Source organism: Fringilla coelebs, assembly GCF_963513975.1.
Source record: "Fringilla coelebs genome assembly, chromosome: Z".
In the NCBI taxonomy this organism is placed as follows: domain Eukaryota; kingdom Metazoa; phylum Chordata; class Aves; order Passeriformes; family Fringillidae; genus Fringilla; species Fringilla coelebs.
In genome coordinates this window covers 53,433,173-53,577,351 of record NC_140031.1, presented here as the reverse complement: position 1 = coordinate 53,577,351, position 144,179 = coordinate 53,433,173, and the positions used below count along the sequence as shown (strand labels likewise).

At 37.9% G+C, this 144,179-nt stretch overlaps 2 protein-coding genes across 2 annotated transcripts; one reads left to right on the top strand and one right to left on the bottom strand.

The window, feature by feature from the left end:
• Nucleotides 1-24,989: 24,989 nt before the first annotated feature.
• LOX (lysyl oxidase) lies at nt 24,990-32,904 on the top strand (the record flags this gene model as incomplete). Its single annotated transcript, XM_084224793.1, has 6 exons — nt 24,990-25,734; nt 26,162-26,270; nt 27,564-27,701; nt 29,999-30,155; nt 32,527-32,622; nt 32,785-32,904. 6 exons carry the CDS (start codon nt 24,990-24,992, stop codon nt 32,902-32,904), a joined length of 1,365 nt encoding a protein of 454 aa, XP_084080919.1.
• Nucleotides 32,905-41,222: 8,318 nt separating this feature from the next.
• Nucleotides 41,223-108,571, bottom strand: SRFBP1 (serum response factor binding protein 1). Its single transcript, XM_084224825.1, has 8 exons — nt 108,441-108,571; nt 86,174-86,262; nt 85,154-85,226; nt 64,722-64,793; nt 45,121-45,202; nt 43,480-44,218; nt 43,023-43,060; nt 41,223-42,295 (listed from the first exon to the last, which is right to left on the bottom strand). The coding sequence occupies exons 1-8, from the start codon at nt 108,468-108,470 to the stop codon at nt 42,102-42,104; spliced, it is 1,317 nt and encodes a 438-aa protein (XP_084080951.1). The 5' UTR covers nt 108,471-108,571; the 3' UTR covers nt 41,223-42,101.
• Between the last annotated feature and the right edge of the window lie 35,608 nt (nt 108,572-144,179).

The window sequence follows — 144,179 nt, the reverse complement described above, 5'->3', positions numbered from 1 at the left end:
AAACATTTTCCTGTTTTGGAAAACACTTGTCTCTTCAAAATACCAGCTGAGTTCTACCCTTGTAGTCCCTTCAAGCAGTATCACTGTGAAGGGTACTCAAGAGACTTACTCAAGAGATTTTACTGAAGGTTCAATAACAAACATATTTAGAAAACTGTAACTAATCAGATGGGAAGCCACATATTTCAGCACATTGCTCTATGCGAGATTTTTTTGTTACAGAAGAATAACTAAATCAAACTGTTGACTATTAAGAGAAAGACTTCTTTTATGACTAAACATTCCCCTCAATAAAATGACATATTAATCTACATGAAATACAAACTTTATCAGAGTTCTTTGTCTACAAACACCCTCTGCATATCCCTAAAAAATTCAATAAATTCTTTTCTGAATTTATTAAAAGGCCATGTCCATCAAGCAGTCAATTTTTGTTGTTCCCCTGAGAGACTGCTTGCGGCAAATTTTACTGTATTTCCTTCCCTCCTGGTATTGACTTATAATAAAAGAAAAACATTTCTTCCCTGTTTAATGCATTTTCCAAAATTACATCAGTATCCATCCACTTCAAACAATTTCTAACAAAGGCCTTGTCCAGCTGGATAAACAAAACGATTTTACATATATTTCATTGTGCATTTTTTATCTTTTTTATTGTGAAATATTAGAGCAAAACTTCTTGCCACTACTCAGACAAATAATGATTTGCATGTTTAAGCGGTGGTGTAGGTGTTTTAACTATCACAGTGAAAGTTAAGAAAAACATCCCAGTGTAATGAACTTGCAACCTCACATGAAAATAGGGCATTAGTCCACAGCAAGGATATCTCTGGAACAATAAATACTTACTGAAAAAAGAAAATAAATTTCTCATGCTGATACACCTGTCATAAAGATGAGAAGCATATGATATCTGAGCTTGTTTTCTTTTTCAGAAGATTAAACACAGATCATTACCAAAGTTGATGGACAGATTTCCTGAGTGCAAAACTATTCCCAAACAAGTAGCAACACAAGCTGTCTACCCAGTGCCCCCTAAGATAAAACTGTTTTCATTCCCAGCTGTTGAGAGCATGCACCTGAATATGCTTAGAATGAAGCTTTAAGCATAAACTTTTGCATTTTGTTTTCTTTTAATTAAAAACATTAAATCCAAGGAAACAAACCCAGTATGAGCCATTCTTCTTTCTTTGCTGCTTTGAGAAGATTCTGTTAAAGCTGCATTGAGTTCCATTTGATGAAGGAAAGGAAAGCCTGTTCCTGAGGACAAGCTGAGTGGCAGAATGGGCATGGGAAGAATGCCACTGTTTATAGATAAGTTTCAGCATCTCTGGTTCTTTTTTTTTTCTTTTTTTTTTTTTTTAAGGACATGAAGATAACTGAAAATTAGTTGACAATACAGAGGAGTTTTGAGTTACTGCAAAACCCTGAAATATTCTTCAAATCCAGCCTTCACTTCCATTATGATGATCTCAGTGGAATCAAATTTTCTTGCAGTGTTCTCCTATTGACTAGAGAAAATTTAAGAAAAGGGATTTTTTCCAGTATTGGTTTTTAAAGTGATGAGTGCTCGTAGCTGCCAGAGTTATCGTGACTACAGTGTCTCACCACAGAAAGTCCATGGAGTCCCCTTTTTTGAAAGCAGCAATCTACATCAGTAATTACTTGTTGTATAGGATACCAATTAAGCATGTGTGTTTTCTTTATGTCAAGGTTTCATTTTCCCCCAGTGACATGTATTTTAGAGCATCAGAGAAACTGGTGACTGTGTAGCTGATTCACAACCTTGTGGCACAGGAATTCTGGGTCTTGCTCCAGGGTGGTCTTCCTGCATAATCTTTACAGTCAAGGGTCATTCCTTGTCTAATGACAACTGTGACCTTTGCATGCCACCACAACACAGTAATGCATCGTGGTGGCTTAGCTCTGGCTAGCAGCTGAACTCCCACCCAGATGCTCACCACCCCTCTCCAGAAGAATGGGAGAAAAAGTAAGTTGAGAAAGTTTATTGGCTGAGATAAAGATAGAAGGTTGCTTACCAGTTGCTGTCATAGAAAACATACTTGAGGAAAATAAATTTCTTTTATTTTCAATTAAAATAAATTCAGATGGTGAGATACAAAGGCAGTCAGTGGAACAGCTCTCCTACCCTCCATTCCAAGGCCCACACAGACTCCTTCACTCCTGATCCCTCTATCCCCCCCCAAGTTACACAGCAGGGACTGCAGTAAATACACTGCAGTCTAACTCCTGCCCAGCTGCTCCTTCCCCCTCACTCTGTTCCCATGTTCCTGTGTGGGCACTCTTCATGGACCCCAATTCTTCAGAATAAACCTGTTCCAACATGGGTTTTCCATGGTCTTCAGGGAATCTCTGCTCTGGTGTGGAGGATCTCCTTCTCCTTGTCTGACCTTGGTTTTTCCCTGTGCTGCTTGTCACTCTTTTTGCTCTCTCCTTCTCGTTTTGCCCTTTTGAAAATAAGTGTTCCCTGACACACCAGCAGCATGGCTGAGGGACTCAGCCATGTCCTGTGGTGGATCCAGTGGAGCTGGCTTGAACAGCTGTGGCCCATGGGGCAGCCCCTGACCTCCTCTTGCAGCGACTGCTCCCAAACCTCGCTTGAACACAGTGCCAATATTGTATTTCCTAACTACAAAGAGGTGCCTGCCACAATACTTGTTTTGTCATATCACTCTGTGCTGTGACATTATGCAAGGCAAAGTGACAAAAAATTGTGACTGGAATGTGGTATTAGTGTTGAAGGTTTGCATTCTTTTTTTCCCAGCAAATTTCATTTCTCTGCATCCCTTTCTCAGCTTCCAGAAAACATTATGAAAATTAATAGGTTGAACCAGGTGAAAAGATTAAAAAGAAAGGAAGTACTGTACCTGCAGCAATCTAATCATCTGAACAAATGTTGTCAACCAGTTATCTGCCTGTGTGCTTATGTAAAAGAAGAGAGGGATGATAAAAGGAAAATAGGGAGTGAGAGTATGAAGAGAAAGAACTTGAACATGAAGAAGGGGAACTTAAAAACATATCTGCTCCGGACATTATGAGGCATTTGAAACAGCCACAGATGCAGTTATCCACAGGAAAAAAAAAAAACCAAACAAAAAAACCCAAAAAAACCATCATGCCTAGATGCAGACTGAGCTAGGCTCAAAGAATGTTCACCTGTCTGTAACTTAGCCAGTAAATCTGTATCATACAAGATCCCTTCATTTTTCTGTGGGTACCAAAGCTAGGAGGAATGTACAGTTAAAATAAAAAGGATTAATGGAGTAATAACAGCATTTTAGGAATGGAAATTGATTTGTGGTGTCAGATCTTGGCTGAAAAAACCAATCTGTTGAGGACAGTGGTGGTTAAAGGGTATCTGATCCAAGCTGCTACAATCCATTACAGAAAAAATGGCATCTGTTTAATATTACACCCATAAGAAATACTTTAAAAAAAGAAATTCTGAAGGTGACTATAGAAACCGCAGAATTTAAAACAAGTTCTGAACTCTCAGTGTCAGTAATCCTTCCTGTATCAGCCCTGTAATATTAAACAGCCTTTACCAGTGTATCATTTGGGCAAGAAAACAAAAAAATCTGCAATAGGGAAACTTCTGAAAGTTAAAAATTACATATTCAATGTGAATACATTGTGGCTACACTGGATCCTCAAGTATGATGAAGTAAACAAGGAAATGCTTTCACATTTAATTGCCTTATTGAAGCACTTCAATGTTTTCAGAGGAAGAGGTTTCCAGTTCTCATGTATTTGATTCTAGGAGATATTTATTTTTCCTAGTCTCCTTTTTTCTTGCCTTTTCAGAGCTCAATATTTCTCAAAACAGGAGAAGAGCAAAAAATACTAACAGGAGGAAATGAGAAAAGGATATTTTTGAAAGACAAAAAAAGGATTTGTGTGGCCAATATGTTTCAGAATGGTGCTGTCCTAAAGAAACTTGTCTGACAGTTTCCTGCTGACCTGTGATTTGACCCATTTGGGGTCACTCAATGTATATATAAAATAAAGCCTCTCCCATTTTTAGTACTTATTGGCACAAAGGGGAGATGCAATGGATCAAATGCAAACTATTTAAATTCAGTTTTATAGAGCACCTGCAGATCAGGACAGGGACAGATTGACTAAGCATTGAGAGGATGCTACTATGAATTCTTCTGGAGTAGGACAAGACAATCTATAAGGCTGTCAACCTTTTAAATTTCATAGCAATAGAGTTGCTATTTGCCTGTTTTGCCAGAATGCTTACAATCAAAATAATTTCTTTATTAAAGTACAGTGATGATTCCTCAGGTTTTTTGTGCCTTCAACTCTTGCTGAACCCATAACATAAAAATAATACACATATAAATAGTTAAATTGCAAAGTACTAGTTTTACTTAACAATTACAGTCTATTGTATAGAATATAAGATTGGAAGGGGAGCTCAAGGATCATCTGGCCCAACTTTCCTGGCAAAAACAGTATAGACAAGATTACCCAGCACCATGTTCAGCCAAACACCCGTCGTGCTGGGGAATGCATTACCTTCCTGAGGAGATTAATCCAATGGCTTATTGGAAAGACTTTCATCTGCTGTCTAAACAGAATATCCACAGGAGTAACTTGTACCGATTGCCCCTTGTCTTTTCATGTGACTCCTTGTGGAAAGGGAGTCTCAATTTTCTTTGTAGCCAGGCTTTAAATACTAGAACACACTGATTAGGTCTTCCCTAAGTCTTTTCCCATCTGGCAGGCTTCCTTGTTCTTTGTGTCCCTTCTGTGGACTCTCTCCATGTCTTCTATTCTGTGTGGCAGGTGCCAAAACTGAACAGTGTTCCTGGTATAGCTTGACAAGTGCTGATTAGATTGAGACAATGACTCCTCTATCTCTGCCGGTGGTGTCCTTGTAGATGCAGCCTGGCATCCCACTGGCTTTCTCTGCCATAGCAGGACTGTTCACTGAGCTTGTTGTCCAAGGACATCCAGGTCCCTTTCCACAGAGCTGCTCCTTAGCCAGCTAGATCCCAGTCCCTGCTGCATTCATGGATTATGTGTTTCCAGGTGCAAAACCTTCCACTTGTCTCTGTTGAACTCCGTAAGATTCTTGTTACCCCATTCTTCCAGCCTGTACGGATCTGGAGTGCTGAGGGCAGTTTTGGGCACCACAATGCAAAAAAGACATTGAACTGTTCTAGAGTGTCCAACATGAGGATGGTGATGGGCCCTGAGGGGAAGCCATGTGAGGAGTGGCTGAGGTCACACTGGAGAAGAGGAGACTGAAGGGAGACCTCACTGCAGTTCTGTGGCTTCCCTGTGAGAGGAAGAGAGGGGCATGCACTGATCTCTTCTCTGTGGTGACAGTGACAGGACCTGAGGGAATGGCCTGAAGTTGTGACAGGAGAGTTTTAGATTCTTTACCCAAAGAGCAGCTGGTTACTGGAACAAGCTCCCCGGGAAAGTGGTCCCCAGCCTGACAGAGATCAAGAAGCATGCGGACAATGCTGTCAGGCACATGGTGTGACTCTTGGGGTGTCCTGTGCAGGCCCAGGAATTAGACTTCAATGATCCTGATGGGGCCCTTCCAACTCAGTATGTTCTGTGACTCTATGGTTCCTGAGGGGTGGCTCTTTCTTCCAAAGTGTCCACATCCCCGTTTAGTTTACAGCCATCAGCAAACTTTTTCAAGCTATACCTGGTGCCATTTTATCAGTGACTTACAGAGCTATTAAATTGAGCGTTGGTCCTAGTACTGATCCTTGGGGGATCAACACTTGTGCCAGGCTTCTGGTTTTAAAATGCCCTTGGTGCATTCAGGCAATCCCTCAGCCTCCACATGGACCTCTTGTCTAAGCCATAACCTATCAGTGCTCCTCTAGGAGTAGGCTGGGGAAACTATGATTTATTTGCTTTCTTTAGATGTAAAGTGACACCTACTTTAATAAAAACTGAACATTTAATTTTTTCTGGTTTTCCTGTTTTTGTCTGGTTTACCTGTTTTTCCCTTGTTCAAGGAAATACACATACAGCATCATGTCCTGTCCTAAAATGAGGTTAAGAATGACAGTTATGTGCAAGACTGTGTGTTTCAATATTTCTTGCTTAATATTGCTTGCTGGAGAATATCCCCATTTCATCCTTGTAGATCTAGCAACTCATCCCTTACATCTAGCTGAAACAGTATGTTTTGCTTCACAAATAATAGTTCAGCTTTGCTTTGACTCTGAATTGCAATGACGTTTGGGAGTAATATTCTGTTCCTGTTAAATTAGGAGGTCAACTGAAGTAAATACTACTTATGTTTGTATTTTGGAAGTGGTTCATACTGACTAAAAGTCTGGAATGGTAGAGCCACCAGCTGTGGCACCCTTCATTGTCAAATTGCGGGAATCACAGTAGTACAAAAAATGGAAGAATCATGTCCATTTAGCTGGGATGAAGTTGATACAGGCTGACAGAATGCCTTGATAGAGATGCACACTTGGAGTGTGTCATTGTGAAGACTAGCCACAGGAAAAAGAAGTGATGGAAAAACATAAAATGTGCAATACATTATGCCCCCAAAAAGATTAACAGTTCAGAGCAAATTTGTATTTTGAGCCAGGAGCATAGAATCATCTTAATGTGAAATCACAGACCATCAGATTGACTGCAGGTCCAGAAAAATCTTAGTACCATTTACAGGTATAATTAAAGCTTTATATAGAGTTTTGTCTGGTTTCAATTCTGTAAAAATTCTTGAATTTAATTTGGACTGGAGACATTTCAAGATGTAATTGAGAGTTAAATATATTATTCTTCTAACTTATTCATTTGAATCATATAATTTAGGTGACAATTTAGGTATATTTGCTTGAATTGAATAATTTAGGTGAAGACTAAGTAAATATAAATATTACCATCACATCAGCCTTGCAAAATTCCCTTTGTCTGCTTATACATGATAAGTAATTTATTATTATATGCATGTTATCCTGATGGGAAAATAAGTTATAAATAATTTTTTGCATCAAGGAGTATGATGCAAGTATAAAGGGGAATTTATGTGGGTGTAGTTACTCATTCACATTATCACTTGGCTTTTCTGCCAAGGCTAACATCCTTTCTTTCTTGAACACTTCTCTGCATATAATGGTTGCAAGTTATTTGAGCCCTAATTCTCCCCTCAACTCACGTAACATGCTGTACCTTGGACAACACAGCACTTCCTACCTTTGTGCTGCACAGCAAGGTTCGTTAGCAGTGACCCAAAAGAAGGCTGTTATCACCATATAGTGCAGCACTTTCCAGCAGTATACTTCCATAGTCAGAGAGAGCTGACCATATACTGTCTGCCTTCTTCTGGACTATACTTAAGATATTGCTTCTCAACGATTCTCTTGTACTGTGTTAGCTAATCAGCAACTCTCTTTAAAATTGCTTAGCATTTATGGTTTCTTAAATACATTTTAAACACATTTTAATAGAACAGTATTTGCACTCTTCAATCTCTAGTGGACTTCCTCGTCTTAGTTAAATAAATCATAATACATAGAAATGAGCCTAGAGTACAAAATTCTGTTAAAAAAATATTTTAAAAACATGTTGAAAATCTGTGCCTGAATATTAATTTGGTGCTACCATTTGAAAAATCAAACTTGTTGGTTCTTACACACACGTGGCCCTGGAGCTATCAGGAGAGTAGCAAACATGAGTCCTGAAGGATGAAGGAGTCCAGAAAGGCTGGGTGTGCTTTCAAAAAACTGTTAAATACTCAGGAGCAGGCTGTCCAAATGTGCGGAAAGACAACTTATCAGGGAAAAAAGATTGGCCTGGTTAAACAGAGAAGTTAGGCTAGAGCTTAGGGGGAAAAGAGACTCTACCATGTCTGTAAAGGGGGTCAGGTAGCTTGGGAGAACCATAAGGATGTCCTGAGGTCATATAAGGAGAAGATTAGAAGGGCCAAAACTTAACTAGAATTTGATTTGGCAGCTATAGTTAAAGATAACAAAAAGTTTCTATAAATACACTAGCAGCAAAAGGAGGTTCAAGGAGAGTCTCCATCATCTGTTGATAGCAGAGAGTACTGTAGTGACACAGGATGAAGAAAAGGCAAAGGTGCTTAATGCTTTCTTTGCCTCAGTCTTTAATATCAAAACCAGTTGTCCTCAAGATACCCATCTCCCTGAGATGGGAATTGGCGATGGGGAGATCAGTGAAGCCTGCACAATCTGGGAGGAGATGGTAAGTGACTTGTTGTGCTTCCCGGAAGGAGGTTGTGGTGAGGTGGGAATCAGTCTCCTGTACGGTGCCTGCAGTGAGAGGATAAGTAGAAATGGCCTGAAATGGCCTTAGAAATGGGAGATTCAGATTAGATACCAAAAAAAAAAAAATCTTTCCCTGTTCGGTGGTCAGACACTGGAATAGGTTGCCCAGGGAGGTGGTGGATTCTCCATCCCCAGAGCTGTTTCAGAAGTCTCTGGATCTGGTACTGAGTACACTCCTGAAGATTTTCTAAAAGAAAGACAAAGTAAGGCATACCTTTCTAACAATTTTCATGCATTTAATCTCCTTAAGAGTCATGTAGTTTGTCATGGATTTGGATTGGTCAGAAGTATGTAGTCCCATATCAAATAATCTACATGTAACCACTGCTGGAATAGCTCTTTATTTTCAATTTAAAGCACAAGGCTCTCTTATCTTGAACCCAAAGACACAGATGTGCCTTAGATAACCACTCCCTGTATGTGGCACATGATATAACCTCTTATATACTCTGGCTACAGATCTACCTAGAACAACATAGGCTATGATGCCTGGTGGATAGTATGCTAATGGTCACTGTATATTTTAGCTGTAGAACAACCAAAAATTCTAACCCCTGTTAGTGTTACGATGTTACATAAAAGCCAGATTCCAGGATGTGGACATTTCCACTAAAACCTACCAGAATGTCTGTTAAATCTGGCAGACAGATTATTTTGGGAGCACTGTGAAGTTATTTCAGACAAATTCTTTAGTCTAAACAGTCAGTTTAAAGCTCATCCCATCAGAAGTTAAAGACTTTTCTTACTCCTGGGAGGTCTTGAAATCACCATCATACCTCCTGGACAATTTGGGATCTGAATGGAATTATCTTCAAATGTAGGTTAATACATAACATAGCTAAAGGAAAAGTGAAATTTCAGTAATGTCACAATAATTTGGCTTTCACAACACTGCATCTGCAAGTTTGTGAGAGTGTACAAATTTGTGATTTCCAAAATTTTGCTTAAATAATTGTAGATGTTCATGCAAGTTTTCTAACAGAGCAAGTGACTGGGGATTTGATAAATTTAGAATGCTGATTTTGCATTATAAAACACAGGGTCTTGCCATTCAAAGGAGGAAAATTGGGGATGATTCACTACTATGTCTCAGTTACAGCCCTAGGCTTACTGCTGGTGTGACCCTGAGGAAGCTGCCCTTGAAAACACCTGGTTTGCTCACTGTCACACTTCCATGCCTAGGAAAGTCTTCCCTCAGGTGAGGGCCTTCAAAGTCTCTTCTACTACTTCAGCATTCTCATTTCAGAGAGGCAGGACAGCAGGTCAGAGAACAACTTTCTAAGTTAAATGTACTGATTGTATTTACATTTTATACATGCACACTTGTGTTATAAATGATCAAATCTGCAGCCAAATTTAAAAACATTTAACAAAGATTTATTTGATTGATAACAAAATAGAATTTCGGAAAACCACCACAGCCAAGGCAGCGTCAGCTCTGGAATTTGGCGCTGGGTGAACTGGATCTGACTGACAGAGTGCCAGCATCTCCCCAGTGGTTCACCCCAGTTGCTTCATACAGCCAGTTTATATCCCGTTTATTCTGCCTGGGGCAGAAGTGACAGAAGGTCCTTTTGTGTCCCTTCACATGTAGATACAAGAGCCAGTCCCAGGGGTCCAAATGGCTGTCTGAATTTCCTTCTTTCACATGCAACCGAGTGGTGCCAGTATTCGAGATGGTAGATGCAATCTGCTCCAGGTGAAAGGCTCAGGCATTCCTGGGAAGTCGATGCTCATGGTCCAGGAAGACTTCATTCTTAAGCTAAGGGACTTGATATTATCTTTAGAGTTGTCTGGGAACTAATTGAATAGAAATAGGACTCTGCTCCCAGCCAGGGTGGTGAAGGACATGAGTTGGATTTTTACAATATTTTATACACATATATATACAAATAGCATTAATTAACTCTCTATATACATAACACTTGTATGTGTAATGTATACACACACACACAAAAGAAATGTGTGTAGAAGTAGGATAGCATTGTGCCCTCTACATTAATCAGAAGTAGCAAGTTCACAAGGTAATTATATGCTAGTGAAAAAAAAATTACGTTTTAGTATAAACTTGGCAATGGTCATATTTTTTAGTTCTAAAAAAATACCTCCCTATTCCCCTTCTCTGCACCAGTCATGACTTTTAATTTGTATTGTTCCTCTGAAAACATCCGTTTGCTCCTCTATGAAATGAAAGGTCCTATTCTAAGGAGCAACCTCATCAAATTAAAACATAGGAAACTTAATATTAAGAAAAATTATCTACTACAAGGGTTATGAAACACTTGAACAGGCTCAGAAAGCAAGTGGGGTCTTCATCCCTGGAGATACTCACAACCAGTCTGGGCACTGACCTGAGCAAGCTGCTGAGGCTGTGCTTCATACACTTCATGAAGAAACAGACACCTCTGCCCTCTGAGGAATCCCTACCTGTAATGTAGGGATTATGTGAGCTGTTCTCTCACAACAGCTTCCTTTTGTTGCAAATTTGTAAGGCAGGATGTTACCAATAGCTTTTCTTAAAAAAAATTCAAGCATTGCCAGCATGTCCCGAAGTAGGTGTTGCAGACAGGTGCTGCAGCAGCACAGGGAGCAGAGAGCTCTGAGGTGTGACTCCAGCGAAGCCTTTTAGCCTGGTATCTGCACCCTGATGAAAGGAGTTGTTTGTGCCACCTGAAAAAGGTGTGCATGAGTGATACCTTTGACTGACAAAGGCAAAAAAATCTGTCCAAGGAGTGCTTAATGTTCTTAGGAAACCCATTTTGGATATATTGAACCTGAAAACTTACCAGAGGAAACCAGGAGAGGGCAATGAGCACACAGAATATTGCTGATAGCTAGAAAGGCCCAAATTACTGACTCGTATGCCATTTTTTGTTTTCTGTCAAGGGATAAATATATATTTGCACCATCACTGGCCTTGAAGAAGCTGCAGTTCTGGGGTTAAATATTACCACATTGCACACAATAGGTCTAAGGGTCTCTCAAAACAAACCAAAGGTTTCCTCATCCATCTTGCTAAAATAAAAAACAGTTCAGAATTGCTGCTGAGAATTTCCTCTTGCGCTAAATGGAAGAATGTGTTTCACTGGAAAAATTCCCAGAATCAATGCCACAGAAATTTGCATTAGAAAACAACAACAACAAAACCCCACCCCAACAATCAGCATTTGGAAGTGGAAAACCCATTGAAAAAGAGCTGTTCTAAGAAATTGCTTTCACAACAGTCTTCACATGAATACACTCTTAAGTTGCTTCTTTCCCAGCACAGATTCTTTTTAAGAAACCTATTTAGCTCATTTTAGTCACTTTCAGGAAGTTTAACTTTTGGTGAACTCTGAAAAATCCATGTGTTCAATAACAAAAGGAGGATGGCATTTGTTTCGTTTCCCCAGAAAAAAAAAATGCTAGCTGCTCTATGTGTTGCTGTTAAGTCCACTGCAGACATAAACAACAATAAATTGTACTGGTGGATTGAGGCATATAATTTTCTTCGTTTAAGAAGACAGGGTAACTGTTAACTTCAAAGATGCTGTAATAAAAAATTTAAAAAAAAAGAAGTTGCTTCAGCAGGAACAAAAATAACCCTCTCCAAAAGCAAATGAATAAGGTACATCATTATTCTCAGGTATAAACAAGTGCAGGGGTTTAAACTGGAGCCTTTTTATAGCTGAAGTGGAAATATGTTCCACCAAAAAAATATTCTTCTGAAGCTCAAGTCCTGATTTTTTATTTTTCAGCCTTAGTAATTTAGGTGGCATGTGTTGGATTCTGTTTTTGTCCTAAAGGTATTGGTTTAATATTTTATAACATAATATTTAAAGTCCTGAGGAATTCAGAATACTTTTAGTATCCACGGGAGCAAACAAACACATATTGCCTGCATACCTAATAGTCTAGTGGTTTACTGCAGTGAGAAACTGCCCACCACTTTTTATGGTTTAACCTCAATGCTTAGTTTTTTATGGGTTCAGATGAGTTGAGTTCATGTTTCTCCAGAATATTGTTTTTTCACACTTAACCTGCACGGTTTGCTCACTGCTTGGAACATCCTTCTGACATAATGCATTTTAAACACCTGTTTATAAAAACATGATTTCATGGGATGTGAAGAACAAGATGACCATTTTTTTGGTCACAGAAAATGACTTAATGAAATCTTATGTTCTTCAAGAGGACAAACTTTATTGTTTATGAGAGCATTACTTTTACAATTGGGCTGCTGCCACAGGGTGCAAAGTAAAAATGAAGGCAAATTTTTCTCAACAGTATTTTAAAACCTGGAGATAAGAGGTGCTGTCCAGATGTTATACAGCCACCAATGATTCAGAACAGGAAGGAATGTACCTGTAATCTCTATTTTGATTTGCAGGCTTTTTTTGGAGAAGTATTTTCCAGTAGGGGTTTTATCACATAGAGATGGAGGTGCAACAGACAGGTGCACAGGAATCAGTGGGACTGCACAGGCAAGACAGGACTCCCTGGGTCACACTAATTGCAGAGGAAATCTGTACCTTGTTTCTGGCCTCTGATATCTTTTGAACCCAGAGAAAGGAACCTGCTCAGTTTCTTCAGGTATGTTCAGACCTAGTTTGCCTGACACCTTTTAAGCCTGGGCAAATGCTGCAAATCATGATGTAAGACTAAACATGAGGAACTCTGTGGTCCCCCAGTACCAGGCTTTTACTGAGAAGTCCCTCCACCGAGTGTGCCTTTTGACTACAATGGGGATTCTAAATGTAGTTTTATAAAGGACACTTATAAATGTGTTCTGAATATAAATTTTGAGTGGTGAAGGAATTTGAATTTTTTAAAGGGATGCAGTACTCATTCTGATCGCAGTGTTCAGCAAGCAAAAACCATGTAACAAAAGAGAAGATGTGGCAATTTCTTCTAATTAATGTGTTTGATGACTCCTTGAGAAAAATACATCAGACTGTCTTTAGGTGCATGTATATGAAAACTTCCCAAAATGCTTCTGGAGGATAACTGGATCTCTTCCTCCCAGCTGACAGTTACTGGTGGTTTTCTCAGCCCAGTAGCATTCCATCATTTGGTAGGAAGAATGTTAAGTCAGATAAATACTTTTTCAGCACACCAGAGTCTGTATCAAAAATCTCCTTTACAGTAACGTGCCCCTTTCTCAGTCAGAATCCCAGGGAAGGACAGTCACTCTGAAAACCAGATAATGGCAGGGGTGTTTGAAAGCTGCTGCAGCTCATCATCAAAAATCTGATCCCCCTCATGAAGCAAGCAGCCAGGAGGGAAAAGTGAGGGACCTTATAAAAATGAGGGAATAAGAACAGTAAACAAAACTTTACTTACTTTTTCTTAATTCTCTAGTCAACACTTATGATGCTTAAAACATTTTCATTCATGCTTGTGTTAACAGATGTTTTCTTAGTACAGATGCTGTCCTGAATGACAGCTTCAGTAAAGGTGCTCAATTCAAATTATAAACAAGGCACATTTGTTATATTTTGTAGGGAAGGGAAGAAAGTATTGCATCAGCTGACTTTGGGATGTGGTATGCTCTCTATCATTTGACCTCTTTAATCCAAGACTGTTTTTCTAAAAAAGATATCTTAGCTCAGATAATTATGATCTTTATGCAGAAATTGCTGGGTGAAATTCCATTGCCTGTGTTATGCAGAAGATCAGATTGTACAGGTCCTTCTTGGCTTTAAAATTTTGTAAATCCAAATTCTAACACATATAATCTTACTTACAGATTTCTCCAGGGATTTCTATAAAAGGATATTTCATTTTCTTCCTGCCCAACACTGCTCATTTACATTACTTCAACAGAGTTAACATTCTCTTCCTCGGTGTTGTGCAAAGATCAGACATGGGAGAGATTTCTGTAACATGCTTTTGGATCTTTCATGACACAAACCAAAGTTTCTTCGTGCTGGCTTTCAGTCTTTGGCAAATACTAACCTGCAAAGAGAGTGCAGTAATGATGGAAAAGACAAGTAGTAGTATGAGAAATACAATACCTTGCCCTTAACTCAGGACTTTTAGATTGTGCTCTGGATTGACTTCCTATACATTTAAAGTTAAATTAGCCAAAGTTTTACACCACAATTGCGCTATTAACCATTATAGCTTTAATGAGAAGCAAAATCCAAAGCCAGACCTACGATAAGTAGTTTTGAACACCACAGTACAGGAAAGACATTGAGCCATTGGTGCCCAAAGGAGGGCCACAAGGAGGCTGAAGGGCCTTGAGACCTTTGAGGGGAAGTCTTGTGAGGAGTGGCTGAGGTGCCTTGGTCTGCTCAGCCTGGAGAAGAGGAGACTGAGGGCAGAGCTCACTGCAGTTCTGCAGCTTCCTTGTGAGAGGCAAGGGAGGGGCAGGCACTGACCTCTTCTCTGTGGTGACTGTGACAGGACACAAAGGAATGGTCTGAAGTTGTGTCAGGGAGAGTTCACGCTGGTTACCAGGAAAAGCTCTTCACTCAGAAGGGTGCTGGGCACTGAACAGGCTCTCCAGGGAACTGGTCATAGCACCAGCCTGACAGAGCTCAGTAAGTGTTTGGGCAACGCTCTTGGGCACACGGTGCGACTCTTGGGGTGTCCTGTGCAGGGCCAGGAGCTGGACTTGATGGACTTTGTCAGTCCCTTCCAACTCTGCATATTCTGTGATTTTATAATTCTGTGCAATAGGTGGAAAATACAATACCTGGAGCAATTTACATTACTTTAAAAGTCCATCACAGGTCACAGAAAAACACGTTAAGTGCTCTACTCTCAGCTGCAAAGTTTCATGCAGGTGTAACTCAATTTCCATGGGAGTTTTTCACTAGAACTCAGTATTATCCACAAAACTTTTAAAGATAATCCAGACATACTGTATTCCTTTCTTGTCTGTGGGGGAAACATCCTCTTCTGGAACCAGACATTCATTCTCCTCAAGCAGCATCTTTGCTTCTTAAAGCTGCCAGTGCTCAATCAGGTTCTGTCTTTCTACATGGTCTCTTCTGCTGATATGATTCCTACAGCAACCCTATAGCAGTTTCTGTAGTTTCTGCTCTTCTTTCCTCATGAGGTCCATGAGAGTGAGTAAAACAATTCCACCAAGTAGAGATTTTTGTATTCATTATTGATTTCTTGTTACTCTTTGGAAAAACTCTTTCTGGCTTACCCAACAACAACAACAACAACAACAACAACAACTTCACTGGTGCAGGCACAGAAACTTCCACTTGAAAAAGCAGAAAACCTTGGAGCAGGCACACCTCCCTTAAGCCCTTTCACACTGTCGTGCTGCAAGGTGCAGTCTGTCATACTATGACTAAGATACCCCTTGCTGCCAAACAGCTGCCACCCTCCTGAGTTCTCCATAACAAAAGACAGAGGTGGTCAGAAGTATAAAATCTTCTGAAGGTTAGGATTTTATGTGGGGTTTTTTGATGGTCTTTGTAGATCCAAGAATTTGATTTTGTTCAAGCTATGCCAGGAAATTGTACTTGTACCTAGATACAGTGTTATATACACAGATGCATAAAGAAGATTGTGTTAAACAAGAGCAGGTAGAGAAAGAAATTACCATGATAAAACTAGACCAAAAGAAAAAGCATGGTGGGTTTAACTGTAGATTTATTGGGGAGGATAAGTAAGGGGTTTAATTTTTCCTGGTTTTTCCCATCTCATGTCCTCACATCATGCTTCCATGTCACCACACAGATAACTCATACAAGCCCAGCCACTGTGTGAAACCACAGCTTTCCCCCAGAGCTTTCAATGCCACAGAGAAGTCAGTGTTGCACCAGAGTCAAGGCTGTTGTCTGTGCCCTCCCACAGCCCAATGCCTGTCCTTTTGTGGGGCCCCACCAGCAGCACCAGCCCAGCCCAGTGCCTGACCTGCTGCTACCACACCACCCTGACCCAGCACAAGGGGATGGCACGAGTCAGCTGGAGAGATGGAGAAGGGGCTTCACTTTCCCAGTTAAAGGCAGCAGCCTCCTCTGTCACTACAGTGCACAGCTGAGGGTACACACTTTTGAGTAAACTACCTCTTTTCACAGCAACTTCTGTTTGACTACATGACATTGAATGTTGAGATAATCTTAAATTCTCTGAAATTACACATATAAGAGCAGTTTAAACCAATTACGGTGTGAGACTTCAACTTGGAATAAATAGAGTGAAGTCAGCTTGCCCTGCCATACAGGTTCTGAGCTTGCCCTCAAAGAATGGTTGGTCTTCCATTAGGAGCTGCTTGAGTCTGTTTGCTGTGAGGGAAGAAAGTGTTAAACATCAACTTTATTTCAGCTCATTAAAGTCAAACAAGTTCTTTCTAAGTATATACACTTTTCTTCTACTCTTAGTTGGGAACGCAAATATTAGAGTCATTGATCTGATATACCTTCAGTGTATTTTTATAAACATTCCTTTCAATCTAACTGCATGACTTAATGTTTTACTTCAAAAAAATTTCCCCAATCACTGAGAATATCTAAAGCTAAATCTGATAATTATGTGTGGATGAAAATAGGGATTAGATTAGGAATGTATTTCAAAAAGGATCTACCATAAAGCAGAATAGTAACAGAGTTCATAATATTGGTATGTAAGACAAAATATTATGATGAAATTTAGACCAAAGGGAAAACCACCATGGGTGTTTTATTTGAGTCAGAATTGCTGAGTGTCAACTCTGTGCAATAACAGACACAGCTGCATGAGGGTTTTCACATGTTCTAAATGTTGCATTTGTTCAATGAAGCATTCTGTATTCAGGACTGCTCTTCATATTGTAGCAGAGGCCAAAAGTAATAGTCAGACTCAGTGCCCTACTGTGAGCATCACTGAGCTGACACATAGGAAGCTGTGGTTCCTGCCCTGGGGAAAAAGGGACATAACAATTGGAAAAAAACAAGAGTAGCAAAGAGGAAAGATAACAGAACCAAGATCATGTACTTGATAGGATGGGAATCTGAACAACAAACAATTTCTCAATAGTTCTAGTGTTCTCTTCATCTTATAAGGAAAGTAAATAAATAAAGTCAGTTTTTCCCAAGACTTATTCAATTAGTACTATTTATTTCAATCTTCCTGAAATAGTTTAATTAGTTATGCCTAGACAAAGAAATGCTCAGAAGCCAAGAAATGCTCACCAGTCCAGACCATCACTTGAGGCAAACTGGCATATCTCTGTGGTTGAATTTACGCTGATTTGTTTCAGGATTGGAAATATGTCTATTTTCACAGACTCATATAATGGTTTGGATTGGAGGGGACCTTCAAAGATCATCGAGTTTCAACTGTCCTGATATAGCAGCAGCACCTTCACTAGACCAAGCTCGTCCAATCTGGCCTTGAATGCTTCCAGCAATGGAGCATCCACAGCTTCTCTGGGCAGCCTCTTTCCATGGCTCACCACCAGCAGTGTAAAAAAATTTCTTCCTTGTATCTAACCTATACCTACCTGCTTTCAGTTTAAAAATGTTCCTCCTTGTTCTGTCAGCACAGGCATCAGTAAGAAGCCTCCCACCATCCTCAGTACAAGCCACCCCTGTAGACTAACAGGCTGCTAGATTGTCTCCCTGGAGCCTTCTGTTCTCTAGGCTGAGCAGCCCCAGCACTCTCAGCCTGTATTCAAAAGCAAGTCCTGCAGCCCTCTGATCATTTTTGTGTCCCTCCTCTGGATGTGCTCCAACAGGTCCATGTCTTTCTTGTGCTATTGACCCCAGAACTGGACACTACTCCAGGTGGGATCTGAGTACAAAGAGCAGAGGAGCAGAATTGCCCAGGATCCTGTTGGCTTTCTGGGCTGGAAGTGCGTGCTATACAACCAAAGAAAACTACACCACTCAGAAAACTTTTTCAGGATGCCTTCAATCCTATGGCCTTTGTCATTAATAAAGATATTGAGCACTGCTGGTCGAAATATGGACCTTTAAGGGGCACCCTTTGTTTCCGATTACCATTTGGAGACTGAGCTGTTGATGGCAGCTCTTTGGACTTTGCCCTTGGTGAAGCCATGCTGGCTGCCTCTAATTAACTCCCTGTCATCCACACACATGGCCTTGATAGGTTATCCAGGAAAATATGTTTATGTAATCCACACAGAACACCTTTTTCAGTGTTTACACATAAAACTTCCTGAACACAGCTGTCTGATAAGCAAAATAGAACCAATAGGTGTTAATAATATCAAACATTTGCTTGTCAATACCAGGCTAGGAACCAAGACTGAGTTGCAAATGTGTTATTTTAGAAACATCCTTCCCCCTGATCAGGTATTTCCATTTTGACATCATGTACAGATACATGCTGTACATGCTGTAGATATTCAGGAGGGATAGATGCCTAAACAATACTGTTTTTCTATAGGAGCTTGGCTAATGCCACTCACAAGTTGGAACCTGCCTCTTTTACCAGAAGACCTTTGTCAGGATCCTGTGTCCTGCAAGAAGCAGATCTCACCGTGGAGAAGTTGGACCATTCAGCTGTTTCTATTCTATTCTATTCATTTCTTTTTGAATGCAAACTGCAAACTCTATTTGTAATGTCCCTGATGCCTGTAAACATTCTCTCTAATGCAAAGGCACAGGGGGGTTGCTTGTTTTTACTGTGTACATATTCTCCAGCGGAAAAAAAGTAGACAATTAAAATCCTAGACATAGGAATTCCTCTACCAGTTCTTTATTTACCATTATCAGTGTCCCACTTTTTATGCAATCACATTCACATTATGAAGGGCAGTACTGATCAGCATTTTAATTGAGCCTTGTCAGTATAACACCATTTTTTTCCTAATGTCAATTAGGAAAATTCACCTTGGGATTTGAAATAGGCATTTTCTCTGGCATTTTTCCATCAGGCATTGAAGTTCCACAAATAAAGTCACCTGTCTCTGTGATGGCCATGAAAATTTGGGGATGGTTATGAAGACAAAGATGCTGTTAAAAAAAAATTCACATCCAGGTATTTAGGAGAATTTTCTATGAGATGTATAGTAAAATCATGTTCCAGAATTTCCACTGGCATGTTCTGTTCTTACATTATCGGGCAGTGTTCTTCTTTGTTAATGATTTACAGGCACTCATCCCCTGCTGAAGATGGAAAGAAAATGAAAGATGGAAAGCTATCCATTTCTCTCCTTTTATACATAACCTCAACCTGATGAATGTCTTGATTCAAGACTTATTATTCTCTCAAGCCTTCCTCAGCTAAGGCTTACTAGATGGGTTTTCTTGCATTTGTGCAAAATATGCATAAGGAAAGACTCATTTTGGAGCACTGCCACAACAAAGATGTGTATAGAACTGTTCAGCCAGTTTGTGTTTTTCACAGTAACCTCTCCTCAGTGTCCACAATAAAATTAGGTGGGCAGTCCTTTAGCCTGAATGGTGGGCAGTCCTTCAGCACCTGCTCAGCTTGTGGAGACAATACAGGACTGAACTACCCAAGCAGTAAGGCACTGTTTACCCATGCATTGTCTAATCTATTCTGAATTTTGTTAAATGAAGCTAACTCTAGTTCCTATCACAGGTGTTAATGCACAGATTTTTACTTTGAGTGTCCTGGACTTCTGTTCCTTTGTATGTGTCATCAGACAACTTACATACCATTGCAATGAATACTACGTGGACAATACGTAGGGAAGCTTTCATTACAGATGCTGATGTATAAGAAAAGAAAAAGCTTTGGTGGATTTTCGACACTCTGAATAAATTTCCAGTAACTCCATCTATTTATTTCACATTTTTCGAAATCTCGCTTTTATAGAAATCTTGGAAGACAGAAAGCAAATAGGAAAGTTAGAAAAAATATACAGAGATGGAACACATTATAAATTCAAGAAGTGAAAGGCTTTTTGTTCAATATTCACTATGCTCTTTTAAAAATCTACATTCATGGTTTCGAGAAGGAAACCATGTAACTGCATCCCGTGAAACCACTCATGTTCAGCTTTAGCAACACTTCAATACTCTAGGCTTAATAATACTGCTATTAAAACCTCATCGTAAACCAGTGATTTGACAAATTCACTGATATCAGAAGGCTTTGTCTTCAGCCTTACCATGCAAGAAAAGAGCAACATCTGTCTCAGGTTTTCCTGATCAAGTTGTCAGATCCTGAAGAGATAGACAAGTGTGATTAACTTACTTCATCTGGTGCAGGTATTTGCAATTCAGCAGTTCTCCCCATGGTGCATAAAAGAGAGCAACCACAAACTGGTGCTGCAATGCAGATAGATAAACCCAGAATATTAGATAAGGGACAGGTGGCATTTTGGCTGTTAATTTTGAATCGAGGACCTTATCTGCTAATAAAATTATAGTAATTTTATTTTTTCAACAAATTGACAAGTTCATTGAATCAACAAAAATCTGTTTGTTCCTTTATAAGTTCAGAGCAGAAAAAAAAAAAGTCTGAAAGTTTACATTTGCATTTTACTTATGGTAGTGGAAAGTTGTCTGATTAGAGGCTTCAAAATCAGACATACAAAGGGTAGCTAAATTTAACTGGAAGACTAACTTTTGTAAAAATAATAACTGTCTGCTCCAAAGACTACTGATGTCAGAAAAAGTCTATAACCCTTGTCTCTAATTAAGTTGGTTTGTTAAAAAAATCTCATTACAGACCTGAATCTGAAAGTGCTCAGTGCTCTTAGTTTCATACAGTTCACATACTGTAAAGAATACCTTTACATCTTAATCCCAATTATTAAGGTGAATTCATTAAAATTAGGAACCTTTTAATCCAATGGATTTACAAGTGACTTTCTAAATAAAGATACCTGGACGTTCTGTAAAACATGCTTCAGAAAAATACACAGTGTTCTGGTGTGCAACAAAGTTACACAACTTTTAATATTTGAATACAAAAAATGGCAAGTAATAAGAAGTATTATAAGTAAGATCTTCAACATAAGATAAATTTGAATAATCTAGTTGCAACTCAGTGTTTATGCAAACTGAAGAATCACAATAAGTTCTTTGTCTATTCAAGTATAAATCAGATTAGTATAGTGAATAAAAAGCTTTTTCCCAGGTAGAAAAAACTGAAACCAGCCCCTACTTTTCAAGATTTTTCATTGTAGCGACTTCTCAACAAACAACCCTTCAATCCCAAGAGAAAAAATATCAGTTTATAATTATATTTAACACACACTAATTCCTGTTAGGATTTTATAAAATTATTTATATTTCTTGGTTTATGTGTGTGACCCTAGCTAAGCATACCAGTTTTTGCCTAAACAAGAACACATATTATCCAACCAATAACTGCAGAGCTGATGTTTAAAAAAAATATATTTAACATAACAAATAATGTGATTGCTGTAAACTGACATTTAAAATAGCTTCCCCTTTTTTAAACTATCACACTCTTTTCATACACATATCAAATAGTAAGATTAAAGGACCTGAAAATATGTGTCTTAGGATATGTATTAAGACATGCCAAATTCAAATAGCTTTGGTTCTGTTTGGGGTATTTTTGTAGTGAACAGATTAATATTTTTCCATTTTCAAGATTCACAACTGAATTAGAAGTTTAGCAGAAGTATACACATTAAGGTAACTCCAAATGCTACTAATGCCATTGGAGACATTCTTCCATTTGTAACATCTGAATGAGGACTGCTACAACCTTACAATTAAATGTAAATTTAAATGATACCAGGTTCTGAGACATTGCTGCCATTGCTTGCTGACATCTGCTTTAATTATTGTCATTTTTTTAGTGAAGGAAGATTTTATTTCTCAGTCGATATACACTGTATTTATTTCTGCAAGTGGCAGAAGTCAAAATCCCCAGTGCAAGAAGTACCCAGGCATACCAGTCATTCCAGACAAAAAAGAAAGGGGTAAGCAAATGCTTAACTAAATTAACTGTGATCAGTATCAGAACTGGACTTTACAAAGCAGCTGTATCAACCTCATGAGAAAGTTTAATATCAGAGTGCTTGACAGTTTTGGGGGCAGTCGCAGTACCTGACTTGCTTATGAGTCTTTTTAAAGTACTGCAGGAATTTTCACCTCCACACCTCAGGTCGCAGAGCTTTTTGATGCTCTTTTCAGACCCACGATGTGAAAGCCTGGTGTAACTGGGAAACCTGTGGGGAGGGCAAAGTAGTTAAATGGGCACCTAATGCCAAGGGAAGGACATGACCCTCCAGTGATGCTAACAATGCCTTTCAGGCATTATGAACCCTAAATTAATTAACAAATGAAACTTGTGCTAAGGACAAAATGGCAAACAGTGTGAATGGCTGATAGATGGGTGAGACTACCAGTCTCAAATATGCTTTCTCCAATTTCATGAAAAATAGTAACTTAATCAGGCATAAGAAAAAATGGCTGGAATCCCACTGTATGGAAACATTGTCTAATATCACACATTGAGCAACAACCTGCTGTTTGTAACACTAGTAAGATTTAGAGGAAGATTAAAAAGACAGAAATCTCATTCCTTCAGTGTTGCATTTTCCCTATCTTCAACCTTTCCATTTTACTCAGCTTTAGTCACCGATTGTTCCAGGCAATCCCTTAAATGGAGAATAATATTTTCAAAGCCACAATGAGAAAGATCATAGGGGATGAGCAGCCTGCAAATATGATGAATAAGAGAACCCAAACCAAACCACCTCTGCAGCAGACTGCCCAAACTAGCACAGCCCTCTTGGGGAAAGGCACCAGTTACCGTTCTGGTTGGGGGCCCAGTCCAGCAGATGCTCCCCACCATCCTGATGCTGGCTAGCAATGGTAACAACCTGGCTACTGGGTATGTTCTCAGGTAAGAAGACTTTGCTGTCTTTGGAGCACAAGTGCCCTGTGCTCCTCAGTGTTCTGCAGACTGACCCTTTTTATGGTGAGAGCACGGCCAGCAAGCCTGGCGTGGGGAGCAGCCTGTGCCAGAGCCAATGACCCCCAGTCCACGGCAGGGACACGCAGGGTGGCACCACTGATTTCAGGGTGGTGAAAGTACTTTAAAGATGAGCATTGCAACTAATAATTCTACAGCAGTGTAAATCAGCATTCACCATCCACCACAGCCACAATGCGGGACCTCATTTTGCTGTTTCTCTGTTATTAAGTGTTCACCATTAAAGTAATATGTAATTAAAATGAACTACAGCACAACAAATGACAGGACAACTGTACAAAACCATCAAAATCCAGTCACAATATCCCCCTGGTCAGTAACGTATGACCTGTTAACCTGACCTGGGGAAGCTGGCAACGGTCCTAGGGTGCCTTGGATCTACCTGAGTAAGGTGAAAACCTCCAGTGCAGACTGATCATCATTGGCAGGATTCACTTAAATATTCTCATCACCAAACTTTCGGTGAAGGAGAACTTTTGTGTATTCTCCTCGATTCCTTTGCAAGGATTCATAAGCAAACAGCCTTTGGAAAAATACACCCAAAAGAAGTTTTGGCTGAAATCCACGGACCTCAATTCATTTGCCTTAGTGGGTGATTGTGCTTATCAAAACACAGCCTTGATGAACTCTTGTAAAAGCAGGAAGGAAGGGAGAGGCTTTCGGGCCGCAGCCTGCTCCTCTTCCCCAGCATGATTTTGGGGAGACACTACCCAAACTAGGTTTATTTGTTCTGGTGATGGGGCTAAGCCTCTCCCATGTGAAATTTCACTTTTCAATGAAAACTTACTCCGGGAGGAGCATCGCCAGTATATTTCTCGTGTGACTCATATGCACAAAACCCAAAAGTCAATAGTCAAGAGTTTATTTGATGAAGGTTTTCTCCTAATTAAGAGGTCATCAAGGGGATCCGACTGTTACTCAGCGCTGAGACGAAGGTCACCAGCAGCTGCTCCAGCCCGGGAGATGTGCCGGCCAGCACATTTTCCAGAAACATGTTTCCTCTCTCGCCAGCGGCCCCTTCCCCCTCCCCGCCACCCCGTTTCTAGTCTCTCCAGCGCTGATGAGCTAATAGCATTTTTCCTTTGCATACTTTGGCGCTGCCCCACGGCATACTCTGGCAGCCTACGTGTGTCTGAGCGCGCCCGCCCGCCGCAGGCTCGGCACGGCTCGGCGCGGCTCGGGGCGCGGGGGGAGGCAGGGAGGCAGGGCAGGGAGGGAGGCAGGAGGGAGGCAGGATGGGGAGCCCCCGCCGCCGCGCCGGCCCGAGCCGCCCCGTTCCCCCCGAGCCGCCCCCGCGCGGGGCGGGCGGGGGGCGGCCGTGGGGGGAACTGTCAGGGCCGCACGTTTCCAGCCGCATTACGTGAACAAATGGCGGGGGTGCAGCCAGCCCAGCCAGCGGGGCTTGTGTAACTTTGCGAGCGTGCCAGCAAGTTTAAAGTCCCTGGTCTCTCCTCCTCCTCCTCCTCCTTCCCTCGCTCCAGACACCAGCGCGGGCCGGAGGACGATGAGAGGCTGATTGTTTGCTCCGGCTCCCATTCGCATCCCCTCGCCTATAAATACCGGGGAGAAGAAAAGCCGCTCTCGCCGCCTCCCCCGGGCCGGGTTTCCTTTCCGACGGCCCGACCTGCCCGATGGCACCTCCCGGGTGCTGCAGCGCCTGAGACCCCGCTGCCCGCCCGACCCTTCTAGAGGCTCAGCCCGCGCCCCTCGGCCTCCCCGCACCGCCCCCTCCCACTCCATCCCGAGCAGGAAAGGCTCCCCTCGCTCTTCTTTCGCCTCCCCCCCCGTCCCCTCCCGTTTTCGCCCGTATCTCTCTACCCGCCGGCGCCCACGAAAGAGGAGAAGATGCGTTTCGCGCCGCCGGGGCTCCTGCTCGCCCAGCTTCACGCGTGCATCTACTGGAGCTGCCTCTGGCCCGCCGGCTGCCAGCAGCAGCCGCCGCGCCGGGATCCCCCGCCGCCCCCCGCTGCCTGGAGGCAGCGGATCCAGTGGGAGAACAACGGGCAGGTGTACAGCCTGCTCAGCCTGGGCTCCCAGTACCAGCCCCCGCGGCGCAGGCAGGCGGCGGAGGCGGCGGGCAGCCCCATCCTGCTGCTGCGGAACAACGGCACGGTGCTGCCGCGGAGAGCCGCCGCCCGCGCCGCCGCCGCGCAGCCCCCGCCGCAGCCCCAGCCCCAGCCCCAGCCCCAGCCCGCCGCCGGCAGCCGGAGGGGCTCCGGAGCACGGCACTGGTTCCAGGCCGGCTACCAGGCTTCCTCCGGGGGTCGCGCCGCTGCCTCGCAGCGGAGCCCAGCGGCCGCCACCTCCGCGGCCCGGAGCGCCTCCTCGGGGGCGCCGCGACCCAGCGCCGCCGCCAGCCCCGCCGGCGGCACCGGGACCGACGGCAACGGGAGCAGCGCCGGGGCCGGCAGCCTGCCGCCCCTGAGCAGCTTCAGGCCCGGCCGGGAAGATGTCATGGTAGGAGACGACCCCTACAACCCCTACAAGTACACGGACGATAACCCCTACTACAACTACTACGACACCTACGAGAGGCCCCGCCAGGGCAGCAGGTACAGACCCGGCTATGGCACCGGCTACTTCCAGTACGGTAAGAGCCCTCCTTTCCGCCCGTCCCGTCCCTCCCCTGCCGGCGGCCCCGGCCCCGGCCCCGCCGCACGGTCCGCTCGCTCCGCGCACGCCGGTCCCGGCGGGATGCGCTGCCGGGGCCGCCGGCCCTGCTGACCCTCCCTCGGGGCAAAACCTGACCGGGCAGGCGTTCGCCCTGCTCTCGGACTGCGGGCAGCCCAGTCCCCGCGTCTGGGAGAGGGGCGAGCTGCCCATAAGCCCACCGGGGGGTCCGGGCGTCGTGTTTGGGGTGGGGTGTTTGGGACAAGCCTGAGCAAAGGGGAATGAATGCGAGGTTAGCGGGGTCCGTAGCAAAACGACGGCTCCTAACGACTGGGATGGTAGCCAAATATTTGCAAACGTGTCCTGGGTTGATCTTACTGTTATGTGGTTGGTTTGATGAACTGCAGGTCTCCCTGACTTAGTCCCGGATCCCTATTACATCCAGGCGTCCACGTATGTCCAGAGGATGTCCATGTATAACTTGAGATGTGCTGCCGAGGAGAACTGCTTGGCAAGGTAGGCATCGTTCCGAGATTTTGCCCATTTGCTGTGGGTTGCTGTGCTCCTGTTTCCACCTGTGAACACGGTGAAGAGTGGAGAAGGCTGAGGCTGGAGGGCTCACGGAAACACAGCCGTTTGCAACCTTCTTCCAAGTTTGTGGCAGGTGGTAGAGACAGCAGTCCTGCCACATTAGAGAGACAAGCTGCAGATCTCCTGAAGAACCTATACACACTGTGGAAAGGTGTATTACATGTTTTTATTGCCAGGCTCACTTGAACATTGCTGAATTTTGTGAAATGGAGGCGCCCAGAAAACAACTTCATTCTGTTGATTTTCATCTCCCTCTTCTACTCCCACAAGATCATATGTTACTTCATTAACAAAAACCCAAAACCCAAAGAACAAAAACCCCATTCTTAACCAGCACAATTTACTATTCAGATTATAATAAGCTAATTGTTTCTGGGCCTATGCCTTTTAATGTCTCCTAAAACTAAAATCCCTCTGAAAAGTGTTTCAGAGTCTCTTAAGGGGTTGAAATAACAGCTTTGTTATGAAGTTAGGTCTTGTCCAGTTGGCAAAGAAGGATTTTCCTGTTTTGTTTGGAAGGAAATCAACATGGCTGGTTTTAACCATTTTAACTTGTTTGATACCTTATCATGCAAAACAAATTTATTTATTTACCAGCATCATAAATTTAGGGTCATGTCTGCTCTTCACTAGCAGGAAAAAAAAAAAAAGACATAGCAGTTTTGGGTTTTTTTTCCTAGCTTCACAGTGAGGACTCATTGAAATGTTCTTGCTGGCTATTAGTTGAATAAAATATTCCAGTATTTAAAAGAGTGTAGACAATAGCAATGTAGAATAGAAAAACACAGCCTGATTCATATACATATTAGTTTTTTGGTTTTTTTTTTTTTTTACAACAGAATCAAACATTTGTTGTGTGATCTTGCATACACAGGGAGTTATTTTGGTGAACAGCAATTAATAAAATTATGTTTTTTGGTACCAGAGTAATTTTATAGCTCAGCAGTGATCTTCTTCATAGAGGGAATCAGTCAGTGGTCAAATTTCCATTTATAAAATTAAAACCAGGTCTAAGTTTTACTCAGGTTTTGGTCTGACACCAGGCATTGCCACACCATATGGAATTCCTCTGTGAATCTCCAATGCATGAGGCTTATGGAGCCTGAAAAGATCTCTGCTATCAGTTACTTCTGAGACTATATAAAGCATTTTTTCCAAGTATTTCTTGCATATACTTATGGCTTTTTCCTTTGTTTTCTTTGATTTGCATCACTGCAGTTCAGCTTACCGAGCAGATGTTAGAGACTATGACAATCGGGTGCTCCTGAGGTTCCCCCAAAGAGTGAAAAATCAAGGCACGTCGGATTTTCTGCCCAGCAGACCCCGCTACTCATGGGAGTGGCACAGCTGTCACCAGTGAGTGAAGTGCTCAGAATGGCATCTTCTAATTATGCTTTTCACTAACAATTGTCACTTACAAGGCAACATTTTCTAAACTAAAGGGAAGTAGAGAGAAACCATGGGGAACCTTTAGTCTTTTATAATCTGATTATTTTATGTTGTGGTAATTACTCTTTGTAGCTAGTGGTAGATACACTTTGCACAGACACGTGAAATGAAGATGGATACAAAGCTTATCCATATGTATGAAACTCTTACAATGTGTAGATTAAGTACAAATACAACTTTGAAATGAGATTGGACAGTAGCACTTTCTCCTTTTGTTTTACATATAGTCCACTTACATTTAAATGTAATCAGTAAATAAAAGTCCCAACCATGTAAAAATAAACAGAAACCCTAAAATGTACATTTACTAGCATATTCCCTATAATAACACCTAATTTTAACTGTGACCCCTACTTGACCTGAACTTAATGAGCTAGCTTTTCACAAGGAATGGTCTGATCAATTTGGAAAAGGAAAGCTACTGAGGTGGCTGATCCCCTTATCAATAATATTCTATATGTATATATGATGATATTTTGACATAGCAGCATTGCTCTAGAAATAATATATTTACTGGAAACACAGCAAGGGAAATGTAGTGGAACAAGCAGGTGACGCTGCAAACTTGTACCTTTTGAGAAAACTCCGAAAAAATATGCAGGAGTTTGCAGGTTTGTTCCAGTTTTTGCTACTTCTCAGCAGAAGCAGTTACAAAATACTAGAACCAATTATTCAAAATACTTCCACCTTACTTAAATTACAACTCTGCTGCAACAGGTACATAAATTATATGGCACTTAATGATAAGGCACTTAATCTTTTTTTAAAAATGGTATGCAATGTGGGTTTGGTCTGAAGGCCTCTGAGCCAATGGAATATTTCCCTCTAGATTCAGAGGCTTTAGGTATTGAATGAAAAATTAGTATCATTAGAAAAAATTCTTTCAAAAAAAACTCCTATTATCAGTTTATAAATCTTACATGCATCAAAAATGCTAAAACTAAATCAAACCTAACAAAAAAGCCTCCACAAACGCTTTAGTTAACCTCTATCCCTGAAAAAAATCTCCACCCATAACAAAAATCCCCCAACCCTCATGCTTACAAACTTGATAAATGGATGAAATGGGCAGAGAGCAGTTGAAGTTTTCCATTTGTGGAAGAACAGTTTCTTACTCTGCCCCAATAGCCCAGCTATCACTCTCCAGATGCAAAGTGTCTCTGATGTTGATTCAGTTCTTGGACAGAAAATACGTTGCCTACAAAAAAATGCAGCTCTCGTGATCATTTCCATAACAGTGAAGCAAACTCATTTGGAAATGAGCCCCAGCTGCCAGTTGCTTTGGCTAGCCATCAGACCTCAGTGTTAGTCATCATCATCATCTGTGGACCAGTTTTAGTGTTCTGGATGCACTTGTGAGGCTCCTGTGCTGCTTTGTTTTACTAATACATTTGAGTTTTGTTTAATTAGACCTTTCTCATATCCCTCTCGAGCTGAAATCATTCAAAAGTAATGGCAGCCAAATGCTGCAAAGATATGGTGCAGGGGGAGAAGACAAGTTTATTTTCCCACACTTTTGGAAAGGGTGAAATTACAAGAATAAGAGGTGTTAAAACTCCCCAGTAGGAGCTAGAAGTCACTTTGTGCGCTTTGCCCAAATCAAAAGCACACATGCTTCTGAAATAGAGACAGCATTAAGTACAAACTGTAAAAATAGCTGATATTGAATGAAATCTGCATTGCCAGTACACAGAAGCTGATTTCTTATGCAGATTTTGTCTTCACCAATGTTATGAATGTGTTACGTTGTCCGAGGGCCATGGAAATGTGAAACCAAATTGTTGGGGTTTTGCTAGCAAGTAGCAAACTTCCATGGAATTTATGGTATGTAAGGTAAGCATTCCTAGCAAACCTCTGGTTAAAGGCACTTATAAGATGTTCAATTCAAATATGAACTACTTAATGCTTGCTATTGTTGTTGGAGAAGAGGTGAAACCAAATTTTGGAAAAACAATGCTGCTATGAAATCTTTCCCATAACAAATTAAAACCTATTATTTATTTATAGGATGACATGTGATACTTGAAAATGACAGTAATGAAAATAATTGGGTGGTCAGTAGTAGGAAAATATACTAACAGACAAGTTTTGGGTAGTAAATAAAATTTGTCCAGAATTTATGGGATGTAGATCAAATGGGAATATGTGAAAATGTTATTGATAAGATCTGATCCATCTCTAATAATGTATCTGTGGTTTAACAGGCATTACCACAGCATGGATGAATTCAGCCACTATGACTTGTTGGATGCAAGCTCACACAGAAAAGTTGCTGAGGGACACAAAGCAAGTTTCTGCCTTGAAGATACCTCCTGTGATTATGGATATTACAGGCGGTATGCATGTACAGCACACACACAGGTAGGTGCTGCTTTGGAGACCACCACGTGTTTGTGTTTGGGTAACTTTTCTGTCACTCACCTGATGCCCTAAATTAGCTGATGCCCTAACTAGCTTCTGGAACTCCCCATTATAGAGATCAGGATACTAACCTGGAGACTGCTAATTCAGCCACGTGCTGTTAACTGTGGGTTTCTTGTTAAAGGGCAGTGACACTCACTAGTGTAGCACCCCCGGTAACTGAACTCTATTAAAACACACCACAAGTTCTCGTGGCAGTAGGACTGGTCAGGCACTCAAGACAGCCCATAAAGAAGCTGTTCTCAATGTTCATCTCCCCAGACTGTGGCTGGTCCCAGAGTTTGTGTCTGGTATTTTCTCCCGTGTGGAGTCTGAAGCTGTAAGGGGCTGGATTTCTCCAACACCTGCAGCTGCTGGCTGGCAGCCTGGCACAGAAATCTCAGGGTATTCTCTGTGCCCACAGAGCAGGGGGCTGTTAAAGAGAATGGCACCTGTGTGGATGTTGTGGTGGGCCACGAACCAACATAAAGCCAGGTGCCAGGGCTTGTTAGGGAAACATGGAAAATGGAATATACTATTATGATAGACCAATCCATGCAAGACTCCTGCCTTGCACATTGCATCACCACCTCTCAGAACTGCTAAAGAAAAGCTTAAAAAATCCTAACCAGCCAAACCCAGCAGAACAAGGTTGATCAGCAGTGTCGTATGGCTAAGAAATGTCATAGACTATTCCATTTGGAAAACCAGAAGTAAGACCAAAACTTGACTGGTTGTGGATTGAAAGAGGAAATTTTTGATATTTAATGACAATAGTTGATGCTTCTGTCATAATATGAACTGAAGACCTGTCAGGCAACAGCTTTAAAACAGAGAGGAGTGCTCTTTGGACACATGAATGAAGTATTAAATTCCTTGCCATTGGATGTTGCAGAGATCAAAAATCTCAGTGGGCTCAAGAAGAATTTAGACAAAGTAACAGATGTTATTAAACATGAAAATCTAATGGTACCCTGTGCCTTAAATACAGTTAAATGCCTGGTGGAAGGAATTGGCCTCACATTACACATCCCATTCTTTATGCCCTTTACTCGTTGAGCATCTGCTGCTGACCACTGCCAGAGACATGACACTGAGCTTTGCTGGATCTGTGGTTTAACTCAGTGTGGCCATACGTACACATAAACCTGTATCCCTTATTCTGCAGCTTTTAATCTAGAAGGTAGTTATTCTGTCACAGAGAAATGACAGCTATGTTTCCCTGGCTGACGTGTCCACATTTGAATTTTAACTATAATGAATGATCTGCAATACATAGAGGCTTTGAAGAGGTTTTATAAATACCTTTTCTACTTCTGTAGACTATGACATCTAACTAAGCAACATACATATTTTACAGCTGAGTATTTGTGTCACTAGAATCATGGCTGTGTCAGCATTTCCACTGGAAGCCCATATTTCAGGGGTTTGTAATTGGACTGTAAGACTTTCCTCCAGCCTCAGACTTGGCACAAACATGCAAGAGTCTGAGCTGATCACCAGCTGGGTCAAGAGGGAATTCCTGCAGGACTTGGGCTTTCTGCACTCTGTGTGTTGCCAGAACAGATCAGCTCTGCCTAGAGCAAACTGTATTGGCCACAGCTAACAACACTTTGAACCACCAGTACATTCATAAGTGGGATTCTTACTCATGTTCCTAACAAGGAAGAATTTTTCAGAAAGATGCATCTGGAATAAAGGCCACATTTTCAGTTCCCTCAGATTCTTGTGCCACTATTTGCCTGAAGAGACACCATTTCCATGCAAAGCTCAATGTGAAAATGGCCCTTAAACTTACTATTCCAAGATGGCACATCCATAGCAAAAACTTGCATCATTCCTAAGGGTAGAGAGAGGATCCAACATGGTGATCAAGTCTGTCTGTACTCGTGACCTCAGAAGATATTCACTCAACATTTACAGATACTTACCTCCAGTCTTTGGTCAACTTTTATTGTATTCTGATCTTATGTGCAGAGCAGGAAGAACAGGAAATAATATCGTCAGCAGTTTTTACATAAAAGGAGTACTGTAACACGTGATTATAAGAAAATACAGATACCTCACAGGTGAACACAGGTCAATATTATAGGTGTTTTTTATCCAGTAGTAATAAAGGGCAGTCTATAAAAGTGGTACATTAGACTTAGGCATTCTAGTTTAGACACACAAATAAAATGCCAGCTAAAAATAAGATTCATTTTTCTAAGTTAATTTTCTAAGTGAACTGTGATAACTAAGTGAACTTCAGTCCGAGTGTCCCTAATGTCTAGAATGTCACTGTTTGTAAAGAAACATGCTTTTTCACACCCATCTTAACTTCATTCTTAAGGGTTTGAGCCCTGGCTGCTACGACACTTACAATGCTGACATAGATTGCCAGTGGATTGATATTACTGATGTAAAGCCTGGAAATTACATTCTGAAGGTAAGCGCATTGGGAATGGCGAGGTTTGGGGATTTTTGGGAGCAGGTTTTTTTTTTTTATTTTCGTCTGTTTTAAGAAGCAAATCATTTGCACACATCCTTTGGTGTGCAAGTTACCAGCTGAAGCGTGGCAGCAGACAGCAGTGTGCTCTCTCCCCTCCAGGTGAGTGTGAACCCCAGCTACCTGGTGCCTGAATCTGATTACTCCAACAACATCGTCCGCTGCGACATCCGCTACACGGGCCACCACGCCTACGCCTCTGGCTGCACCATTTCCCCGTAAGTGCCTCCCACTGCTGGCTTCTCTGCCACTCTACCCCACTGCCAGGATTTTGTTTGGTGGGAATTTTAAAATTTGTGGGAATTTTGCTCTTGTGCTCACGCCGTTGGAATATGTAATGCTTTCCAAAACTGCTGCTCCCGTCTGGTCTGCCAGATAACAACCTCTGGCTCACACACCTTCCTTTGTACTTGCATTAGGGCCTTTCTAGGATCATTCAATATCCTTTTGCAGCAACCACACACAACTGAGCAGCTACTGAGTGCTCTTTAAGACATTCTGCAAAATCCCACACTTGTGTGTTACTTCGCTGCTGCTGCTGCTTGCAGAGCAGCCACTCTCCCTGGAACAGTTCTTTCACACATCCTTCGTTTACAGTTTTGCTCTTTAAAAGTTTAAGCAGTGCCAAAATTGTACCTTTTTTACATTTTTTCCTCCAAAAAGGCAAATTAATTTGATAAATGTCCTCATGGTAGACCTACTGTACCTTAGTATCTGTGAAACACGCACAGAGAAAGCAGTCTTTTGTAACACAGAGGTAAGCAGTTCTCAGAACACTGTGTAAGTTGCTCATATGAAATATTTATCAAGAGAAAGCAGTCTTTTGTAACAGAGAGGTAAGCAATTCTCAGAACACTGTGTAAGTTGCTCATATGAAATATTTATCAAGAGACTTCATTTGGATTGTATGAGGAGCAGTAACATTGTGTAGAGATTCATATGAAACAAATTCCAGAGTAGTAAAAGAAAAGTAAAACATATGACCAGCGTAGTCTTCCATAACAGCATCAATGAAACAGATAGACTGAATTAATGTGACTTGCTTAGTTAGCCTGTAAAATATTCATTCCTCTCTTTGCATTAGGAAATCAGTAGTTAAATGAGCCAAACTTACGTTTCACGCTTTTAACTTCTAATCTCTCCATCTTACCTCTGAAAATGTTACTGAGTACATAGAATAATAGAGTAGTTAATGTCAGAAAAGACCTTTTAGATAATGAAGTCCAGCCGTCAACCTCAGCCCAACACCATGCTCACCATTAAACCATATTCTTAAGTGCCATATTCATATGGCTTATGAACACTTCCAGGCACAGCAACCTCACCACTTCCCTGAGTATTCTGCTCTAATGCTTCACAACCCTTTATGTGAAGAAGTTTCCCCTGATATTCCATCTAAAACTCCTCTTGAGGCCATTTCCTCTCATCCTGTCTCACTGGTTACATGGGAGAAGAGACCAACCCACTGCCTCCTCTTGGAGGTTCATAGAAAGGGATGAGATCTCCCCTCCTCTTCTCTAGGCTAACACCTCCTATATGTGTGTGTGTGTATCTATGTATATATACATATATATGTATACCATACATTATATCTCTCTCAGGTACATATTCATGCAGGAAACAAAATGTCTGTTCCTGTTGGCTGACTTGTGCTTTCAAGCTGACAAGGGGGTATTCAGCAGTTCCTCCTTCTGTGCCTGCCTGCTCACCTGCATAAAATTATTTCTCCTCTTTCAACAGATACTGAGAAAGATGCAAGAAGTGGACAAGATGGTGACAGATGTTTTGAACTGAAGTATCATTATACAAACTTCACTAGGATGCAAACACTATAGAAACAAAACTACAGAACATACACAGATACACCCACACAACTTATGTGACTTTGAAGCACTTCTGCTGCTTCTCAACCAAAACTTAACTGGATTTTAAGAATCTAAATTGGCATTACTTTTATTGCTATTGAAATGCGCGAAACTGGTGCTTGATGTAGAGATATTTTAAATTTTGATAATCTAACTAATTCATAAAAACATGGGACCATTTCTTAGCTCCTTCAAATTTGGAGTTTACATGATAGTAGACGTCAGTGGGAATATTACTGGTGAATGAGTTGAACATATTTAAAAACGTAGAAAAAAATGTACGCGAAATGAATTAAATAAAACTCAAGAGAAAGTACTTATGTCAGCTATCTCAGAAAAGATCATCATGAAAAACAGATTAGAGTGAAGATACAGTACTATTAAAAATTCTTACTAGGACACATTGATATGAAAGAGAGAAGTATGTTCAGCTTTCAAAGAATATTAACATATAGCAGAGAAATACATATATATTATATATATCAGTTATACCCCTGCAAGAAAAGTTATGTTTACATTTTTAATACATTAGAAGTTTTTCCATTTTCTTAAGTGAAAAACAGATGGGGTTTTGAAATACACCTTTCATCTGTGAAAATTAATTAAAAAGCTTACCCACCTTTATATGTTCAAGAAATTTTCAAGGTGGGACTTTTAAAAAAGTTCCACAAATTTAATGTGGATAAAAAATACCTGTCAAGAAATGGGCTCTTTGAGATGATGAAGAGTCCCTGATGTGGTCATCTGTGAAAAACATCCAACTTGAACAGGTTAACCATCAAAACAATACAGGCAATTAACTCAGGTGGCACCACAAACAGAAGTAGGTCAGAATCTCTTAACAAGTATTTTTAGTGTGAAGAAAACCTACTACCTGCTTCCCCCTTAAGTACTGTAGTTGAGTTTAAAATGTATATCTCAGTATTCAAAATAACAAAGTTGAAAATATACTATGTAGAGAGGAAGAGCAAAAGTCAGTGTATTTGACATCCTACTTCAGGCTGTTCAGGAACCAAATGCAACATTGTTAAGGGGAAAAGCTTCCAGCCCAAATTAATGTTTTTGCTGAACTGCTTAACTGGTGCTGGGTGTACTACTCCTCCTCCCATCCCCAAATTATTTTGCTTTTGCAGTGCACCCTGCTGTAAGCTACAGTAGCTGTGATTTTTGTTTTAAACTGTGAAATGACATATCACAAGGGGATCTGGCTTTTTTTTTTTTTTTTTTCAGAAGAATTCTGATCATGTAAAATGAAGAATCTACTTTTGGAGCAATGGGACCTAGAAATATTGATTGGTGTTCATTAATTTGATCAGCAGTTCAAAACACCTAATGAAATATTAGAATCTCAATAAATTAAAAAAAAAAAAAGAAAAAAGTGCTATTCAATATAGTTAAAAATTAAAAATCTGAGAAGTATGGAGAGGTTTTATTATCACTATTGAGAATACTTCAGGTAGTATTTGGAAATATTTTATGCGTTAGAGCCCTATGGATTTAATTTGGAAGTTTGAAGACTTACCATAATATCCTTCACGGATCAGCTGTTTTTAGTACATTTATTTAAGTTTATTTCCACCTTAATCATAACTTGGTTACAAATTTGCACAATAAGAACTTAAAAGGAACCTGAGAACCAGCAGCCTGGTGATAACTACCCACCAGTGGGAAAGGGTGTGGAATAATATAATTTATACCTGCAGGTCCCTTTCTGCTTGCTGCGAGATCCATTTTAGCAATCTGTAACCAGTACGGGCAATGAACAGAAGCGAAATTTGGAAACTTGATTTATGAGAAGACCATATGTTACATATGTCTGCAAAAACAAGGGCCTGTTTAAAGTCTAGGCTTCTGAAATCTCAGCCCAAAGAGTTCTTAGGTTTAAGAGGTGTTAAGGGATGCAAGTGCATTCACCTTTCTGTAGACTTAGGTCAAAACTGGGGTCAAAGTCCTGAGAGCAGCTTGGGCAATGGACACAAAAGCTGCTGAATGGATGCCAGGCCGTGGGCACGGGCTGCTTCCTGGGAAGAGGTGGTGTGCTCGTACCTCAAGGTGCCTGACGCTGAACGTGGGATGTGAGAGCACTAACTGGAGACGGAGCAGCCGCAGGAAGGGGGTGCCCCTCGGCATGGCACACTCAGCTGCTCACACGTCTGTGCCCAAACTACTTGCAGAACTCCACTGAAGTCAGCAAGGAGCCAGAGGGCCTTGAGCATCTGCGTAGGCAGGACAAGTGGGAATGGCCTCGTTTAGAAAGGATTTTGAATGCTGTAACTTTGAATATTGGGGATACTGGAGCTACGAAAATGTAGCTTTTTTTTCCGTAGCAAAATATTGTATTTGTTTTGAAATGTGTGTTAAGCGACATGACATTGATGTACAATAGCACAAAAATTGCCTAAGACATGAACAGAAAAACAAGGGATTTTAGGATTAAAAAAAATGAAGGAGTGTGACTTCAGCCCTGTCTAACTATAATAAATCACAACACAGTAGAAGTAGAAGAGTTTATTATATAGCATGTGTAGAAGTAGTTCCAACTAGGGGAGCTCCAACCAATATTTTCAGTATCTTGGCTCTGCAGATTTAACACCTTAGTTTTTGCATACTGGAATATGTTTTTGGGATTATGTGCATTTTTAAAAACTGTTTAGGAAAAAGTTTTTATTTTTACTGCAAATTATATTTGGATTCCATTTCACCAGACATCAAGCTTGTTCCCTTATCTTTGAAAATACATCTTTGTATTGACTTTGGTTGCAGTGGGAGCAAAACCAATTTAAATTTTGTGGGATTTCTACTATGAATTTGCTGTCTTGCAGTCTCAAATTTCTTCTGAAAAGCCAGAATGTATAAATGTGTGTGAAACAATAACCTCCCACACTTCAAATCTTTACTTAAGAATTGCACATAAGGAACATAATGTATGTCAGGCTCATTAGAGGAAGGGTTTGTTATGTATTTTTTTTAATCCTGAAATACATTTGGTATTTGTGTATTTCTAGACAAAACTGTAACAAAAATGACAGACTGGTCACCAATGGAACCAAAACATTGTGTAGATGATGTTTTTGTGTTAGGAAAAGTCTACTTGATTTTTTTTTCTGCTCCAGCATGAATGCACATATCAAATGTACCTTCCTATTGTCATTCATGCATTGTTTGCAGTCTGCTCATTCAAAACCAGCAGGGTGGTTTTCATAAATGAGACATTGAAAGGTGATTTATCCTGTGTCTCACATTTATGCCAAAAAGGCATTTTCATTTTCTCCAAATCCTAAAAGGTGCTGAAAGATTTTTAACTTGAATTAAAACCAAAGAGTATGTAATTGGGAGGTTTTTATTATGCAACTAAATGCTACAGATACAGTGAAATGCCACTTATTTTTGCAACTTTCTTGAAGACTTTTCACTATTTCCTTTATTTTTCTTCAATGAGTCTTAATTTCAGTAACTTTGCATCTTTATCTGAAGAGCTCTAATTTATAATATTCAGGCACTAGCTTTGTATTCTTCACTGCACTTTCATATTCTTGTGTTACCTGCCCGTATTATGGTTGCAAGTTTATGTGAAAATGACTTGAATAAAATGTTTCAAGCGTTCTACTTGTTGAAGTATTACACTTACTGCACAGGCAGATCCATCCCTCAGTGAGAAGGCTTCAGTTAAGGTTGTCATGTCTACATAAAAGTGAAGAAAATTGTCTTGCTGACAATGGTCTCAGAAAAAAATGTGACAAGAAGGTAGAAACAAAAAACTAAAAATTCAAGGCATGATAAACTACCCTCCACACTACACAAAGGATTAACGTGTCAAGGCTTAACAGGAGGAGGCATATGGTTCATCTGGACACACCATTTCCTTACCGGGTCTGTCTTGCTAAAAACAGGAACTTAAAAAGCACTTTCAGAATTTCTGCTCCAAAACCTAAGCTTTCACAGAAAGAACATTTGAACAGTACATGGTAGGAAGCCTGTGTACTCTAGAACTAAGAGATTAAACATTCAGTTACTCCAAACATTTTATACTGTTATTTTACATCCTCTGAGTACAAGCCAGAGTCCTCCTGCCTCTTCAATCTGTAAGCTAAACTGACGAAACAGTCTGAGTTGTGAAGCATCTCTTGTCCCCTCACTGAAGGACTACTACAAAAGAGAATAGTTAAAAAGAGACTTGGGAGTCTAAATAGTTGAATACTTAAAAAGTATCTTATTGGAGACTTGTTCCAATAAGAAGTCATCAAATACTTAAATATAAACTAATTGGCACTCTTGGCTTCATGTAAATGGAGACAAAACCAATGTAATATCTTATAAAATTAATAAAATAAATGTAGAATTATTTCAGATATAACCCATTTTGTGTAATGTTTCTCTATTTGAACAGTATTCCCAATCCTACTACTTATGAGAGCTAAGAGCTTCAAACTGAGAATTTCTCCAAGTGCTATTCCTAGAGTACAGAACCTGGAGTGGATCAGCTTCTGTGCAAATACAAAAATGCAATAAAAATGGCATATGATAACTGCAGAAAGCATATTCATATCTATTGAAAATAAAGCATCTCCTAGTTCCCACATACCTTTTACCCCCATTCTGAGATCTCATCTTCACATCAGACCACCTGCCTAGTATCACAAAATGATCTACCACCATTCACAAAGCAGCTCAACACTTTCACTCCAGAAAGTATTGCTGCAACTGAATTTTCATTCAAGCCCCATTTTTCCTGATCTAACAATTCGATAAAAACTGATTAAAGAAATATTTATGCCTGTTTGGAAGTCTACAAAATGGTCCCATCAATAATACGCCCATTTGCTATTAAAAAAATCCCAACAATCACATTTAAACTAGTGATGACTGTCTTAAAAGATATTGAAAAACCTGAGATTGATTTGTTGGTAAGCCTGAAGTGAAAAAATTGTGCACCCGAAGCAGCCTAGTAGTATCTGACAGTACATACCTGGCTAAAGACATTTCTTCTGTGGTATGGTACTGAACAGAAAAGCATGGTTCTCAACATCTTAAAATCTAATCATCACAGAAAGAAATAACTTCCTATGTCACTAGAAAAATAAATTGCTAGTACTTTGTGAGAGGTCTCTGTCTAAACAGTGCCACAGATATGCTGTAAGTTAAAATCACATATATGCTGAAAATGTTATGTTGTTATAATGAAGAGAAAACATTCTAAACTTTATCAACAACCTCCAGGCAAGTTCACTGGGTTTATCAGTTCACAAACAAATTGCCCAGTTATACGTAAAAGATATTATCAACTCTCCACCATCACTACTCGTTTGTATAATGTATTAAGGCTGTGATCCAGGTGAGTCACTAAGCACCAGCAGTAACCCATTAAAATATGAAGCAATGCCAGCATCCTAATCTCTCTTCTTTCATTCATGTTCAGTGTATGTTATCTTTTTTCTTTTCTTTAAAGTAAGAGCTCAGAATATTTTTGAAGGAAAAAAAAGGGATGTTTTGATAAGTCAGGCTTCCTTCAGGGAGAATTCTGTGGCCACAAATTACAGCTGTAATAATGCAGTAAGAAACCTGCTCTAATGCCAAGATAAACCAGTGCCCCTAGATCTTTTAAGCACATGCAAAAAAGCACTTTAGAACATTGCCTCCTTAAAGTCTTGAGGTTTTTTCAAAGTATTTGCAATCTTTAAGTTTTTGATCCTTAAATAGGGTACTCATCTGCTAAAAGAAAGATAAGCAGTCCATGAAAAACTGTTACAACTGATGACACCTACCAAAAGACATTTCTCTTGCCTTACACTGGAAGCAGAGAAGTCACATACCAGACCTTTGTTTGTTGTGGCATTCATCCAGGATTTATATACTTATTTTATTTAAAGCTTTGAGGATTAACATTTGCATCTGAAAATCTTGAAGTTTGTAGAAAGCAGGTAAATGCATGGCTTTTTCTGTGAAATATAACCCTACAAAACCACAGTACGCTAGTTTCTGCGCTTTATTTTGAAGCTTTTGGCTTCAATACTGTTCCATACGCTACAGTGAAATTAACAGCAACAAAACCACTTTGAAATGAAAGGTGGTTTGAATTTCTCATTCCTCTGGGAGGCAATGTCATTAAAGACAGTATCACATGTACTTACATTTACTCAGTATATAGAAAAAAAAGCCTAAGTGAGGCAAGCCATGCCTAAATATTAATACAGAACAGACCAACTTGAAGGTTTAGTCTTCAAGAACTTAACACAAGATGGGACGTGTATAATGTAGCATATTATCTGTGCTTAGTCCAGGGCAAGGATCCTCATACTGCTGGCAACATTTTGCAGTCCAGGAACCTGATGGCTTTGGCTGAGACACAGAGAAAGACTAGGCTTTTTCAGACTGCAGCACGTAGGAAGGCCATCTACACCTTAAGGGATGACATATTCTACAAGTTTTCAGGGATTTAGAGATTTAAATCTGAAGAAAGGAAATTGATCAAGGATTATTAAACAACATAAGCTACAATATCACAAGATGTTGCTGAGCTGTAAAACTGGAAGCTTGAAGAGATGGATGTTGCATGATATATCACTGTTTGCTCCCTCTGTCCTTAAAGCATCTAACCATACTAGGTTAGATGAACCTTTGGGGTGATGCAGGGCTTTCCTCAGGCATCTCAAGATACTACATGAATAGTACAGTCCAGTCATTTACCAAGTTTATTAATTAATTTGATTATGAAAGGTAACTATATTTAAATAAACAACACTATTAAAGATTAATTACATGTTCAGAATTTCTTTCAATTAGGTAATAGAAAAAGCACCTGAAGAAGTATTTGATGAATTTTTTTGTCATATTCTAATCAGATGAAATCCCAGTGTCAGACTGCAACTTAAAAGTCAAATGTTTCTTAGTGTACAAAGTTTTTTCACATTCTTTCAGAAAGTGCAAGACACACATGTTGAAGAATCCAGACATAACTACCAGAACAAAGTATTAGAGACACCTCTTCATTTCTTCAAATTGGCAGTATAATCAGAGGACAGAGATCACAATTTAAAAGCACAATATTTTATTCTCTCCAGAAATTTTCATATTATGCTTAAAACGGATTGACTTTTCCAGCTACCCAATACACTGATGAATTTATGAAGTCTCTTCAAGTTTAAGAATCTCTTACTTTGTTTCAGTTGAGATGCGACAATATAGAACCTTTCTTTTGAAAACCAAATTCGCATATAGCAGACATTTTTTTACATACAAAAAAACCCCTTCCATCCCCCCTCCAAAGAATCTGTACTATTCCTACAGGGCACAAATTATGCTCCTAAAAACCCTTTATTCACGTTAGGGTATATTTCATGAATGGTGGCACTACATAATGGGACCTAGGAACCAGCACCAAATGGCCATTACATTAGTCAACAGACAGCACAAACAATGGATGAAACAATCATGATATTCTATGATGGTAAATAATAGTTGCAATTTTGTAGGTTGCAAAGGATATGGACAGTATAACAAAAATGTTCAAAGAGCAGTTGCAAAAAAATTTTTTTAGAACCTCCATTTACACATAGTCTAGTCATCAAATTTAATCTTTTTCCCCTGGAATGCTGTAATTTGAGACATTTGCTCTCTGCGTCGCCTGCTGGCTTCCCACGAAGGATGAAGAGGCTGTTCCAAAGGTACTTTCTTATTGTTGCATTTAATATCCCCTGAAGCTTTTGCAAATGGTTTCTTCTTCTTGAGCATTGTTTCATTTTTAAGAAAACCTGTGCGAGTACAAAACAAAACATTAACTACATCAGGACCCTTCACAAAAGCATGCAAACTACCTTGGGATTGCAGATATTTTCAAAAATTTCATAATGAGCCATGGCGAACACAGTCATCTGAATATTCACAGCAAGATTTCTTCATCCTGCAGCCTGGTAAAATGCCACTCAGTAGGCTGCAGATAGTTAAGATTTATTAATATTGACTACACTCTAAATTTGTGTAGACAAACATTCAGCACAGTGTAAACCTTTTTCTTCACAATAAAGCAATGACTGTTACACAGTGTAACTCAATATGACTGGAATTATACCCTTAGTCCAATGAACTCCAAAATGGTGCCACAGAAGATAAACTGAATAAAACATTCCATATTCAGGAGCTAGTGAAGAAATGACTTATGAGATAAGGTGCTAGTTACATATAACAACCTGGTACCTTTACCTGTGCACAAGAAATGCTAACTGCTCAACAGACAGAAAAGCACTTTCCAGTGTAAACCTTATGTTAAGTATTTCTAATATGAGAAAATAGAAAATAGCAGACAATATCCACAGATTAAAATGAAAGCTGAACAGTTTGACCATTTTAACAACAGATGTTAAAATATGGGTCACAAACTCAAAAAGAAACAAATACATCCCATCATGAATAGACTGCAGAGGCAACAAAACTTCAAAATGTTTTTTCTCTCCTAATTTTACCAGGTTAAGTAATACATACCTGCTCTTTCCTTTTTGAGAGGCTGGTCTTTAGTATTTCTAAAAAACAAAAAGAGAAATTAAGATTTTTCAATAAAATTGTAAGATTACAAACGCCTGTGAATAAAGAATCATTATCACCAAAACACTAATGGAATAACTTCAAATATAACATGCAAGCTTCTTCAGTACTGCTCCACCCATATTAATAAAGAAGTAGAAAGAGAAGTATTCAGAAGTTTCTGAATTTGCATTTAGATCTAGTTAAAAATCATAAATCACTGGTACTGTGAAAATAAAAAGTTGTCAAGAAAGCTTAAGAAGACTAGTGAGTAGTTTTTGTGAAAATGTTCTAAGGTTTAATGGGCTGAAATTCTCTTTGTTTAGTAAGGATTACTAGAAATCACAACTAGAAATCACATTTCCATTGCCATGAAGGAGGGAAGGAATGGAAAACATAGCATGGGGAAGAAGTTTACCTTCTGTTCTGAGATTTCTGATTGGTGGTAGACAAAGAACTGCAGAACACTGACTCCAGCTTGCTTGCTTTTGCATGTGGCTTTCTCTCTTCCATGATCAAATCCTGTGCTGTCCTAGACACTGTGCTCTTTTCTGTTTTCATTACAGTTTTCTGAACACTACCCTTTTCTTTTGTTGAAGAAAAATTATTAACTGTTGCTACTTTTTTCTTCTTTTTTACTTTTCCAATGAAGAAATCATCATTGCTGTCACTGTCAGAATCTGATGACTCATTATAGAACCTCTCCTCAGTACTATCATCAAAGTATTCCTTTTCACTGGGATGCTCTTGGTCACTATCATCAATTATTTCTTTTATTGCATTTAATTTGTTCATACTCAGATTTTCTTTCCTTTTTTGATAGTCAAGTTTCTTTCCTGTTTTGTTTTGAGTAACTGTTTGCATTTTTACTGCCTGAAATTGAGGTTCCTCTGGAGCACTTGCCCTCTCCATTTCCACAGTTTTCTGCTCAGATTCACTCTTAGAGAGCTCCTCAACCTCTTTGTCAGTTTCTATTTTCATGCTTGGTTTTGTTTTGTGCTCACATCCTTGCTGTTTTTGAGGCCTCTTACAAGCTTGGTCATCCAAGTTGCTACTGGAATGTTGTGCTGATTTAGGCTGTTCTTCTGACTGATCCTCTTTCATAGGGGTGACTTTGTCTGGGTTCTTTCTTGCATCCTTAAAAGCTTTAACAGCAGCTGTACAAGGGACAGAAAAATATTTTGTTGCAAGTACCTATGAACTATTTTTATGTAATAAAACTATTTTGTAACTTATATGTGTTGTATTGAGCGCATTTTGAATGTCCTTATGAAGTATTTACCAAACACATGGGACAAGAGATACCTTAGAATACAGTATCAAAAAAAGTGAAGGAAAAACCCTGAATATATTATCAATAAATACACTATGAAATTTGGGTTAAACCATTAACTTCTTTTTCAAAAAATAATCTGCACTGATAATCATGCTCACTTAGTGTACACTTGTACACACATTTACACTTTGTGTATAAAACTACAAACTAAGATTAATTTGTTAATATATAATTAAATGGGTATTTGATATGCTCTGTTATTAATGAAGTAACTTTGTGACATTATTACTAGGACTTTACCCTTTTTAACATTTATTTTAGGTGGAAAATTCCAGTCTCAAGAGAAATCCTAAATAACCACGAAAGATACCCTAAGGATTCTGAAGACAGTTTTCACAGAAAATTAAGGAAGTGATTTGTAAAACATTTTAGGTGCCTTTGAAAATCCAGTTGTAATGATCCATTTATGTTCCTATTTAATTTAGAAACACTCCATTACATCTATTTGATTTTTAGAATTCCCATTAAAAGCTCTGTTTGTTCAACACCCTATGTTAAATAAATGTCATATTGTATACTGTCACATATAATGCCACATAAACTTCAAGCCATACAAATGGTTTGAAATTTCTACCTTGGCTCACTGCAGCTAGTTAGGCTAATTACACAAGCTTTTAGTTTTTGTGGGTTTCTTACTTTGGTTCAAGTCAGAAATATACATGAACAAAGTAACACACCAGTAAGCTACAGATAAAATAAAAAATTAAATAAAAGGTTTCATACCTTTAAGCTCAACAAATCTGGGCTTCAAGGTGGGGTGTGTTGCAAGTCTTGCCATGGCTCTCTCAGCTGCAGTACAGTTTGGCTGCACAAGAAAAATTCAAGGGCATGAAGTCAACAGAACAGTCAGCTTACACAGGTCTGTGTCAGTATGCTACAATGCATACAAACGGGATTCTCAGCAGGAACTGAACAAGAGGAAAGCTTATAACACTAACAACTATTCTATTTTTCATGTATTACCATCATTCTAAATGCATTAAAATCTGCCTAAACATTGACAGAAACGTAGCAGATGCACAACACGTGCTATTTCTCAGGTACTGAACAGGGATAACATGATTTATGTTTTCTTTGAAGCGTAACAGACACATTGCTCGCTGATTTTACATTTACTATTTTATACAAGAGCAAAGAAAATAAATGAACGCACTGAATAAAGAACATCATACTGGTAGAAGGCATTCTGCTTGCAGGAATGCAACAGCTTGCAAGAATTACAGTACTGATCCCATAAAAGTTGGCAAAATGACATAGCAGATATTGAAGTCACGTAAACCATTGAAAAGCAAGGTCTAACTTGACCATAAAGACAAATAACCTTAAATTTGACATGGTAGAATACTGGAACTCTGCAAACTGATTCAAAGAAGAAATATTCTTGCTTCAATTAAAAAAAAAAAAGAGAAAAGAAGGAATTGCTTCTATTCTGACTTCCTCTTTTTGATACTGGAAATCACAGGTATGAGACATTGTAAAAGCTCTCATTTTCAGGTTCTTGCCATCACTCCGCTTGAAAAACAAAATGAATGGTATCTAAGACTTTTCCAAAGACAGCTCTGTCTTCTGTTTTTTTTTATTTTTCCTGTGTGATTGTTTGTTTGTTTGTTTCCTTTTTTCTTATCTTCTTTTTTGGAAAGGAGGAAAAGTAGGTTCAACAGATTTGTAAAACACACCTTTATCAGGAAGATTTCTTAAAGCCTGCAGTGGAATTCTCTGGGAGAGAGTGGAAAAGACCTACAAAAGACGTACCTTTCTCTCTTCCTCCCAGTGGTACTGCAGAGGATACATATTCAAATTGTTTCTGTGATTTCAGCTTTCTGCTATGGAAATATCACAGCAGAAGCCACCAGAATCAAAAGAGGATGATATTCATAAAGAACCAGACCCTGTGACCCAACCTGAGCTGATTTTGGCGCCATCAACTCAATAGAGCATGGTGCCTCTCCTGTCCTAAGCAATCACCACAGCAGATGGAGCCCAAGCCACAGGTGTTTTCTGGTAAATAACAAGGAGTGGAAGTGGTACTGGCTCTGTCCTGGGATGGAGTTAGCATGCCTCATAGTAGACAAGATGGTGCTGTGCTTAGGATTTGTGACTAAATCATTTTAGAGTTGGTAACACATCAGTGTTTTAGTTACTGCTGGGCAGTGCTTGCATAGCATCAAGGCCTTCTCTGTTTCTAGCTCTGCCTATACCATAGGCAAGGAACACCCCTGGTACAGCTGATCCATATGAACCAAAAGGATATCAAGTCCTTTTCAAGTCATGCTTAGCAATAAAAGCTTGAGGTAACAAAAAGGTACGGGGAGATGTTTGTGGTTATGACATTTATCTTCCCAAGTAACCATTATGTGAAGTGAAGCCCTGTTCTCTGGGATGTGCCTAAACAGCTGTCTGGAGATGGGAAGGGGTGAATAAATTCCTTCTTTTACTTTTCTTGCACATACAGCTTTGATTTCCTCCTCGAACTGTCTTTATTTTAAGACAGAAGTGTTTCTGACTTCTGCTCTTGGGATACTCGGTAGGGTGAGTGAGCAGCTACTGGGGTCAAACCCCCATGACACACACGATACCCAACACATCAGCAATTCACACTTAAAGCAGCTGACGTGATCCATGTAATACTGCTCAGTGGTGAATGTTACTTGTTTGCATGTCCATTTTCTTCCAGCAGAACCATGTGACTATAAACCGTTATATATTCAGGGCAAAAAGACAGATGGGACAATTCCCACTGACTGCTAGTGCAAGAGAGTGACTCTCAGTGCTTTGCTCTGAAGGAAACAAAGCAAAAGAAGGCACTGCAAATAAACCAGAGTCAGTTATTCTAAATACAGAAACATTTAATTGGTTTGCCAGCCATAAATCTTCTTCTTCAACCAGTGGAAAGTAAATCCCATTTTGTAATTCTTTTGCCATAGTTTTAGAGCTTATTAAATATACTCTGTGGTCAGCCATATTTCAGGTTTGAAGTGTAGAGCATCTGGGAATTGTAGTACTTTCCCCTCAAGTCTCTGCTACTACAACATTATTTCTTCAGGTCAAGAAAAACTGGAAAAACGTTCTCTCTGAAGACTGTCTATAGAACTATGAACACTGGCCAGAGGGGACAGGTCAAAAGATGGGTACATTTCCAAGGGCCACAGACTGGCTTATTTCCAGCCTAGTGTAGCTGTAAGAACTTGAAATCTGAATTTTGATCCCCATGTGACAGTGCTGCTTGCTGCCACCAGATTCTTGGGACAGAAAGCTCACATTTCTGAAGATCATATGCTATTTTCTTTGGAGATTTTCCTATAGCTGGAAAATCTATTTCTGAACTTAATTAATACACTTTTCCCTCAGCTACTTCCTGTGGGTTTTGAAAGAATATACCATGACGTTCAGAAAGCAGCAGCAGCTTCTGTGCAACATCTGGTGTCTTTTAATTCAAGTATTTATAGAAAGGCTTTAAGCATATATAGGCCAATCTGTATGGAATAACCACATTTTTTTCCTTAGAGCAAAATACTTCAAAAACACGACTCACACTGATAGCCACCAGCTAACAAACACACAATATGATATTCACATTCCCTCAAATTTCTCATTTTTCTGTGTATGGGTTTTTAAGGTTTGCTTTGGTTTGGGGTTTTTTTGGCACAGCCTACACTCAATTTATTTTCCCTCAAGTATCTTCCAGTATATAAAATGTTTTAGAAATATAGACAATACTGAAAAAAAAATAACAAAGGAAACGCCAACTGTCTTTACAATCAAGAACACTTTTCTCCCTCCTTCCCACCCCTTGGATGTTTAATTAGATACTAAAATTGTACACCTTTTTTCTGACATACTTCTGCTACTTCTTGTAGTACTTTGCACTACTTATTTTTTATGCAAGAATGTGCTAGTACTTTCTACAGGAATGTTCTTCCTCCTTCAGTGTGCAACTGAGGCACTGGGAAGTGAACAAAGCAACAGAGCAGTGTAGTCACACTCTACTGGGAGAAATTTTAAGTAACTGCGCTGGTTAAGGCTGGGATAGAGCTGTGAATTTCCTTCACAGTGGCCCCGGTACGGGGCTGTGTTTTCGATCTGTGCTGGACACAGGGTTGATAATGCAGAGATTTTTTTGTTATTGCTCAGCAGGGCTTACACAGATCCAAGGCGTTTTCTGCTGTTTGTATTTCCACGCTGGTGAGGAAGTTGGGGGTGCATGAGAGGCTGGGGGGAGACACAGTTGGGACAGGCGGCCCAAACTGACCAAAGAGATTTTCAGACCATCTGACATCATGCTCAGGACATGAAGTGGGGGGTAAAAGGAGGAATGGGGGGGACATTTGGAGTGATGGTGTTTGTTTTTCCAAGTCACTGTCGCATCTGATAGGGCCCTGCTCTCATGGAGATAGCTGAACACCTGCCTGGCATAGGAAGCACTGCATTCATTCCTTGTTTTTTTCCCTATTGTGCACAGCTTTTGCTTTCTATATTAAAGTGTCTTTGTCTTAGCCCGTGAGTTTTCTAGGTTTTATCCTTCAAATTCTCTCCCAGATCCTGCTGGTGCAGGAGCGAGCAGCTGCCTGGTACTTGCTGTTGGTTACAGTTAAACCACCTGAAGACAATCTCCTCTAAAATTCTATCTTGGTAAATAATGCATTATTTCTGTAAAAACATCTATTATCAAACACACATGTAAGCCATAAGAGAGCCATAAGAGAAACCATAAGCGAGACAAACTTGTTAAATATTGGTAATGACTGTGAAGAGAATGGAGATTACAAACTTGCGAAGATAAAAGCAGATTCACAATACAAGTTCTGAGATTTGCTGGAACAGGTCAGAAGCTTGGAATGGCTCTGAGTGTTGGCGCCACAGGGTAAAAAGAAGGAGCAGTGTGATGTAAACATCAGGCAGAAGGTATGTCGGTAGAACTTGTTTCATACAATGCAGGTAATAAAGTGAGAACGAGAAAGTGAGTGTCTCAAGGCAGATGGGATTGCAGGAGCTGAATGGTATGCCTTGGTAGTAAGCCTGAGACCGTAGAGCTTCAGGATGAATTAAAGGGCAAAAACATGTGATCAATCTGAGAACATGAAATGCAGAGTTTTGACCATTGCTATATTCTGAACAATCTTTCTGTTCCAAGACTACTTTTGTCTGTACCCACTCTGCTATAGTTATAATCAATAATAGGAAAGAACTAATATTCTGTTCTTCAACTGACTTTTGCACAAAAGAGAACTGCCTCATTAGGTATCATCAGAAAACAAGACTGTTATTAGAAGCATATACTGCTATAAGGACAACAACTAGAGTTTCACCTGTGTGAGAGGGCTACCAAACTGGTAATACTTTGTGGCTCTGCATTTGTCATTAGTCCGTTATTTAAAAGAATGCCACTCAAATGGAGAGACAGTAAGAAACCCCACTGGGAAATAAGCTGTACGTGGAAAAAACATGACACAGAAACCAACCTTGGGGAATATCATACTAGTTTTTAAAATATCTAGAAGTGCAGTTTAATTTCAACTGCCTGAATTTAAGATAAAGGGGAAAAAAAAAAAAGGGTCAATACTAACTAGAGTAAGCATAAAAAAGGTAATACCCAATTCTGGGCCAAAAAAGACGTCATTGCAATACCCTTTATTAGCACCTTGGGAGAAGACCTCTCTATTAAAATACAGCACAAAGCAACCAAACAACTAGAAAACCTGCTAATCCACACATTCTTTACAAAACTCTAAGTAGTTACAGCTGTCCTTCAGAACAGCAGATGTGATTAATGTGAAGTCACAGCGTGGTTGAAGGTGCCAAATCATGGCTGTCACCCAAGTCTCTACCATGACCTCATACTACTTTGGAAAAAGACCTGAAAGAAATTACCTTCTGACTGTGAAACTCAGCTAGTTCTCCCTCTTGTTTTAAGTCTGTAAGGCATACAGCACGTGATTTGTGGCCATCAGACATGGTGAAGATTTTGGTATGGGAAGCAATTGGTTAATGGTATCACTCATGGCAGCATTGATGTCTCAGCTCCTGACAGCAAGGGGCTGGCAGTTGACTGTGTCTCACATTAATGATGACAAATTATTTACTCATCATCTGCCAAAACCTCTCATTTTTATAATAATCTACTACTTTGATTTCACTCAAGCTTTAAGTATTTTCAATGTAATACCAAAAGATTGAACAGGTGTTAAAAGTAGCAGTTATAAAAGCTGAATAGCTTGACAGGTGAGAAGTTTTTAAATAAATAAATTCTTTATGGATCTTAGGAAATTGTCCAAGTTTCAGCAGATTTTTTTTTAATTGGACAATATACAATTTTTAAAATAAGCTGATGAAAAATTTCCATTTGAAAATAAAAAAAAGTCTTAATAGATCTAAAACCTTTAGAAAAAACTCATCAAGACAATATTCTGTGATAGAGCTACAGAATTAAAACTGAACAATTTCTTACAAAACACCAAGATACAGAAGAAAACTTGTTTATTAGTCTTTTCAATGCTTGCCACAATTTTTATTAATTTACATTGTTTTCTTTTATCATGGTAATTCAACCATGAAAGTATTTGGATATTTACTTTATTTATCTTGAAAGCCATGGTGGGTCAACCTCGGCTGGACGCCAGGTGCCCAGTGAAGCTGTTTTTATCACTCCCCTCCCTCAGCAGAACAAGGGAGAGAAAATACAATGAAGGATTCATGGGTCAAGATATGGACAGAGAGAGATCACTAACCAAGTACCACAACGGGCAAAACAGACTCAGCTTGGGGAAGTAACAATTTATTGCCAATCAAATAAGAATAGGGTAACAACATCTAAAAATTAAATTTTAAACACCTTCCCTCCACTCCTCCCTTCTTCCCAGGCTCAATTTCACTTGTCTTTTCTCTACCTCCTCCACCACAGTGGCACAGGGAGACAGGGAATGGGGGGCCCTTGGGTCAGTTCACACATTGTCTCTGCTGCTTCCTCCTCAGCTCCAGTGCCTGAAGCACCTCCTTCCCTTCTTTCGCCCACACATTCTCACTCCTCGGTTCCCTGGTTGCAGTTGTTCCTGTGCATTGCCCCCCCCCTCGCCCCATTCCTTTTTAACTCTGTTATCCCAGAGGTGCTGTCACCATCGCTGAAGGGCTCAGCCTTGGCCAGTGGTGGGTCCATCCTGGAGCTGGATGGGATTGGCTCCATTAGACACAAGGCAAGCTTCTGGCCCCATCTCACAGAATACACCCCCATAGCCAACCCATTTACCAAAGCCTTGCCATGCAAACCCAGCACAAAACATTATGAAGAACATTATGAAAAAAAAGACATGGGGTACTTGGCAATATGCACAATCTTTTTGCTCATATGTAAAACTGCACACAGTAGAAGGCAGAAGTCTGGAAAATCTATCTGAGCTTGGGCTGCCAGCAGCAGCACTGGCTCAACTCACCACTGCTTACCACAGACTCTTGAATCCAGCACCAGGGAACAGCATGAGATTCTTCTAAATACTATCAAGGTACTTACACTGCTGTAATTTTATTTGAATGTTTGGACCAAAGCTACCCTTTTCCAATAGATTTGTTCACTTAGATTCACATTCCTTTCCACATTAAGTTTGTCTTGTCTTGTTTTTTGGCTTGCCTTTAATCAAAGAGAAGTCTGATGTTTCTATCATTCCTCCTTTTCAAATAAGAGCTCCAAATAGGTCATCGATTCAAACAAAAAGATTATTTGCTGTTCTTTACTGATAAACAATACCTACTATCTAATCATTTAAAGATGTTCACCATAGGCTCTTTAAAAAGCCTAGCACTCTGCAAATGTCAGATGACCATATTTAATATGAGTATAAAAGAGTCAAAAGAGTTTCTTTGGACTAACCTGTCACAATTAATTTAGCCAGGCAAAGATGTGTGAAGCAAATGCTTATTTTTCAGATTCGGTAATGGTCAAAGAAAAGTGGAGTCTTTCACCCCAAACTATCAGAGAGATCTATAGCAGAGCTTGGCATAAACCCCAGACCTGCACAAGTACAAATTATGTACTTAATCTTCTACACTTCTTTCCTTTTTCTCTTTATGCAAAAGAAACAATTCCTATGATTGCTTCAATAAAAAAAGTCAGAATAAAAAAGTCAAGATTAAAGTAGGCATGGATTCTGGATTACTTCCTTACAGAGAACAGGGTCAACTCTAGGTGTAAGTGGAAACTGCTTCTAACTCATCTTCATTTTTTCCAAGGCTAGTGAGGCTGTGTGTCTATAATCATCTCAATTTGGCATCCCACACAAACAATGTGCACATTAAAAAAACAAACAAACAACTTCTTAAGGTTATGAAAGAGGAAATAAAGTGAGCTCTGTGACAACTCCTCCCCGAGTTGTGATGGTCTAATTCATATGAACACTGAAACCACTGCTGGCCTTAAAGAAAACTTCGGAGAATGTCGAACATTATTTTATGCTATAGAAAACTGTGGACAAATGCCAAGTGGAAACAGATGTGAAGGGAGTGCTCCCTAAGTCAGAGTCTAAAAAATTAAATAATTTAAATTGTACAGTCAGGACAATTTACCAGGATAAAATACACACAGTTCTAATTTATACAAATGTAAAATCAAGCACATAAAGTATAGCAGTGTAAAGTCCACATGGTTTTGGTTTTTTTTAATATATAGCTTTCAATAAACTATATACCTTTCATATTTTTTGACATTTGAACCATTTGGGCACAGTATTGCTATAAAATACATGCACCATGCCAAACTGCATAAACAGTTTTGGGGGAGAGCATAGATGGCACTAAAAAAACCCACCCAAACACCACATAAGAAAACCAAGCAAACATTCCATCCCAAAAAGCCAAGAGACAATCACATTGAGAGACTAAACGGTAAAGCAAAACAAGATGAAATAGAAACCCTGAAAGAAAATATGTACTTCAGGGGGAATAGAAACAAAATACATCTTGGATAACAGGCAGTAGCTGTGAGAAAGAGAAAGTTCTTTGCCACAAAATTCACACAGTCTTAAAAGAAGAAAATGAAATCTGGAGAAAACATCATAAACAAATTAGTTGGACGCCAATTATATAACAGATCTGAAACCACAACTGACTTTTACAAAAAAGTAAAGTCAAGATCATTTCTTTTAACTGGCCATCTTGAATGAGGGTCTGAAAAATTAAAACAGGCAGTTGTCTGAATAGAGAATTAAGCTAGCTAATATAAAAATTAAACATGAAAGAATTTTTTTTAGAAAAATAATAAAAATTGATTATTTATACTTATTTGTTATAGAAAAGAGAGTAGATACACAAAAGAGACCAACAACACTCAGGCAGTGCTGTAAAACAATCAGAAAATAGAATTCTCTGACTTGACTTTAACATGAATGCATCTAAACTCCCATGAGTTTATGGGAGCTTAGCACCATGGGCTTGTCCAAAGACAGAGTGGAGCTCATGGTAGCAACTAAATTGGTCATACAAGGATAAGCTCTGTATTATTAAAACTATGATAATGAACCTAAAAGTTCAAAATATTCTGTCTTGGATGAACCAAAGGAGTTTCAGAACTGAGATATTCACAACTCTTCCTATGACATCAATATGCTGACAAAACTCTGTACCAAACTGTCAAGGATGTAATCTTGAGATATCCTTACAATATTTCACTTTAAAACAGATGCTCAAACTAAAACTATTCAGTTGCAGCCTGATACTGCACTATAGGCACATATGAACTTAAGTTTATAGCAGAGAGAGTAGATGTAGTTGAGCTCTTAAAATTTAAAACAGAAGTAATGCTTTAAAACTTGCTAACATTTCAAAAAGAAGTGCCACTTTAATCAGGTATGTTTCAGATAATTTATAACATAAAGGAAAAAAATTATCCCCATGGAAAAATCTTGCTCAGATCTTTACATTTGCAAGCATTACTACCAGGGAACACACCTATATATAATTAAAGTATTGTCAAGTTAACGTCTTCAGATAAAACTGTCAGGAGAGATGTACTTCTGTTAAAAGCACTGTTGAAGGAATTAAGAGAGATGGAAATGGAGGCACAGATGACTTAAAAGACTTCACAAGTACTGCATACACTAACCAGGGTTAGGCCATCTTATAATATGCAATTTGTGTGCATGACTGAAAACAGATTTTTTTTTTTTTAGAATATATATATGTCTTTCAGACTTTTTCTGAAAAAGACAGTGGAAATACTGAAAAACTATTAAAACATTGGAGATAAATATGCCAGTTCTCTGGCACCAAAATGTAGAGTTTCCATCATGAAGTCTACTGACTTAATGCATATGAGACCAACTCTAAAGATAAACACACGGCAGATACACATGTAATCCCTGGTATTACTTGAGCACATCAGCAGGGAATGGATGTAAAATAGATGGCAATCCTGGGTGTTCACGTTTTATAGCTGGTATTTCACTATATGGCACACAGAACCCTTATGCTTAGAGGTCCTCAGGTATCTTCTAGGCTATTACATTATTATTACTTGACCCTTGCATGTTGTTTCCCTTGTGCAACCACTGAACCACTGCAATCATTTGGCAGTTATTTGAATTTCAAACCCAAGAAAAGCCAGATCATCACCACTAGAAACTTAATGTTGTTATATTTCCATTAAGTCACTAGTTACCTCTAGGTTCTAATACTTTGTTTTACCTACCAATATTGCTAGAGAGGTGCAGTGTGCTGTAAACTTATGCTGTCACTTTACCAAGCTAAAACCTTTGCCCATGGATGGTCTTAGCAGCTATGTTCATTGGCATTCCAATATGTGAGAATTTTTTTAAACAGAATCCAATAATTCAGGAACATCTTCTACAGTTTCAAGCAATGGTGGGTCTAGCATTTTTCTTCCTAGTTTTCCAGTGTTAGCAACAGATGATGGGCTTCCTAATGAGCTGAATGAGCCTACTTAATTCCATAACTTTTATTTTACTTTTTTGATTTTTCTAAGTATCAATTTCTTAGTGCTTAGTTGGGCACGTTTAAAACTTACCTGGATACCAGAGATGGGAGGAAATCAGAAAAATGTACTTTATTTTTACATTATATATATAATGAAAAGCTGATAGAGTTTCATTTGTAAAAATAAAAGGAGCATAAGACACCAGCAGCTGGTTTTCATTTTCAGAGATATCAGGAATGTCAGATTTTTTTTTTTTAATTTTGCAATGCAATTCTGAGTCACACAACAAAGCAAATATACAGAAAGAGTTTTTCTAGTTAATAATGCACAAGGAACTGTTAGTCTTTAACATAAGTAATCACGCTTATTTATAAAACATTAAAGACATCTTAACACTTAAAATTCTCTAACTAAGTAGCCAAAATAATGTTTAAACTCATGTAAATTCTACCTTATGTGGTCTCCTTGCACTTTTCTTTTAGACAGGAGCGCATTCGCTTGGCACACTATCATAGAGTCCCAACTCTATCGTGCTTCTCAAAGCAAGATCAAGACATAATAAACTATGGCCATTTTCCCCTCCAGGGTTCACTGATTTCTCACATTCACCAAAACAGACAAAAGCCTTCCTGCTGGAAGTTAAATCTCTTAAAACCAGTTACAGGAAGCTTGGTTGAAATTGCTCAATGAGTATCTGTTCCCAGAGGATTTTGAGATAGATGACAAGACAGAGGAAATATTTTCCTTTGTCATTTGGTTGCACAAATCCATCTCCCTACCCCTTCATGTGGATCAACTTTACAAACTGATTACTTTCCCTACAGATACATAAAATATACAATGCAAAGATTCTGTCTTTAGTATTCAAAAGGATTAAGAATAACTCAAAACACTGACTCTTATTATCTGTCCTAAAGTTTTAGCTTCTCTAGTCTCACTGAACATTTTCTGTTCACCATTACCATTCTCACTGGGGCCTGTAGTACCTAAGTGGTATCAAACTTTTGTTACAGTTGAAACTTCCAGTCAAAACACTTCTGAGTACTCTTTTTTTTTTCTGGTAATACCTTTGAGCTGTTAAACTACAGCACTTCACAGAAAAGTACCACTCTCATGTGTGTACATTACATCCCATTATGCCTGTAAATTGCATTAAGTATCTTGAAGATGTGGTGGAAGGAGGGCATCTATATTATCTGTGACTATGATACATGTCAGGAATTCTAGTTCCCTGCCATTATTGTTTTCAGCGCAAGGGTTAATACTGAAGCATTCATAATTTACACTCTTTCCCTGTACCTTAGTATTGGAGGTGTGAATCAACTGTCACTGCAGTCAGTCTGATTTACCTTCATTACTCGTTGGATCAAGCTGTTCTGTCCTTGGCCTGTAAGAGACATCATCACAAGTAGCCACATGCTCCCTGCGTGTCACATGACTGTTAGTTTGATGTTCCTCCATGCATATTCCCTGTGCTTTTAAATATTCCTTTATCTCCTTTAAAATTTTTAGTGCTGAGAGCCCAGCGTAATAATGATTACGCAGCAGGTCATCTTTCATGTCAGCTTTTCCTGGCCCCAAACATACTACAAATATCTAAGTGTCTCATTTTTATACCATACACTTATCTAGGCACTGATATTCTGCCTCATAGGCACTGTATGCAAGTCTGGGCAATATTCAGGAGAAGACTGTGGCCATCAGTAACCTGCCCTTCCTTTGTTAAAAAAAAAAAAAGCCAAACAAAAAACAAACAAACCCAAACCCCACCAAAACAACAAAAACCAAACCAAACAGTTGCCAAGTCAACCACAGTACCCTGAGAACCTCTTTCTATGCCATTTTCCCTGCATTTTCTTCAAGGAAACACAGAAACAAGACTACTACTAATAATCTCCTCTATTATTTCTGTGTCAGCTCATATCCAGATAGATCCTGATCACACATTTAAATAGTCATTTAAAATAGTAATGAAAGTTGTGAGTTGCTTGTCTTTTGTGAGTGCTGTAACATAAAGCTTTCTGCAACTGAAGAAGTACAGCCATGTATATGTGCAGCATCATGCATCACACCACCACTGCCACAGGCATATCTGACTCTAACAGCACTGTTCTTCCCACCCTGCTTTTCATCCATTATAACCTCACAAGCATATTCATTTTGTTTGAATTACCTGGGGATCCAAGCCAAGTCTCACTCACAAAAATGTGAACCAACTTCCTTTGAGCTTTACTAACTATGATATGCTTGCCCACATTCTGGTCTGGCACATCAAGTAAGTGAAATGAGCACATTCAAATCAAAGGCAATCACACCACTTCTGAGTCTAGGGACAAGACTGTACTTTAGTGAACTTTCAGCCAGGCAACAAAATTAAGAAATACAGCCTCACAGGAATGCAAATGAGTGGTAGAAAGATTCTTGGACTAGGAATTTAAAATCTGAAAGGAGACAGCCCTTTTGTGTCAGAGATAAACAATATCTCTGTGAAACACTGCCAAAGTTACTAGCAGCTTATTTAGATACTGAACTTAGAAGAAGACTCCTTCCAGAATGAACAAAATCAAAGCTGTGGTTAAACTGAGCTCATTGCAATTGCTACTCTGATGTTGAAGATGATGCTAGCTTTGGTCTAGTGTACGTACCTCCTTGATCTCAAAGAGTGGCACTGCAGGGGAGTGTGTATGGCAGCCTAGCTGGAATGTGAGTGAAGGGGCAACTGGAGAAGATGGATAAGGTGGGAGTGACATGGACAGAACTCAGTACAACTCTGTACTCTCCCACTGGAAGCCTGGGGAGGGATTGATACTGGCTAGGCTAGCAGACATATGGACAATTGCAAAGCAAAGTAGGTGGGAAGAAGACTGGAGAGAGATTTGTCAAAAATGGGCAGACTTCATTTATACTGACATAAAATTTCAGTTGCAGCCACAGTAATGGATTCTAGGCTTTAAAATACAGCCTGGTATATATAAAGGCCATGCTAAACAGCTTGGAGTTCAAGTGATCAAATTTGGAAGATGAGGAAATTTCAGGAAAAGATGGCAAACAACAATCAGTTACACAGAGGAAGTATTTACACCTGAATGTGATATTCAGCAATGAATGCAAAATTCTTCACTTCATCAGTGGTCTTCAGAAGATCACAGACATTCCTGTTTAAGACTAACATCTGGTGTTTGACATGGAAAATTCTCAGGAAAGTGTGGCTTCATACATTTAGTGTAACTTCCATTGAAACTGAGTAAAAATACTCAGGACAAAAAGAATTAAACTCTGTAACACTGATGCCCAGCATAAAGACAATTATCTTAGTCTGCAATGCAGAAAATTGTAATATTAAATGAATTCAACATATTTCCAAAAAATATAACTTGTTGACAGATGCATCTATTACAGAGAGAAAAGTCTATCTGGCATCTAATATGCAATTGTTTCATACTGAAACAACTGTTTCAGTATGAAACAACTATTGTTTCATACTGAAATAAGATAGGAAGGTAACATTTTAACATGTAGGAAAATAAATTGACTATTATTATTTTACTATTTTCAGGATAAACACTTTGTTGGAGAATAGAAGCCATGTACCTAGTAAGGCAATAAATTCCTTCTGGAGCAAAAGGAAATAAGATTACAATGTTTCCAATACTTAATACTTATAGGGAAGGGGGCAGGGAGTGAGATGGAGATTATCTATGAAATCCAGGTAGGCTATTAAATGTAATAACCCAAATTTAGATAAAAAGAAGAATCAAGTTTTTCATGGGTTTCCCAAAACCACCAGCCATTTGCCCCCCCACAGGGAAAATCAAACCACAAAATTGCAATGTATTAATGATAAGCATATTATAGAACACTTATGGACTATCATATCAGTATTACAAAGAAAATTGATTCATATAATAGTCTTGTCCCTATGGTTTACGTACTGCAAACAAAATATTTCCATAAGCAATGTTAGAAATCCATGTACACAAGAATCTACTAGTAAAGACACTAGCAACAGAAACAGAAGTTTTACACCAATAATAACATCTAGACTAATTAGTATGTTTGTGTCATGAATTCTTCAGGAGGGCTGGGGGGAGGAGAAGGGAGGAGGTTGTAGAAAAATCCTCCAAACACTAAACAAAAGACAGCAACTAGTCTGTGTCTGATCCAAAACAGCAAGTCTCCAATTAAAATGCAGAAGACCCTTTTAAGGGGCCCTTTTTATGATTTAGTACATTTCCTCAGATTAAATCTACAGTACATGCAGAGGGGTTTGTTTAGATATTTTCAGCTAGGAAGTACATTTTTAAAATAAATGAAGGCAAAGATCACAAACATACATTTAGGATTAACAGATGAGAGAGAAACACTTCTATTTTTCAAAATTAGGAAATACAGATATGACTGTTCCTCTAATCAAAAATTCTACTTGATTCAAAAATTAGATCTTTCTTATCGTGCCACAAAGTTCAAAAGTATGAGTAGTAATAAGTTTGAAATTTCCGTAGTAAATAAGTGTATTTATTAGAACAATGTCTCATACATTCCTTCAGCAAGAATGATGTCCTATATCCATTTGTGAGTTATTCTGGGACACCTGGTGCTCCAATTAATTTCACACTGTTAATTAAAACCTCAAAGCTAGCAGCCTTTCATAAACTGCCTTTCACATACTGTTGGTGTGAAAAACATCTTCAATGTAAATCTAAATAGAAGAACAAAACTAGTATTGTGACTACTTCACCCTTGCTCTTTCTTTGTTTACTAATGTTTACTTTGTTTGCTAATGAGGCTGTGAATTGATAGACTAATCTCGAATCTGACAAATGCTACTTTGATAATGAGCTTGAAACACACTTTTGAAAGAAATAAAGTTAACACATATTTAGCCCTATAACTTCGTCATTCTTCTTCCTGTCTGTCCCGGGCAGAAACACCTTTCTAACCTCTTTCTCATGTCCTTTTTGCCCAAGGACTTCCTTAGCCCCACACCAGAGATCGAGTGAATTCAAGAAACTCAGGAGGTGAAACAGAACTGTTCCTCTCACATGTGAATAAGTCAAAGTCCTGTTTGATAAATCAGAGAAAACCCTTTCATATTGCTGTTAGTATTTGGGTTGGTTCCCCCATCCGAAGTTCATTTAAGCTGTATAGGTAAAGTGCCAGAGATACTAAATGCACTCACCCCAGAACTTCTAAGTGTACTGCATCTTTAGACATCTGTTAAAAATATCTGCACCAGAAGCCACACAGCACTAATGTCAACCCTCCAAAATCATGTTAAGCTGAGTTGTCCTCATCAGGCAGCTTAGATTTTAAATGATCAAACTCACACTGCGTACCAGTTGCTCAGTTAAATCCTGGCATGTCTCTCTATGGCTTTTCATGAGCTGCCTGAGATCCTATTTCTAAAGCCTTTGAATTCCTTTTGAATTCCAAACAAGACAAAGCTGGCTCCTGTACATGAAGCAATCCAAAACAAGCTTGCCAGACCTTAAATTAGGAAAAAAAAAAAAAAAAAAAAAAAGGCGCTTCAAAAAGCTACTAATGACTTACATTTCTGGCCTACAAAATTTTTTAAAACATATTTAGAAACCATGGCAAGCTTTTCAGTAATCTTGAGATTCAGAGGAATGCGGCCCCAAAAAAGCTCTGAGGATCATAATATACTCAAGACTTGCTGCGCAGAAAAGCATCTGCATGATTCAAACACAAGAGGATTTGAGCAATGGGTGGAAATACAAGACTTGATAGGAAGAGATGGCATTCTTTTCAAGGACCACAGATTAAGGATCAATATAAAAGAAGGGAATATTATGCTCCTACGGTTATGTGAAGATTGCATGTGGAGGCAAAAAATATAGGTGGTAATTATGATCTGTGAATGCGTGTTCTGCAAGTCAGAAGTACATCCTCAATCCAATCTCTGATCATAATGTATATTGGTACTCTATTCACTCAAAGTAAAATACAATAGTTAATTTCTGTTTCAACCCTGTTCCCCAAATCAGACTGTTGCCACATTTTGAAACACATACAGTTTATTCTTTAGAAAAATTAAGAAGTATTTTGACTTTAGGCAAGATGACATATTACTGCTTGTAAGCACAGTTCTATCATGCCAGAATTCTGTCATTCTCAAGTGTTTAAAACACAGGGATTTCTTCCTTATGTGCTATACATGAAAGACTTACTGGAAGAAAAGCTAAATGAGTTGCTTCAGTAAGTTAGTCAACATCTGTTAGCCAAGGCAACAAAACCAACTGTGGTTATGGTGAAGGTGTTTGCAGGTGGACCAACATCCTCTTTTCCTGAGGAAACAGCCCAAATTATAAACATAACTTTGTAATACTGGAAAAACATTAATTCATATTGACTTATTTAGCCTGCCTATCTTCACCTATCTGAATTACCCTAAATCTCTGTTAGCAACCAGTTGAAAATAACAGTTAAGACTTTGCCAGTGTCAGTTCAGTTTTCTGCTTGTAATGAACAGCATTATTAGGATTAGCTTCTAATTTAAAACTCCAGCGTCCTGGAGCACAACACTGATTGACCAAGCTTCCCATACGCTGCAGGAATATATGCTGTGTGCAACAGTTCAAAATACCACCACAACTGCAAATGTGAGTTTAAAATATGAGTTCTATGACATGTTTTTCTAATTTTACTAATGTCTGTCAAATATATTTGTGACAATAATGCACAACTTGGTACAAAAAGTGCACACGGACTTGGAGAAAACCTACAAAATACAGGACCTGTTCTTCAACAGCCTGTAAATAGAACCAACAATATAAAGCCTAGTCAAAGTTGCATGGTTACGTTTACTACAATTTTTACAATAGGATTTATTCTCACCTGTTGGTAAGAATTGTGCTAGCTGCAGCAATATTCAAATTGATTAAATATACTTCAGCAGACATACACAAAGAATTGCTCACCAGCTGCTTCTTGTAATGCTTTTATAAAAAGTCTTGTGTATTAGGACTGGTGACTCTTGCCAACATCCCCTGCAACTTGATAAATCTGATCTGCTTATTACCAATACAGCCATATTGAAATCTATATCACAGGAACTCCCAGTAAACTGCCACCTGCTAAACACTTAGCACAAGTTCATTGTACTTGACAGAAATATATGCAAACTCTTTTTAAACAGAAAAGTATGCTTAACTTATTCTGAAAAAGTTTGGGAAACAGTAATGGAACATAAAAGCTCAGTGAGTAGAAGCAATTAAAAAAGTATCTTGACTACATGACCACTATGCAAAACTAATATTCAGCATTCCACACTGAATTAAAAGCAGATTGCCTTTTGTCAATGAAAACAAACCCATTCTGAAAATGAAAACAGCTACAGGATGTTTTCCTTCAAATATTTTGAAACTCAAGTTAATGAAAAGGTAAACAGTGTGGTTTGTATTTCATGAGACTACAGAATATTGCTAAGGATAGAAAATCAAAATTTTTTTAATCGTATGTTTAATGACTAACTGTGGGAAAATAAGAAATAAAATACTGGAGAATTAACTACTGTTTAAGCACAGAACGGATGCCTTCTTTAGCTGGAGATATGTTAAGCTCAATCAAAAGCAACCAGTGAAGTTATGATATATATGGTACATATTCTTCTATTGCAAGGAGGTTAAAACCCTCTATGGATTTAAAAAAGGATGAACATTTTTTCATCAGCTTGATTTGAAATGTAATTTCCATCCACTAAAAACTGTGAGATTAACAGACTTCCATTCCCTGGAAAAATAGGGACACCAGCAGAAAGTAACAGAAAAAACAACAGATCAGAATCCTGAAAAAACTCCATGCACTATACATTTTCAAGAATTAAAGCTAAATTAAAGCCTATTTTAAGACTTTAAATAACTATGAAAAGCACACCATCAGTCAAGACTATGAATATATAAAAAAACAATGAATACATGAATATATAAAAATATATAAAAATAAGATTAATTAAATTCCTTCAGCATTCTTTTCAATAAAATTGCCACCTTAGAAAATAAAATTCCAACTGCAAACCTACAAACTCCTTTAAAAAATAGTATCAATAATTTTACTTTATGAAATCAGCATAAGCTTGATGAATTTGAAATCTTGGCAGAAGAATCTCCTATGGCTAAGTGACAAAATGTCACTGAATTTAGCATCCCTCTTCAAGAACAAAATCCCTCTCCATGTGTTTTCACACATTCAAAATATTCATGTCTGCCCAAATTCTAATATCAGAGCAACCAGTTTCTGACTGCCTCATCTTCACACTGGAAAATCCTTTTTAGCTTCATGCCAGTGTATCTGTGACCTTTTCCTTACTCTCTTCTACCATTAAGAGAAGAATAAACAGTTAGGCTGCTTCTACCCAAACACTTCTGCAGGAATACCAAATTCCTATGATACTTTCCTATTAACTTGATTTTGCTGACATAAAACATTGAAAAACTTGCTGCACACTATGCCAATAACTGAACTACATCATACGATTGTAATATGCAACAGCAGAGTTATATTACAAACTAACGATGCCATTCCAGGAGTAAATGACCCAATTCTACATTAAAACTTACCCTGTGTACAACAAACATTTGAAGTTTCAGCCTTCCTCAGTGGGTGACCCATAGGAATTAAGGATAAAGTGAAAAACCCCATAAAACTTCATGCATTGGTATTTTTAAACTCAGAATTGCTTTCTCGCATCAAAAATGTAACATGCTCTTTGAAAGAGGGCTGCTCTCGGCCTCAGCTGCTTATTTCAATGAGTATCCTTGTACTTCGCACTACTCGAAGATACTTTGAGTATCTTATGTGTCTTCATTTAATCTCTTAGGACATCCCTAGTTAGGCTGTCAATATTTGATACTGTACATCAGAAGGCTTCAAGAGAAACATTACATTGAAATGAATGAGCCACAGGGGTGTTAGAATTCCACCTTTATTTCAAGCTAATATTTGTCCTGTTTTGTTTACACATGGAAACTTCCCTCTGCATTTAAAAGTACTGAGAACCTTTTTCCAACTGTTGCTGAAAGCTTATTTAGGATTATTTATACTAATTGAAAACAAATTTATACTAATTGAATTTATACTATTTCATGTATATATGCTATATAAACAGAACAAATCTACTTATAAAGACTAAGAAATAACTACTGTGCTTCCTGGTATTCTGTTCTAATTACTACAGACTAGCCCACCCAACTACAATTCATACTAGATAGCTATTCATTTTTCTGTAGATATGTCCCAGTGGATAAACCTCCTCAGAAAAGGAAGATCTACAAAGAAGATACAACACAACAAACAGAACACATTGTGTCAAATCCAGGTACTTGCACTCACACACGCACTTTTTCACACTCAGAGAAGTAGGGGAAGGAAAACAAAAACCAGCAAATCTTACCTTTTTGCAGACACTTTCAAAATTAACTTCTGTCCTAAGAGCAAGTCTGGTAACTTCATCTGGTTTTATTTCCTGTAGATGAAAGATAAGTTTATTCTTCTTATGATCAGACTATATGAAGTCTTTCTAAGGTTCACCTTCCTTATAAACATTCTAATCATAGCACCTCCCTAATCTCTTAAAGGAAGAAAACCAGTTCATTATGTGGCGAATTTTTTTGGTGTGTGTGTCAACACTAGATTTATACTGACTGACCTTTTCAAAACACTACCTTATACCTAATCTGACTGTATATACTAGTGCTGAAGGCAAGAGGGATTTTTCAACAGCAAAGTATGTCGAATGGGTGGTTTTATTCGCAGAAATATTTCAATTGCCCATACTGTTGTACTACAAATAAACTTTGGAAGGCCTTAAATTCCTGACTTACCTTCTGATGAAGTTACATCTTATCAATGCATGTGAATATATAAGTTAAAGACAATGAAAATTAAGCTAAGATGAAAAAAATACTATCTTTTTTCCAAAGAGACTGACTGAACTGGCAGTGTGCATTCCTGGACTTAAGCATTTGCACTGGCAGCTGAAATAGAGGAATAAAAATCCTGGACAAGTGGATTTTGTTAAAAGCTGGATATTTCACGAAACATGCCCCCATAACAGATTTCTTGCTATTTTAAGACACATGCTTTAGTGTCTTACAAAATGCTCTATTAACCTCATCAAATAAATTAATTTAACATTATTTTCCTCCTAGGGCAGTGCAACAAGAAGTCATGTTACATACCAGCTGTTTCCCAGACAAGACATTTTAAAAGCAGTTTAGCTATTCTTATGCCAGACCCCAATAACATCCACACATTTTGAAAAGTTAAAATTCTTTACAAAGTAATTTAGTTCTTCTGATAGCTTTCATGTTCAACAACTGTACTGTATTTGTTAATTCCTTTCTTTCCCTGCTTAACCTTTCTTGAAACCTGTACCAATACCTTCAATTTAACTCCACTGTTAAGTTACATATTCTATTCTTTTCTGTTGTCAATCTGGAGCAGTCTGTACACTTCCTTAGACACAATTTCAGGGAAAACCAAGTTGCTTAGCTTCTTACAAAAGGTATTACTTTGCAACTCAAAACCTTAAGGTTTTCTTCTCTGCACTATATAGATAAGATACTTTACAGACACTTGCAATTTAGCTATTTATTTATCAAGAATTGCATATGACTTAAAACTGTAAACAATTATCTACTAATGGGAAAAAAGTAACCGAACTCAGTTAAATTAACAACAACAACATCTTTTTGTGAATGTCAGAAGAGCTTCCTGACAATGAGATCTAGAACTCTGCAAAATCATCTCCCAAAGGTACTAGTGGAAGCCCAATCACTTAGAGGACAGGATCCACACTGGAAAAACAGTGGTGGATGTAGGAAACAATCTTCTACTGGCAGATGAACAGTTGGATGACCTAATAAGAGATGGAAAAGACCTATGATTCAGTTTTCCATGACTTTCCAAAGTGTTTCACAGATGGTGAAAGTAGGACACGTTGGTTAAGTGACATGCTTACTGTCACATAGGAGGTTAGGAGTTACGAATGAAGCCCTGTAACTCAATATTATTCATTAAATCAAGCTGTTGGTTTACAAAAAAGGAACAAAAACACAAAAAGAGATAACTCCTATGATCTTTATCCCAAATAAAACTGCCTATTTCCTGTCTCCTTAGGATTTAAATGCCGCAACAGGGTTCAGGGCAGAGGCAGACAAACGTCAGTGATCCCTCCATGAGAGTGTCAGAAGTTTAATTTTGATATGACAATATTGCAGAATTCCCAAGACACTGAAGAATCATGAATAATACTGCAGGATTAATTATACTTTGGAATGTGAAGTCATTAAAGCCACACTAAAATGCCTAGGACACTAAAATGAGGCCAAGAACCTTCTGTTCAGGCTTAAATCCCCAATTTTATGAATGATCTCCTTCAGTTCTCCTAGACTTAAGGCAAACTAAGCATTTTTGACTTAAATATTCTTCCACAGAAGAATATAGTTTGGTTTCGTAAACATAGTCACATGAGTCAAGTTACTGTAATAAATACATGTTTATTCTGTCTCTCTTAATGGTCAGCAGTGGACAATAAAACAGAAAAAGGAAGTAGTGGTATTTTTCTCAGTACAGTTTTCTCAACTTGGAGATGCACCCAACTCACAAGGAAAATCTTAGTGTTGAATATCCATTATGGAACCCTCTTTCCAGTTGTGCTAAGGGATGTTATAAATGGATGTCCCCTCCAGCATCTCTGAGGCCAGTCCAGGGATTCCTCCTGCCCTGATGCTGCAGTCCAGCCCAATGTGTCCAGAGATCTGGAGGTGTCTGTCCCAAGTCCACAGATAGCACTTGCTTTCTTATTGATAGGTTCAACCAATAGTGAAGCTCAGCTTTGCAGTATGTAGGACTCTCAGGACTCACATGAACTTCAGTAGAGCCAGCCTTCTTTTTTGATCAGGACTGAAAGTTCACTACTGAGAGCATACCACCTCCCAGCCCCTCATATTGCACAAACACAAGGACTTGTGGATCCCTCAGTATCAGCACAGCCTATCCTTCTGTCCATCAAATACCCCTCAGCCTGGGCTATAGCTCTTGTGCCCCTCTCATGTGCCTCTCATTTGCTGGCTGGCAGCAAGTCACCAGCAGGTAGATACACACACTTACAGGCACCAGCAAGGGCCCTCTGGCCACCTGATACCCCTTCCCAGATCACAGAACCATAGAAACACAGAATAGTTAGAAGGGGCCTTAAAGATCCTCTAGTTCCACCCCCCACCACGGGCACCCTTCCACCAGACAAGGTTGCTCAGGGCCCCATCCATCCTGGCCTTGAACATTCCTAGGGATGGGGTATCCACAGCTTTGGGTAACATTCGCCAGCGCCACCCTACCCTCACAGTAAGGAATTTCTTAATATCCAATCCTAACCTATCTCAGTCAAAAGCTATTACCCCATGTCCTATCACTACATGCCCTCGTAACAAGTCCCTCTCCCACACACTGCTACTCCGATTTGAGGTTTGCTAGTGAACTGCACATGCCAGAGAGACATACATGTGGGTGAAAACACATGAATATTAGACAGTCTGCCTGTCCCATCAGCAGTAGCATGGGCACACAGGCTGTGACCAGCAGCCCAGTCCAGATGTGCCAAGAGCCTCACTCAGCCCAGCATGACTCACCCCAGTCTCACCTGCAGATGCACAAAGGACACACACCGCCTGTCCTCCCTGACAGCGCATATGCTGCTACTGCCCCTGCCTGGAGCTGAGACCCCCACCCACTGCTGCTGACACCACAGGCTTGGGGCACCTACACTCCTGCCCTGACTCCTGCTGCTTGTCCCATATCCTCAGCACGTGGCACCTAGTCCTAACAGCACTTGCAGGCAGGGGACAAAGAGGTGAAATTACAAACAGGTAAGAAAAGAAAAAAAGGTCAAGATGACACTGGGAAGAGGTGGCAAGGGCATGGTAGCAGTAGACCAGCCTGACTCAATTTCTTCAACAGTGTGGGGATTGCTGCTCCTCCAGTCATTCAGTGCCCGGGCAGCTGCTCCAGTGGGCAGTGGAGCACTGCCAGGAGAACTGACCTGTCAGCCAGCTGGATCCTGGCTGCAGGCAGATGACCATGCCTTGGCCTGAGATTATGATGAATAAACAGGGTGTGAAAAACTACTGGACATAACGAAAACTGCTGGATGTGACAGACAGTGCAAGAAGCTGCAGAGTGGTTGTACAGACAATCATGGCAGAGTTACACAAAAACCAGACAAGCTCCATGGAAAGGTAGAATACAGGGCAGACTTCTGGGCAGACATCTTACAAGGTACTAAGGTAACTGAACTGTTAATAGCACATGAAGCCAACACTGTTACAGTTAAAGTGAAACAACAAATTTGTGGAAAAAGTAACTACGGGTGGGCAAAGGCTGGTCAGGGCTGGGAAAAGTGAGCACTGGGGTACAGGAAGGGTTAGTTGTGGGGCAGGCAATCACCTCTGAACAGAGTACAGGAAGCAGTGAGCTCACCCCAAGTACTTACAGAAACTTAGAACAGAAATGTTGGGAGCTTACTTTTTTTTAATAAACCATAACTGTCTTACATAGAAAGACAAGAATATATTGAAGAGAAGTATGTCAAGTGTAAATGGTATGCAAAAGTAAGATTTCATGCTTATATTGATTGTGGCTGCTCAGATGACACTTCATCCAAGTGATACTGAGTAAGATAGAGGTTCTAATCTAAAAGGCATGGAAATGTAATTTATTGAATAGCCTCTGGAAGACAGCAAAACCAAAAAAGTTACTGTCAAATGAGGCTTCAACACATCTCAAAAATGCAAGATTTTTCACACAAAATGTATTCCCAGCTATGCTGTCTCAAGCAGTTTTAGATGACTCAGGAAAAAACCCTAGACTGCCAGTGCCCTGTGGAAGCAATTAAAGAGTCCTCAGACTACTAAAAAGACACACTTTCAATTTTGTTTTGACTAGTATTTTTTGTTTACCTTTATCAAAAAATCCATTACTTCTCATCATTATTGTTTCACGTTTTTTTAGATGTGCAAGTTCTAAACCCTTCCATATAAAAAGATAATTTTCATCATAAAATGCTAAAAATTCTACAAAAAGTAAGTAATAGAAGCAATGTATATAGAAACAGAAACAGAACACCCTTACCAAAAGTCATACTTCTGGTGAAATCTCATCTATAGTTTGCTACCCATTTAATACACTTTCAGCTTTTAAAACACAACCATTTAGTCTGATTTTGCTACTTTCTGTCATTTTTCTTGGTTGCCTAGAGAGGAGAAAGGTATAAGAGAAAAAATTCCAGAACACTTCTTTAGCTTTTTTCCCCTACAATTTAAGTCCCGTATGTCTTCTTTTCACAACCAATTTGCTCCCCTAAGTCTTTAGAAGTTCAGTATTTTAGTCATTGAGAACAAAAGTAGTTTTAAGACTTATGGGAAAGTATTACCATTGTAAAAATACACAAAAATGGGATATCTTCAAAGTAGAGAAATAAATCAGTCCGGTCTCATCTGAAAGCTTATCCAGCTTCCAAAAAGAAACTAAATCCATTATAAAAGCACAAATTTTTTTAAGTTACGAAGGCATGTTTTCCACAAATGCAGTGCTGTAACTGATTATTATCAAACTGATTATGAAGAAAAAGAATACCTTATTCCCCTAGCAGTTTATGAATCCAAATCCCTTGTCAGTAGCTGTGACCTAAATACAAACACAAGAATTTCCATTCTAAGTCTCATTAGTGGACCACCCCACCAGGCACTCTGCCTACACAAAAAAAAAGAAAATAAATATATCCCAAACCTCTATCTCCTTAAGTCCCCATTTTACTAGATGCACAACCAAGATCAAAAGTACTACCAGAGTACGAATTTGGATAAAATTAATAAGCAGAATAAAAGAAATTTGATCTGGTAAGTAAAATATAACTATTTATATTGTCTAGTTATTGTCTCGTTAAGTGTGGCTTAAGCTTGTTTAGCAAGTTTATTAAACAAATCAGTGCTATTCAGACTTACCTGCTTTATTTTAAAATCCCTATGTCCCTATGTAATTTTATCACAGACAAAGCTAAGCAATTTCAAGTAGACTCCTGACTTACTGCCAGTGTTTATAAAACTATGAGCAAAACACCTCTCAAGCTCTCTTCTGAGTAATCAGATATCCTGAACTTTATCTACAGAATAAAAGTTTAAAGATATGTAAGGTCTCTAAGCATCTTTTTTATTTGCTCTAATTTTTTAATTACAACTTTTAAAACAGGAATAAAATGGGAGGCAGTATCTTTCTTGGTAATATCACACAGAAGAAGAGAAGTCTGATCCTAGACAAAGAGACTGTAGCCTTAGCCCTGGAAATTTCATCTTCCATTTGGCTTTAATTTTTTCCTCAATGGAATCCAGGCAATCCGGGTCATTCTCATCTTTATCCACTACCTGTAAATTCCATAAAATCCTTCCAGCGAGGCCTGCTGATTCATCCCAAATTTCCCTAACTGTACTCTGATGATAGGTAAACTCAGAACACTGTACTTGCTACTTGTTTGCAACTGCAGCTTCCACAGTAAAGCATTTTTCACCTGAGAACTCACTTTTGTTTTAATGATTTCCTGCTTTGCTGACTGTGACAGTTCCCAGTAAAAATTTATCCTTCCAGCTGAATGACAACATGAGAATGCCCAAATGGTGCAATTGCTCAATTTATTTTACTTGGTGCAAAGAAACAGACTGGATAATCATTAAGATGTTGCATTCACTGCATTTCTAAACCAATTCTAAAAAGACCTACCCTTGCCTCCTTTTGCAGCAGGCACATCTGTGGATGTGAATGCACTACACATTTACCAGGAGTTTCCTGCTGAGAAGGACTGAGGCTTTCAATCCACAGATGAGAATTCAGGGAGCCAGTAACAGTCTCATGAGAGGTAGATTGATTTGACAGGAAGTCCAGGATGGTGCTGTTAGGGCCATCTCTATCACATGTCTGAAGCCAACTGATGTCCAGAAAATTATGAAGACTGCCAAGTCACTTGTTAAGAATACTATAATCCTTCATGAATCTAGTAAATACCTATGCATCTCCATGCTAAAAACTTTCCACTTAGTTCCTTTTTTTAACTGTCATTGGGAAAAAACCTGCACTGACCCATCCTGAAAGCATCACCTGACTCGCTGCCCCATGCAGCTGAAATGGGGACTTATTCTAGAAGTTCATGGGTGAACCACACTTGGGCCTCAGGGCATGGGATGTGCTGGGAAACTTCAGCACTTCAGCTCCCCTGTTACCACAATCCACTCATACCACACAGGGAAGGGCCTTGCTGTGCCTACTAAGACACAGTTAATGCTGGATTTAAATAAAATGCCATTAAACCCATTTATTTTTAATACTTGAAAAAGACAGAAACATCTACAAAGTTCTTAGGAAAATAAATAAAAGACAAGTTACACCTAGTTTACCCAGTTTATCTCTCTGCCTCATTCAGTTTGACTTGCCGTTCTTCCTGGAAAGACAACATTTAGGATTTTCAATGCTTGCGCACATTTATGCCAGAGCCTACACCTTTTAGTATAAAAATAAAGGAATCTAATTTTAGGAGCTATATTCAGGATTTCTTTGGTGACTCACTGGCATAAATTCCTACTTTTCAAATTACAGAAGGACACAAAATCTAAGTGGTACTATCATGTAAATCTTCTTAAAAAACACAGGACTCTAACATGTGGTAAGAGACCATAAAAGACAGCAACCACTGCAGGGTGCATGTGTTTGGGAAGACCTTTTTCTCTAATATAATGTAATATAATGACAAAGTAATGACTGTCTCTTGAGGCACATGTGCACTCAAAATTAATATAAACAAAACAAATCAGCATATTACTAATGTACTCTTTATTCTAAGAAAATTAGATGCCACATTACAATTGGGATGGGAATGTCTTTCGAATAGCAATGCTCTGCATGTTGTGGAAGCTTCTAACTATCAAAGACATATATATACTAACAGATCTCAAATGGAAATCTAATAGTACTTGAATAAATACCATTTCAGAAGTTTGCACATATTCAGAAACAACATATTCTTTTAATAAATAACTTCAAGACGTTAGCCTTTGCTAAGCTTATAGTCAATGTAGCAAGTCTGATAAATGTCCAAATATACATATGTAGAAATGTAGCTTTCTGTGGAAGTCAAGTTTTACTGTACATACCTGTGTCATAAAGGACAGACAACTACAGCAAAGCAAGAGCACAGTAAGAAAAAATATTCTATCAATTTTTAAAAATTTGTTTCACCAGTATAGCCAACACAGCTTTTGCCAGAGATCTGACTGGATGACTTGGTTCTGTATCACCGTATACTGAAAACAGAAGCTTTATTCAGTAGAAATGAAGTCATTTTCTCTCCAATTGGAGAGACAGGTTAGTGAATTATAATTTAAATATATTTCCCTGTATCACTTGGGTTTAAGTTTATTATGATGTTCGAAAGTAATTATAGAGTTTTTAATTAATAACTTATCTAAGATCTGTATTACAAAGAAGAAGAAAAGCATAAGAAGAAATGGTTCTACAGTTTCTAATTTTCCTGATGTATGGACCAATACATTTAATGTATTTTTAATGACACTGCATGTTTTATCTACTGCCTAAAATTTTCAGAAGTTGTATTGAAGTTTATATTGCTTTAAATGGTCTCTGATTTTAATAAAAGACATCTCAAAATAAAAAAGTAATCTTTCTTGAAATAATTAATTTTCAACCTTGTTGGGTTAAGAGAAGTACTACAAAACAGATTAATAAAAAAAGGTAAAATTTAATTCATATTTTAAAATAACAAAACCAAAGACGTCACTAGAGGAAATTACCAGAATACAACTTCCCAAAAAAATTGGAAGCTTAGGAATCACTTTACTTTACATGAACAAAGGACAATTGATTTTGATGAAAATTAACTATTCCTAACTGGTCAAAAAAAACTCCCCAAAAATCCCTCCAAAATCACAGTTAATCATTGGGAATTTAAGAATGTACTTGAAGGGGAACTTGTCTAGCAATTGTTCTTTTTGTAAACTATACTGGTGTCAGGTTTTTGCTGGCACCAGTTTTAAACATTACTAAATGTCTACAGTACTGCTGTCTCAGTTTAGATCCAAGTGAAATTCAGTGTCAACCTGTGAATTTTCATCTAGTAAGTTTCACAATACAAAATTTTATAGTTTTCTAGGTTTGTTGTTTTCTGGAAAATTAAAGTAACAAAAATACACATTTAACCAATCAACACCATATTCTTATAAACAGTTTTGCACAAATGGTTACCTTCCTCAAGCTAAATACCCTGATTCTTCTATGCTGCATAACCTCTTCTAAAAGCAGAACAAGCAGCTGAGGGAAAAACTACTTATTCATGCTTTAATAACAAAACAAAATGAATAAAACAACTCCCCAAAAAGAACACTTAACATGGCTAATTGCTTGAGCTCTTGTAAAATACCCGAACTTTATTTGGCAAATACAGGCCACTCTTTTCTGCCACGTTTATAAACTAATTTAATATTTCAAGAGGTATGCAAGTCAAATGCCAGCAATTACATCAGTCTACTGAGATGAACACTGTGAACTTGGCATTTTATTCTGTCAATTAGATTAAACGAATTGTTTCATTTTGGAGGTTCACATCTGATTCAGTAGTCACATTCAGAGCACAGTCACTATTTTCACCGCAGCATACAGAAAGCAATTAGCAAGTTTGCAATCTTGTGACAATTTCAGAAGTAGAGGGTATTATGAAAGTAAACTACAATTACAAGCATATAAAAATGACAAAAAAGAGAAGTAAAACAAGCTTAGAAGCACAGCAAGCATGATGCCAAAAATTATCATTATTTGAATATTCCCTTTTCTTCAAACACCCCTTGATTCTCAATGTCAGTGTTCCCTCCCCCTGTAATGCAATCTGCAATTTCATTGTACTGACACACTTTGTTCCACAGTGCTTTCCCAACATTAAAATAACAACCACATGCGACTTGAGGGTTAACATATTTCCAAGCAGCCCTGCGTTGGCTGGAAGTACCGGGGGTTTTGAGTTACTATCCGCGGCATTCGGCGCGGCTGCCAGCAGCGCCGGCGGCTGCCAGCGGCAGGCAGGCAGGCAGGCAAGCAGCGCTACCTTCCAGGAGAGGGCGCGGGGCTCCCCCGGCGCGCCGCCCCGCTCCCCGGCAGCGGCGAGAGCCAGCAAGGCGCCACCGAGGCAGCCAGCGAAAGGCCGCGCTGGACGCTCACAGCATTCCCAAATAACAAGATAGTGACTGACAAATGAGTGCAATCCGCGTAATAACCCCCCCACCCGCCACGTTCGGGTTTGAAATAAGAGACGGAAACAGAAACAAGTAGTGGGGACAGAAGAGCCCGGAGAGATGCAGCGTGAAGCAGAAGCACGTGAATGCACAGACCCCGTATGCACCACCTCTTTGTCTGCTTGCAGAGGGCATTAGAGTTCAAAGATTAGACACCAAGCAAGAAAAAAAGAACTTCTTGTTTTCATTTCTTTTCTCAGTATCACTGTCTCCAGGAAAATTACTCCTCCTCCAGTCCTTTCTCCAAACTCCACGGAGGAAAAAATTAATTTGTTTTTGTCCATTCCTAGAGATCTTGAAACTTAAGCAAGAGCAACCTGACACCTGATTTGCCCAGGATAAGGAGTAAAGGCGGAAAGAAGAAATCGTAACAAAACACACACACAAAAAGTTTTGCTTTTAATACATACAGATTTTCAAACAGGCTGTTAAAACCACCTCAGAAAAATACTGGAACACAAGATCTATCCAGGAAAGCCACCTGAATTGTGTAAAACTCCAGCATCAGTAGCACACCTTTTATCCTGGAGAATCCTCTTCCAATTTTTTTATCCCTTATGCAGATGCTGTGCCATATGATCAATCTTTACACTCTTCTTTATACTTTTACTAGTTTATTTGGTTGGTTTTTACATACACAGAGATGATTTATGCAGTATACAGTCAAACAATTAATTTTTATAGGAACAGACCGTCTTCTGTCTGAAGAGCAATCTAGCATTTTCACAGATATATATATAGTAACTCTGATATCCACCTCCTAGGGGTATCAGCAAAAGCCAGTTTCTTTCAATCCAGTAAAAATGAAGTACTGGAAATGTAATTCTCACCACCACCACAAGTACTACTTAGCATTTATTACCATTGAATTTCTTCAGTCATTTAGCTGCCCAGTTGATCACTTCTGCAGTGTTTAAAGTATTAGTATCTTCACTACCCCAAAATTCTGGTATCATCAAGCTCTGTCATTCATTCACTTTTTCTGAATCATTTCCAGCACTGATCTGCACAAAACTCCAGTGTTAGCTTTCCAACACTACAAAAGCCAAGCATTTATTCTTCTCTTTCGCTTACTATGTTTAACTCTATAACTAAAAGAAGAAAATTCATATTCATGAAAAGCTTTAAAAAAAGAAAAATCAAACTAAAACCACATAAAACCACTAGAGGCTTTGCTGAAAATAGCTGGACAATGGTTTTTTTTAATAATATAAAACAATATCAACAATATGTACTATGTATTTACTCCTTCAAAGACCTCCCACTGATTTGCAAGGCATGACTTTCATCTCCTAAAGGCACCATCATTCTACCTCTTACTATTCATCTATGTGTTCACTAAATCTTCACATAAACAAAAGTGCCAATACAGCTGTCCAGCACTGAAGTCGTATTTACATTAGCATTACATTCCCAAACAGACTTCATTTTTTTTTTTTAAGCAGGAGGTAGCCATGGGGGAAATAAGATTTTATACACAAAAGCATCAGTTGGAATAAAGAGTCATAGCAGCTGCAGTTGCCATTCTGAATTAATTAATTTCCAAGTGACTATAAAGATACTACAGTAATCTCCAATTTCTTCCCCCCTCCCACCACAAACCCTTCAAAAGATCTCATTCCTATGGAAAATTTCTCGAGAAGAAAGAGGACAAAAAAGAACAGTTGATTAAGGATATTTAGACAGTTGAGTATTTATCCACCATACTAAGAAGATTCCCTATTTATTGCAGATATTATTAGTCGCTTCTCCAGAATAAATTAAGTACAAAGACCAGCTAGTATACAGCAAGAAGTTAATTAGAATTGTCTCAGAGATCTCACAACAACTACCATACCTCAGCATAGGATGATCAAAATGCAAAGCAAGCTAGGTGGTACTTAAAGAAATGTTCTTTTCCTTTTCAGGTTCTCATGAATTATGGAGACATTTAAGAAAAGGCCCAAATTGGGTAAGTACATGTATGTAAATTGTAAATTGTGAAGTGAAATGTATGGTGGGATGATGAAAGAAGTCAAAAGTGCAAAAAAAGCCCAAAAAAAAAATCTATTTTGAATGCACATAAATATTTTCAAAATTAGTGCAGAAACAAGCTGACACTTCAGTCATTTTGATTAATACTAAGTGGTTTGTTTTGCTGTGACTCATTTTCACATAAAGGCATATGAGTTGCATTTTTTTAAATATTATTGCAAAAGTTGCCTCTTTATTAAAATAAACAATGAAAATACACAGAATTCAGAAAAGAGATGAAGTGTCATCTGCAAGCCTTATATTTTCAAAAAGTGAAAATGGCTTATTCTGCATCCTTACAAAAAATGAGATAGTAAAATTCTTATGCAAGACTTGATTAGAAAAAGCTTCATCTGCAAGCTATATTTTTAAGTCCGTTAAGAACCTGCACTTAGAAATACTTTAACATTTTCCTTAAGATGTCTCAAACCCAACAAAAAGCTGCCCTTGTTATCTGTTTTGACTTTGTAACAAGGAATCTAATGCATAAGAAAAGAACCATAATAGCTGCTTCTACTTAAGTATCTTGTCAACAATAAAGTTTTAAAAATGAAGCTGATGATATTTTTACTGACTTTTAGTTTTAAGACATGCAGCCCATTTTTGAATGTAATCCAGGACAGTACCTCAGTATATTAAAAAAGCCAAAGAACTTCTGCTATCATAATGTAATAAAACAGTAAGAATGGCTGTCAGCTATTTTCTTTCTTAAAATTAAAACTGTATAGTACAAGATCGCACACTAATTTTTCTTTGTTTCTTACAATTTTAAATATTCTTTTATGCTTGCTATCTAGGAAAAACAAAAAACCAAAAAAACCCAAAGTATCATATTCTACAGTACTGTTAGGTTGAGATTGCTCATTCAGCGTATTTTTACCCTCCAAGAGAAGCAACCAAGAATCTAGCTTAGGAAAACAGTTAAGAATATTAAGTATGGAATTTCTCATTTTAGCATAAATATGAATGGAAGCAATGTACCAGTGAAAAGAGTATGGAATGCTATGAAGATTAATAACAGAACTCAGCCAGTGATTATACCAACCTGCCTTCTCCCCATTTTGAGAATCAAAAAAGGCTTTAAGTAGGAATATTCAAGTACAGTGGGTACATTGAGGGGACATGTAGGCACCTGATGAGGCGTTCCTTCCTCATTCTTATTCATCAATTAAAAAAACCCATTAAATAGCTCACCTTTTTCCATATGTCCACACTGAGCTGTGGACTCTTATTTTCCTTTAGCCTTACTTCTGCTGCAGTGTACCTACACAATCCATTCCTGGAGAACTTCACCTTCCTCACTAATTGAAAATCCATTAGTATTTCATATTTACTAACATCATCTCAGCACATCATAAGCACAGTGTCTTCTACATTCCTCACAGGCTGTCTGTTCTTGCTTCCACCTTTGGTAGACTTCCTGTTTGTGTCTGGGCACTTTTTATCCATACCACCTTCTTCTCCATTATGTTAAGTGGTCTTTACATTGTATTCCCTATTTGGGAGAGCTTTTACTTCAACCTTAACATAATTTTACATAGACACTGAATTAATATGCGGTTTGTTTAACAAAAGTAATACTCCCTAGTAAGGCGTATGTTGTCCAGAACAGCCATGAGCTGCCACTAGCAAAGCAGAATGTGCTGTTAAGAGTACAAGCAGCGCACTTTTGTGTTTCCTAATAGCGCCTGACTCCTCGCATGTCTATGTCTGACCAACGCACACGTGGATATACCTGCCACTCAAAGTCCCATGCTTCCTGCATTACTGTCGAAGAATGCATCATGTGTGGATAGAAAGCCAGACACCTGCACCAAAGCAAGGATCTGTACTGCTCCACTGAAGGAAGGATGAATAACTAAGTACTACCCCTTCTTCCTTCCCTGAAATCGTCTACAAGTGTCATCTGGCCCACACCATGGTGGAAGCTGAACCACTCCTGCCTCTGCCTTTTGTTGAGAAGCATCAAGAACTGCTCCCAGGCTCACTACAATGAAGGTTAAGGAATTCCCATTACTCTTTTAAAGATTAAAGATTCTACAACATTAGGATGAATGTTTGCTACCTATTTAAAAAACAAATGTGCAAGACTGTTGGAAACACATGCCAGGAGAAAGAAAATGTAAAAACGTGCATTTGTTTCCACTCTGACTTGAGACAATTTTACAGCGCAATGTTAACTGAAAGCCAGGTTACAAAAGTTGAAACCATTAATCAGGAAAGAACACACTACTGGTGGAAGAAAATGACAAAGATTTATAAAAAAGACTGGTATTTCAGGATATAAAAATTCCATGCAAACAGGCCATACTAGAAGAAAGACCTACCAAGTTCCCTAAGCTGACCTGCTACAAAAATCATCAGTTACCCAGCCCTGTCCTCGACCTCACCACTATTCCACACCTATTACTTTCAGGAAATTGAATGGCTGTTGTTCCAAGGACAATGAGCGTGTCCTTGGAAAACATCCTTCAAACTGAGCTTCTACTTTTATAAAATAATTTGGCCTTCAAAACCATAGTAATGGAGTTCATATTTAAGTCTACTTCTGTTAACATCTTGTTAGAATATAAAACTAATAAAATAATGTAAAGCTTTATTTTTTCCTGTATCTCTTGTACTAATTATTCTGTAATAAATACTGTAGTTTAAGTGTACTAAAACCCCTCATTGTATTAACTAATATGTTTCTCCAGTGATAATTTTCAGGACAGGGAACATACCTTTCCAAGACAAATGAAAATGGCTGAAACCAACTGCTCCTCATTCCTGACAAGTGGAAAGCATTTTTTCTTCAAGCACTGCAAATTGCCTTTTGTCTATATTTCCTTAATGGGCAGCCCCCAAACATGATATAGCAACATCTTGTAATACCATGACAAGATTTGTGTTGCAAGATGACAAGATAATGACAAGATTTTTGTTGCAAGATAAAGGCAAAAGTACTCCTAGACACGTGGTAAAGAAACAACTATTATATTTAGATCTTTCTGCAGCAAGAAATTCCAACAACTCAAGGTAAGCTACAGATTGCTAAAAAATTACTAGACAATCTGTTATTTTCAAAAAATAATAGCTTCTTAAATATGGAAAGTAGTATTCCACCATAGATAATTAACCCATTTTGATAGTATCCTCAAGCCTGACAAACAAATAAATATCTGCACGTATACACAATTTTATATTTCATAGAAGTCTAGAAAGGATCATACCATTCTTTTCCCCCACCTTTTGTGAATTCTGGAAAAATTATTTATACAGTTTTGGAAAAATGAAAACTGAAGGACTCAAAAACCAGTGTATTATTCCAATAGCTTTGAGAAATCCTGCAACCAATTAACCCAGTTCCTCCATCCACATAGTTGGAACTTTTAGCTGCTCTCATTTCTCACAATGTTTACTTCTGATTGTTGTGCCTGAGACACTTTTAATTTTATTTTCAAGTTAAGATTTTTTTAATTCTTCAGTTCTAGCAATGAAAATATAGAGAATAAAACATTTAAATTACATTCTAACAATAATACAATATATACTACTTGAAAATTCAAGTAACAAAAGGTTTTTCAACACAGTCCAGCCCCAATACTTCACAGATTTTCAACATATATGCAGAACTGTGCATGCATGACTATGTAGAGCATATTAAAAAAAACAACATGGATACTCTATTAAACCTAGTAAGTAAAAGCACCTTATAACATCTCACTCCTAGGAAACGGTGTGTTTAAAGTGATATTATGTCAGCACTGTCTGCTCAGAATTTACTTGAGGACAGGAAAACAGCATCCCTAAGAGTTAGTAATACAACTGTTAGTAAGAGCAAGCATTTAGTCCATCCTATTGTATCAGACTGTAGTTAGTACAGATACAAACTAGAAAGAGAAAGAGAAGTTAAAGAGAGAGAAAGTAAAGATTCAGAAAAGATCTAGAAAGAGAAGTTCAAATCTTGTAACTGAAAGTTCAAATTTGTTTCATTCAGAGAAGTCCCACTGAGCTGCAGGCTCAAAAAATTTAGGAGTTTACAGGCAGCTAAACTGAGAAATGCAGTTCTTAAGAAAGCAAAGAATTTTCTCTGATTAGGATTTCAAACCATTAGATTCTTTTTCTGAGTAAGAGAAACTTAAGCCATTGCATAAAAAACTTCAGTAAACAGACAACTGTAGTCAAGGTTGCAGAATTTCAGTCTTTCTTCCATAAGACTGAACCCAACTCCCTGTAAAACGGAATCCACAAATAATGCCTTTGGAGGTCATCAGAATACTTGAAGTCCTTCCAAAGACTTAGCCGCCAACAGTCCTCAGGTGCCTTTTTTTTTCTGGATATATGATAAGGAGAAAGGAGGTCTGGGTCTGTACTTGAGGATGGAAGAAAAAGGACTGATGTTCAGAAAGAGCTGTCTTTGTGCATTGGTTTAACACAATGGCTTTTAGTGGGGATGGGGGAAACAACACAAGCATCTTCTGAGAGAAGCTCCATGAAGTTACTACTGTGCCCAGAAAAGCAAATTCCTGAAGGCTCTATGACAGACGTGTTGTTGACCCAATTATATAAGTTGGTAACGCCTCTGCAATTACATATTTAAGAAGACAAAAAACACGCTCAGTCCTTCTTCTTCTTCCAGGGGGTGGGGAGGCGCTGGGGCCATCCCGGTGCCGCAAGTGGCTGTCAGGGCCACCTGGCATGCCACCTTGGCACAGCTCACAGTGAACTTTGCCTGCTTAGCTGCTTTTACTCAGCCATGCTGTAGGCAGAAGGTAGAGGCGGCTGCAGCAGCTCCTCCTTTTTGGTACCCCGTGTGCTGCCAGTAGGGTCCACGTGTCCGACAGGGAGGGGCATAATGAACAATTCCCTGATACAGAGCCCAGACAAGATCAACCTTTCAGCACTGCAAAACCCTATGAGAACTTTTCAACTGACAGAACTTGAGAACAAACAAACCTACAGACGACAATTTTCTTTCAAGTCAGAGAAAAGGAAAAGGTGAGGACACATGAGGACAACAACATGGCAACACTAAGGTTGCAGTGAAAGGAGGGAGGGAGAGGAGGTGCTCCAAACATCAGAGCCGAGATTCTTCTCCAAGCCAGGAGGACTATAATACAAGTTTTCCTGTAATTCATGAAGTGCATGGGGGAATCCAGAGAACCACTCACAGCTGGTGAGAAAAGGGGCTCATGCGGGAGCAGGTGCATGCTGAAAAGCTGTAGTCTATCAGGAAACTTGCAGAGAGGGCAGACCCTAGCTTCCAGCGATAGAGGAACCTTGCTTCCAAACAAGAGCAGCTTATCCTTAAAAGAGTTACATATACCCCATGAACTAATATGACCCACACCACGTAGTTTGGGAAGACTCTTTTGCCTGGGGAAGGGACTCACATTAGAGCAGGTTGGGACTGCTGCTCATAAAAATTGGAACCATGCTGGAAAAGTTCACAGAGAACTGTCTCCCATGGGAAGGACCCCATGGCATAGCAGAAGAGACTCCTCTCCCTAAGCAAACCAAAAAAAGATTTCAAGTGAAAACCTGACCAAAACTTCCACGCTCTGTCTCCCTGTACTGTCAGTGGGAAAGGAGGAGCGGCTGGAGGGAGGAAGGAAAATGTTCTCAAGCTTTATTTTAGTTTTTATTAACCTCTTTTAATTCTGTTAACAGATTTTTCTTTATACCTTTTAAAGTTTTGAGCCTGTTTTGCCCTTGGAGTGTTTTCTCCTTAATTCTTATCTCAACCCATGAGCCCCTGAGTCTGTCTTTCTGCCTCCTTTGTTCAACTGTAGCAGAGGAACATGACTGAATAATTTTTCTCATGGGTGCCTGGTGCTTAGCCAGTGTCAAACCACAACCTTGGCAACTGGGAAGAACTTTGAAAAAAACTGTCCTATTTTCTTCAACCTACAGAAAGCCTTCAGGCCTTCAACCAATAAAGAATTTCCAGAAGTTGTAAGTTACCACTTCAGTAAATCTTTTATCCTAAAAATACACACACTATCAAATTCTGGTGCAACATCCATTTTCTGGCTCCAAACCACTTTGGTGGCTGTAATTGTTTTGTTGAAGGCTGCTGTAATTGGATTTTTTGCCTTTTCCACTGTACTGCTCTTTGCAGTTTGCAGTTCCTCAAGACTAATCATTCATTAAGAGAGAAGAGATATTTTTTCTTGCATAAAACACATAAGGAGATGTTAATGGACAACTTCTTGATGTTAACAGAACATGAAAAATTGCTATATCCACCACACAATCCATCAGTTTTGAAAGGATTTTGAATTTCCTCTGGCATGTGTTTGAGATCCACACACTAAAACTGTTTAGAATAATCTAGAATAACTCAAACCTTAGTTGCTCTAAACTGCAACTTTATAGATCACTTTCTATTTCTATTGTGTCCAATCTTTCCTTAAAATTCTCAAATTCATAATTTGAGTTATGTGAAGGTGTTTTTTATGAATCTTATGATCAATAATTTAAGACAAAAGGTTGCTGGGAGTGAGATTTCATCAATATAAAATCTTCCAGTCATCTGAAGTAACATTACCAGTTTGTGTGAATGCTCTCTTTTTTACTTCTTCCATGCTGAATGAGGAATATTTCTATGTCAATTCTAAAAATCTCTGTTAATACAGAAATCAACAGTGGTTGAAAAAATATGTAAACAACTAGTGCCTTTTAGGTAGTGATTCATAAGAAACAGGAGTTTTTCTTTCATTTGAGAAACAAATATACTGTAGAGCTAGTAAGTGTCAACTTGGGCATTTTTGCAGGCTAAAAATCTCCAATTAAACAAACCATTTTCCTATTAAATATTAATGTAATGGTGCATTGTTTTTAACAATAAAGTCAACCTACAGCACTTAAAATTTCAGATAATCAAGCGCATTTACTAATTTCAACTTACAGCACTACTAATTTCAGATAACCAAGTGCATCTACCCAAGAAGTGGGAGAGTTCTTCCTTCTCAACTGCTTACTTTGAGGACTCCTCCCTTTCTATAAACTATTTTGGAGCAAAACTTGCCTTCAGCTTTCTAGATTAGAAATCTATCCTCCCCTGACAGCCACTCTTAAAGCTACCACTTACAAGCCCTGTATGTGTTCATGCCAACTGAAGCAACACTTGAATGTACTTGGCCAATACAGTCCTGAGTGCAAGCAGGCTTTATTTAATATGTCTGCGTGAGCTGATCCTGGCAACAAAAGCACAATGTGGGCAAAACAAAGACTCCTGGTAAATGCGTGCAGAACAAATCTTGCAGTGAAACCCTCTTGAACTCACAAAAGCCCCATAAAAACACATGGGCTTCTGAGCTCAGTGCTCCAGCACACCTGATCACTTCATTTTCTTAGAAACTGAGACACACATACTTGGCATTAAAAAACAATTTAAAAAAAATAGAAAAAAAGGAGAGAGAGAAAAAGGAGCAAATACAAGACCAAGTTTAAGACTGATGGTAGGTAAGTTAGTCAGATAGCAATGCAGAGTGCCTCAATATTACTGTCATGGTGATTGAGCATTGCTGCCCGTTTTCTTTTCCCTTTTGCTGGTTTATAAAGACTCTTCCTGGAAGTATTAAGCTAAAAATCCCTCTGATTCTACTTGATCAATTTGGCACAAAGCACATCTAAATTGGTCAATGAAACCTTTCCTGTTTTTAGCCTTTTTTGAAGACTAAAATCTCTGCAAGGTTGAGAAAAGGAAGAGAGAAATGTTAAAAACAAACAAAAATATTGTGTGCCCCCAGAGTAGCACAAAAGAGTAGTGTAATGATATAATCACTACAGTTATCAACTACACTTGTAAAGGAAACAATCAAAACCTGCCATATTGTGAGAAAACATTTGTCACGACCTATACATGACTTGCGCTCAAGTCCTATGATTAGAATTCATAACTCATTTCACCACACATAATTTTATGTAAATCAACTAAAATTGAGAGATTAGCACAAATCATTCTGAAGTTATAAAATTTCTGAAGCATTTTCTTGATGTCATAACCTAGAAGATACAAATACTGTAACGACGAACAGCAAGGCTGAACGCTCAAAAAAGATCTGACTCAAGTGTAACCAGTCCCTTACAGGTACAATTTGAAATTATTACAGAACCAAATAGAAATGGCATGATATTTAGAGCTTGCAGGACAGACAATAAGGATACTGTACTGTTAGACACACAAAATGCCTCCCCATACTCCTGAGCAGCACAAGAACTTCAAATTCTGTGCTTTAACTGTTACAGTAAAAACTTTCAACACCACACACTGCTAAGCAAATTCATGTTTAGCCTGGAACACTTAAGACTCAAATTGTTTAACACCTTGGCAAATGCAAATACTCACAATTTGCTAGCTGTGTTCACATTCAAGCTTACTCAGAAAATACTTAAAGTTTCAGTAAGGCAGTTGCAGAAAACAGACAACTTAAAATATATATAAGTTAAACTCTAATACTGAATTATCTAAACATGGCATTACCTTCATGGCATGGATTTCTTCTATTAATCTCTCAACTCGTTTTTGGTTCTTTAATTTCAAGTCTTCTGAACCCCTGCAAGTGAAGTCTATAATTATTTTTAAAAATCTCAGTTTAGTTACTTTATTTCCTCTCTGGCAACACTAAATAGCAAAATAAAAAAAAAATAAATCAGGAGATGGTGCAAAAACACAATCCCTTATTGGCAAATGAACATTTTAGCAAAGAGCTGAATATAGCCTAAAGCTTTTGCTGTACTGAACAGCAGAAAAAACACCGAGGATTTAGCAGAACAATGTGAAAAACAAATGTTACTGTATCAGAAAATACAAAACCACAATTCATATCAAGAACAGATGACACCAGTGTCTCAAATATAATTTTATTTTAAGATCTGTAGTATTGGATTCACTTATTTTGGATTTACTTATTTTGGACAACTTGCTAAGATTGTGAGAGTATCCTCAATTTACACTACGAGCACAGTAAGAGATGTATCTCACACCATTTCTAAGACATGTGCTAAGCTATTTCAGGCCAGTAATCTTTAAAAACATAATCTACAATACATTGTTTAAGCTGTTCATATAACAATTAATTAATAGTAATTACTAAAAATCAAGTATGACCTGTATACCTATGCAAATTAAGTATTTCTTGCTACACAACCCTGAAGACAACTACAGTGAGAAAACTTGGTGCAACCTAAATTCAACAGCATAATAACCTAAAAGATGAAATCTGATACTTTCAGATGTGCTGGAAAAGATTCTGTAACTGATTCAGATTACCTTCCAATATACTAAATCCCATTAAAAAAGTCATCCCAATTCTGCTTTATGAAACTCCTTTTAGTTAGTATTTTTAGCCTAAAATTATGTTAAAATAGGAAAAATATGTGTTTTAGTGCCTTAAGTTTTAAATGTAGTACATTTTTCTCCCATTTTTCCATTTTTGTGAAAACAAATAAAATAGTGCCTTATTTATAAACCACAAAAAAACCACTATTATTTAAAACTGACTTTTTTGATTTTAATTTCCCGATGTGTCTGGTTAGTCTGCGAATAGTGAGGACTCTGGCCTTCTTCACATCTTTTCTCATCTTCACAACCTGTGAGAAATATGGAAGACATTATAAACTGTTTTCCTTGATTACATTCCATATACAATACATTCATTACATTGAGTTAGATTTTAGAAATTAGTTCAACAAAGAGAAATATTTTGAAAATAGAGTGCATTTCCCTGCTAACCAAATCTCATTTCAAATGAATTCACATTTCCATTAAAATCAAACTGCTTCCATAAACACCAGAGGAAGAATAACCAACAGTCTAAAAATGCGTCTGAGGTCTAAATAGAAGACAAGACATTCCTAACTAGCCATACTTTAATATTATTCTTAGAGCTAGACTGAGCTAGGTATTTGAAATGTCTCACCTTTTGCCTTCACTTAGCTTATTTTTGTCCCAGAGAAAAACCAGCAGTACATTAAGTCCATTGGTGCATAATACATAAAAGCATTTTAATTATTAAACATCTTCAAGTGTTAAGGAAAGACTCTCAAAAATTAACATTATTTATTATGGAACAGAATTTGAGATATTAAATTCTTGTTATATATTTCAATTCATTCTTGTTGAAAACAGAAGTCCAAGTGATTTCTAACTTGTTACAGTCTGTCTCAACCTGCCATCCTAGCCACTACTCTGTTCCCAAATTTAAAGCAGGTAGTTCTAAAGAAAATTTGGCAATGATATTTTGGTCTTAATTCTCACTCCAATAACAAAGAAAGAATTCTTCTTATTATTATTATTAGAGAGATAGGATGAACAAAGAAATCTTTCCAGTCTTTTGCAATTAAATCCCATAATGGAAAACCTTAAGCCCAGGTCCTTTCTAAAGATGAACATTTCAGATACAGGGAGTCAACAGTGATCCTTTATTTTTACAACTCAACTTCCCCCTTATTTATACATATATATTTTACTATGTCTACTAAAATTTTGTATTTAACACTTAAACTTAGAATAAGATGAAATACAAAACAAAAAACTGAAAAAAGCAACAGCAACAAAAAAATCAGTCTTCCTGACAAAAACCAAATTTATCTTAAATTTATCCAGTGGGATAAGTTTCAAAATTAAGTTGGCAGGTCTTTCTCAGTAAAGTTCTTTACTTCAGATTTCTATTCTAATTTCTCAGCGATAACATCAAAATGACAGGTTGATGACAACACCACCACCTAGTTAGGTCAAGAATATTAGTACTTTAAACCTACATGAGGCATGAAAAAAAAAAAAAAAAAAGAAAAATCTTTAAAGCTCACAGAACAGTACTTCACACCTGTGATGGGAAGTCTGGCTAGTACATATACACCCTGTGCAGAGACCATAAAGATGACACTTAAAAAAACAAAAAGAAAGCAGAACACATACTTTGTATAACTGATTATGTTTGCAGCTTAGAGTACTGATTCAATCAAGTTGTTAAGCCCTGAATGGTGTTCACCAGTAGCTTAACTGAAGGCTGAAACAGAGCAAAACAATTTCTAGAGAGGGGCATCTCTGATTGTCAGCCTTGCCTCTGCCAGGCAAGAGAAGGAACATGGGAAGCAGTGCTCGTCTGAGAAGCAGGGGAAGGGAATTGTATGGGGGGCAGCATTAGAAATGAGAAATAAAAAGGTAAAGGAGGCTTTTGGGATAAAAATAACTGACCTAAATGTGGTATCCTGTTCCAAAAATTGTTACAACAAAGGTCAGTACTTACCTTAGTTACCCTAGTAAAAGTAACTGCACACACAGATCTACCTACAAAAGTATTTCTACTTCAGTTAACAGCAGAAACCACACGCCAAAAAGCACCAAATGCCAAGTTTCTGCTAAACAGCAGCACTGCTCAAGACTTTAACATGTTAAGGAAGAAACCCATACATCACCATTTGCAATCAAGGCATGCAGATATTTCTTTTTTATAAGACATTGAATGAGATTATCATAGGTTCCTATAGTACACCTTCTAAAAGGAAGAAAGAAAAAAAATGCAGCTTCTGTCTGAACACCTCAATACTATACATACATACTGATCCATTTACTGGAATGTCTGGAATGTCAGCGGAAAACTGGGTATGCCTTCTTAGAAGGTTTGGGGAGGGGAGGTTGTTTTGAGTTTGGGATTTTTTATTCTCTATTTTTTTAACAACCACTAAAGACATCTACAAGCTAGAAACATACTGGAATTTAAGTAACTCATACTTTGTATATTAGTTACTGTGTATGCAAACATGAAGTGTATTTAACTTTCTCTCAAAAATGTTTTGTCAGGTATTTTTTAACAGAAATATTAATGCACACACAGCATGTTTCCAGGGCCTACAAGAGCCAAACTTCAGCCTCCTCTGCTGCCAGCCAGTGAAGGCTGTATAGACATGACAGCAGGAATGAGGGAAGGTATTCGCTCCTTGGCAGACTAGGAGTATCAATTTATGTAATCCAGTCACTTCTTTCACACGGGACAGTATGCATCAACTCTGTTCTTGGAAGTACTCATAACGTTCTCAAGAAAGCAGTCAGCTCTTTGGGAAAGAAATCAAAAAAGTTTAGCTTCAGATTTACAGTGTGCCTGAAACAATGGGGCTTAGACCACCAGGGCAGGCCCTGGTCTCTTGCATTACAAAGTGAGAGAGGCAACTTTGCCGTCAGTAGGAAAAAAAAAAACAAACTAAGCCAAACCAAACCAAAAAAACCCCACCAAGAATAGTCATGACTTTCAAAAAATAATAACAAATATTTATTCATAAGGTACTTTTTATAAATAGTTTAAGAAAAGACAGTGAGAAAAAGGGAAGTCTTTGCACTGAAACATAAAAAGGCTGCAGTCTAAGTCAAGATCAGACTTTATGCTTTAAGACTAGGCAATAAGGATTTTTAATGTACTCAGCAGTGACATTAAGCACTAAAGAATAATTATAAACAAACAAAACACAAACCAAACAAGTCCTTCTATCAATAGGATCTAGGATTCCTGGAAATTAAGGAAGTCTGCAATTGTATGTGGAAATAACCACTTCAAGGATTTCTCTGAACAAAGAACAAGAGATATTTTCCTTTGTTGAAGACAGTTCTTTATTTTGTTGGGAAATACTATTTATGAGACCATTAAACTATACCTCCTCATGAATGCTACCAAATGTCTGTATTCACACAATATTAATAATAGATAATATCAAAGTAATAGTAGATAAAGACTATCAATTATTAAATATAAAAGAAATAATAAAAAAAAAGAACTAATTTTTGAAAACAAGCCTAGGTAGTAACATACAGAATGCACATAAACATATTTCAAAAGCTATGGTTATAAACAAAAATCATCCATTTAGTACTATGGCTTTTCACAAAACAAATACAAAATGTATTTATGTTACTATTGATGCTAAACAAAGATGAAGTCCAAAAAATTCCATGACTGATGGTAGTCCACAAAGAGAGGCATCCATCAACCCAACAGCTTTTCACCTGCAGTAAGCACTGCCACAAAGCGTTGACATCTACCAAACATCAGCACACAAACCATCTCAAGCCATAGGCAGATGGTAGCTGCTGCTGCCCTTTCAAGAAAGGGCAAACAATGAGCACAGCAAGGGATCAGCAGATGACAAGCCAGACAAGAACTAGAAACTCTCCTGCAATTCACCTTTTCCAAGGGGCGGACATTTCTGAGGGAGATTGTAACAAGAATTGCTGGCTTCAGCACAGCCTACATTAATAAAAGTGATACTTGGCATAATGCTCCCAGTACTCATCTGGCAATGAAAACAGCCCTAACTTTTATGTATGTGTACTACTCACACAGTGCAAAGGCACCAGAGGGTGATTTCTACCAAATAATACAGAACAAGTGTGTGCTTAAAGACATCACAAGAACTGTATTTAATCCAGAATGCACAGGCGAGAAAGGGAGAAACTAATAGCTTCAACTACTTTGCTTTCTATTTTAGGCTATACCTGGCTCCAAAGGGTTAAAAGCCATTCCCAGAGATTTGTCTTTTTGTGTGGAAGTTCAATCAGACCTTCCCAACCCCCAGCATGTCCAAGCCCTTCTCATGCCCAGAAAGAAACTGACACAGAATTACTTAATTGTACCTTTGATCTCTTAGTCTTCTCTAGGGTTTTTCCATGAAGTAGTTCCATTTTGACACTGGTACTTCACTCATAGTTCAAATTAATTTTGAATAACAAAAGTCTTGGAAGGGCTGAATCAATTCCTAAGTCAGCATTAGACAGTGTTAGGAAAGAGCTTCTGATTACAGACATGACCCCTTTTAAATGAATGGGACGCTGTTCTTGTACATAATACAAGACAAAACACATGTACAATAGAAGAGGAAGTTATTTTAAGAGCCTCCCACATAATTAAGCTGTTCCAAAATAACTTGTTTGAAAATTTTCAAGTTTCTTTAAGAGAAATGTAAGGTATTTTTAAATAAAACATCAAGAAGGCTAGTCCTGAAAGTCTGTATTACTACAAAACAGTCCTCATATTAGGGATGGCAAGAAAAACACCAAGGCATGTGGATAAAATGACAGTGTAGGTACAATTATACATTCAAATTCACATGACTAGTCAAAGATATTTGCCTACATTTTTAAGACAACAGCAGCAAAGTTCTCAAACAAGCATTACATTAGAATAAAATGTTATACTTGGCCACTTCTGAAACTTGTTTTAAGGTCTGTACAAGCAACATGACTCCAAACTAAGCTAGTGTTCAGCCAATTAGAAAAACAAAAAAGGAAAGTGTGACTAAAGATATGTAGATGTATCAAGAAAGGTACGTGTCTACCCTGAACTATGGTATCAACCGTACTTGACAAAAAAAAAAAATCCCAAAACCAAACCATTATTCAAAACAAAAATATCCAGTGGATTGAGAGAAGCACTAATATGTTTCTACCTATGACTTGTTTGAATGTATTTTATTCAAACAACACTGAAATACTAGAACAAATGTGAAGGAAAAGCTCTTTGTATTACCACATACAAAACCTAATACTGTATATGAAAATATCTGAAGGACCTCAAATATCTTAAATTCTTCTTAACTAAACTTAATAGAAGTTAGCTTATACAGTTAGCCCCAGCTATCCAAAATGCATCAAAGCCAATAAACTAATGGACATGTCCTTTTCTTTGGAGCAGTCTAAAGCATATACAACTGTTCTTCTTGGGCTTCAGTCCATGAGGTACTGAATACTTTGGTCCTGACCCAATAATGCACTTAAATTATTAAATCCTTAAACAACCAGCACTAGACAGACCAGAATTTCTTCATCCACTTCTGCTTTATGCCAGCACATAGTCTAGTCCTAGTTCTGGTACAAGCAACCAGAAAAGACAAATCATTCTGTTCTCTTCAAGGAAGGACACTGCATGTAACCTCATCTAGTGGAAAAAAACCCCTTATTATAAGAGTTTATAACATTGTGAAATATCCATAATGTTGAACAAACACACACTCATTAAACAGAGGCCTCCAGCCAATCCCTCAACATGGTGTATCTATGAAAACTGTCTTCAACAAGACAATTTTGCAGGCACAACTGCAAAAATACTTCTTCTACAATTTGAAGACAATGTTCCTAAAGCAGCGTTCTATAATTTTACATAGACACATCTAATTCAATATAAGGTGCAATATAAGGCCTCTTATGTCTTTTCTATCACTTGATGCCTGGAAAAAAAGATGGTAGTTCTGAGCTTGCTTTTCCATTTCAGTTTCTTCCTATACTCTCCAGGCTAACAGGATTTATTTGACATGAGGGTCACATGTGAGAGTGGATAACAAGGAGAAAACATCAAGAACCAAGGCCATTAATTCTGTCCCAGGAAGGGTCTATTTTAAATATAGCCTATCATATTGCTATTGACAAACTACCATTTACCAGGGTCTAGTGAATGAATGACAGGAAAAAGATGAAATTGCAGGTACAGGATGCACTTGAGCCCTCATACATCCCCCTCATGCCAATAGAACTCTAGGAGGTTGAAATGAGAGCCTCATCTACCAGAATCAAAATGGCTCAAAGCAAAAAGAAAAAATTTATATATGCCTGTAGGTACACAAAAGCTTTTAGATTTTACTGCAGTAAGAGATTTACTTTTGAACTCCCTCAAGTTTAAACAGCGCTGCTAAAGTAGAAAGGGAAGAAGTACCACTTGTGTTTTGTACAGTGGCCTTTTCTACAAATTTTTACAAATTGCTTAAATTACACATCAACAAGTGTCAAAGCAAGAAATCCACCTTTAAAAAACCCAAATCTAACAATAATAGGAAAGTGAAAAGTTAAAGATGAATATTCAAGGTGTCTCCAATACCTGCAAAACCACCATGGAACTCAGTAATGTTTCAGTTCTCACTGATCTTCTTTATCTTCCTTGTTTCAGGGCACATCAAAAGCATTGGTTTCACTTTATAGTTACTTGACAGTCTTCTAACAAAGAAATTACCATGGCAACAGAGTATTCTCAATGTTAATTTTTGGTGCTATTTGGCAACACAGAGTTTTAAAATTTGAAACACCTGCAGCTGGATCACAAATTAGCCAGAACTAACAATAGTACATAATATTTTGAGTGAATAAGCTAAGTGAAAAAATGTTTCTGGAACTTCATTACAAATATTTCTCTCTATTATCTGGAATGCCAGCTTGAAAGATCTAATCATTTTGAGATTCTTAGGAAAAGTTAGCAATTGCCAAGTTTCCTTTTTTCCTTTTTTTACAAAAAGAATCTTTGTATTACAGTATATATTTTATACATGTCAAAATATGAGGAACTAGGCAGAAAGACTTAAAAAAGCTTCATACATTTCATTATAAAAACACATGTAAGTAGGGTGGCAAAAGCAGCAAGAAACAACACAAACACATCTGTGAGCAGTATCAGTGCTCAGTTCCAGAACAGTTTTATGCGGATACATACTGCAAAAATTAATATATTTAAAAAAAAAAACAAAACAAGGTGAATTTTCAGACAGATCAGTTTCCTAAGCTGTCTTCCCTTATGGTGACGTTACCTAGTTCCAGCGCAAAAGAGCAAAGTAAGAACACATAGAAGACAGAGATATGGACCACAACAAATCAGACTACAATAAATAAGCTATCTCTTCATTTAATATAAAGATCAAATCCCAACATAGGAAGTGCTAAGGAACACAGTTTTTCAATTACTGTTTGTAACAACATCAACACCACCATCATGTTAATCTTGCCTTTGCCATCTGCAGCTACATGAGAACAGGTTTGAATCAAGCGGATTCAATTCTATTCCAATACAACTATCAGAACATACAAAAATTCTTGAAACATGAGGTAAATTCTTCTGGATTAAACTATTTCACTCTGCTGCCCAAAGCTGACAGAAGTGCCACTGTTGGCTAGAGCATCCAGAAAGCAAAACACCTACAGCTGCTCAGGCCTCTGGGTACTCACCCTGTCAGGTTTCCTAAAGGATCTGCTAAGGATGAATGAATAAAAGCACACCACCCACTTGGGCGAATTTCCACCTTCCTCACAGGAAAAGTAATATACACCCCTTGTGAGTTACTGTCAAACCCTTCCTCCACAGTCTGCCCATGCTGCTTTCTTTGTATTTTCGCAATTGAAGCACTGAAATATCAGTTTCTTTATTCTGTAGAGCACTGTATTTCCTCCTGCACGGAGAACAGTTGTCAGTTCTAGTGTAATTTCTCCAAGTGGAAACCACAGTGAGTACTTGGAAATGCTAGAAAAGATCATTTTCATCTAAAGGTTTTGAAAAGCAATTCCAAGTATCTAAGATAGTTGGGAAGGAGTAAGGCTAGCCTAGAATTACTTGATCATTGCCAAAGACCAAAATTTAATGGATTTACTGCTTCAAAGTCAGTGTCTCACTGGATGGAGTCAGGCTCTATGCTGTACTTCAGAAAGCATTCAAGTCCAAACCAGGATCATGAGATGGCTAGACACATTTCTAAACCCCAAATACACATCAGTAGTTGTAAACGTCCAGATAAGAAATAACTGTTATAAACTAGCCTCAAAATGCTATATTAGATATATCACTTTGCCAACATGGAAGTAGAAACTATACATGTTTTCTAAAACAGAGGACTACCTGAAGGTAATTTCTAACTGTATTTAACTGATCAGCAAGTTTAAAAACCTCCAGCTACCACTCTGCTAAAAATATTTCCATGGAATGATGAAGGAGGATGTGATCAAGGCATTCAACACAGACAAGCTCAACTCAATGGACTCTGATGTCCCGGACTTCTTAATCAGACCAGAGCTCTAGCTAGAACTCACAAATGAATTTCATGCCTTCTTAAGCTTTGACTTTACAGAAAGAAAGACAGTAACAGCAGAAGCTGCAGTAGTGACAAAAGAATTACGAGGGTGAACACACATGAGTAAATAGTAAGAGTGCTGTGGACTTATACCCCTCTTCAAATAGCGAACCTTTTAAAAGCAGCTGGAAAAGAGCGCTGACCACAAGGCAACATTATGAATCTCCACATTACTTGCATAAACTGAAGCATGACACCACAGCTTGACTACAGTGACTCACAAACAATCTATGTATCTTTTTCACGTTAATTACATAGGTCACAAACATGATCCACACCTGTAGAGCTGAACTGCCATCACAAAAAGAAAATTGTGCCAAAACTGGATTAGAACCTTTCCCCCTAACAAATATGAAATTCAATCACAGTGATGCCGGTATTAATCTGAAGGTATGTTTGATGGTGTGGCTGCTTTGGCTTGGGATTAAGAGATGCTAGTATAAATGTCGGTATGGCCTCCTAAATCACCACAAAAAAACTTCAAGTCCTGAGTGCTAATATGTTGCAACTTCTCCCAGCTATTCTTGAAAGAGTAGAATATCAAAACTGTGTATTCTGGAATTATATTTGTTAGCCTGATTTCTGAGAAAATTAGGTTTGTCAGCACACTGCTTGTCCATCAGTATCCATCTCTGGTAACTTTTGGGCTTATTAAACTGAAATCAACATTGACCATTAATCACATGTCCTACATGTTTTGTGAAAACTGATAGCCATGTAGAGTTGTGAACTACCATCAGCATGGCCAGCATGGAAGAATACAGAATTCAAGTCTTTTCCATCCTGGCTGAGAACAGTACTCATTCACTGTAACATGTGGCTCCAAACCAACCACTTAACATCCTCTCCTGACTATCCAAACAGGGAGGAAACATAGGCCATAACTACACTTACTGAAAACACTCTAAAAGCATAACAAACAACAAAACCCAAGGATAACACAATGAAAACTAAAAAGAGACAGAGGAAAAACTCATGATCTACACTATATATACTATATGAAGTTTTATGGAATACTGGACTCAAAGCTGTAACATGCCAGGCATCACTGGTTCTCATCTTACACACATAATACATTTTTATCACATTGTTTGTACTGATGATTTTATCTCATGATTGAAACTTCAAGGGAACACAGATGACTTGATGAATGCGATAGAAGAAGACCTTCTTCTATGCAAGACAGTTCACGAATGATACTTTTATAGTTACTTCAACTGCCCTCAGCTTGCACGAGTCTCACACACCAAGAGGCCAGGAAAAGAATGGGAATCCTGTACAGTGTTACAGCATCACAATATCTGACAAATATTTGTATTTTACTATTACCAGGAAAATGCATTATTATCATCTGTCATTCAACACAAACACTCATTTTGTAGTAACTCATTAATTTAAAAATTTGTATTACAATGTCACAATATAGTTATTATTATGCAAGCATAAAGGAATAATTAAGGAAAAATGGTTTCAAGTTCATTAAATGAAACAAAACAGCATCAGGAAAGAAGTGATGAAGTTGGAGAAATACTTACTAAATAATTTTCCATTTCTCCCTAAATCTGAATGATAAAAAAACTAGGTAAGTACCACAATTTTTAGATGACCATAGATATACATTTAGCCTGCATTACGGCCTAAGTACTAGAAAAAGGCTGGAAGGCTATTTAGGTATGTGAAGATTCCCATTAAAAAAGGGGAATGATCAACTATCAACTAAAGGAGCAGCAATCAACTTTGCCGAAGTCAGTGTTCTGTATAGAGGCAAACTACGCCTCAAGTTATATCTTGCAACAGTTACAGCTAATTTTCACCACCAGTATTGATACATTTTGGAGGGATAAACAACATTCCCTATTACAATCTCCTCAGAGCCTGAAGAAATTTCAGTCCGGCAAGTATATTTTAAAATAACAATAAAAGTTTCTCCTCTCTACGCTGTAACTTTCAAGACCATGCTTTCTTGTCTGATGTTCTGATATGACACGTATAACATTTAGAAAGGCAAAGAAATCATCTATAAAAGTAGCATCACAAGACCATAACAAAAAACTTCGCACAGGAAGTAATTAGAGTGGTACGTCATGGAATGACACAGCATCATAAGAAAATCACAGAATGATGTTAAATCTAAAACACTGACCACATAAAAATGAGTGAGTTGAGTTCCAGGATGAAAAAAAATTAAGAACAGTAAAACCAAAAAAATCATGACCACTTTTTTCTTACAACTGGGAATAAAGCTATTGAGAAACAATTAAGAAATATTTAGTATCCAGATTTTTAAAGGAAAAAATCCTTTGTTAAAAAAGGAAAAGAGAACAAGAAAATAGGGAAATCAGAAAAGATGTGTTTGTGGTTTCTGACTTTCAAAATATTTGGTACTTTTGCCTTTCTGAAAAAAAAGTCTGTCTCCTTATTTAAAAAATGTTACCAACCCCAAATTTCTTTGAAGAAGCATGAAACTCCTTTTACAAATAGACTATCAACTCTAACTTTTCATCTGCCTTATGGTGCCCCTAGCACAGACACCTGACATGCATATAAAAAGTATCAAAATGCATCCAGTGAGTACAAGTACAACCAACTCCTGTTCAGACCTAGGGTATGCCAGTGACCAGCAAAAGCCATGACTTCAGGAAACACATCACCAGAACATGAGGTAAACTCTCATTGGCTTCAAACATGCTGCAGTATTATTGGCCTGACAAACTCTGAAATACTATCCTACTTCTCACAGAAAAACTGCTCATCCCTTAAGGTGCTTTCTGCTATTATGTCTTTATGACTTATATTTTTTGTGGGAACTTTCTCTCAGTCAGTAGTTATAGATTTATGAAAAAAAAAATTTAAGTAGCACTACCATATAAGCTACTCTTCAGTCTTTTTGGACAGATGATAAGAATTCTTGCTAATGGGAATGGAGAAATACCTTGTTACACCAGTTAGTGTTCCTAATTCCCTCCAATCAGTTTAAAAAACAAGACAATTTCATGATGAGAATTCTTCATAAACACAAACACATGGGAAAGTCAGTGTTTAAAAAAAATGCCAAAAATCTAATAATCTGTATTCTTCCTAGAAGTTTCTTCATGACATCAATAGAAACTGGAGAAAAGGACAAGTATGAAAAGTAGAAGAAATAAAGCGCTTAAAATATCCCTGCCAGATGTCTGACATCTATTCATTAATTTAAATACCTTTCCACAAATTGCTCTCCATCAGTTGCCAAGATGCCAAATGTACAACAGATTTGTACAACAACTATCCCAGTACTACTTACTAACAACTTGGAGCAATGCTTAAAGGTTCTTGCAAAACCTTCATTGTTATGACAGAACAAGCACTCTCACCTGTCTGCCCAATAGTATGTACATTGTCCAGCCATTGACAACTTTTTTTTCACACCAAGTGCTGGTTTTGTTGGAAGATTTCCTTCGTCTGAAGCTTGCTACCTTCTTCTTCAATCTCTAGGTACTTCTTACCAAACTGATTTCCCCTTTCCCATCCTTATAAGCTCTCCTCACACATCAACCTATTTCTTCTTGTTCAACACACCCCATAACCCACCCATCATTTTCGTCTCTTCTAATATTCAAATACTTTCAAGCCCGCCCCTCCTTCCCGCCCTCCCTCCCTTCCTTCGCATAAGCAAGCAATCACCTTAATTGCCCTTTCGTTTTATATTGTTTGGAATTCCTATCTTATCCATGTAAGGCATGCTCCCCTGTGCTATTCACAACCTCTGCAGCATTTCCTCAGTGACACCTGCCTCTGGATGAAATGCACCATTCATTCCCTTGAACCAGTGGCCATTCAGAACAGTCCTTACCAGCCTTTCATGCAAACAGCTTTTATCTGCTCATTGCTTGCTATATTAATGTACCTGTACGTGACCTTATGTTTGCTTATATGTGTCCTCATTAAACAGCAAAGAGGATTCATTTACAGAATCATTTACATTGAAAAACACCTTTAAGACAATAAAGCCTAACCATAAACCAAATACTGCAAAGCCAACCACTGAACCATGTCCCTAAGTGCCACATCTACACACCTTTAAATACTTCCAGGAATGATGACTCAGCCATTACCCTGAGCATCCTGTTGCAGTGCTTGACAACCCGTTAGGTGTAGAAATCTTCTCTAACAGCCAAGCTGGCACAACTTGATGCCATTTCCTCATGTCCTGTTACTTGGGAAAAGAGACCAATCCCCACCTCACTACAACCTCCTTTTAGGTAGATGAAGAGAGCAATCCACCTCAGCTTATTTTCCTATGCATTTGATATTAAATGCCATACGAATAAACAGGTATCATTGTGACCCCTCTTTGCAAAGGAAATAACATAATGGTATTTTTTTCAGACAAAATCAGTACAAGACTTTTAAATCCCTTTACTTTATGTGATTTAAAAGACGTTAAAGAGAGTCACTGAATTTAGTAGTTGGCCACTTTACTTCATTAATCGCTCTTTACTACTGCAGCACAAGACAAACTGAAAAGAATTTTATCATTGTATATCAATTAGGAATTGCAATGAATTCACAACTGGCTGCTATTCTCTTATAGGAACATCTCCTCCCCCAAGCCCCCAAATTCTATTATGAAAAAGTCTAACACCACACCTTCCCTTCTACATCTATTTCAGCCTTGCTCCCTTCTTCATTTAGCACCAAGTTCCAGACCCAGCAATGTAAAAACTGCTGAAAGACCTCTGCAAGGACAGCAGTAAGCAATTACGCCCATTTACTGTAACAGAACTATTTTTAAATTGTGTTTTACTCAGGCATATATAGCCATAAATTACATTTAAAAAAAAAAAACTACACCGTGTACTGCAAGTACCTCACAGTTCCCTTAAAGTAAAAGTTACTAAGTTTCCCATGACCGTTTGCATGTTTTTTTCATTATTGTACACTACCACACCAAGGAACCACAGATGTTTTTGTTTTATGAGAGCATCTTACTAGCCTACGTGGCCTACCACACACACTTTATATAAACCACTTGAGCTAAGAAAAAGTTTTCATTCCTGTCCTCAAGTACAGTAGTCCAATAACGGCTGCATACAATACTGTCAGAAGTAAAAAACTTCCTTGTTAGCCATGGTTAATTGCTTCAGTAATCTGCTGAAAAAAAATCTGTGTGAAGAGCAAGCAGATCAGAATTTGCTGCTAATATTACTAAAACTGATGATGTGGCAACTCTAGAAACTTTAGAAACAGCTGCTGGAACAGTTCCTAGGGGGAAAAAAAAGCCACAATTCCTCAGAATTTTATCTCTCAGAGTATAAGTTTGGAAATTTCATAAGCTTTCAAAAGACTTTTTCCTTAGGACATTTACATGGTCTGTGAAAGAATGTCAGCAATTTAACACTTGAACTGTTTAAAGCAGAAATCAAGCTCTATGTAGCGCAACTTTCTTTTCCTTCTTTAAGAAACTCTTGTGCCTACAATTATTTATTAGTAACAAAACTAATGCAAGAATTTTTACATGCATTTCCATACAGCTAAAATGACTCCTGCCAAGTAATCCAGAGTTTAAAAAGAAAGCCGTGTTTGCTTTCCAACTTTGCATAGACTTGTAATATACAGAAAAAACACAGTGATTTGCCAGTATACTAAGAAATGAACTGATGGAAAAGATTAGCTATTTAGTTTTGAATCATGCAGAAATTTATCTTTTCTCAGTTCTCATAACTTGTTTATATGCCTTTCCAAGACTTTAGACTGACTTTAGTGACATTTAAGAGAATGCAGAACAAGCTTCAAGGAAGTACTTAAGACCATGTGTGAGCCAGGGATACACAGATCTTGGCAGTGCCAGCAGTCAGCCACAGCTTCAATTTGACCACAAAGCATCCTAGACACCCATACTTTTTCAAAAGTATCCAAGTGCTAGCTACTCTACCTTAAGAATAATTTTGAAGTGGTCACACATGAACTTCAAGCCGGCGTAAGCTGACCAAGAGGCAGAGATGCTGCAATACATGTGTGAACCATACTGGTAGATAGCTCAGGAGAGTACAAGAACTGGTGTCCACCATCTGAGGAACAGTCTAGATGCTGGGGCACTTAACAGAACTGAAAAGCCTGGTATAGGAGTCTAGGGTAAGTAAATGTTTCTACTTCAAGAAAAGGGGTCGGCCAGCACACTATATAGGTGCTGGATGAAATACAACTCATAAACCACAGAGAAAATAGCAAGAGAACTGGTCTATAGACCAGCATGAAGAATTTTCTCAGGAGTAAAGAGTTCCAAGTTCCAGTTTTTCCTTTCAGGGAGCTCATGTATTTTATGCTAATTGTTGGATAAGCAGCCCTCGGAGCACAGTCAAGGACTTTTCCTACGGAAATGCTCCCACTGGTGAAACACATGACCAGGCTCCCCATCCTCCATAAAATCACCCTTTGCCAGACAGTAGCCCAGCAATAGTATTTGTTAATATTTGTGATTAGTGCACTCTGCTGGTCATTGAGCTTCACAGGAACCAACTCACCTCAGACTGAGGGAACCTATACATCAGCTTTCTCAATTACTGGCAAGTTTCACAACAACTAAGCCATTAAACCAAAAATTGTTCCCCCTCAGACAGCTTCATGCCTTAAAGAAAAAGACTGTATTTTGAATTATGAGCAGTTACGACATCTCACAGTTCAAGCCAATACCAGGTAACTGGTGAGATGCCTCACCTCAAGTCTCATTTCCCCTTTTATATAAAGAGACCAGACACAAATATGAAATTGCCCTAAGGGATTCCTCGATTACCTCCTAGCACAGGGGATAGCATAAAAATAGATCTTTGGGGGTAGCTACTTTATTTCAGTGAGACGCTGGATCGCTGCACTGGACTGACTGCCCAGTATTTCAAACTGCCTTAAACACAGTAGGGCCTACAGCACTCAGTCAGTGTTATTCTCAAAGTTTCCATCTCGAATTCTTTTTCATCACTGTAAGGAAGGCTTATGAGTATACTTTAAAATATCACAACATACCTTAGGTAATAGAAGCCATTCCGTTCCTTGGATTTAATACACTAAAAATATGAATGCTTAGATCAATTTGCCCATGATAGCAAAAAGCATTTTAAAAGAAAGCCCATTGAAGCATTGTGCTTCAACTAGTCCCTGAGAGGAATAAGTGTTAATTTCTTAATTACTGTTGGAAATACAACTCAATTACTACATTTTCCTCTACTTATTACCGGACGGCAACTTGTTCTTTTGCAACAGGTAAGAGACCATTTTTTCCCCCCTTAATCACATTTCCCAAAAAATAAATTTAAACTTAGTGACATGCAAGAGACTGTATGACCAGATTCAAGGAAATATTTAAGAACACAAATTGTCAGGGAGAAACAGATCTTGGCAGTGCCAGTACCCAGCCACAGCTTCAATTCTGACCACAAAGCATCCTAGGCACGTGTATACCTAAACACCACTGAAATTTTAAGATTCTCTTTAAAGCTGATTTTTAACTAGTCTCCTAGGAACTCATTATGTAAAGATATCGAGATTAGACAAATCTAAGGGCTCCTTTGGCTTCTCCTTTGAACTCTGTATTTCTCCTGCCTTTACAGTCTTGACCACTATTTAACTTCTGTGACAAAACACCTGCCAGACAACATAACTGCACATTATGTATCACCCTATTGTAGGTTTTTATGGTTCAATACCCTCCTTAAATTCTACATTTATTTCACAGAAAGCCACTGCTTACAGAGAAACACATAAATGAGATGAAATACAGCACAGCTCTATCAGCCAACCAAACAGCTCACTCACTGTGGCAGGATAGTCCATCTCTCCACCTCTATGCCCATCCCACTCATCTCAGGTCCCATAGGGCTGCTGCTTCCACTCGCTTGTAAGACCCTGGTAAGATTGTTACCATCAACTTAGAGCAGAAAACTACTCAAGCAACAAACTTCTCAAGACCACAGAAACTGAAGGCAAGACCATGTGGCTGGAATGGGCGGGGGAGAAGCCCCAGATTCAGAAGCAGCAAGTGAAACCACAGTTAGAGAATCACACTCCATCAGGGGCACGTCTCATCTGTCTGAGCTGCAAAGCAATTCTCCACAAAAAGCCTTACATTTAACATTGAAGGTGCTTCAATGTTAAAAACTCTCTTGGTTTTTACAGAATAAAGTGTGAGTAAAAAACCAGACCATGAATAAAGATTTTGAATTATATGTCTAATTTATCACCCTAAATCAATAAAAACACAGAGAAGTATATCACATCTGAGTGACAAGATAGTCGTACATAATGCTGAAGAAGGCTGAAAATACGGAAGATCTTATGTAAGTGCAAAAAAATACTCACTTTGTACAGAATGCTTCTTGCAAAAATGGTGACCATTCAAAGACTAAAAAACTTTAAGTTAATTTTATTATTAATTCAAAAATATTATACAAGCATGATAGACATACTGTATAAAAACGAGAAATACTTAATACACAAAGGACTAGCATGGGTAAATACTCAGATCTTTCACATTTAGTGCACGTTACTAAAATCATGAGGCAATTCCTGGTTATAGAAATCAGTTCAGCTTCAGGAAGAATGAATGACCTGCTCAAATTTCCCCCTCCCTAATCTTTCCTGATATTACGTTCAGACCACGTTCTCTTTATTGCTATACAGAAACTTTGGTGACCAAAAGTTGTTTACTTATAAAAGGATGTACCTTTCTTCAATTTGTGAACATGTATAAATGCAATTTCAATAGTGCTTTCCTTTTTGTTTTCTGTCTTAGCTGCATCTGAACACCTAAGGACAAACGCAGCCCCTACCCATGCAACACCACGACAACTCAGTCTTTGTATAAGCATCTCCTAATATACATTTACTTCTGGTCTGCACTGTGATAAAAGATCACATAATTACAGATATAGTTCTGTACAATTATTAAACTATAGCTAAAACTCAAGACTGCAGTTTCAGACTTCCAGACTCTGTATAACCCTAACTTGCTCCCTAAGTTAAGGTTATTCCCCATGGCTTTTTTGTCTGATTTTTTTCCATTATCAGCCACACTACTCACACCTGACTTTGCAATAAACCAATCTGAATTCTTAATTCACATGTCCAGACTGCTTTCTAAACGTGCCATTACCTAAACTTCTGCCTGGGTAAATCTGAGGCCAGGAAGTCAGCCCTAAATCTAAAGGGTAGAAGAGCTGATTGTCAACATGTAGAGTACCACAACACAAAGGGCTGGGACCCAAAACAACATAAATGGAATGTATCACCTTCAGCTTTATTACAAAACTCCACACATAACAATTTCAATTCTGGACTTTGCTTAGCAGGCTGAAAAATATGTGTGCACATACATCATTCTCAAGGTATGGTCTTATCTTGATCCTACCTTTTAGGAAAGAAAAAGAGCAATTCTATTGTAGATGACAAACATAATGCAAAAATCAGCTTTTACTATCTAAAACCTGTAGTTTTGTAAATACAGAGAAAAACTATTTTGTCTGCCTAAGATTAATTATTACAAATTTAAGAGAAAAATTCACTTGATAGCAAAGTTTTGATATCAAATCATGTTTGGAAAATTTGATTCACATGTCCCACAGACAGAAATGACTCTCAACTCTAAGAATTTGCTTTATATAATATGTTGCCTTACTAATATTCAACTTCAGCCATTACAGCACTCATGGAGGGACATATAAGAACACTTATTTTTAAAACACTGTATAGAGACTTCATTTGCATTAGCTTAATGAGCTTTCTGCAGCATAGCTCAAGGTAGTTGTAAACAGAATACCATTCAAATAAAAAAAGAGGGTAGAAAGAGAACTGAATTTGTTGCAATAATTCAATCTTGATAGCATATTAGGACTGTAAAAGCAGAACAACAATTTAAGAAACACAGGTTCTGAAAAAAAACCCCAGAAATCTGTAGGGCTCCCATTCAACAGCCTCTGTTTCATACTATTGTGTACTGCTGATCAACAAGGATAACTTTTCACATTAAACATGAGCTATCTCCCTTTAAACTTGCCTTTATCCATGGTAGTTGATGATTATGTGCTGCCATCTAGCAAATGTTTCCAGAAAAGTTTAACTTTGGAAGCTATTCTGTGGCAAGACACCTGAAATTTCTTAGAAAGCTTTTTAAAATAGGAAACATATTCAAGACAGCAACAGGTTTTTAAAATTATTACTTCAGCCTGCATGCTTATAAGAGTAACCACAATTGGAGAATACCATTAGGCTTAATACAGACAAACCCTTCAAAAGTAAGACCATATACAGTGAATATGGAATGGCAAAACTGAAATTTTCATTCTATGACTTATGCTTTCCTTTGTTTCAATGAACAGAGTGAGTAGAAAACGGTAAGAAAAACTGTATTTTCCTCTTTCCCAAAAACTCTAGTCTTCACTGTTTCACTTTATCCCAATTTTCTGGTTTTTATTTCCTTTGCACCCAGCCTCCCCCCTTCCCCCACCCAATTGTTCTTTGGGCAGTAATCAAAAAGCAGCAATCCCATACAGTAATATGATGCCTGCATTACAGAAAAACTGTTTCTTAACCCTTTTCAATCTCAATTTTTCAGTCATGCAGTCACACTGAAACTGTACCATGCTATTTACCAGCAGCAAGACGGCTTCCTAAAATTACTGGACCTTGCTGACTGTGGGTTCTGACAAGATCTTACTTTATTGTTATTATCTAGGTATATAGTCAGTTAGAGAAAACTAAAGAAACCATTTACACACTTTTGGCACAAGTCCTGCTTGTTAACATGGAAATAGTGTGACTTTTTGAAGCACTTACACTGCTATAAACAACTTTTCATGAAAAGAAACATTAATGAAATGTCTAAACTAATTATTTGTGAATATAATTGGTTTCTTATTGTTTTCTGTCTTATTTCACATCATCACAATAATTGCAATTTTCTCCTTTCACCCTGGTTCTTAACATTGTATGGCTATCTGAAATGTCTCATTCATCCAGTCACCTAAACAGTACAAAATTTTCAGTCTTTGCTCCCCATAGATCAGAACAGTTGGGAGACTACTGCTCCATGGAGGTATTGTTCTTTAAGCGAATTATAATTAAAAAACCCCAAAGCCCAACAACTTCTGAGGTCTCCATTCCTTTCCAATTTCTCTGAAATTAGCCTATGAGTTCAAAAGCTCTCAGAAAGGACACAGACATCACAGTCCACTATTTGTCTCACTTCCCCAGAGCATATTCTAAATCACCATCATTAAATCATCATGCAATTAAATGTCCTCTAGTTTCAAAGCACATATACATCTCATGTAGCACACTGCAGAACAAGTAAGCTTTTTGACACTTATAACTATTTGTTAGCAACTAATATCAAACAAAAACCAGTACGTAATTAAAATAAAGGTCAAATAAAGGTCTCCTGTTTATCTCACTGAGAAACATTAGTCTTAAGAATACCTGTTCTTCCTGTAAACAGAAGGTAAATTGGTAAAAAAAAATTGTATCTGTCATCCTAGAACTCCTTCAGATTCCACCATTTGGCACGTCATGGTATTTTACATTAATTAAAAGTAGAAGACTTTCTTTGCTAGAATTAAAACCTGAAATATATAATATCACAGAATTTCACAGAATGGTTTGGGTTGAAAGGGACCTTAAAGACCACCTGGCTCCAACCTTGCTGCAATGGGAAGAGTCACCTCCCACTGGACCAGGTTGCTTGGAGTACATCCAACCTGGCCTTAAATACCTCCAGAGACAGGGCATCCACATATGCACAGCCCAAAACACGCTAGTGCCTCACCACCCTCACAGCATAGAAGTTCTTCCTAATATCCAATCTAAATCTCCTCTCTTTCAATTTAAAGGCATTCCCTCTTATACTATCTCTACATGCCTTTGAGAAAAGTCTCTCTCCAGCTTTCTTGCAGACTCCCTTCAGAGAGTGGACTCCTGTAAATGCAGCAAAGACAAACAAGTTTATCAGCTACATATAAGGTTCACAAGGTTGTCTGTGCAAAAAATACCATTGTACCTACTGTATATGGCCTAATGGGAAAAACCCTTATAATCCCTAGTATTGTCTGACTGCGGAAAGCTGAAGGTGCACAGAATAGAGCTGCTCCGTAATTTGCTTGCCCTTAGCAAATTGGAAGAATTCAAAAGAAATATTATTTAACAGACTGCATTTTCAAAAGTTATTTCTTTAAACATGGCCCTAATAAAATTCCTCCATTTCATCTTTATTAGAGGAAGATATGATTTTTACTCTTTAAATGTATTCTTACAAGGGCATCTCTGTAACAAATACACAGAGGGTATATGCTATAGACATATGAAATACCCAGGTACTGGTAAATAATTTATTTTACATTTTATAACTAAACCATGGTCATTAATAAAGCTCTGACACTTACGAAAGGACATATGCATAGAAACGGAAAACACCTTTTACTCTACTCACACTAGGTCTCATCCTACTCTAAGCCAGACTGACCTTCTGTACACTCTAGAAGAGATGGCATCCAGGATTTCAGTCTACCCATCTACCTTACATTCTCAGATGGACCTATAATTACAGAGTGTCTACTTTTTGTAGAAACTGGTAAAAGCTACCTCCTCCAGAACTTTCAGTTTCCTCTCAGGGGAAAGTTATATTTGAAGTATTAGATGAAATGACATTCCTAGTGTCCTTACTGAAATATTCCAATGTTTTGTGCAGAAACTTACTGTAGTCTTTTTCTGAAGAGCTCCTCAGTCAAAGAATGCTCCCGTTTTCATCCCTTGTTATATTAGCACTTTTGCGGTGAAAGACTATGAAACATCACCCAGATGTGAATCAATCACAAGGAGTCCACACTACCACAACGAATGAAATACCCTCTTCTTTCCTTGGGGATTTACAGGTATGTTTCAATGTCAAATTACTTATTTCTGACCTTACACTTGTTAACAGAGACAACCAAAAACTACTGAGTAAATATCCTGATTTTATGCACTATCAAGCACTTTTCCTGATGAAGAGGCTACACTTCAATAAATTCTTGAAACCAAATTGCAGATTAACCCCTCTCTAAGCTACTGTATGCCTAAAAGAAGGTAATTTTTGTTCTGCTGATAACTGTAATCAAGCTGTTAGTTAGGCAAGAGTTCTGGAAGTGCACATTGCTAAGTGCAGGTGTTCATATCACACATACTCAGCAGAACTGACAGCTATTCTAAACTGCTGGTGCAACACCTAAAATGAGGTTACTTTAGTTGTGTCAGACTTCTTGTGCACAATGATTTGCAAATATGTAACCAAAACCCATCATAAGTAAACACACATAACCGAATTCACACTATAAAGAAGACAAAAATATACTGAAATAAACATGAAACATCAAACTTCTTACAGAACAGGAAGAAATTAGCTGTAGCCTATTAATTTTTCATTTTCAATCCCTCCTTGTCCAAAAGAATAAGGCAGTATCTTTACCATCCAGGAGACAGGCAGCTGGGGTTTGGTGGGTCCGCTAGATCACCTGCAAAACTTCAGTGTGAACACAAACACAGCAAGACAGGCGTGATGAAACAACACTCAGGGACAGGACGTCGCACCGAGGCACACGTGTCGGAATCGCGTGGCACCCCCCCTACAAGTAGCTTAACTTCACCCGACAGATGTTTGTTTTCATCACAGCTGAGCTCCAGCACGATGGGATGCGCTTCCCCACACCGAGGGGCACGCCAGTCACCTGCGGTCTTCCCGACGGCTCCAGGCCGCCACGCCGGCTGCGGGAAGGGCCGGCCCCGAGCCGGCTCGCTCGCAGGGCGATCCGCCGCCGCTGACCGCCGACCGCCGCCCCGGCCCTTCCCCGGCCCAATTCCCCCCGGCCCGCTCCCGGCGGCGCCCCGAGGCCGCGGTGTCTCACCTCATTGTTGAGGTTCAGCACGGGAGCCATGGCGCCGCCAAGCCGCGCAGGCCGCGCCGAGCGCTCCGCACGCCGCCGCACGAACCGAAACCGCGCGCAGGCGCCGAGGGCCGGGCCTGCCCCTCTCCGGAGCCCTCGTTCAAAACGGGGCCGAGGAGCCTTGATTGGGGCGGCGCTCTGGGCTCACGCGTGGTGGGCGGCGGGGGCAGGGGGCGGATCCCGAGCCCGGCCTACCCGAGGCGTCTAGGCCGTGCCTAAGCAAGTCGCGTTGCCCCAGGCGAGACCTAAAGCGTCGCAGCGCGGCGTTGTGTCCGGCCTCGCCGGCTGGCTGGCTGGCTAGCTGGCTTGCTGGCTTGCTGGCTTGCTTGCTTGCTTGCTTGCTTGCTTGATCCGGGCCGTGTAGGTTTGTAAATCCCTAAACTGAAGTGGCCTCTGCCGCCACGACTTTTTGTAGTAGAAATATTGTGGGGTTTTTGTTTTTTCCGCCCGTGTTGCTGCTGAGTGGAACGCGTTGCAGGAGTAAGCCGTGGCCCCTGCCGCGGCTCTAGGCTGTGGTCCGTGCACACCATGACAAAACAGACTCCGTTTTCGAAGTGCCTCACAGTTTTCAGATTGACTTTTCCCTTTGTGTGGAAGGAAGATTTAGGGCTGTGTAGAAACTATACATCCTGAAGCTTTGCTTGTTTGAAGTTTTATATACATAATTAATTTTAAATAGCCGTGGTGAAGTGTGGCTGAGCGTGTGTTTTGGACTGAGTGATGTCTCAGTCTGAAAATTTTGGCAAAGTTTCATCAGAACTTTCCTCATCATTGCCAGCTTCTTGTACTAGAAGGATTGTTGATTTAAATTGCTACAAATATTCTTCTATTGAAACTTTTGAAAAACCCTTGCTTAAATGTAAGCAAAGCTTAGTATGTTTAAAGAATGAATTTTTTTTTTTTGTTCCTGTTTATCTGCTGCAGTGTTTAAAAAGAACAGAGGCCATATTTGAAAATACTTGGGGAAATTGTTTTAAACAAGCCAAGTTTTGTTTACATAAGAAACAAAAAAAACCAACAATCAAACAAAGAAAACAAAAACCCAAAAGCAAACAGCCCAAAACAAACAAAAAACCTCCCCAAAGAAAGTTTCAGGAAATTTTCCAGCAATTAGCTGGCCCCTGGATGGCACTGTTGTGCCTAGAATTCTGCTTTGAAGACTGAATGCTTAAACAAATGCAACCGTTGTCAGTTGTCTCTGAAATACATTTGATCTGCAGGACCTAGCATTTGTATCTTGTTACATTTTAATGTTTGATTTCTAACTGGTGCTTAGGCATCTCCTGTGAGTGAACTGCAACAAAATCACCCTTGACTGCGCTTTTTATCAAGCCTTGCATGCAAGTGAGGTTAGCCCAAGCTAGTCCTTTCCAAGTGTTACTTTTGAGTTCCATTTAGGATGTTTCAGAAGGTGGTGCTGGATGTTCAGTAGTCCAGGTGTCATCTGGATCTGTAAAGAGCCAACTGAAAATAGTTTAAGCTCATCCTTTCATCTTGTATTAAAGGAATTTTGTTCCAACAGGAGCTGAATTTCATGTATGTTTGCTTTGAGAGTGCTTTGAGTCTCTCTGCAGATGAGGGGTGTTTACCACAGCTGGTGCTTCACAAAAGTTCTGACTTGGACAATTGTATCCATTTTAGCAAAAGTCAGCCAACCATCAGAGTGTGAACTTTTCTTTGTAGTACCACCAGTGTCAGGCAGCTACAGTGATCTATGCGAGGAGGAGCTGGATTTGACTGTATCTGAGAATAGATTAGTACTGAATGTGATACACACCACACCGTCAATATATGCTTAAGAATTAGTGTTGTATCTAGGTTGTATTTGTTTGCAGTGAGTGTAAAATTGGATGCAAAAAAAAATCCAGAAGGAAAAATCTTCCAAGGAAAATAAAGAGCTTCTTCCTTTTGTCTTGGTATTTCATGCAAAACTAATCCTTGCATATGCCAGTTTTAGGTTCCATTGTGCATCTTAGCAAAGAGAAAGACAAAAGCAGGAGCAGGGAGCCAGATGTGGTTCTGTAAATCCAACCACTGCCAGCCTGGTGTCTCATCAATTAGAGCTGTTCCATCTGTGTAGCCTATTGGGTCATAACTTCAATTTTCCATTTCCTCTGAGCACTGAAATAACTTGCTTTGAAAGTTTCTTGTAGGCCCTGATGACACACTTCTGGCCCTTCTTCATCCAGCAATTTTGGTTTTTTCTCACTTAGTTAGTCATTGCTGAAAATAAGTGCTTTATTTGTTTCTCCCTTTTTAAACCTCAGTGGTCATCCAGAGTTAAGAATCTTTGTGCCTCATAGCTTCCTTGTCTGCCCTTTGTCATACTATTTTTTGACTTAAATGCATTCTAAGTCAAGATTTTCTTGTCAGCTTGTCACAGTCAGGATGCTTTGAGGCATTGCCACATATACACTTTTGTACTTTGATGCTTCGTTCTGACATTTCTTCCTGTGGTGTCAGTATTTCACTACAATATTTTGGCACGTATTCTCAGTGTTGGAATGCCATTTCCTGAAATATTTTCTCTCCTTTGTGAACAACTGTCTGTGTTTGCACATTGCAGGGCAGCATATATTTATGGGCTACGAAGATGGTGAAGCCATACAGGGGGCAGCTGAGGTCAGTCGGTCTGTTCATCCTGGAGAAGAGGAGACTGAGGGGAGACCTCACTGTAGGTACAACTTCCTCATGAGGGGAAGAGGAGGGGCAGGCACTGGTCTCTCCTCCCTGGTGACAGTGACAGGACCCAAGGGAATGGCCTGAAGTTTTGTCAGGGGAGGTTTAGGTTCGACATTAGAAAAGGGTTTTTCACCCAGAGGGTGGCTGAACAGGCTCCCCCGGAAAGTGATCACAGCACCAGCCTGCCAGAGCTCAAGAAGTGTTTGGACAATGCTCTAAAGTATGTGGAGTGATTCTTGGGGTGTTCTGTGCAAGGCCAGGAGCTGGACTTGAGTGATCCTGATGGGTCCTATCCAACTCAGGGTATTCTACAATTCTGTGTTTCTGTTTGTAGGATGTAAGATGTTGCAGAACAATACAGGGGAGTTGAAATGAAAAACTAAAGAAAGAGGGCCTTATAGCTGGGTCCTATTTCTTTCCCTTTATCTTGGCACTCTCCAGGTCCATGTGATGTGGTAGCAGCTGTGTAGACCATCTTGTACTTACAACTGGCCTTGATCCCAGAAGCCATACGTAAAAGTTATATTTTTGGAATACTTACTGAAATACGTGGTTATTGCAGACACTTGCATTTCTGTGCCTAGTACAGATGTAATGAAATATGTATGAAGTTTGTTTTGTGTTGAAAATGACAATAAGTAAATTTTAGAAATTTCAATTAATCTTTTATGTTTTGTGAATTGAATTTAAACTTTAAGAAGTTTCATAGAAAGAAGTGCCTTCATAGAAAGAAGTAGTTAACATTGCTAGGCGCTGAGGACAACAAAACCAGAAGGTTTTCTGCAACTTGGTGTTTCCTATAGCTTGTGCTTTGACTTTTGCCAGAGGAGTTTCTTTTTACTTATACCAAGACATCTCTTCTGGTCTTGCTCCCTTTCTTTTCGTCATGACAATTTAAAGATGTGGACACTCATTAAAATGAGCTGCCTCCCCCTAATTTCAACCATTCTGTTTCCACCTACAAGGAACAAGTATTAGGAGATGTAAGTTAAAAAATATTGGTTACTAACAGGCAAAACAGCAACAGCAAAAAACCCCCACACCAACTAGTAAGTAATCACTTAACACAAAATTGCTAAATCTCAGGAGTCCCATGGAAACAAGGAGACTCCCAAAATGGTGGGAACTGCCCCCTCCCAAGATGGCAGCCCCTGCTGCTGACTGCTGTAGGGAGAAAAGGGAAAATAATGCCAGCCTCTTCCCCAAGATAGGAATTTTTATTTACATATGGAAATTATTGAAAAAATATGCAGTAACAAATTCCTTCATCCTCTATAAACAGGTTCTACGAAATTAGTTGTTTTGACTTCTAAGATAGAATAGAAAAATTTGTTCCTAATATTGCAGATGTTTTCCTTATTATTTCTTCACTTTTGAGTCTTCATACACACAAAAGACATGAGTCTTCATGTGTTACTGTCCTTATGTACACATTAGAGCACACATTTGGTGAAACTCACTATATTTACATCATAAGTGATCATATCCCTCTGTTAATAAGAAAGCAGAACTAACATTGAAATTTTGTCCTGCTTAGAATCCATTAAACTTTGAGAATTTAAATTTAAAAAAAATAATTGGAATTTAATAATTATTTTAATGTGTATGAAAACAGAGCTTAGAAAGAAGATTTTGTGGTGAACTTCCACCTGGGATATGAAGTTTAAATGTGTAAAGCACGTTGTTTTCTTCTACAATCCATCATAAATGCATTATTTAATAATTCTTATATCCTACATTTTTCTTTTTTAAGTAGCAGTTCCACCAGTTCAGCTGGCTATTTCAGTTGCTTGTTGTGTGGGGCCAAAATTTTCTCTTATTACACACAGGTAAAGTATTAAGTAAAAAATTGGGTCCTAATGTCTGCTAGATTCCTGAATTATTACTATAAATTAAAAAAAAAAAAATCCCATGGAAGTGTCATGGGTGAATCAAAATATTCCAAATCCAGAAATTGTTACAACCTGGTGGTTGGGTTTGGACTAGAAAAAAACAACTCTCTGTTTGAGTCCAGAGATGACTGCTGAATTTATGATAGCAGAAAAGACTACTCAGGTGGAGTAAGCAAGATTCAGGTGGAGAAAAAGACAAAAGACCAAGCTCTCTCTCATCCCTTGCAGAAGAAACACTTGAAAATAAACTGCAGAAGCACTCTGAAGAGATCCCATGAGCGAAAGATGGACAGTGGGTCTTTGTCATGGTGCTCAAACAAGAGATGTACTGGAAAAGATGTGAATGAAGTCGGTCTGACTCATTCACAGAGAGAGGTTGTTCGAATTCACAGTAAAAGATGCACAGGAAGTGCACATCTGTGGTGTCTACAGTTAGAGCTGTAGGACGAGTCCTTGTACCAAGTCTCTGAAAAGGAATTTGGAAGTGGGTGATGGAGCTTAGAAGTGGATGGGGAAGGGCTCCATGGGATAGTACTGGAGTGACTGATGGGATTAATGGGACTGTCTGCAGCCTGTATGGCAAAGAAAAAGCTGCAGAGAATGAGTGGGCAAGAAAAGGAAAAATTTTAGTATGAAAGTTTTAGTAAGTGGGATCGGGAGTAGCATGGAATCATTACTACAAATGGAGATGTATGACCAGACAAGTAGAGGAGAAACTTCCTGGCTAAAGTGGAAGAGAATTTCACATCCATAGAATAATTTTATGGAAATGTGAAAATGTAAAACAAAGCATCCTTTAGTTTGACTCTGACAATTCAGAAATTATTTTGTTCCAGAATTTAGATTTGGTCAGCATAAATTTTCTGTATAGAAAAGTCTGAAGGCCAAAGTTTGTCACACCCAGTGTCAGGCTTTTAAACAGGATGTTTTATCAGGCAGGAGTCAAATCAGGATTATTTGTTACTTCCATTCCCTTCAGAGTGAGACACAGCGATACTTGTAGAGAGCACTGAAGGCTTATCTAAGGCTTATCTTGCTGAGGGTAACAGAAGTCTAGGGTGACTAGATTCTTGACCTAAGTGCCTCAATTAAAAATTAGTTAGATAGAATGAATCTTAGCATGGGTGTCATTGTAGGTATGATGAAAAACTCAGAAATACAGAAGGAGAGTAACTGGTAGTTACAGTCTACCTAAGCCTGAAAGCATAAACAGATTTGATTTACTCCAGACACAACATGGTGATTCTTGAGTGCCCTCTGGAGTAATTAAAAGCCTTTGAGTCAGTGCCATGTTTCATCAGGTTCGTGGACAAAAGCAGCTGGGGAATTAAGAGTCTCAGGGCGTATTCCAGTATTGACCTGACTGATCAAGATTGTTCTCTATTTTCTTTTCCATTTGGAACTGATCTAGGAGTCAAGTCTGAAGCCGAGCAGAATTTGGTTAGGATTCCTCCCTCAGGAGTCCAGTCCAAGGAACTCATCAAACTCCACGGATCAGAAGGTGACCCATGAAGCTTCCTTGCTTCTAAAATGAAGCTTTAGTTTGGTAAATCAAATGATTAAAGTACAAAGAGTATTACTTTGAAAATTGTATATTTACATAATACTGTTAAGTGGTCATTAATGAGAGTCATGGTTCAGTGTTGATACTAATAGTTTTGATATGTGAGAAAGATAAAAGACATACAAGAACAAAATTTGACAATGTTAAGTTCTCTGAATTTCTTTCAGGCTACTAGTTAACAGTTGTTTTTACCAGAATGTGCAAAGGATTGTGGCATTTTAACCTGAGTTTTTTTTAAAGGCATTGTTTTGTCATATCCTATTCTTAAAGTAAAATGATTTTTTTTCTAGAAAAAGATTCATGTTTTGTCTCCATGAAAATCAGCAAAATGTAAACAAAAGCTTGGAATGCACTGTAAGTTTTCTTAGAGTAATTAGTTATACTCAGTAGTTCCTGGAACACTCAGATTTTCTGTCACTGATCTTCTGACTTTAAAGAAACAGATGCTGTTACTTAGGTTATGAGCATAATCACAGAACTAATGGAAGTTCTAAAAGGTTTGAGTAGCCAAGAACATGAGCAAACGTTGCAATATAAGGTGCCTAATGCATTTTATGATCTCATATATATTTCAAGCACTGCCCTTATATATTTTCACTTGGCCATCTGTTACATCTTTGAATAGGAAAGTACATTACTGGCCAATTTCAGGATACATTTAATATAAGATAGATTGTAACAACTTGAGAGAAGAAGGTTCTACTTACAAGCATGTGAGTCCAGTCAATGAGTATTCATTTGTAGTATCAAGTTCTCAAGGAAAGCTTGATCATTTCTGTCATCAAAATGAGCAAAAAGTTAGAACAATTTTCAATAATTTGTCTTCAATATGTAGTTTATTAAACAGTCTGATTTTTGTTTTATACAATTTATAGGAACATAAAAGCTGAGAGACTTTATTCTTTAAAGCTGGAGAATACACAAAGACAAGTGTTTTCTTGGTTCTTTTTTTTGTGTGTGTGCTCCTGGCTTAGAACTAGTTTACAATTAGTCTTAGAAAGCTAATGTTATTACCTAAACATAATTTTATGATGCAAATTTGAGAGTAAGAGTCTGTGATGAAAATTCTGACTAATGAATCTGTAGCCTTAGCACCATTAGCAGAATTGCATTCCAAGGTTTTTAAAAGTGTAGTTGAGAAATACAGATGAAAAATTAATGAGTCTTTTAATTTACAAGGTTGTTGAACCAGCACAAACAGTAAAAAGTGTTTCATTTAAAAGCACTCAGTGTCATTGCAAGAGAGTACATTATGTGATATACCCGGAGTTTATGTAACATATGATCCTTTGGCAAAGATTAAACATACTGAGCTTTCAAGCCACAAAATGATGGAGAAAATCTGGTGTCTTTCCAATGTCAAAGCTGTTGTTGAATGTTTGCTGTGAAATCACTAAAAATAAGATATTTTTCTGAATTCTGAAAGCTTGAGGTTTACATGGTGGAAAGCAACTTGGCAGGAAAACACCTTGGTGTCCTGGTGGGCACTGGTTGACTATGAGCCAGAAATGCACCCTCATAGCAAAGAAGGCTGGAGGTCTCCTGGGTCACGTTAGGAGTGACATTGCCTGCTAGTAGGTTGAGGATAGTGTTTCTTACCCTCTGTCACATGTGAGACACATCTGAAACTGTCAGTCCAGCTCCCAGTGCAAGAAAGGCATGGACATCCTGGATCAAGTCAAGTGGAGGATGACTACAGGACTGTATCTTCAAGGAGCATGCAAGACAGCTGGGATTGCTCAACCTTGAGAAAGCTCAGGGGGGTCTTACCAATGAATATAACTATGTGATGAATGTAGTGGTGCCTACTTGATATGGCAAGAGGCAGCAGATGCAAACTGATAATAATATCAAAACCCAGTGTATAAGTAAGTTTTTGGTGTTTATTATGCTATATCGAAACAGGCAAGTGATGGGAAGAAGAGTAGGCCATTCCTAACTGATCAATATTTATATCTCAGTTCTTTAGGTTTTTTGAGCAACTTTGTCATATCTTGAGGGAACACATCAGGCGTAGAATCTTGTATTTTGGTCAGAAGAACACTGCTAGAGTGATGAAAAGATATTAGGCAGCAGACTTGAATGATTTGAGCAAAAGAGCACTCCCTCTTTTGTGTTTTTTGGTTTTTTTTTGTTTTTGTTTTTTTTTTGTTTTTTTTTGTTTTGTTTTTTTTTTTGTTTTTGTTTTTTTTTTTTTGTTTGGGTTTTGGTTTTTTTTTTTGGTTGGTTGGTTTTTTCCTGATGTGATTTTGTAGGAAGGTGGACTTTGTTTTTTGTAGCAAGTGAGTCATATGCTAGAACATGTAAGACTCAAGGATGTTGTTACTGCATAAATATATTAGGCACCTGCCATGGTTTTCTTCACAGCCTCCAAATTTGGCCTCCTTTTCAGTCTGCTGAAAACTACTCTGAATAGAGATTCCACCATACAGATTGTCAGGGACTTCCTAGTTTTTCTTCCTGTCTCTTTTTTCTGCATTGCCTGCATTGTATACATCTGTTCTTGTTTCCAACTTGGTCTAACTTCTATTTCTGAAATAAAAGCCTGTCTTAGATGCATAAGCTGTAAAACTGAATAGGAAAATAATTGTGTCTGTTGGCTTGGATTTTTTTAATTTTTCTTGCATTTCATTGACATTTCTAATAAGCACTCCAGCAATTTTATGAACCTCTATATTTTAATTTATTATAACTGTAGGAAGAATATTCTAATTTCTTCTTTGCTTTTTTTCTTGATATTTTTAGCATTAGCTTGCTAATAAAACATTAGTAGGGTTTTTTCACAGCTTTGATATTTGTGTGTGTGTGCACATGTGTTGTGGATCTGGGACTTTTCTTTGATACTGTATGAGAGAATAAATAGAAAAGTCTTGTGCAATACTGAGAGAAATTTAGAGGAATTCATTCACAAGGGCCTCCATAGGACTACTGCTGCAGCCTCTACATGGCTGAGTTAGTGCAGACACAGCTCTTCACAGATTTTGCTTCTTTTGAAGCAAATAGAGCAGGAGAGGAGCTTAGTGAATAACCTGGCTTTTCTGTTGCATCTGCTGCAATAGAAAACTCTCAATGGTGTTGACAACAGTGTCAGCCAATGTTTCAATCACAATATTTTTGGTGTTTATTACTTTTGTAAATTTGTATGTGAGTTCTTCTGAAAATGGTCACCAGAAGTAAATATTCATAAGTGGGAGGCAGTTGGGGTGATTACCACTCTGAATAAATAGCAGTTATTTTAGGAAGAAATGCATTTACATAGAGAACTTTTCCAGTTCTCTGCCATTGAATGTACAAAGTCTCTGCAACCCTTAATAATATCTTGATCAATACCTGGTTGTAGTTTTTCCATTCATAGAATCACGCCTGGAAAATAACAAGCGTGTTCATGATGTTTCAATCAAAAGGAAGCCTGTTTAAAGTGAAATTTGCAACTGAATATGTGAGTAAGGAATTCTGTGAAATGATTCTGGAAAAATTTCAGAGAGAAGGACTGTCATAAAATATATGCTAAGAACATCTTTTAAGACTGCTTAGGCTTGGTTTGCTCAAAATTCTTGCTCAAATTTCTATCAAGCAAGGAAATAAATTTGGTTTATGCTTTTAGCTTTGTGGCCTATCTACTGTATTAGCAACATTTTTAGGCTCTGGTTTCCAAGGGACGGGTTATGTCAGTCCTTCTGATTTCTCATTCATTTTGTTGATAGGTAAAAGACCTGACATTTGTGCAGTGCAGTAGTTTTGGAAGGCAGATAGAAAGTTGATAACTCAGCCTCCATAAGACTTCTCTGCACAACTTCTGGGGGTTAATTAATGGTAATGGATTCTGATTTTACTCCTTGCCCTGATGTGGGAGCTCCTTGGGAAAAAAGAGAGGTCAGGATAGTCATTAGCCACTGAATTCTTTTCTGCAGTTGCTGGCAGCAGGCTATTAGGATGCTTAAATTTATGTGAAGGTCAAAAAAGCCAATTGAAGGGCTGCTGGATGTCCAAAACTGACAAAAATTCCTTGCTGAGCATAGCCAACTGTGAACCAGAAAATCTAGGCTGAAATCATATTGGAAATCTGCAGTGCAAATCACCTTTGTGCATAGGCTTCACACATAAAAAGTTTGGCTTCAGCACATGTAAATAATTCATCCATTTAGCCATATCTTTTTTATACCAGTTAAATTCAAGTATCTCATTAAAGCTCAAAAATGAAGATTACGCTAGAGTCGAGTTGAGGGGTGTGGGATGTGCACAGGGTTAGTCTTGTTATAATGATCTGACCAATGGGGATTTTTCCACTATATAAACATTTTTGAATGTTTTTGTAGTCATTAAAGTAATACATGGGCATCCACAAACTGTGCAAGTACAACAAGAGGAATGAGGACATTTACCTTGTACACATGGCCTGAAAAGCACTTTCTGAATATATATTTTTGTACCCTGGTGTCAAACCAGAAACCTGAAGAAGTTCAAAATTACCTGGTTGTAAATTTAAAGTAATGGTTATTTACACCAGTTTTCCACTTACATTTAAACCAACTTTCCTATTGTGTAGAACAACACTGGGAAGAACATCTAGAAAAGAAAAATTTTCCTCCTGCACTTTTCTTCCTATTTTTGTCTGACAGTCTGGGGAAAAGTTATTGATAAATTATGAATTCTTTATTCAAAGAAGTTTCTCTACAGTCTTTGTTTAGCTGGATTGGTTTTGTGCAAGATGTCTGAATGGGTAAAAATCCCCATTTCTTCCATGTGTGATGCTTTGGATGATTCTGTTATTGACTCATGTGTTCTCTACCTGAGAACCCTGATTTGGGTTGTGTATGGTGGATTATGCTTGCAATATAATTTCTAATGGACAAATTATCATTTTCTGATTTCCTAAAAATTCGCATATTTTCAACAGGTTTCTTCCTGAATATTAGAGAAAGATGGTGTATTCTTTATAGACAAAAAGGTACTGCCTGTCATGCATAATTAATGTTAATGACATTATATTACAGTAATTTGAATTTTTTCCTTGACTCTGTTATAGCAACTTAATTTTAAATTTGATTGTGTGTTAGGAATTGTGTTTTCTCGTGGTTGGTTCTCTCAGATCTTGTGTATGAACTTCAAAGGTCTTCTATTAATTGCTCTGCCTTCTGAAGTTATAGAGATTTGCAGCAAGAAAAGTGAATACAGCAAGCTCAAGAGTTCAGGTTATGATATTCTCTGTGTTGTAGACTTTTATTGTGAAATAGCTTTTCTGGTGTCTATGGTAAAGGATAAAATAGAAATAGACCCAGCTGTTGGGTTTCAAGTAAATTATACAATCTTTTCTCTCTTAATTTCTGAATTCCAGCTTCTATTCTTATGGCTTATGTCTCTGAAATAAGTAAGTTTAACCCAATGGAGTTTGGGTTTTTTGATAGCTCTGGGTTGGCTACTGCTGGACTTTTAAATAAAATTTATCCCCATAGCTGATCTTTTAGACCCATTTATAACTAAACCTCTCTCATTGTTATGTTTTTCAGTTAAATGGCAGGAAGTGTTATGTGCATATACAATGAATTGAGGAATGACTGTACTGGCAGAAGATATCAGTACTTCTCTTGACAGTCTGAAAGATGAAGAAGTGCACAAATCTTGCAAAACATTAGTTTATCTGGCTTTCAGGGAGCCTGTATGCAGTTCAGGACAATGCTGTAAGTGAGGAGATCTTTCAGTTTGTTGTTGGCTGTTATAACTGGGAGGTCCAAAACCCACTAACATTTATTTGCATGAATGCTGAGATGCATTTTGTAGTATACTTCTAGGTATATGTTAACCAAATGGATTTTCATTCTGCTTAAGTCAGGAGAGAGAAAATAGTTTATAGAAATTTTAATGTAATACTGACCAAATTCTGTCCATTATGAATACAAGTCCACACAAGTACTTGCTAAATTATGGGGAGCAGATTTTAAGTAATTTGTGTGGTGTGTGCAATTCCACATAATAGTCTGTGAATGTAGTCAGGCACATAAAACAGGTGGTGGGATGTACCACATGCATGGGAACAGGAGGTGTTTTCTTTCTCTAAGTAAGAGTGAAAATGTAATCATATTTGTAACTTTATGTTATGCAACTACTAATTAAGGTGGATATGAAAGAAGTTCAGCTTTTAATATCACCAAGCAATGCCTTCAGACATCACTCAACAGTCAGATCTGATCATGTAATTTCAGCTATTTTTACAAATTTTGCTCACTAATACATAAACAGCCAGTCTTCTACCATCATAACCTAGAAGCACTTTTGGGAAGAAAATGTTCACTGATTAAAGGAAACTTCCATGTGTTTATAAGCATGTGTGTCCTATCTTTTGTTCTATTGATGCCAATATTCTTTTATTAGTAAGAAAGAAAAGTAAAACTACTGTTGGAGTTATTAAAGGACTTTTTATTGCTAAAAGGGACAGCTTTCTAAAAGTTCACACTAATTTTTCTGGAAGTTCACACTGTTTAATGGTAATTTTTTTGTCTACTTGACAGAAGATGCAATGTGCAGAGATGTTCATGTTGAGAGAGAGACCTTTTTCACGATTACAAAACTCTTAGCACATGTGTATCATTAGCTGATTTTGCTGCCATGGAGTTTTTTCTCATAAGTCTGTTTAATATCTGAGACCCAGATGAGTATGTTAAAAATCTATGAATAATTTTTTGAAATTTAAATTCATCACAAGATTCTTGATATTACTGGAAGTTATGAGAAACTGGCCAGGAGATTTTACTTCAGTTAAAATACTCTCTAGTATTACATGTTTATGACATCTGTTCTCACAAAATTTAGGCTCTGATTTATTTAGAATATTTATTATTTGCATATTATATAATATGCACAGGTATAAAATGCATATATGCTTACAATGTAATGCTTAGATATGATCTTGACTTTAAGGATGTATTTCAAAATTTTAATGAAGAGCAAGGGACTTAGTGATAAAACAGCTTTCTTGCTGAATACCTTGGATCTTTGTATGTCAGTAGAAATCAGTCCTGTACATACATCCTTAAATACTATGCTTTCCTTTTAATTAAGGAATGCACCAAGGTTTGCTTAAAGGTTACTTTATTGTTCAACTTCTTATAAGTAAAAATAAATTGCTGTTCAGAATATAATTTTTCAAAATATGTTAAATAAATCCTTCTTCCTACAGCCACTGTTACTTAATTTTAGATGCAAAGATCAGCTCATGTCTGTAATCTCTAATTCTCAACAGAATTGGAAATGTGAGGAGCAAAGTTGTACTAACAAAAATATGATTGTTCATTCATTCTTAATTGCTTGATACCAGGGCGGTTATTGCAGGTAGTAATGACAGGTTATTGCTGTCATTACTAATGGTTGTTTCCAGTATGGTTTGTGGCAGTACCTGAAAGCAAAATTGCAGCATCACATTTCTCCAATGGAAGTTAGAGGGTAGTGTTCTTCCAAGACCTCTTCAGTACTGCATGAAAGGTGGCAAAACTCCAGATTATGATTTTGAAGTAGTGGGATACAGACTTTAATACATCTTAGCCAATAAAAGAAATATGTGAATCTGTACATGAAGCAGTCAGATATATAATAGATACAGATCAACTAAGGTAAGAAATATGCTTATTTAGTTGTTTCTTTTCACCTCTTTACAAGAAACACCACCAAGCAGTTATGAGAGGCGGCAGTCTCTTCAGGAAAGTATTGGCAGAATGTTCTTGAACTGGGCAGTATGTCCTTGAAAACACCTTTGATAGTATAACAACTGCCCACAGCCACGTGGGTGCAACATATTGTGATGTAAACTTCTTGCAAGGGAAGGAGATGAAGGAGCAATGATTTCATAAGGCATGTTCTCTTCTCAAACTCATATATCATATGGAAAAAGTGCAAAAGGAAGTGTATATTATGGTGTGATAGAAAATTGGTCTTGCCGTACATGCTCTGAGGTCCTCACTGGAGACTTTTCTGTGTACATCTGTACATAGAAGTGGTATATGAATATCCTTACTTAGGTCAGTCTGCAAGGCAACTTTTGAAATATAATAGGATTTCTGTTTGTCTTCATGGTCATAAATTAATTTCTGTTATGATATTATACATACTCTACAGGTACTAACCCCATGATAGTCACAAAATGTCCCCTTGGAGCTGCTGGAAAGTTAGCATTTCATTGCTAACTCTCATTTCTATAATGTTTCTGCCTTTGAATTTAATTTCAGAATAATTGTTGTCTAATATTTAAAAAATTTATTACCAAGCTCTGTACTGTTAGGTTAGAATTTAATTATGTAAAAATAAATAAATTAGTTAATAAATAGTTTTTAAATATTAAATGTTGTTTAATACAGATACTTTGTACTCAATTAGGTTACTTTTAAAAGCTGAGGTATTATTAGTCTCCATCATTGTACTGATAGATGTGTTGTTATAATATATTTTTATTCTATTTCTAATTCCTATATATTCCTATATTCCTAGGGTATTCCACAATGAAGCTAAAGCAAATGGCTGTTGGGGCATTGAGTATTGTTTCAAGACATGTTCCTAACATCTGTTTCTCATTTGAACTTTCTGTACTCCTTTATTTTCCTGCCCTGTCTGGGCCTCACTGTGAAACAGAGCTGCCAAAAGGAAAAAGAAAGAAAAAAGAAATTTCTGGTCCCTTGAAACTCTGGTCAGGCAGCAATGTTCTGCAATATTTTCTTTTTACACCATCAGACATGAGAACATACGCTCTCTCTTATTCTACATTTTTTCTCACAGGAAGAACTGTAGCCAACTTTATGACAGAAGAAAAGAAGCAAGAAAGGCTAATACGTGACTCCAGGTTTCAGAAGATGTTTTAGACATTGTGGTCTGCAAATAGATCTACCAGTCTATTGATCTGGACTAAGTCATCCTTCAAAGGAAAATAATTTACTGGGACTCAGTGGGCAGTAGTCCTTCTGAGAGCACTTACCTTGAAGAGCCAAGATATTTCAGAGAATTGTGTTGTGAATGTGTGTTTTAGGGTTGCTTAAAGAATCATTGGCAAAGGTACTGCAAAAGCAGGGCTTGTGTAAAAGCTAAAGCATAGTAAGTTCATTGCTCAGGTTTACTCTGCAACTTACTAGACGGTTAAAGCACACAGAGAAAAAGCAAACAAAAATCTAAAGCCATTCAATCTGCAACCAAAATCAACCCCAAAGTTACCTATGACAAGGCTTGGGGGCTGAGGGAGGAGGAGGAGGGGGAGGAAAAAAATGGTTGGAAAGTATAAGGGTCAAAAGGAAAAAGGAATAAAGAAGGACTGGTGCCCACTGAGTTTAAGTTTAAACCTAAACTTAAGAGCAGTCAGTCTATAGCTTAAATGAAACAATTGAACAATTAATACAGAATTTATGGTGGAACAACAGTAACTCAGGCCTAACTTACTTACAAATCTAAAACACTTAATCCAGGAGAACAACATTCCCAGTACATTTGCTGTGGCATAATCATATTAGCACGCACACAGACGTCAAGGGGTGCAGGTCAGATACAAACCTCTGAAAAAATTCCATTTCAGTGAAGTACTTGTGTCAGATGCTTTTGCATCTTCTCAGGAGGCAAAGGGTTGAGTCTGGAGGAGGGGATGTATCACCATCACTGTTGTTCAGCGATCCTCTGCGTACAGCAGGCTGGAGAGTTCGCTGCCTCTGAGAGGCCGCGCTCAGAGCGAAGAGCTGGCGCAGCTGCTGCAGTCCAGGTGAGCTCCAAGGGTCTCACTTTGGACTATGGTTTATAGGGTTACAACAGAGTGAGCTTTGGTTATAATGATTTCTCATCCTGGCTGCAATTCAGGTAGGTAACTTTCTTCAATAAGTGTTATTTCCCTTGGGCAGTTTTTCAGGCATGAAAATAAATTTCCAACACTGTTTGTTGAAAACCAGCAGCTCCTTGGACAGCACTAGTTCCTGGGAACAGTTTTTCTGATAGGCTCAAGAAAAGCTGAGCCCAGGTGCTGTTCTTCAAGGCCAAGGCCTAATGAGCATTTCTCAGGTCATAGTTTGGCCTGAGCAGGGCAGGGGATGCACCACCACAAGTTGTCACAACATTGCACTCTGCTTGAGTTGGGCCAGGTTTCCCTGGACAAAAACTTACAGTACTACCCAAATCCCACTTCAAGACAGGTCTGGTGGAGACATTTTAAGAACACATTAAGGAAATTTAGTGAAATGTGTATATGAAGCACATTTGGATTTTCTTTTTTTTTTTTTTTTTTAAGTAGACAAGTATTTTCAGAAAATTCATTTACATATAAATGGGCTGTAAGAATAAAATTGTATGGGATATTTTTGTAAAAGATGGAAAAGTTTACTTAGAATTCTGAGAAACTGAAATTTTTCTAGAGCACATTAGCAATGACTCAGAGGATGCAATCTGACACAAATTTTTGTCACTAGGAATGCACTTAGGTGATAGCAAAGTTGGTGCATTTGCAGCATGGTTCAACACTGAAAATGAAATCTGCTAGGAGTTAAAATGCTATAAAGTATGGTAAAGGGAGATTGGCAGAGGCTAAAATCTGTTGTGGTTTTTTTTTTTTTTTTTTTTGGTAGGTTAGTGTATGATGGCATTTCTGTGTTCCAGTGGTTGACAAGGGAAGAAAAGACTGTGTTGTATGGTCTTCTCTGCTTTCCAGTTTCTTCTGTGATGAATTCAAATGTTTTAATCATGTAGTCAGGTCAAAGAGAGAGAAGTTCACATTAGATTGTGGGACGTGGTATTAGGAGAGCCTTGGCTGAAATGGATGCCTGACATACAATTTCCATATGCGGTGTAGGGCCTGGGAAATGATACTTAACCTTTTTTTGTGTCAAAAGGATGTTTCCTTTTGGTGCATTATAAGATATATGAGTCAGAGAGACTCACAATGAAATATTTGATTTTGACTTTATATAAGGAAAACAGTTTTCCTGTGGAAAATTCACAATGAGCTTTAGTATTAATATTAGTTAAGTAACTGCTTATTCACTAAATGTGTGGAATTGTGCTAGCTCTAGTAAATTCCTTTTAAATTTGTGTCCAAGAGCCTTCAGGAACACGAATATTTCAGCAGAAACCAGTGATCTAGCATCAGTTTTGTTCTTTCTAGTTAAAATTAATAAGGAACTTGTAAAGACTAGATAAAATTTCTGTCATAGAAATTTTAACTCCTCACAGTGCTTGTAATACAAACATATTACAAGCACTGTGAGGAGTTACACTGAATGGAAAAGAATTTCGCATGTCAACCATAAACGTACAAAACCCAATGAATGCCAGACTTTACTTTCCCCTCTGCTCATGCTCCCTACATACAGGATCCACTTGTTCCAAGTTTTGATCTTGAAGCATTTGTAGACATAATTTCCCCATCAATTACTTAATCTGGAAATGTTTTAACTAGAAACTTACATTTTCAGGAATTAATTCAATTCTGAGTTGTTATTCAGTCAGTTCCATAGATGACATCTCCCTAGTTTCACTCTCAAGTGTGGATTGATTTATTACCTTCATACTTTGCAACTTTGTTGTCACAATTCTGTCTTGCAAGCAAGACAATACACCCTTGTGGAGAGGTATGCCAGTTGTATATTAAAAGTCATCTGCATAGTTTGAAGACAATAGCAGACAAGGTTAAAAGATTTTACTAGTCAATAATCCTATGTTACTTCTGTAAATGGAGAAAAGGCTGTGGATAGCACATAGGGCCTTCTCAATTTCTGCTCAAAGAAGCAGAGAACTAAAGGCATACTTTAAAAATTGTTGAAAATAGGAGAGGCCCAGGTATCAGACTTAAATACTTGCAGACATGAACCAGGAAGGAAAAGTGGTCATGCTGACTTCATAGTTCTTATAGTCTGCTCCATGTAAAAGAATAATGTGTATTTCATTGCCTTATGAAAAACACTTCAGTGCTCTTAATAGTGCTGAAGAATAAAGCACCACAGATACTTTTTGAGGCTTCTAGGTAGTTATTATCATCATTTTCAAATGCAAAAACCATCCCAAGGTTATTAACAGCTTGAAACAGAGCTAGGGAAAGGACTCAAAATTCTTGAATTCCTTTGACTTAGCCAGATGACCTTTCCAAGACCATGTCTCCTATTTCTGGGTGTTTTGTTAATACACAGTGGAATAAAAAAAAAGGATTTGTTTGGTATCCATTACTTCAAACTTTTCCTGTTAAGTCTGAATCTCCTGAATGTAATGTGTGGGCTGACATGTTTATCCTGTGTTTCCGGATGAACATCAGGAGAAAAACACTGGTGAAGAAATGTTAAAAGGACTTTTAATAAGAACTTGCTTCAAAAGTTCAGGTTTCAGTAGCTCTAGTGAATCAAAGTAGCAATGTGATCAAAGACACCACAGATTCTAAACAAGCGGCTTTTGCAATTGAGCATCCTGTTATGTGTGCAGGAAATTCCTTGCTCAGTGCTGTAAGTGTAATGTTACAAAAGTTAAATTCTGAATTTTATTACTGCTTAATGGAGACTAGTATTATTTTCACAAACCCTGTCATTGGTTCAGCTCAAGCTGTTGTATGACAGCTTTGCACATGGAATTGTAGAATCGCTTGGTTTGAAGGAGACCTTAAAGACAATTCCACCTTTCCCTGCCATGGGCAGGGACACCTTCAACTAGACCAAGCTGCTTAAATTCACATCTAATCTGGCCTTGAACATTCCCAGGGATGTGGCATAAACAACTTCTCTGGACAACCAGTTCCAGTGCCTCACCACTCTCGCCATAAAAATTTTTTTCCTGAAGTCTAATCCAAGCCTACTCTCAGTTTAAAGCCATATTGGAATTGTCCAATTACAGCTTCAGGTTATGAAGTCCCATCTTCCTGATTTGCTCTTCTCAATTTGTTGTTTATACTTTCTTGGGCTTGAAGATGTGATGGTGACCTTGGTTTTCAAGCTGGAAATGGATTGTGTTGTCTAACTAAACTGTGAAGAGAACTTGCTAACACTTTATCAAAGTTCAGAGTTATATACTAATACAGTACAGAATCTGTAACTTAAGGCATCCTGGAATACCTCAATTAGGTCACCTCAAAATTTTCTCTTAACTAAAACCATAAAAATCTTACACAGGATCTGAGACACAAGTGAAGACTTTTCCTACTTAAGAATTTTTTATGATTTGGAAAGAATGTGATTTTATAACAAGATCTGAATTTCAAGCCCAACTTTTGTGCGCTCAGGCTGTGGAAATAGGTTTAGCATTATCACGCAGAATTTCTACTAGCCTTCCTCTGGTTGAAGAGCTGCTTTACTAGCTTTTGGAAGGAATTTAACTGACAGCCCTGTAGTGGCTGGGTGTAAAGATATTGCTGATGCTAGCCAAATGTAGTGTTTTTATTCAAAGAACTTGGAGTTTGTGATTTATTATTAAGACAAATGGGTGTCTAAAGGAGGTTGCCCTCTGTTAATTCATTGAAAACATAAAGTACCATTGAAGCAATTCTCTTTTAGTTGGGCTAGATTATTGCATTTATGCAAAATAAATTCAAGTGTCACATACTGTAACAGCTTCCTAATGAAAAATTATAAATTTTTATGTGTAAAGGTTTTTAAGTGGTAATTTTCATAAAAAGCTGTTGAATTATAAAAAAAATCTAGCACAGAACAAAGGTGTATCCATGCTCCTCAGGTTCTACCTTTTAAAAGCAGAAATTTTTTTTGTCTTACTAATTTCCTTAAATACTTGATTATACATTGCTTGTGTTGGACAGCTTCCAAATAAGCTGAGCACACTGAGCTATGTCTTGAACAATAGCACATAGTTGAAGGCTTCCACAGTGTTTACATTAATGAGGATTGCAACTACTGGTGAAGGGAAAACCACTTTTGTCACTTTCCTCAGTGCTAGTACATAATGATCAAAGTTAGAAAACCACCTTTTTTCTTTAGAAACCAGCTAAAAAAATTGAAATGCAGTATGATTTTGTAATTACTCTTAGGCTGCCTGGCTGTGCTGTTTTGCATGCCAAAAATTCCTTTTGTCTAAGAGGCATTACTTTAAAGTTTAGGCAGACATCTATTGTTTCTTATGATGTGCCATTAAAAGCTTCAAGCAAGCACAGTATTAAGTCAGCTTTAAAGAGATCCTAAACTTTTTTTCTTGCCCTTTCTCAAAATGCAGCAATGATAAAAAAAGCAAAAATATCAAAATGTCATTAATTCCCAAAAAAAAGTAAATCAAAACCCCCAAACTTAGAATAAGTACTTCTGGAGTGTCAAAGATTTCTGTTATTTCAAGATAGCCAGGGTATTATGCTGCAAGACTTTCATGCTTCAGCAAAAACTCCTCTATGTAGCTTTGCATTGAGATAAAAGTGATCAAGTCAGTGTGGTTAACAGATGTAAACAATATTTTATTGCAAGTTTCCTCTAATGGTACAGATGGCATAGAAACACTCATAGTAATACATTAGGAAAGCTGATAGAGTTACAAAACATTAAAAGAGAGGAATACCCTTGAATATCCTTTGGAGACCATGAGGCAAATTTATTCTAATATGTTGAAGTGCTAAAGTAGAGCTGTGATACAAATTTTTCCCTGTCATAATATGTCACAATGAGTGCCTTGTCAATTTTAGCTAATTACCACTGCCGGTAATCCCAGTAAGACATTACCTTAAAAATAGCTTATGATCTCATGGGTACTGGAAAATTAAACTCCCCTGCTGCTACATCAGTCTTTTCCAACTCTCTACATTCAATTTATAAGAAAAGTTTAAATTCCCTTAAGTTCTCTAAAAAAACATTTGTAGCATCTTAGTGATTTCATATTTCGATTCTGGCTGGTGAATTTGAATATAAATTCATTCAGTCTTGAGTTGTTAGACGGGACATGCTGCATGTGGATATACACAAGCAGGGAATGAGCTATTGGCTTTTGCTTATTTCAAGCTGCTCAATTCTGACCAATCTAAGAGATTTATTGCCACCCTTTTCTGAGAGATGGATTTACCATATGCTTTACTTTTGTTTTTGTGTAGAGGATCTAATCAGTGCTCTGTGCTTTTAAAGAACACCTTTCTACAAAAGGTTAATCACAAGTTGTTCCCTGTACACTTTAACTCATTTTGGTTTTTTTTTATTTACTTATTAGAGGACTAGTGCAAAAACTAAGCCTAAGAAATAAATCACCATCAAACATTAATTTACATTAAAATGAAGTTGTCTTGCTTTGATTTGAAAAAATAAAAGGAAAGACTGTTAGGTGGAGAAGAGTCTTCAGTAGCTAATGAGCAAAGAAACTCCAGAACATCAGCTCTTTGCATTTATGTAGAAACTGAGTCAAGAAAATAATTGCTAGATAAAAAGAACCATGAAAAATATTAAACATTTTAAAGTAAAACAAAAAATAAAAAAGTGAACTAGATTAAAATTAATGAAAAAAATATAGAAATCAAGAAATGGCATTGCATTGCCAATTTACCTTTATTTAAGTGAAAATGAATGAAGGGAAGAAGATATTAGTAATTCAAGGTGAAATACAATTTAAATGAAGGTGATAGTAAAAAATTAAATGGTTGCAGTATGAAATCTAACTTTCCCAAGAGGGAAACTATGAGTAAGCCATACTAGTTTAATGGGTAATAAAGCATAGGCGATAAAGGATTAAAAGTGAAACAGAATAACATAATGACACTAAAGGCATGTTTTTTTGTTTTAACTTGTGGGTTTTTAAAAAAAATGCATGTATATGCAAGATTAATATTTTAGGCTTGCTTACTATGACTTAGTAATGGGCAATGGTTTTATATGGAAAAAAAAGTTTATTTAAGAATATTGGAAGTTCTTTACTAGGAGGGTCATGAGGCCCTGGAACAGGTTGTTCAGAGCAGCCGTGGATGCGCTAACCCTGGAAGTGTTCAAGGCCAGCTTGGGTGGGGCTGTGAGCAGTATGGTCTCACTGAAGGTGTGCCCTGCCCGTGGTGGTGAGGTTGGAACTAGATGATCATTTAGATCCCTTCTCACCCAAACCATTCTGTGGTCCCTAGGATTCTGTGATTTGGTTTTGGATGGTAAGAGGAAGTGAATCACAGCAAGAATATAAACTAGGAATGCATAAGACTGAATAACTTTTCCACTTGCCCAATGTTCATTCTGTATAAAAGACCATGCATTAGGGGCCAAATTAACTTTTTCTGAATATTTACCAGTTTATGCATTGTTGGATTTAGCAGTAGTTTCAAAGGTTCAGATAGAAAAGGTGGGTTGGAAAAGCATCTTGATCTTTGGATATCTACAGCCAAGTCCAGAACAAAATGCTGAATAAAGTTGGCAAAGTGTTAAATTTTGCATTACAGCTCACTGCGCATGAGATCAGCTTGAAGATCTCACCTAAGATGTTAGTAAATAATCATGGCTAGCACATCTCTGTAGGGGACCATAAATGATAGTTTTGTCAACATGAGTAAAGTATATGTTGCTTGTTTCAAGGGTTTTGCAATTTCTACAAGTTATGAGAAATAACTACATAACTCATAACAGCAATGTAGAAAGCAGATATGTGCACTCAATTTATAAGGAACAGAAGAACAGAATGACTGCTCTAGGTGTTTGAAGCACAGACTTCTTATCTGGCACACTTCTGATATGCAGAATGATTTTAATGGCTTGATTGAGGTAAGCAAAGAAAATGCACTTTGCAAAAAACCATTCATTTTCACAAAATCCTCAGTGCAAGATGAAATAAAAATAGCCCTTGTTTTGGCTCCTCCTCCATCCCACAGAATGCCCTCTAAGTGTCCCCAGTGACTTTTTTTCCCTGAGCTTTTCAAATGCTTGTTGCTAACAATGCTAATACTTATTTTAAGTCTGATGGAGTGCTTGATGCCTTCCAAGGGCAGAATAAACCAAAGAAGCATTTTGAATGATGTAGTTCGACATCTTTTCTATAGGTTAGAGGGAGAAGATTTTGAGAGTTTGTTTTGTGAGCCATGTTGGCTTTTTCCTACAGAATTGTTAATGCAAACCTTTCCTCCTGGTTTATCCGAGTTTCCGCTGACTGAGATCTATTTGAAAATCAGACATTCTTCTAATTACATCATAGGTATTTCTATTTTCATCACTTTTGAGGGAATTGTATAGGCTGTAGAGGAGTATTTACTGAACACTCCTCTCAAAACCTGAACCTTCTCTTCTCCAGATTGATGCTTCACTGTCACTTCTTACAGCCATCACACAGTAAAGGGATCTTGTCCAGTTTGTGCCTTTTTAGGTACAGTTAAGCCTCATGTTCCTTATTTCTACAGGCTTGCAAGTAGAAAGTGTTCTTATGCACTAAAAATTGTAGATCTTATATGTACTACTGCACCCGTTTGTCTGATGGGGTGTTTTTCCATAGATTAGGGCTTGTGTTGGAGACCTGTGTTGGAAAGCATAAAGTCATAATCAGACAAAGGTGTAACACTGAAGAACTGGTAAGATGTTGAGGTTCCTGGGGAAAAACAAACAGTAAAAGAAATCATGGAGGTTGGCATAAGAAGTCAGAAATTGTATGACGAGGACTCAGAAGCTGATAAGCAGATTAAAAAGGGAGTAATGGTTTGTAAGTGTGCAAGAAGATTCTGACAGTGACTTTTTATATAAAGGAACAAAGGTAAGGTAATAACCTAGACAAGAGACAGTAAAATTGCTATAGGAGAAGACAAATGAGAATTTTAATCACCCCTATTGCAAATCCCCTGGATTTTGAGGACATTAAAAGCAAACAATAGCAGACTGGATACAATAGAGGAGAGACCAAAAAGACTGTAGTTAGGAATCTCTACAAAATTGAGCTTTATTAGCTATTGGGACATCTGAAGGGGAACTGATTAGGATAAAAAGATTATAAAAAACAAAATAAATGAGAGCATCCAGCTATTGTGAAAGCAAATGTTTCCTGGGGTTAGCTGTCAAAATTGATAAAGCTGAACAGTCTTTTTATTACTTACATATCTTCTTCTAATGCTTTAATAGTTCATGGCAGGAGATAAAAATTAACTTCTTTTCCTATCAGTCACAGGAATTTTATTGGGTGACAGTGTAATAACATTTTGTGCTGCAATGGTCAGTTAAATCTCTGCAAAGTTATGATTGATATTCATCTTATTTGCATTTTTGGACCTTTATTGTGTAGTTTTTTCCCTACAAAACTACTGCAATTAATTTCTTTTTCATCCAGTATTCTAGCACCTGACCTAATTGTGACACCATGATTCTGAAAGTAGTTACTTAACTGCTTTGGGCAGCCAAGGTCCACAAGTAAAAGTCTGAGCAGCCTGAGAGAATACGAAGTACATACATTAGCTCTAGCCCAGCATCATCTAGCACTTTGAAAAGTATGGAGTTCTAGAATAACCCAGTTGAACAAAACCATTCCATGAATTAAAGGTTTATATAAGTTTGACATAGAAAAGGCCCATGGTTTGCTTAAGAAAGGGTTTGAGTTCTTACTCAGCGCATCATAATGACATTATAGTGGAAGCAAAACCACAGTTAAGCAAACATGCTGACCTTCTGTGAGCCCTGAGGCTCTCTTTGATTCTTATATAGTGATATAATGGAGGCATGAAATTGTACACAATTTTTTCTGTTGACAACCGTCTTGTGTTTAATATTGCCATAGAGAGATCAATTTAACCACATGCAGTTCTGGCATGTGATTTTGGACTTCATCCTAATGTGTCACATTGCTGAAAGTCACATGTACTGATTTGAAGTGTGAATTTAGATGTATATCTCAAGGGGGAACATGGAGTACAAGTTATTTCTACTGAAATTCGGACTGGTATATTTCTGTTTGTGGTTAACCTTCGCACATTCCACACTCCATTCCAAGGGACAAGGGTTGGTGGAGTGATGTGAAGTCTTTTTTAATGTTCAGAGTCATAATTTCCATTGGGCATTGTACAGGACCTTGCTCTGAATAAACCTGTGTGAAATAACAGGTTGGTGAAACTCCACACATAAGAACAAATCACTATTTGCTGCATTTTGAGTAGCCTTAGCCTTTTTAATAAAGTAAATAGAATTTTGATAAAGCAATGATTTTTTTTTTAAATTACCTGTATGTGTTCCAACCTTTATTTCTTTACTTACAGAAATAAGGAGCAAAATAATGTTAATGTTTGTTAAAAATTAATAGTGAAAATTTCAGAGAAGTGATCTGTAAATCAGGTTGTATTTCATCTTACGTTGTGAATAACTTTCAGTTGTAAAATGGTTACTTTGCAGCAAATCTCTTTTGCCTTTAAATACATCTCAGGTAAGTTATATTAGTGCTGTTAATTGGAAAGAATGAAGTGGTAGTTTGCATTTGGGGAAACATAATGAAATAACATTTCATATTTTCTTTTCAGAACAGAATTGCGTTTTAACTTTACCTTTACAATAATACCATTAATTTAAAATAAGAAAACAACCAAATAACTGGGGCCAAATTTTCTTATATCTTGTAAGCAGCTGCTGGAACTAGTGCCTTCAGTTCAATTTTCTGCTCTTTAGATTAATTAAAAATGAATACAGCTTGTCTGCTCTCATCTTGCAGAACAGTACAGTTTGTTCCCAAATTTGAACTTACATATGAAAATAGTGGAAAAACTTTTAGTCCTTGAGATAATGTAAACATTTTAAATTGGTATGCTTATCAGAGTCATGGATGTGCTATTTTACTAAAATTATTACAACTGTTCTCCCTTACATGAGTGCAGTGTCCTATCCCTGTGTTTTCTGAGGGTATACATTCCCTCAAAAAGTCTGTAATATCATAAAACTGTGTTTACATTCTGGCGTTGTTCTCTTTTCCAGCTGTGATGGAACTGCTACATCAGTGCAACTTGGATGTTGTACAAGTGGTGTTTCATGGTTACTGCTTTATGCAAACACTGAAAGTATGAGCAATAGATAAGCACTGCCCATTAGTGTGTTTGCTGGCAAGGAACAGGCCAAGGCAGTTCTTCTGGATAGACAATATCAACTCTTCAACTATATGTTTCTATTTGTGGAGAGTAACGGGTTTTTCCGTATTTATCTATCCAATGTTTATGTATATAAACATTTTTGTTGTGTTGGAATCTAATTAGGCATTGTATGTGTGCCAGTCTGGCAAAATCACTACATCTGCATGAAGACTGTGGCTTCAGGAATATTCAGATCTCTACATGGGAGTTGTTAAACAAATATCCAAGATCAAGACATAACTTTGTGCCGCCTGAATAGAGAGATTTTATTGTATTTTGTTCCTCATAAATTGGCATACCAAAACCCTTCACAAAACCAGAATCCTCCATTTGGGGGCTCAATTATTCCAATTATCTCTTAAAGCTGATTTCTACATTCTAGTAATCTCTAGAGCTTTTAATTCTGTATTTACACTAGTAAATACACTAGAGTATCATGTCAAGCCACCTTAATCTGGTGTTTCTGATAGCTGTTGAAGAGTTTTAACAGATAATTCTTCCATAAGCCACCATGACTGAATATTGACTTATGAATGTTGTACACAAATTTGTTAAGCACATTTTTTAAAGCAAGGATTTCACTGGAAAAGAGTACATAATCCTTTTTCATTCACTCATTGGTAAATTTCTCTTAAACTTAGAGCAAGGCAAATTCCAATGTAATTTATTTTTATGTATCAGAAATGAGGAAGCATGAATAATGCCTTAAAGCAGAATGTCCTAGGATATATATTCCCAAATATGTGGGTATTCCAGATTTGTGGTAAACAATGGCCATTTTTTTCCTCATACAGAGCGCATAAATTTGGCTATAACCGTGGTCAAAGCAAAAGGGGAAAATGTTTAACACTCCATACTCCATAGATGCTGCTCCCACAACATCCCCAGGTATGGGCAACAAGGAGGCTGACATCGTGTGTTTCCTCCCCACCAGAATAACCCTCATATTCTGTCCATATTTTTGGCTCTGGCCAAGTGCAAGGGCAGGGAAAAACAGTGAGAAGGGCAAACTCTTAAACTGTACCATTGCAAGTTGCCAGAGATGATGCCAGAGTGAGGCATTTTAGGGAGAATAGAGGGAGTGTGGACAGATCTGACTAAACATAATGTGGTATTTGGAGTCCGTGTACATAAACAGTTTCCAAGAGGCACGCCTGCCTCCTTCCTGTACAGTGTGGTGGCCATCAGCTTCATCCTGTGGAATGCTGGGCTACATCTTTGAACATCTTAAACTTCCCCTGGCCTTACTTGAAGAGTGTTCATCATTTCTGAAGTCTCTATATACTTTAAATAACAGAGATGAGAGTGTGAAAGCCCATTTTTTTTTCCCAAAGCAGCCAGAATTTAGGAAGCATGCAGCAAGATTTCTGGGGTGACATTTCCCAGCCCACCACCTTTTGTCCTTCTAAATGGCAATTAGAAGTGTTGACATTCTCCTCTGACAATATATGACTAAAGAGAGTTACTTTTTCTAAGAGATTGGAAGCGGTTTATACAGTCTTTGCAACTACATCTTGGGCAGACTGGGTCTTATCAATGAAGATTAAAATGAGACTCCTGCCTGATATTTCTAAATTATTCAGTATTCAATCATCCTGGCAGAGTTATGATGCTAGTAATGATATTAATTTGTTATGTATATATGTCATTTTTCAAAAGCAAATACAGATAACACACATGTTCATAGGAAATTAGTGCTGGTTTTGAGAATATCCGAGCCTGCATTTATATGCTCTGGGGATTTTGAGAAAAGTAACTTGTTGGTCAGCTCTGACAAGTAAACAAAAATGTTTCCAGAATCATAACACATTTGTGAAATAAAAAAATGTAAATTTTGTTTTTAAATGAAACAAATTTTTATGTAAATTGACTAGAATCCAAATGTATTTTAATACTGAAACTCTGTGACATATTTTGTGGAATATCCTTGCCTCACAGCAGTTATGTACTTTTCAGTATATGTATGCTTGAATAGAAAATATAGAGATATTTACATTCTGTTCCCTTAACTGTTAGTTTAAATCCTGCCTGCTGTGATAGTGTTGGACAGGCTTAGTTTTTAAGGTGTGAAGAGCAACCATCAAATAAGAAATCAAATTGATTAAACTCAATCAATTTAAGTGTTATTGACCTCTCCAAAGAGTACTTTTTATTTGAATATGCTGGAGAAAGAAACATAATAATGGGCTTTTCACTCCAGCAAATGCCACTTTGAAATAGTTTAGTGAGTTCCTCCTCCCTAGATTAACTCCATTATTCATTCAGCTTTTGTTTAAGAATCCCATAAAGGCTTGCCAAACAGAGTAACAATTTAGTGGTCAGGCATTGATTCATATTTGTCTAAAAGTATTTAGTATTGTGTGTTGGTGACAAAATGCCTTCTCCTGCATTCCCCCCACACTCACACCTCCTCTTCCTTTCAATTTTCTCTAATGGGCAATATGATTTGTCCTAACATAGAAGTACCACGTGTAGCTTACAGGGGTGACTCAGGATGATCACGTGATGGAAGCATTTCAGAGATGAAGGAGCTGTGGTGATTGTGATGGGTTTTGGTGCACACTGGCCTGCAAGAGGGTATAAAATGCTGCTGGACACTGCGCCGACTGGTCTCCTGGGGTTGCAGGCAGCTTCCAGATGGATCTGCCCCCATCCCCTTCACTCCCCCCGCTTCTTTCTCCCCCATCTCCAGCCAGGAATGTCTGCCAGGTACATCCAGCCATAACACTGGAAAGTCTCACTTTTGAATGGATAAGTAAAAGTGTTAAGATCCTGATTACCTACAGAGATAAAATCTTAAAGTAATTCTATGGGTACTATGTTGCTTTGCAGCTGTGCATTCTGCAAGGCCAAAGCCTGCACATTTCTGGGGCAATCTGTTCATGTTTTATCTCTTTAGACCTATTTATACTATATAGCGCATTGAGAATATTTAGATATTTTTTTAGCAACAAATCTAAAAATAATTATCCACATAACCTAGTGGAGAGGCTTTTCTCTATTGCTTTGTTATGTTAAAATTGAGAAGAGCCTGGGCCTATCTCTTTGACCTATCCTTATTTTTATGTATTAATAAGATTGCCTCTTCATCTTCTTGAGCTTGGAGGAAGAAATGCCTAAGTAATAACCAGCTTTCTTAGGCCAATCTTCCCTCCAAGGCTTTATCCCAAGGCATGTTGCCAAACAGATCCCTGAAGATGCCAAGTCAATCCTCCTGAGTTCCAGGGTAACAAGCTTTCTGTGCACACTTTTTGCTGCCCCAAAGATCTTGGACTCCATTTCATGGTCGCTGCAGCCAAGGTTGACCTTGTGCTTCACATCCCCACCATCCTCGCCTTGTTAGTGTGAACAAAATCCAGCGTAACACCTCCCTTTTTAACTCCTCTATCCCTTGGAGAAGGAAGTTACCAAGATAAGAATCCTTCTAGTGCAGTTAACTTTCTTCATAGCATTTTCCCACATCTTCTTTTTCTTACTTCTTTCCTTTGCTTTAAAATTGTCTTAACACGTTTATGTTCCTCCAATTCTCTTCCTTTTCTTGCTCTAGGTTTAAGTGAGTGAAGAGTGAGGTGAGGACTTACCTACCTGCAAGGGCCAACCCAGCACAGTTTATTGGTAAGTATGAATGCTCTTTTGAGAGTTGAAAAAACACTAAACTTCTGTTCTTACTAACTGTTACATTGTTTACTATACTATTCGGAACTTAACCAAATTTCACATCACTTCATCAGATGCACATACCACTGACAATTTTAATTTTGGGGTTTTTTAAGTGTCAATTTATTTGTCAAGGGAATACCAGAAATGCAAAACTCTATAACTTATCTGGCAAAGCATTTATACACATATTTCACTCCAAACTTAGCCAACACTTTCAAAAATAAGATGGGACTTAATGTTTAATTCAATGAGAATCAGATTACACATGAAGTTAAGAATGCATTTTAATATTTTTCTGGACTAGCACCATGCAGCACATGTTCTTTCCAATTTGTAGATCTACAAATAAGGAGACCACTTTGAAGTCCACATACTTCCAGGAGTGAAAGGAGGATTTTAAAGAAACTGGGTGTATTTAACTTCAATTTGATTAAAAGCATAGCAAGGAAAAAAAAATCTCTGTGCAGTAACATCCAGTTGGCTGGATTGCAAATGGCTGTCTGGCTGAGCTCCAGATCTCTTCTCATTACAATTTTAGCACTGTGGGATAGTTAAAGAGTAGAGGAGAAACAGCCCGTGTTTAAAGTAATGTTGCTTATATTGCTGCTTAGCCAAGGAATTAATAGCTGGCCTCTGGGGAATGTGGCTGGCATCTGGTTCATGGCATGATTGAGGGCGCTGCTACAGAAGCTAGAATACTAGTTATCTTATTAATAAGTTGCCCTCATGTACATGTTTATTACATACTCTGTCTTCTGTCAGAACTATTCTTTGTTCACAGAGTCTTTATTTATGGTTCTAATTCCCTTTCCATTATTTATCTACAGTGACCAAATATAAACACTGAAAGGTAGATGTACTATATAAAAAAATGTTTGGCTGATTGACTGTGTGAATCAATATTCATATTTATATTGTATATATCACGCAAGGCCGCCTCAGGGCTTTCCTGTAATTACGAGAAGTAATAAAATATTGCCTTAAAGAGCCAACATAAATACTAAATCCTGAATTTATTAGCCTGAGAACTCTGCATCAGCACTCTCCAATTTTAAAAGTGCCAAAGCAAAAACTATTCATGTATCACAAGGTTAGAAGTAGCCAACAGGGATTTTTAAAAATCTGGTGGAAAGATAGTTTGGAAAAGATAGATTTACAGACAGAAAGTAGTAATATGATTCAGCATCAGATTTTATTTGCCGCAAAAGGAGTATTTTTATGGCTTCATCTTTATCACAATTCCAACTCCTGCCCGTGCTGTCACATCAAGTCAAGGGATGTTGTTCCCATAGTGACAGCAATTCGGGGGGAAAATTTGCTTTTTGAAAAATTAAGCTTGCATTGACAAGGATAATGTCAAAATCATTGGTTTAACTCTAATATAACTCCACCATTTGTAAATGAAGTTCAGTTTCCCTGAAGCTAGTGAAGTCGGGCTGCTCAAAAATTAGTCAAAATCAGATCACGTTCAGAAGCAAAAATGAGATGATTGTAAGGAGTAGAAGTAGACCTAGAAAAAGCATGTATAATGGTTGAGTAGGTTTTAGCAATGAAAATGGATGTCAAATGATATCTTGAGTTAGAAGTTCAGGTTCAGATGCAGAATTTTCAGCAGATCACATTTTCTTCAGTCTGCTCGATCTGGACACTGTCAGTCCCTATGGCTGAGTTACTTCTCTAGGGCAATACCTGGCCTTGAGTCTGTGTCTCAAGTACCGACTTTTTTAGAAGAACAGTGTATAAAAAGTCAGAAACTGAGACATTTTTCTGGAGTAAGAATTGAAGATGAGGTTTTAAACAACATACTTCAGACAGGTTAATATGTGTGTAACAAGTTATTTCAGTGACTGGCTGGAGAGCTTTTTGTATTATCAACAAGTATTTGCTGATCTACTCTAACTGTAGATTTTTTTTCAGTGTAGTTGCCATTTCTTTTCTCAGCTCAGAATCTTGGAATCTTCTTTACATTAAACTTTACTATCCTTACTCCAGACTTTTATCCTGCCCAATACTGATTTCATGATGTTCATTCTAGCTTTTTGTGCTGTGGAAAGTTGAGTACAGCTTTCAGCACATTGCTTTGTGTTGCAGAAGCAGTGAGAGGAGTGTTTGACAAGAGTGACTAACCAGAAGTAGGAACGTACTGTAGTCTGGCTCTCGTAAACTTTTTTGCACATTCATACCATCCCTTGAAATAGCCAAGCTATGTCTAATGTGCCCACTGGGGCTTATGCAGCCCGATGGCCATGGCACTTCTACCCAACAAATCACTCTGAAATCCAACTGTCAAGTTGTATTCAAACAATTTCAGAGGAGCAGGAATCAATTAGGCCAAAGATCATCTCAAACATCTCAAATGTTGGCAGCAAAGGTTATAGACTCAAGGTCCAGTTTGCAAAGTAATGAGCTAATGAACATGAACACTCAGTACTGATTACAAAAGCTATTTGGTGGTCTGGGTTTTGCTGTGGGCTTGAGCACCTTTCAGGAAAACTCAGTTTTAACCACATTCTAGCAGTGCGAAGTACATTCCAATTGGGCATTCTACACCATACTTCATTTCTTATTGTTAGGTAAGAAGATAAGAAATCCTTGTAAATTTTCTTGTCTATGGTGGACTGTTAGCTATTCCCACACATCATGTGACACCTAAAGCTGGATATTAAGCTCCTGTATGTCTTGTGTCATTCATGTCAGAGGTGTCATTCGTGGCATGTGTTGCACTAATAATTAATGGTAAATTCACAAGGGCCAGCTGGTTGCCATACACATTTATTTTGAGACCATTATAAATAGACTTGAGAAAATCCAGATATTACAAATGATCTGCAACAAAGATCATTAGCATATTTCCAGACTGTATGCACTATTATAATCCTTGTGTGAAGACCTTGAAGATATTGTTTTATAAAGTCAAGACTTCAAGTGTTATAGAACATATGCACAATGGCAGAGAAGAGTGGTATAAATGAGGAGTAGTGTAATAGTGAAACTTCAAGTAATTTCATGCATGTGGGAGAATAAATGAATAATCATTTGCTGATGGTAAGTATGTCACAGTTACAATGATTTCTTGGCCAGGAAATGGCTAGTAGGGACATTACTTTTCTGTAACATTACTTCAAGTAACATCTGTAATTTTTTCAAAAGACATTTATGCCTAAATGAATTGTCAGCAGTCTTTCATTAAGTATTAATTATTTTTAAATAATTTCTCTTGTGTAACCTGAGAAACACTGTAAAGGTTTGATGCCACTTTATTTGAAGACTTGGTCCCTCTAAAGTAACTGTAATTTTTGCCATTAATTTCACTATAACCAGAATCCTCTAAGTCTTCCTGTTGTAGACACAGAACTGTATATAATCTGGTCTAGGAGAATTTTTTTCTCCTTTTTCTGTGATCAATAACCTCCGGCTTATTATTATTCAGAAGAAAGGAACAATAACAGTAAAATATCTTACAGCAAAATAAAAGATGAGCCAATTAATATCTAGAAAAAGGAGAAAATACAATCGCTATTTATTGTTTTCTACCCTCTGGTAGAAGGTAGTCTTTTAATAATCAGGATACCTTTCTTATTGCAATACTTCAGCTTAAAATAGTTTTCCCAGTTTTGATTTAGGAGAACAAAAATGTAAAGCAAAATGTTTATCTGACTATATTACTTTAAATGATTTTGTGTCCACATGCTGTTTTGACAGCTATAAGGAAAGCTTAAGAGTTACAGAGGGGAAAAATGCAGTTTTCAAAAATATCAAAACCTTATTTACTTCAGTTATGATAATATTTTTAATAAAGAGATTCTGGAATGGTTTATTAAAAGATAGTTTTAGCATTATTTGTATTTCAAATAATATTTTGTATTATTTGTGTAGCGAGATAATGTATTTCAGAGCACTTAGCAAAAGCATAGAGACATTTCTGTATTGTTGTTTGTAAGGCTTGAGTGATTTCTTAAAATTGCCTATGATATATTCCAGAACTTCCCTGAGGTCAACTGTAATTCTGCTTTTGACTTCAACGTAAAAAAAAAAAAAAAAAAATTTACATGTAAGTCTTGAGAACTGAAGTTTCTAAACATTTGATCTGAAAACTGAAAATATAGTTACTTATGCTCATATCTCAATTTTGAAAAGAAAATGGGCTTGGTAATTTTTTGTAGACTTGCACTTAAGAGCTTGAAAGTTATAATTTTTATCAATATCAAGACCATGAAAAAATAATTCGAGATTAATATCTTGATATTATGAACTCTTAAAGCAAGGAGATTAATTATTTAAAAAGTAGAAAGAGAAGTGCTAATGGAGTACATTTTTGTGACCTTATGCTTTAGGAGAATAGATCTTGTAAAATGGAAATGGAATATTTCTTTGCTTTAAAATGTACTGTACTAATACTCTCTGACCTTGTTCAAAATTATGGCTCAATGATTATAAATATACTTCCCAGATTAACCTGTAAGAATTTTTTTAAGAATGAATATGTAATCCCTATTGTGAAGAATCACAATAACTGTAGCATGAGCTTAGTAATATAATGTATAGATACAACTAGTTTTTCTGTTATTTCTGTAATTCCTGTTTTATCTTGAATTGGACATCGATTTACTTGAAATTAGACCAAAAATTTGAAGCAAAATAGACCTTCTGAAAATTAGAAGGACTTAAGTGAGATGAAATTAAGTAAATTGAAATTCATATTACAATATAGAAGTGGTTCAAAGGACTGATGCCTCAGAAGATAAGCCAAATACTATTCATAAAATTTCAGTTTCTAATATTAGACAAGAGAAATGGACAGAGTGTGGGCTCAAATGCAGAATACCATCATGGTACTCTTATGATTAAAATAGGTAAACCTCATCTTTTCTTTTTAGCAGTGACAATATTTTGTGGAGGAATATGGATATCATAATTCATTAAAAATTTAAATTCATACTTACACATTAAGTTTTAAAAAAATTACTTTATATTTTAATTGCTTCCTTTACCCCAGATAATTATTGTGTGCAAGAAGTATTGCTAATACACTAGTACTAATAGAAGCAATGTATGATCATGTTGAGCCCCATTGCTCTGTCACTACAATATTTGCAACATTTTGATGGGTCTTGTCCTAATTATAACTCCACAAAGTACATTCAAAATAGTGTTTATCTCGAATCTGAAGTTCACTGCCCTATTCATCCCTATCTATTTTTAATTATCTCAAAGTGAATTTCAGAAGTATGAAAAGTCTTGACATGTGTTATGGAATATTTCAGAAGAAGTTGCAGTTACATACTTAGTACCTGCATCCTGCTGGGTGTCATTGCATGGATGTATATGGAATGTTTGAGAGAGGAATTGACAAATACTTCAATTCTTGTTAATAGGAATAGGCAGAACTTTTCACATTTAAACTTCAACTGTTCACTGCCTCGAGCATCAGCTAATTCGTGTTTCTGAACCACAGAATTATACAGAATAATTTAGCATCTAATGCTCCTGGTTGTGCCAATCGAGCTCAATTTTTGTCTTCTTTAATCAAATGTTAAACTTCCGATAAATGTCACTGCTGTCTTTGAATGTCCTTGATCTTTAGCAGCTTTGTTGTAGCTGCACAGAGTTGATCATGAAGTATTCTACTCACATTTGTAGGGACAACACCGAGGGGGCATCTGAGCTGACAGTTTACACAGTAACAATTCCCTCTGACACATGATAGGAGCTGGAAAAGAATTTGTTTGTCCAGTGCCCTCGGCTCGTTTCCATTCACATAAATGACTAGGCTGCATCAGTGTGTCCAGAGCAGCTTTCTCAATAAACTAAACATAAACTTCCTAAAATCAAATTAAAAGCCCCAATAAATGCTTGTGTTATGCATCTGCTGCAGCCTCTTTTCCCACCTGTGCACATGCTGTTCCTGGAATGGCCCAGCACCTACAGAGTTGATA

What these genes read in the sequence shown, in the direction of transcription:
- SRFBP1 (XM_084224825.1), bottom strand. Translation starts at nt 108,470, where the DNA reads ATGGCTCCCGTGCTGAACCTCAACAATGAG. An exon ending in AAGAAATCCATGCCATGAAG is followed by an intron (nt 64,794 to 85,153) that starts GTAATGCCATGT and finishes TTTCATCTACAG; the next exon opens with GAAATAAAACCAGATGAAGT. An exon ending in CAGATTTGTTGAGCTTAAAG is followed by an intron (nt 44,219 to 45,120) that starts GTATGAAACCTT and finishes TCCCTTGTACAG; the next exon opens with CTGCTGTTAAAGCTTTTAAG.